Raw genomic sequence first — 135,891 nt, 5'->3', positions numbered from 1 at the left:
AAGAATATGACCAAACTTATGGTGGATTTAATTCACTCCTAGTTCAGCATTAACTACGTAATCTAGCCCAACACCTTCTGGAATCTCAGCTCTCGGATTCCCCTCCACCACTCCCAAATGTCTTCCCCACCCCACAGTGGGTAAGACAGCCCAGGGAACTTTAATTTTCAGCCTGCTTAATTCTATTCAATGCCACACAGGAAGGATATGTGAATCTTGCTATATGCCCATACTCACCTTCACACTCTGAATTGTGCAACACTTATGAAAGATGGCCATAAAATCATTTGTTGAACAGTGCTTGTTGGCAGTGAAGACATTTATACCTCTTTCTCGGAGGAAGCTCAGAATTACATTGTTAATCTAAGATATCACAGGAATTAAGTTGGAGGAATATTATTTCCAGTTCAGCTACTGTCTCATTCTGTTCCACAGTCAGGGGAACCTTGCTTTCCATGACTGCTTTACATAGAGTGTGTCATTCAGCACCTTGCTGACTGCAATCTTGATTAATTAATATCAATTCAGAAAGGAAAAGCAATAAAATAACTAGGTGACAGGAAAACATTTCTGTATTTATAGCTGCACTAAAAGCTTTTGCAAGGGGTTTATGCAGCACAAATAGCAATAGCCATGAAGACAGAGTTCATATCTCAATGTTCAGAATAACTGGTGATTCCTTTCAGGATTTTGTTTTATCTTGAAGGACAAAGAGAAATGCCAGTTCTCTTTTGTTACTGTTGTACCTGTCATTTGCAGAAATGGCAAAAAGGAGAGAGGTGAGGCTCAGGGCTTGGAAAGAGAGAGAAAGAGGCAATGTTAGCTGGCATGAGAGAAGAGAACAGGTTGTGCACTTGAAATGAACAATCTGAAACGCAGAGGAGTATTTAAGATGCTGATGGTTAGGCATGACAGTTTGACAGCCTCTGCTAAAAACTTTTTCCTCCATACCTCTTAGAACTCCTGTTTCTCCTTCTCCTTGCCAGAGAAGAAGAAATGGAAACTGAGGTTCCTTGGGCCTGACCCTCTGTTGTTTGTGAGGAAGGGAAAAATAGGAGCTTAACTGGAGCACCCACAGACTCCTCCTCAAGCCTGTTCTTATCAGCGTAAGTCCAAGAAGCCCAATAGTTTCTTGTCCTGGCTGGAGGAGAACGGTTTGGTTGACTGGCCTGGTACAGAATCTGGACTACAGCTTCGTATAGTTAGATACAGATGCATTTTAAGCTTTTCTAAAGTCCCAGGGATTTAGATCCGAGTGTTTTGTTTTGCAATTAGTATGTGATAGTACTGAACCTGAAAAAGAGTTTTGGGGATGTTCTGGCAGAAAAAATGGGAGTCCCAATGGTTGCACAGCTGCACGTCTGTGGCAGTGCAAATCACTAGAGGGAGCCATTGCCATTTCATATTAGTTAGCAGCTCCTTCACCAAAACCAACCAGAGCAGACAGAAAATTTCTGGTACAGAACAGTAACTGTCTACTGATGTCCTCTCAGTCACAAATTTTCTTCTATATGACACAGAGTTCCCCTGCTTTTGGAAGAAAGATAGGATAAAAGGCAGAAAGATTTTCTGAGAGGCTGACAGTCAGCTGAATACCGGATACAAGAGTCAGAGCTAGGCCCTTCTGTACTTACATTGTTCACATCACTCCCATTTGAGACTTTGACTCTTATTCTCTTTCCATCTAATTTAAGTCCATTTTTACATGTAATGCATTCAAGATGCAGAGTATTCCCTTTCTTCCTATAAAAAATACATTACAACCTCATCTAGGAGAACTCTCTTACCATCAAAGGTGGTATCTCTTGAAAACTGAGATTAATAGTAATTTATTTTGTTAGGCAATATCTAAACCTCCAAAAACTCTTAATTAGTGGAAAATAAAAATGACTGTAATTAAAGGACAACTATTGCCTACCTCAGAAGTAACTCAGTTACAGTAATGGATGTGAAATAAAGTGAAATAAATCCCCTAAGTAAAAACAGAATCGGATCCTCTATTATGAGGGAATAAATTCTGAGTATTAAAGTTTAAAGCCTGAAGAAGAATATCTATACTAGTATAAATTCTACTTTTGTAACCCTTCCAACACAGGGAAATGGCTGGAAAAGAGATGACACTGGTTTAGATGCTACTGTTCTCAGGAAATCTGAAAATTATTCTTGTTCAGAATGTGCAATTTAAACCCAGAAGGAAGCATTAAATGATTCAGTCTCACGCCTGCATGTCACAGAACATGGCTTTTGAACCACTGCTGTATTATCCATGTAACTGGCTTTCTACCTTACAGTTATCCAATAGTGATTTGAATTCACCGATGATTCATTAGTGCATCATTTGTCATGGCTTGTTCAATTAGTTTATGTTTAAAAAGTTACCCTCAATTTTTCATGGACAAGGCTTTGCGTTTGCCAGGCTTCATTTTCCTTCGTTGCTTCTTTCTGCTTTTCTCTTAGATGAAAGTAAGAGATTAGAGTACCTAGTCTTTTCTTCCTGCAGAGGCTCTCACATGCTGTAACCAAGTTCTCTCTTCATGCATTATTTTTGGACAAACTGAAATCTTTGTTGTAAGAAATGTACGGAATTTTATGCAGACATCATTGCTTCCAGTGATCTTCATCATGTTGTCTTAATATTTTAGTAAAAATATCTCCCAATTTCCACTCACAAAGAATGACATGGGTCATTTTTATGTCAGCATCCCAATGACAGTTTTCTCTCTGGGGTCAGTTCATTCCTCCCTGTGAATTGTCAGTCCTTCTCAGAGTGACTGACTTGAAGCTTCACGTTCCCCTGTCCATAGGCAAAGTTTACCTTCCTTGTTCAGATGTGTAATATTTGCATCTGGCTATGCATTTTACTAGGCTCTCAAGCTCAGTTTGTGTGTTGCTTTACCTCTACCATTATACACCTTTTTGCCAATTTTAGTGTCACCTGCAATTTTATCAGCAGTGTCCATTCCCTGTCATAAATGACAGATTTCTGCTACTTTCATTTATGCTACTTCAGCAGTACTTAGGTACCACTGGGGAAGAATTTCTTATGTGCAAATGAAATTACGGAACTGTTATATACTTCTTGATAATAACTGCCTACACAACATAACTGGAATGCGCCTCTATATAGGATGTCCTTGGTGTGCCTCAAAGATACGTAAGTTCTTACCTTACAGACCTTTTTTTGAAGCTGAATATGTTCCATGATGTTTTTATATGTAGCAGTGACACAACCATGTGTAAGTATTGAGTATGGAAATCTTTAGCTGTAAAATGCCTTGGAAGTGCAAAGTATGAAAACACCTATTAATTTTCTGACCTCAGCTAATAAATTCTCTTGGTCTTAGATACTATTCCAGAAAGACTACTCTCCTAAAATGAATGTGTGGTTTCTTTGAGGAAAATGATCTTTTAATTCTACCAGCTTATCTAATCGGCAGGTTTTTTTCAATTTATAAATGAAGCACCTCTGCAGCCAAACTTTTCCCCTTCAAAGATACAGTTAAAACAAGGTTTGCTGTTTCCAAGGGGTGATTTTTTTTGTTTCTGAGATTTTCAAGTGTTTCACTCCTCTAATTTATTGCTTCATTTAGTATTAAATTGAACAAGAGATGTTTATTTGAGGCATTACCTTGTTGAGATCTCTTTTCTTGATTGAATTACTAATGTGTAAAATGCAGTGTCTCTCAAAGAATCTCTTAGGTACCAATGCAAATTAATAAGGTTGCTGTTTGCAATAGAAATGCTGTCAAACTATGATGAGTCTATTGAGTCTTGTTTTCCTAAGGAGCAGAAATGCAGGGTTTTTTACTTACCCTGTACTCCATATTGCCCTTGAGAACTTCAAAGCATAAGGAAAACAATGGAACAAATGAGGGAAGGTGAGCCAGATGGCAACAAAGGCACAGAGAAATCAACCAAGCTTTGTTTTAGTGCAGAGGGATGAATGTTATATATCAGATACTATGGTACTCTCTATCTGTTGACAAGTTCTGTGATGTCTGTTTCATGTTGCCACATTTTTTCATAATAAAAGCAGACTCACAATGCAAAGCATAAAGACCAGGGGCATTCTCAGGATAGAGCAGTTGAGGCACATGACAATTAAGTGACTTGCCAAAGTCACATAGAAAGCTAGAAGAGATTCAGGAACTGGAGTTTCCAAGGCCCAATTTAGCATCTTAGCCAGAAGTTCTCCTTGTATCACACCCCTTTCCTGATGTGTCAGGGGCCATGACAGGGGGCAGAATTAGGACTGATAAGAAGGGAGCTTCATTACTCCTGCCAAAACATATAAGCGACTGAAGGAGATATTTACTTCCCAAACACAACACGGAGAAGGTGTCTTGCTCACAGTAAGGGAGAGTGGGAGGGAGGCAGCATGAAGACCAAGATTTGCAAGGGCAGGGGGAACAGAAGCGGAGAGGAAGAAAGAAGCCAAAATGAGCAAGGGGCAGGGGCTGATGAGGAGGAAGCTTCTTGTTGCAGTGGGAGAATAAGAAGTGACAACATATCCTACTGCAATGGTGAGGCACCAGGTGCACTCTGAGGTGCAACTAGTACGCACTCAGAGGAACATGAGTAAAAATTTATGACCCTGGGAGCTTATGAGAGCTTTCCTGAGTTTGCCTGTGTTTGGCCATATAGCAGAACATCAGACCTGAAAATGTGCCAGAAAAGGCTCTCTCCACTCCTTCCCTGCAATGGTTACATTTTCTGGGCTTCCCTTTTGTTTTGCCTCGGGGGGGGGAAATCTCAAACAGGGAAAACAAAAAAAGCCCCCAAACCCCCAAAAAACCCAAATGCAGAGCAGGCATGAAATCACCTTTGAATTCACTAGGTGGCAACACAGAGTAAGAAATCAGCACTAGGGTCTTCAACCAGAACATCTGGTTGGACCTTCACAGCCCCCCTGCCCCTTCATCCCCACCAAACAAACTCAAGTTCTGGTTGATCAAATGACCACCTTCTAAACACTAAATAAAATACACTCCCTGCAGATGTATAAATATTTCTCAGTTGGCCAGTGCTCATGCTGACTATCACCGCATTTATCTGGTTTCACTCACAGCCACCTTTGTGTGGCTTTGATGTGGCATTGAGGCTACCAGCTTTGACGTATGCCTTGGATCTGTAACTCTCTTTGCCTCCTGAAAGCAGGGCAATTACTTTCCAATCAAGCAGCTTAGGAGTGGGGAGGAAAGAAATAATTCATTTTCTTGAAGTATAAATCAATTACATGTGTTGAAATGTTCCCACTTTACTGAATATGGGTTTCCAAGGGAGACATGGGCTTTCTCTTCCCTTGTTCTCCTAGAGTAATGGCAGCTTTAAGTCAGTAAACAAAGTGGCACATGATTAAAATGCATATTTTTCTTTCAGTTAAAATATACAGGTTTTGTATATTTTGTATATTTTTTTGTATATTTTGTATATTTTTGTATATATTTGTATATTTTGCTGTGTAAACCTCTAAATTGAGCCATTTATAGAAAGAAATAATATCAGCATGATATGATTCAAAAGTAATGCTCTTTCATTTCCTTTTAAATGGAGGCAACTCTATGGAAGTGTCAAAGCCTTGAGGGCACAAATAGGCCTTAGTGTCCCTGACCAGCCTCACCTGGGGCCTCCACCACACCCCCTGCCCATGGGCCCACGGGTCTATTTAAGACCAGCCTTGTGCTATGGTCCCTGCCTAAGCTCTGTGGTAGGAGTGCTGTGCCCTTGCCTGACCATGGACCCTGTTGAGCTGGACATGTGGGTTGACTTTCTGGCTTGACCTCATCTCTGCTGGGCCACCATGGACCTGCCTGGTGGTCACTGGGATCTGTCTGACCCTGGTTACCATCACTGGTCCTGATCCTGACTTGTGGATTGATTTCCTGTCTTGATGCTGGACCTGCTTCATCACCACGACCTTGCCCAATGGCCTGGGCCCTGTGCTTCCCCTGCACTCACAGGCCTGCCCTGCTTGCCTGGGGCCATGAGGTGGCCCCTGCCTGGTGAGGACCCTGCCCTGCTGGCTGTGGCACCCCCTTGGCTCCTGGCCCAAGGGAGCATCTGGCCTGCGCTCTGCCCTGATGTGAAGTCTGGAGTAAGTCTGCTGCTGTAAAAGTAAGCAAGAATAGAAAAAGCAGTTAGGTGTGGGTGTACCCACAGCCTCTATGCATGCTGCAACTCATCCTGCCCCTAATGAGCAGGCAGAGATGAGGGGCAGAAGTCCCTTTGAAATCTGCTGCTGATGGCAGTCTGTTCCAACATCAGCTTTCTCATGGACCTTGCAGCCTTCTCTCCAGCTGTCCCAGTTAGGCAGATTCAAACCAGGAAAGGGTGCCACCTTTCCAGTGAAGGGCTAGGGATCCTCTGGCCTCAATGCCAAACTTGGCACATGGCTGACTTTTTTGGATGTCACAACATGGCCACTGCAGGCCTAGGCCCAGGTACCTGCAACATCTTGAAAGGTACCAGTGCAAGTTAGTGGCTGTGAGCTCTTGGTTTCCCTTGAGTTTCCAACTCTGCTGAAGTTACTGCCTCCTACGGAGGCAAGCTGTCACCTCTCATCTGAACAGCTTGGGAGCATCTCAGAGCTCCTCTGGGCTTCTAGCAGCATGCCAGCCACTCATCTGAGGCAGAAAGATATACTCTGGCATGTCACCCTCACTAAGCTGTCAGCCTACTCAATGCACAACTGATGAAGGATGGAAGAGAGACGAGTTCAGTTCCTGTGCTATCCCCCTCCTTCCTGTTCAGTCCTCCCATACACCTGTCAACTTCCTCTGCTCTAGCTCTGCAGCTGTAAAATGAGAACAGCACTTCTCAGCCTCAGACAGCTGGGATACAAACCCACCCCTGGCTCTGGGACTTCCAGGCAATATTGTCTGTGGACTGTGTAGCTGGGTACATCAGCAGCTGGGTTCTTATAGTGAGTGATACTGGAAACTGTGTACCAAAATGGCTTTTTCAGATGTAGATCTGTATTTATTATTTAGCCAACCATTGGCAATATTTATTTAGCCAACCATTCCTAACCCCACTGTAAAACATCAGCTTCCTTTATCATGGACTCAGCAATGGCATTGCAATTTAAAAGTGCAAATACAGTATAGGTAGGCGTCTCATGCTAGATTAAATCTAAGCCAGAGAAAGATGGGTTCATTCTTGGGTAGTAACAGTGCTCTTTATCTATATTTCTTCTTTATCTTTACTAGATAAATTTTTCGTCCTCCCTTTCTAGAATTGCTAGTGCTATTAACGTCATGGACATCCTTCTCACAAAGTGCTTATAATGTCAGTAAACGTTTTATTGGTTTCACTCCCAGGTCTCTGACCTGGTGAATGAGCGTGTGCTGCATTTCTCACTTCCCTTCAATCATGAGTAAGCACAATGACTTTTTTTTTTTTTTTCCTCTAGGGTATCTTGAAAGATATTGACATAGGCCCAATCAATCAGCCATGGAAAGACTACACATTGACTTCAGTGGGCATAAATCATATCATACAAAATGTTGCACAAACAGTACTTACAGCAGAATATCAATTAGTAATATAGTATTATATCAGGGTTTACACTTAGAGACCAAACTATAAGATACTTGTTCTCTGTATAGTCTCTGCACTAGATAAGTGCAGTGATCAGGCAGTGCTGACACAGCCCTGGTTGTTAGGATCTTCTGATTTATGTTTTTTTAGTGCTCAACTTCCTAGTTCTTAACCAGATATTCATTATCTGAAGACAATTCCCCTTCCAAGGTTTTGCTCTGCATCTCTTAAATGTGTTATGTCTGAAACTCTGTAAGGAACACTAGGAAGTCTGAAGTGCTTTGTTTCCACAAGTGCAACTTTAACAAGCAGGCAGTTCATTAGCTGTGACCACATAGTCACTGTGTATGGCTTTAAGTATGCACCTGTGGACTGAAAGGACACCACTGAAGGAAAAATGGCAATTTAGAAACACCTGTTCTCAGAATCCCAGCACCATAATTAATCTCATCTGTTGTTTGGGGTTTATCTTGGCAATAACAGCAATTGCAAGTACTACCTTCTAAGCTAGATCACTGCTGTCTGCAGGGTTTATTCAGAAGGATGGGAGAGACGGGTCCTCAGGAAGAGAGAGATTAATAAGGTCAGGCCTGAAATCAAGGGTTGGATCAATAAAATAGCTCTCTTGTGCACAAAAAGGAGACTATGAACCCTGCATGTTTCTCTCCATACATGGTGTAAAGCCATTCTGTGATAATCTGAGTAACTCATAAGCTTGAGCTGGAGTGAAAGAATTGCTGGGGAAAAGGAGAAAATACCTTGTCTTCCTGTGGGGCATAATGGAGTTGGACTGCATGAAAGGAGAAGCATGCTGCCTGCACAGTTCCCCCACAGACACAGACCATACTACCATGGGGAAGGAGGAGCATGGGTCAAACTTCAGAAATCAGTATATAAAGCAAACTACAAATCTGAGGGGTCATTTGGAAAACAAATCTCACTTTGTGACATCCAGGGCTTTTCTGGTAATTTCACTAATGGGACAACAGTATTTCAAAGAATCATGTTCTTGTTGGTAGCAGCTACACTCTGTGCATATCTCTTTCCTTCCTCACTTATTTATACTGCAAGTTTTTCAAGGTGGAGGCTATTCTTCTGTGTTTGTATAGAGACTTGCACAGTGAAGACAGCATCTCTCATGGGATTTCTATGTCTAGCTGAAATATAATAGAAAGATGAATATTAATTGCAGCAACTTAGGATATACATAATGGAGAAGTGCATGCAGTTTATTTTACTCAATGTGGTTTCTTTCCCTCCAAGTTACTTGGAGGGTATTTGTATTCTGTGCCATATGTCTATATAATAAACGCTATTTCATTCCAGGAAGACTTTCATCCTAAAATTCAAGGCTCGTCTGACTCTCATTCAATGTCCAAAATAGAATTCTAGTAAAGACAGATTAAAAATTCCCTGGCTTAACTAAGCCTTGTATGTGAAGTGAATTTTTTTACTCATTTAATTCATGCTACAAATATAATTATTGTATTTCATTAAAAATAGTGTGAATAAGATTTAGAAGCCCAGGTTTCAATTACTTTAGATCTCAGTCAAAGAGCTGGAAGATTGAAAGGAGCTATACAGCCAGTCAGTAGAACTCTATTCTTGCAGGTCAGGTTGAAGTATGAGCAAATAAGCGTGTATACACCCCATCACACACAAACGTGCTCTTAAATTAGGACTGACAGAAACCATTCTCTTTAAGTCACTGTAACCTTGACCACTTTCAAGAGCTCTGAACTAGCTTGTAAAGTAAGCTGGCTTTAGTGCCCAGTTTCATCTGGATGAGAAAGTGCTATATAAAGGTGAGAGATTGCTATCACTAAGCCCTGTGTCTTCAGCCCTCAAGCTATCACATCATCTATCATCTAGTATTTTGGTGCAAGGCGGGAAAAAGAATATTAAATGTTAAGGGAGATGTTAACTTTGCTCATAAATATTTCAGTGGATGAAAAAGTGCTTAAAAAAGGGTCAGTGCAGCTAATATGCTCTATAAAAACAAAAATCTATGCTTCCTTGGACTATTTTTTTCTTTAGATGAGGCTTTTCATAATGCTGGTAAGATGAATTACAGTTCACCTTTTATGGTACATTTCTTTCAAATCATTATAGACTCTAATCTCTTTAATGATGCAGGACTCTTCATTTTAGCAGGCTTTGGATCAGATGTCACTACTTCAATCAAAGAAAAGATTTTTTGGAAGAAAATATATGATTTTTCCTGGGAGATACTAGCCTATTTTGCAGTTACAGTGTAAATTTCAACATGAAATGCTTCATTAGTTTTATATCCCTGGAAGCCTACAAGACAGAAGAATATCAAACAAGGGCCATTTCTCAGCAGACTGAGATGGCGGAAGCAAAAGGTCAAATTCTGATATATAGCTTCACAAAATGTATGTTTACATTCCTGGCAATGTTGAATTCACCCTTACACTGACGAAACTGTAAGTACAAACTGCCTTGAAACTATAGTCTTTGGTTATCAGCTAACCAATGTCAAAGAGATCCTCCCCAAATCCTGACTTTCAGACTGCTGCTCAGATCATTGGACCAGAGCACGGTACATTCATGTATGAATGTCAGTGAACAACATCTGTATAAGGTCACAAACACATACAATGGAAGACTCTTTGGGGAACTGTTAGGGAAACTAGGCAAACTAAGCTATACATAAAAACTAGACTTCAGAAGAGATTCTGATGACCTGTGGATCTCTGTGGGTTCATTTCAAAAGGCAATGAATGTAAGGGCTACAAACAAATACCCTATGTCAGAGAACTCATATTTCTTCTTAAACACACGCATCTAGCCCAGCATTCCCAAACAGTTACAGAAGGAAGGCGGTGGGGGGAGGGGGCATGGCTGCAGAGGAAATAATTTTATAAAGAGACCCAAAACCAGTTCATTTCTGTTTACAGATAATGTAATGCAACTTATTAGAGTAATATTGCCAGACACTTTGTCTCGACATTTAATAGTGATCTCTAATGTAATTAAATAATTAGTATAGCACTTATTATTCCATGAAATTATTTAGATGTTGAAATAACAATTTAAGTTATTGCACACTGCCTTAGGATTTAATATTACTTTGAATATGTTTTATTAGCACATCTTAATGTCTCTATGCATATTCTGAGGATTAAAGGAAGCTTTGCTTAAAGGATGGACAACAAAATGGAGCCCTCTATTCTTCCTTAGCTTTTGCTCAAATAAATGTCTGCCTGAACTTGACTGTAGTTTAGCTTGTGGTAAGATTAAGTGTGGCGGGGGGAAGGTCTGGATCTATAATAATAATGATAAATAGCGCACATAAAGCACTTACTCATCATTAGTAAATTATTCTATTAAAAATTGTGTGGTATCATTTCTCAACTATTAACAACATAAGTTTGAATTCCCTATTGTTACGAATTCATTGCAACATCATTTGCAGCCAGCAGGAAAGACTGTTCTTTACCCTGCTTACCAGTGCTATACTTTGTAACCCATTCCCTCCTGTCACCATCACAGGACGCTGCCACCATTCGTACTTAAGGCTGACATCAGTGCTCTTTTAACCCATTTTAACCCTAGATTTTTCTCCAGAAACCTTTTTTTGATTACCTGTTTCACAAATTACTCCATTTAAAATGAACTAAAGCCAATTTCAAAGCTGAGAACTTGGAAAGAAGCATTGGCATTGTCCTTTCCCTACCTCCAGGGCACTCCTGCTACAACCCTTTGGACACACCTGAGCCTCAGACTTGCAGTGCCGGCTGGTGGGTAAATGCTGAGACACGGTGTGAGTATGGGCAGATAGCAGAAAGGATGGCCATGACGCCTAGAAGTCGAAGTCATCTCTGAACTATGTGGCAGATGGAGGGGACAGGCAATGTCTCTGGATGATGTACATCGTTTGGGAACACTGCACAGAGAATAAAATTTCCCATAACTTTTAAGGTTTTTGTTTCTATTCTATTACTGATTGTGGTTTCAAGCTAAAAGTTTATGTAATTCCAAACTCTTGTCCTTGGCTATGAATGCACTTGCAACTTGCTTTGCTGTGAGCTGGAATATTTTCTATAACTCAGTACTTCTGTGTGGATTACCGTTCTGACTTTCGCCTTTTTTGTTTCAAAACAGCCCTTGCTCCTTTACCATCTTACCAGCTTGTAAGTTTGAAACGCTTCCTACAACAGCACTGTTTTTATTCAACACTGCCTGAGATGTGTCACGTTCCACACAGCCTGGCTGAAGGCTCAGCACTGCTTTAGCGTTACCTGTTACCTCTGCTCCCTGACAGTGGAAAGGGACATGGGGGAATCGCAGTGCCAGCCACAGGCATGCTGCTCAGGAGGTCTTTGCTGCTCCTCTGCTTTCTACTTGTTGCTTCAGGAGCATGTCCCTGTGTTTGGGATGTGTAACGTAATTTGTTGACAAATAGGTAGAAAAAAGCTGTTTGACTCGGTATGTGCTGGCTTTCTTTTCATGTTGGTCATGGAGAGCTTTGTCTCTTTTGTGTTTCTAATGTCGTGGAGCTTTTTCTTTGGTTCTCATCTTTGTGTTTTCAAAATCTTTGTTCCACCACCTTTTTTCCCCCAGTTCTCTTCAGCAAGTTCTGCTCTGTTCTCTCCTCTCCTATTCAACAGTCCTTTCTAAAGAATTACTGGCAGCATCAAGGAACATAAGGAACATCTGGCATGTGCAGTTCATTCACTTTTTCACCCCTTCCCCAAGGAACGGTTTGTGCATGCAGAGTAACACTTTATTTCAGGAAGGCTTTGCTTGCATTTCTTACATATATGGTGCTATATACGCTGTGTTCTTGGATGGAAGGAGGTTCATTTTCTGACAGTCATTAGTTTTCATGGAAGTCTATTATGCAGGCTGAGAATTCTGTCTCCCTCACACATGTGCTGTATCATGTCTTTCATCAAGCCTTTCTCTTTAGAAGAAATACAGCTCTGCTTTCCCCTTCCCTGTGTCTTTCCCTCTTATTGTTTGCAGAACACTTAAGAGAGACTACGGTCAATTAAGAGGGATTACTGCTTGGAGGAGACTACAGCTATAACACTTGATATAAATCTATGTAGCTCCATTGGGTTCAGCTCATTTTGGCTTTGTAAGTGGTATTCATGTTTATGATGTTGGATTTATGATACTATCCTCCTGGATGATAGATGTGTATTGCTATGTGGTAATACAGATGGGATGGTGGCAATGACTTGTTATAAAACTAGATGGAATATATACTTCAAAATGTATTTTTGCTGCCCTGATTAGTGAGGTACTTTAGTATTTAATGTAGAAAGCCACGCATGATAACATTAGGCCTGTGTTACAAATGTTCTTCAAATTCTGACACGTCAGTGTCAGTATCACTAGTCAGCTTTTAGTAGAAAAATTGCTTTGACCAAGCAGGACTATGGCTGTGTAATACAGCTGCAAATGCCTGAGCTGCTGGATGGTTCTCATTAAATATCTATGTTGTGTCCCACACATCCATTGCATTTAGGAGAACTGACTCTGAAGAGGAGACTTTAGGCCTATGTGAGCTATAAATGCACTTACAGAAGGCTTGATGGAATAAAGATCTATAATAAGCAATCTTCCTTGGGAAATGCAATTCTTTGTTAATAGAAGAATTGAGATCAATGGAAAGTAGAGCAAAAAATGTGTAAATAACAGGAGCCGAAATGCAGCCCTCTAGTAGGTGAACAAATAAAAGGATTGCCATGTGAGAGAAGCATCAGGACATAAATTAAGCTTTGCCTGGTTGAGATCGGAGTACAAGTTTGGAGCTTTTCTTTGGTTTTTTTTTAGCTGCCTAAGTCTTGCCACTACTAGACAGGGCACTGAAATAGCAGAGCTATTGATGGGAAGTTGTTAGGTTGAATGAGGGCTAAGCTAAATGTAATCTTTTTTTAAGCTAGAAGAACTAGGAAATGAATTAAGCTTGCTCAAACTTTTCACTTCAGGCTACCAGCGGGATTGATGTGTGATTCATATGTATAGATAGTTGCAAATGATCAAATTTCCCCATTGTAATGCTCTACTATTCATCAAATAATACACAATAATTGGCAGTGTAATGTGCTCTTACACTGCTGCAGATGTGTAATGAAACATGACAAGTTAAGTGGTTTAAGTTAACTCATTTTACTCCACAATTGCAAAGGCCTGGGAGATCACATACATCCAGCTCACGTGGCTCAGCTGACAAGATGGAAGCTGGTAAATCACAGCAACTTACTGATTACCTGTGATTACCTCTATGCAGTCACCAGGTAGTACTTTAGTCATACCAGTTGCTGTGAAAGAAGAAATTGGGTCTATTTCAGTCCCAGTTTTAAAAGTATTTAAGGCTGGAATAGCACATCGTTCCTTAACGTTTATAATGACCTGGGATGCTAGACTTCTAGAATTACCTCTGCTGAAATTTAATAATTCTACCAAACAGAAGTGGCCTCTTGGAGCTATGCTTTTCTCTTGAATGTTTAACAACAAAGATAGGGGAAAATATTTAAAAAAAATACAGAAGACGGCAACAAACCATTCTGGCCTGTCTGGCAGAACAAGAATTACAGCCAGACTGAAAGAGGGGGAAAAGCTCTTACGGATTTGACAAAGTCTATTTAGTACCTTTTCGTTCTCATTTTCAGGACTTTTGTACTAGGGATATGCTTTAGCAGGCACTGTGTACGAATGTTTAATATTAATCCCAAAACCAGCATAGCCAATGAGCTGCCAAAGTCATCTGCTTTTGTTTTATCACCAGAAGCAGCACAAAGGATCTGACTTCATTCTTGTCTTTGCATGAGGGACAAGGATGAGTAAAGATGTGTTCTCAAATAAAATTGTACACACTCTATTCCTGATTTTGTGAATCAGGTAGTCTGCTTGGTCTCTGGTCTAGATTACAGCAGTTTTGGTCCACATAGCTTCACATGGGCATTTTCTAATCTGACTTGTTTGATTATCCTGACTGCAGTATACCTGAAAATAAATTCACATCATGCTGCATTGTAGCCTTCCTGACAAAGCATTTCTAAATCATTTGAATAAGTTTTAGAGAAAGCTTTTTCTTCTTAGTTAGTTGATTGTTTATACTGCTGATGGGCACCCCTTTGTACAGCGTTCAGTAACTCCATTTGTCCTGTCTTTCCATGTGCTTCTTCCTTTGGCTACCTTCTTGTTATAGACTCCCTCCCATCAGGTATTTAAATGCCTTGATCAGGTCCCCCCTGAGCTTTCCATTTTCAAGGCTAAAAAACTGCAGCACACTCAGCCTCTTCTCTTATGCCAAATGCTCCAATCCTTTAATCATCTTAGTTGCCCTTCCCTGAACTCATACCAATAGCTCCATCTCTCTCTTGTACTGGGGAGCCCAGAACTGGACACAGCACTCCAGTTGTGGTCTCACCAGAGCTGAGCAGAGGGGAAGGATCACCTCCCACAACCTGCTGGCAGTGACCTTCATGCAGCCCCGCATGCTGTTGGCCACCTTTGCCTCAAGGGCACATTGCTGGCTCATGGTTAACTTTTTGTCCACCAGGAGCCCAGCTCCTCTTCTGCAAAGCTGCTTTCCAGCCAGCTGGCCCCATTTTGTACTGGTGTATAAGGTTGTTCCTTCCCAGGTGCAGGACTTTGCACTTTCCTTTGTTCAACTTCATGAGAGTCCTGTTGGTCCATTCTCCACCATGTCCAGGTGTCTCTGGATGACAGCCTCTGGTGTATCAGCCACACCTCTCCATTTTTTATCATCTGCAAACTTGCTGAGGGTGCACTCTGGTCCATCACCTAGGTCATTAATGAAGATGTCAGACAGTATTGATCCTAGTATTGACTCCTGGGGTACACCGTAAGTGACTGGCCTCCAGTTGGACTTCATGCTGCTGATCACAACTCTGAGCCCAGCCATTCAGTCCACCTTGCTGTCCACTTATCTGGTCTGCTCTTCATCAGCTTGTCTATGAGGATGTGCATATCCATATATACATAGCTTAAACCTTGAGTTTCAGAGTTTAAGCTCTTGGTATGTGGCGATACCGAAACCAAATTGCTCAAGAATCAAGCCCTGTCATGCAACAAAATGCTGTGTATATGAAAAAAAATAAAAAGAGTTGGGTCTCAGCTCCTGAGCAGGAATATCTGTTTAGACTGTGTTCAAATGAAATTCATTCTTGGAAGTAAAATGTATTTATTAAATTATTTCAACAGCTTATACATATGGCAAGCTGTATAGTGACGACTTTCTTTCCAGAGGTTCTGTGCACAAATGCTTGGAAACTGAAAGGGAGTTTGAGGGTTGTATTCTATGTCTGCCCAAAATTGACCAGTGAATTGTATTACACAATTCTTCTTTTAAAGGCTAAAATAACCGATACACAGACATAGTTAATAAAGAATAATCTTTCCCCAAACACATATAGTCTGAATAGATAACACAAAAAGCTGAGAGCAGAATAATTTTTATTCCTATTTTACAAGTGGGCAGCTGAAAAACAGAGATTAAATAGGTTGCTTTCAGAGGGAGCCACTAACTATACATAATCTTTTGGATCCTCATCCAAGGTCCTAATCACAAAACAACTCTTCCTTAAGGGAGGGATTAACAACTGAGAGCTGAGACAAGTGCACTGCAGTGGTAGGCAGGCTGGAGACAAGGGTAAGATTGGAACTGAGGCTGCTTAGAAAACAGATTTCAACAAAATGTCTCTCATTGAGTCCCACTACAAGTGCATTGAGAGGAGAGAGATAAGGTTTAAATAGCTTTGTATAAGAAACAACAAGTTTCTGCCTACCAGGTTAAGTAAAAATATCTAATCATAAAGTCCCCTGAAATAAGCTTACAATGGAGTCAGCTCAGTCCATTAGATGCTGGACTAGGAGCCATGAAAGTTGAGACATGGGCTTTCTTTACTACTGTAACACTTCAGTCAAGTCATTGCACTTTACCATCCATCAGCTTCCCCATATAGACAATGGTCACAGGAATGCTTACTTTTTTCATATAATCTTTTTATGATAAATATAATTGGATTTACTCATTCAGTTTTATCTGCCTTTACAGAGCTCTAGGTTTAAATCTGTTGACTGCAAAGAAATTTACACCAGCATAGCTGAAATTCTAGTATTGTTTTATCTATTGCATCCCTCTCCCAGCAGCTATTTACACTGAATCCTGCACCTTTATGATTAATTATTAATAATTATTAACTTATATATGCCACTAATATCAGCTGAAAGCTTAGACCATCAGAAGCACATGAGTCAGGAGAAACATTGTCTTCTTTTTCTTATATTGTTTCTTGAGTGGTTGTCTCACTTTTCAATGTAAAAAAAATTATTCTGGGATGTATTTTTGGAAATGCCTTCTACAGCATCAGACTGACTTTTCTTCTGTCTTCAATCACTGACCAAAGCTATTTACTGCCAAGCATATCCACCATGCACATGATCTCAAAGAAGCTGTAGAAAAACACTGAAGCATCTCAGTCTGTTGTAAATTGAAACTCTATAAATGTCATGTTAAACTACAAACCATACAAACACAGCTGGGTCAAGCATTTCTCTCCCTTTCCTAGAGCAATTGTGAATCACAGTAGTTTACTACTTCCGGATCCTTTTTTTTCCCCAAATCTCTTGTTCTAGTCATATTCCAACTGTATTTGTGCATGAGAAGTTGCTGTGTATCCTGTTATCAAACCATGAGAATGAACTCCTTAAAAAAGCAATCTTTTGACAGAGATAACTCAATACAGGGCTGACAGCATTCCTGCTTGACATGTTCTCATGGCTTCCATTCAATTAAGAGTTGAACAAGAAGTCACTACTCAGAAGCATATTACAGTCCTTTGAATATTGAAGAGGAACACAGATGAAACTGAGCCGTTTAAACTTTATCAGTAGGAACTTATACGCAAATTCTATAGAGGACTACATTGTCAAAAAACAAACAAAATGAGCATAAGTAACCAGAAATATGGATGTTGTTTAGAATATAAATTTTGACTAGCAGCAGATGGGTATTCAGTACCTACACTTACAGATTACTCCATCTTCCTGTATAGTCTGCACTGGAACCATGGATATTAATACCACGGACCTGCATATCAGAATTGTTTCACTAAGCCCTTTTACACCTCTTGGAAGGCAAATGAACGGGGCATTTCTGTGATATTGTCTGAAGAATGAGGATCCAGACTAAGCAACATCTGATTCATATACTTCTTTTTAGCGGGTAGTTCTGGTTTAGCGTTTTTTATCTGGTTGTTAACTTCAAAGAGCATCTATCAGAATTTAGCGTAAAGCATTTCAGCTACAACATAACGACTGTAGTCAAAAACAGCATATACTTTTTGTCCTTCTGGGAACAATGAATTAGCTAATGGGTTACAATTCAGTGAGTAAAGGAAGCCCTAACAGAAAGCTTTTTCCATTTTTAATTACAACATTATAGACCTAATTCATCATTTTGTTAGAAAACTTTTACCCTGGTCTGACTTCAGTGGAATTTGGCACGCTGATCAGTACAGGAGCCTCGTTGTATTGTACTTCACATTCATATAAAACCACAGCTATTACACCGAAGTTCAACAGAGTCTCAAGTATTAAACTGGCTTCATGAAGTGATATTTCAGGACTCTAGATTTAGAGAGGTATTCCAAGCCCTAAAAAAATCTTTGTGAGGAAAGAGCCTACTCTTCAGCCATTACAGAGAGATCCTTCTCAAACCTCAAATATTAATCAAGTTTCATGTCATTAAAATTCACTCTTGCTTGCAAACCCAGAAAGCTAAATTTTATTTATCTGGTAAAATTAAATTAAAAGGGTTCCATTATACAAACAATCAAGAGCAACCTGAGGACAAAGGTGAGGGATTACACCCACCGCTTAGGAAGGCCTGCTTCCTCACATCAGCCAGGGAAAGGGTCATTGCATTGACCCATGTCATGCCAACACAGTCAAGTTACTTTTGCACAAAGCCAGTTAACAGAAGCTGCAGCCTCGGGAATGTAGCCAGTTCACAGGCCAGGAAGATTAACTCCATCCCCTGTCATCTTTGCTTAGTTGTTCGTCAAAAACCGTGTTACTTTGGTCATAGATATGACACATAAATATCCAACCAATCTGAATTACCAAAGATACTTTCTCTTCTTCCTTTTCCACAGCAGTGTGACTCCATTATAACTGATGTTTAGAACAAGCCCCTCAGCCAACAGTGGATTCACTGAAGTAGGAAAAGATTATCATTTTGTAAGTGAAGAAATGTGAGACCAACCTACGTTGACGTGCCTGGCACACATGATCCGTCACGAGGGGCAGTTCTGAGAAGGCTGCCGCAAACAGTGCTTGCTTTTATTAGGGACATCTACACTATCACATAAGCCCAGGACTTTCATAAAAAGAAGTAGTTCTTAGTGTTTCTTAACAGTATGAAATGAAAGTTCAAGCAGATAACTGTAGCTAGTAAGACATTTCCTCAGCAAAGAAAACACTAACTTCTGTGTAACAAAGAGTCCTTTCATTTTAACCCCTGGCTCCTCCAAGCTGCAGATGTTTCAGTGTTCTGTGATTGCTCGGGTTTTACTGCAGTGATAAGATCTTATACGTGATTTCTGAGGGGAATGCAAGAAGGACTGGTTCTTCTGTTCATAAGAAATTTACCTCAATGGAGCCATGCCAATTTATATTAGACAATGCTGTGGCCCTGATTTCTTAAGTAGAAAGTTATTTTTCCCTTCCTGATGTTTCCACTGCTTGACCTTTCAGGTTTGCACAAAATTAATTGTCACCAGATGATAAAATAAGTTCCAAGTTCTCATCTTTATAACTGAGCCTTCATATTTCCTTACGGACACATGAAAGATTTCTAATTTAAGGAGATCAATGGCTCAGTGAGTCATACTGCTCCGATCTGTGCACAGATGGGACCCCCACTCAGCACATAAGTCTGTTCCTGTGCTGAGTGAATGTAGGATGGGGCTTATCTCCATCACACCGGTCCCTTTTTAACAAAGCGGTTTGCAGAGCTCTTCCGGAGATTCATAATCTGTACATGCAAAGGGATTTTATTAGGAAAGGAGGAAGAGAGACCCTGAAAATAAATCCTGAGGCCATGTTAATAAGTGTGTAGATTTTATGATCAGAAGTGAATGCCCCTTGTGGCAGCAACAAAGGACAGAAATACTTCTTCAGGAAGCCAAAGACATATCAAAGAGATTTCAGAACTGCACAACAGTACCAGGCAACCGTGTGGCCTTTGTGCAGCAGATCCTGTGAGATGTGAATCTCCTACTGCCTTGAAGTATTCTGGGAAGACTCTGAGAGACAGAAATGTCTTAAGAGGTATTTCACCTCCTGCTTCAGTGAGGAGCTTTCTCCCTGGATAAATGGGAAATTTCTCCCTTTTATCTGCAGCCTTATGATATAAATACAGTGCAGTAGTGACTGAAAGTTATTTACCATTAGATGAAAGTTTCCATTGCCAGGATAGCTTGGATTTCCAGACACTGCCCATGACAATGGGCACTGTTTACACAGTAACACAATCTGTTACTAATACCAGCCCCCAGAACAAACACTTCTGAAGTCTGTAGTAGCTGACCAGTAACCTCTTTGAATAGATTTTTTGGTTTCAGTGCCACTCTCAAATGGACAGATGTTCTTATCATAACAGCAGTATGACAGCTGCTTCCCTTGCGGTTAACCTCTGCAGACCAGATGATGCATAAGACTGAGCAGTAGAGGTGGTTATAGTTCCTGCCAGATCGTGTCTGAAGAACAGTGACTGGACAGAAGGAAAAACTTCTCCATTGTTTCTCATTCCAACTTGTCCTCACTTTCACAATATTTTATAATGCTGCATCTCTGTACTTCCCCATTTTTTAACTGTGTCAGCTCTCCACCACTCTCCCAAACCTTGATCACCTGTTTTATCAACTTTTTTTTAACCATCTCTGCGTTCCCTTCCAGATCTCCCATATTCATGGAATGCTTTTTAAAAATTAATCCACAAAAGCATTACTCCTCTACTTTTTCAGCTCATTCCTCAAGGTCTACACCCACCAGGATATCTGCAGGAAATTACAAGCTAATAATAGCTATGCAGAAAACTAGTGAGGATCTTCAAAATACTTTAAAATGGATTCTATGTTTTATTCGTCTTTCTCACCTTTTGGATTAGATTATCTCTTGACTGGTAGATGTCACCACCATGCTCTTTAATCTCTTTATTAAACACTGTAATGTCTCTGCATGGAGCTGGGCTTGCAAGTGGCCCATAAATTTTAGCCCATGCAGTGGACCAGAGAGATGGAGCACAGCAGAGTACGAAGGGTTATATCTCCACTACGCCTACAGCCAAGAATGTAAAGAAGGTTTGGACTTCAGATCCTGGAGGGTTCCATACATTTCACAGCCTTTTGGGACTTCAGGCCTCCGCCTCCTCAAACCGTTACGGGCTTCACACAGCCCTGGAAAGCCAAGGCTCCAGGCAAGTTTTGTTCTCACAGAGCCATCAATCCAAACTAACTCTGGAGGCTTCTACGAATTACTCCAGAATTGCCCACAAGGCAACATAGAGCAAGAAAATTGGCATTGTTGCTTAAACAAAGACATAGGAATTTACATTGATTTCTTCTCTTGCGCTTCCTTCAGGGAACACTGTAACTATACTGAGGTTAAGTTTGTTCATGGTAACATCCTTTAAATCCAGACCAGCTCCCCTGACTTCAGTGGAGTTAATATGGATTTACACAAGTGTAAGCAAGGATGAGATCTGGTCCTAATTTAGGACACATCTGCCAGCACAGATGGAGCTGAGAGAGTTTATTGTCATGTTAATTTTCTACCTTTGTTTGAGATTCTTCTGAGCATGGAACAAACACAACAATTTCAAAATCTCACAACACAGGCAATGTTATCCCCCCTTGTTGTGGCTGGTGAATTCCAGCAGAGCACAAGATGGCCTTGTACTCAAGTAAATCATGATGGCTGAAAAAAATAGCCTCATGAAAAATAATGGCTATAATTGCCATCCTGTAACCACTTTGAAAGGTGATTAACTTTCTGTGATGAGCAGCTCTATTGACATACTCCTGGCTGTTGTAAAATTAATCGCGTGAGTAACAGTTTGCATGACTGTAGCCCAAGGAGCAGTTTGCCACACTCTTCATCCAGGCAAGACTCCAAGAAGGTCATGCAGAGTTTTGCCTGAGTAATAAGCGCTGAATATATTGTTTGATGGCTGTGAATTTAAAAAAATAATTGCTACCTTTAAATCAAAAATTTTGTTGTGATTCTGGGCCTTAATCTGTTGATTTTTAAAATTGATATCTTTTTCTGTTGTCTGTTTTGATGCTTTAGAAAGTGAATGAGGGAACAGCGCTTTCTTATAAAACTTGGAAGAGTATTTTGTAGCACATGCAAGTAGCTTGCATGCCATGAAGTAGAATATTTCTTTTTCTCTGCCATTCAATATGTCCTGGTGTCTATTTTTTTTTTTTTTTAATTAGGCAAATAATGTGTCTGTTTTCTGTCTTTAAGGGAAGAAAAGCCACTGCTGATTGCTCTGGAAGGATTACCTGTCTAAAGAATTCAGGATCTGATTTTACAGGAATCGCTGTTTGGAGAAAGTATTGATTTTATAATGGAGAAAGAGATCTTGCTGTTCTTGAGCTCTACTTTTACTGTGGAGGCAGAAACCTTACAGGTTTTATGCATTATTATATTCCTTTAAGGGATAAAAACACTCTTGAGCAGATCAGTACCAAGTTTGTACAACTAACCCCCCTAGTGTAAATGTTAATCAGATTCCTAGGAATAAAAGACAGAAGGGTAAGATCTTTTCTGGCTTAATCTGATTTACCTGAGTATTTATGCCAGCACAGGCTTAGAGTGAGAAGGAATAATACAACTCATTCTTATTCTATAGCAGTGCAAATTTAGTGTAACTAACTCCTATATTCAATATTCTCCCTCAAAAGTAGTGTGAGAAAAAAGTCAAACCAAACACACTGAAGATGACGTGTAGAATCTGAAACAAAATGAGACACATATGGGGAGGAAATTGCATTATAATCATTTGATTACATATTTCAAACAGATTTCTGGGGCCCATGGCATATCCATAAAGGAGATGGATTTGGTAATATGACTGTAGTGATATTAGTGTAAATCTGGAGTTGCTGCAGTGACATCATGTTAGCCCCATTAATTCTGTAAAATCTCGCTGATATTTATTTTTTGCCCTGAGCCTATTTTAAGTGCATGATTAATAATTTTGTAATCTGAGCTCTTATGTAATAGACCATTCATAATAGCAATTACTCATCAAGAATATTCTCAGCTGAACAATTCGGTACAACAGGTCAGATTCAGACTTCCCAGTGGTTTGTTCTTCGTGTAGTTGCCCTGAATCACATTAGGATTAACCAGAAGCAGAAGGCTTATATTTTTCAGGATGTAACCCAGGAAACACAATTCAGAAGGCAATTGTAACTTCTGTTAAGGCTGCCCACATTTGGAGCTCTGAATCAGAACCATCCATGATGCAGACTGGATGCAGGGTTCAGATATTCAGTTCCAAATTTTCCCTACGTGAGAGATTTCAAAAGTTTTTAGACAGAAGAAGGTAAAGAACAAAGCCACCTATCAAGGACACAGGTGGGGAAAAAACCTCTCTTTACACCCATAGCACTGCTGAGAACTACACTGGTGCCCAATATCAGGTGGAAATCAAAGCTGCAACACCCTTCCTCACCTGGGAGCAGATAATAGCTGGGGGATTGGTGACACCTGAGCAGGAGGGGCAATAAGTATATAGGGAGGTGCTGGTGCTGAAGGGGTATGTAACTTCTAACCACAGGGGCCCTGTGGAAAGGAGCAGGTGTGGTTGGCTTCAGGGAGGGAGTGGAATTGAGAGCTCTTCAATGGGGGCTGCCTCCCAGCATTGTTTTTCCTTTTGTGGCAGGTTTCTGGAGGGTTCAAGCATGTGCAGCTGTTGGGTTGTATTAGCCTTTTGCTGCTTGGGACAGCTGTGTGCAGGTGAGAGGCACCTATCTGCAGTCTCTTCTCCTTTTTTGTTGTTCCTCTCTTTGTATCTCTTCCCTTTCTGTTTCTCTTATGGTTTTTTGTTTTGTCTTGGGTGTCAACTCTCTGCTCTAGGACCTGTATTGGGAGGGGAGTTTAGAGCTTCAAACATGTATTCTGCTGGAAGACTGTTAAAGTGTCTCTACTGCAGCTAGGCTGGGAAGGAGGAGGAGCTGCTGAACCTCTTTGTTTTTAGTTAATCTTCCCCAGGAGACTGGAGATGGGATGAGTTTGTGTGGGGAGGAGGGAAGCGTCTGACATAAACTTTATTCTAATACCACTTGCTCTTTCTAGTGCCTCTCCCAGACAGTTTTCCTTTCTGTAAGGCTTTGCTAAATCTCTCACTCTGTGTGTTAACAAGTCTGATCTTAAAAACCTCATTAAGACTCCTTACTGCTGAAGGATTCAAGAACTGAGTGTACTGCTTCTAGTGCTACCACTGGAGGGGGGAGGCTATACATGGGACCATAAAGACAGAGGTTCAAGTCTCCCCTATAATGAGGCTTTGCCTTTGTCCTTCTGAGGTGATGTGGCCCATACGTTTGAGGAGCAACATCTCTTACCTCCCTCCCTAAATCCTTGGGTTCCCCATTTTGCATTAAAGCAAACCCCCTAACTCTCACACTTTCACAGGGCAGGTAGGCTGTTTCCTGCTCAGCTGCAGTTCACATCCTCCTTTTATGCTTTAATGTTGTTTGTTAGCACTGCCAGATCCTTTCTTTTGAGTCAGAGCTTGCAGGGAGAACAGAGAAAGATTTTTCATACACTTTTTGGTAACTTTCTCTTCTAGATCAAAGCCTGAAGCCTCAGATCGCAGCCCCTCAGCTTGCTACAAACAATCCCACTCTTACTACAGTTGCTCTAGAAAAACCTTTCTGTATGTTTGACAGCTCACTATGTCCAAATAAATCTTATGTCATCTACTTGTATGCAATGAAGGAATCGGGTGAGTATCCGGCATTACGCCTCTCTGAAAGATAATTATGTGATGTTGCCATTGCATGCAATTCTTCACAATTTGATGGGAGTGGGTCTGAATGGGGGAAAAGAGAAAAATCTGTAGCTGTAAGCTATGTACAAGCTGAGCCTCTGGTCTCAGTTTTCTCTAGGGTACTATTATAAAATATAATATAAATAACTGTAGTATTTCAATGGGGCTGATTAATGATAGCAAGTGTTAGTACTGTGCTAGCTGACTCCCAGTAGGTGTCGAGCAGCACTATCAGCCATAAATGTTTGCCAAATCTTGCTAATGAAACCAAGCGGTCCACAGTCTGATACCTTATCTTTGTCTAAACACAAATACCTTGTATAAAAGCCTGAATTCCCTTAAGTAAACCTGCTGAGAGAAACTGTGTAACTGCTGCTGTTTGCTTCATAGTTAGGGTAGCCAGCCCTTGCAAGGACTATTTTTTTTTTTTTTTTTTTTTAGACAAAGGCAAGTCATGCTAGGCTTGTGGTCAAAGATGCCTGGCTCATGGGTTCATTCATAAAATGAATTTCATAACTGCTTGGCAATGAAACATTGCCAGCAGTGACCAAGAGCTGCCTTCTCTGTTCCCTGCTGTTCTGGCAGACTGTTTTGAATGCCAGCTAGAGCTACTCCATAAGCTGACAGAAATAAATGACTTCCTTATATCATGCCTTCTCCCGAAGGCTGTATGCAGCCTCCTTTTCTGAGAGGCACAGAGAAGAGATCTTGAGGGGGTAGTAGCGAAACTGGCCAACAGACAAAACAGCCTTAAAACTTCCACTGCTGACTGTTGCCACTTTGGACAAGGTGAAAGGAGGAGGCCTTGAACAGGTAGAAGCCGTAACCAGAGACACCATCCCATACAGCTAACACAGACAATTGTGAACGCACAGCCTTCTGAGACACATCCCATGACTGAAGTGCACATCTTTATATGTCTAAAACAGACTGTAAGTGCATTATAATTATATAAAAGGCTACTGATATCTAGTTATATCTGCAAATATGATGTTTTGTGTTAGAAATTACATCAACCACCCCATCTTCTGCGAATTCTGTGGCAAAAGCTACCTACACAGACGGGTGAATGTCTACAAAAGGAGTTATATACGGAGAAATCTCTTCTGCTGCTTTTAAGGCAAGCAGATGCAAACTTGTTACTTGGCAGACTGGGAGGAATTTTGTTTGGATTTGTCTCTGGTCTGCAGGGAAGCACATTGGCTCACCCTTGGATGCCTCCTGGAGCAGGGAGAAGGAAAATTTAAGAGAATTTAATTTTCTTAACACCTTATGTTCAGCTCTGCTGGCAAGGAAATGTGTCAGCATACTACAAAGCTGAGGGTCTAGCAAATTTCTGAAGAAGTAATGTAACTTTTAGCTCTATTCTTGTTAATGTCGCTGTCAGACTTGATCTACCTAGTAAAGTTTAAAAAAACCAAACAAAACCCAACAACCCCCCCCCCCCCCCCCCCCCCCCCAAACAAACTTGCTTAGGCATCAGCTCTTACTTGCTCACCAGAGCCAGGCTAAGAGTTATTGAAGTGGAGACTGGGAGAGCTTGAAGACCTAGCTGTGAGAAGCATTATAACTTGGGGAAGCAAGCCTAAGAATAGAGCATGTCTTAGCTAGTATTTGCTTTCATGTTATTGGCTCCCATTGAAGAGAGGGGTGTCAGAGCTCAACTAACTTTAGCACTGACCCTTAAGTTGTATTTCTAACCTGGGCTAGAAACTTTTCCCTTTTAAAACAAGTTTAATTTTGCATTGGATCATAGCTAAAAAACTTCTCATGACCAAGCAGTTGCAAGAACTCTGCTCCAGGAGCACAGCAGAGTGTTTCCAACCCGAAGTAGTTCCCAGTGTACCACAGCTTTGGAAGAACTGGCATTCCTTCACTGCTGACAGCACTGAACAGCTGGATGGGGCTCCCAAAAAAAATTTAACCCGCAGTTGGAGAACTTGGGAGCATTTCTTGGGACTTGTGCCTTGGCTTTGCAGCAGGAAAGGTTTGAGAGCTGCAACTGAGCTTCCAGACTATGCTGTAGGGCTGGGCACAGATTCACACTTTGCTTGAAGCTGTGAGGACTTTCAGACTTTCTGAGGCATGCTGTCTGGAAGCAGTGACATGCCGGGCTGGCCAGAAATGTAGATACTGCATCTGTTCATGCAGCCCCTATGCACTGGTCTGCATACTGTGTGGTTCTGGGAGGTCCAGCTGCTGTGTGACCAGAGCTCTAAGGGTTTCTGCTCCAGGAGCTGTGAGAGTTGTGACTATAGGAACTCTGCCTTGGCTATAGTATCAAATCTGAAATGGCAGGATTTACTGGATGTTTATTGGAGCAATGTGTGGCATGGGGGAAGAGCAGCCTTTGCCACCCTACTCCATCAGATTCTCCTTGGGAAAGAGGAATTTTGGGAGGGTGGCTACTAAAAAGTATTGCTCTGAGATACACTGTGGATCCTTCACAGTTTCTGAGGGACAAGTGTAAAGAGCTTCATCAACAAATAAGGAGGAAGGGGTAGGATCACTACACAGCCAAACTGGTAGCAGATTTTTCGTTTCCCTTTTGAGTGTTTTGGGGTAGGAGAGTAAGTTGCCAAGTAAATACAGGGTGAATGGAAAGGGCTGAACTAGTTCCAAGAGCCTTGTTAAAAAGCATCTCTCCTGCAGCAAATGCAGTAAACTCCCTGGTGACCGACAACAGCAGCAAACCACTCGACAGCACCTTCCAACAAACAAGCGGGGGGCAGCTTGGACCTTACAAGGCTGCCTTGTTCAATGTACCTAATTGTGCATCGCCTCCTAAACTTGCTGATGTAGGAGATGTCAACAAAGTTTCTGATGTCCTGAAACAATACCTCTTCAGAGTCGGGGATGACGGGACTTGTTTGTACGACCCAAACTTCCTAGCTGTCTGTAACCCACCTCTTGCACCAGGCACAACATACAGGTATAATTCTTATTTCTTACAAGGTGATTGCTGCTTTTAAAACACAACAGGAAGCAATATTGAGTCTGTAATGTTCCTTTGTAATGGTATGATGTGAATTACCAGTCCCTGACTGAAATGCTTTATTGCCAGGGTAGTTACGAAGATGGCTTGGCAGAGTCTAGCACTCTGCAGATGGTGCTCTGTGGTGCCCTAGCAGTGGTGAGCTCTATCAGGTTAAATTCATGGATCAGTAGGAAAATTCGTGTGTGAACTGCTGGATCTATACCTATGTTGGAGTAGGTAATCCAGTGACAGCATCTGATTAGAAACTGCTGGTAGAAAAGGATTTTGACTGGAAAATGATGTTGAGATTATTCACCATGTATTTTGTGTTAGATGATTCTGCCAAATTGCAGACACGGATCTGGCTCTGCTTGCTTTGTTTTGATGGGATTCTGGGGAGCCAAAGTTCTCCTTGGTCTCCAGCTCCAGGAAGCCCCTAATATTACTGGAGACTTCACAGTGAGGGCCAGGTGGCTTGCAGACTTGTCTGACCCCTGTTGTCTGGGGAAGCTGGCCATCTGAGGAATTCGAGCACCCTGACAGCTGTTACCTGAAACACTTATTTTGCTGTTGCTAGCTATTTAAAAGCCGTAGTAAAAATGGCAGTCACATGGAGCCATATCTGCTATGGAGACCTAATATGCTTCTGAAACAACATACTATGGGCTCGCAGTTTTGCAAAAACTGTCTTGCCTCTTCTGTCTCTTCAGGACACTTCTGAAAACTCAAACTATTGTGGAATGGAAACTTAATTTCTTTGCCAAGTCTGATGTTGACCTGTCTCTTCAATACTCTCCTCTAGCAGGGAAAGTGCCAAAGATCTCCATTGTTTGACAAAATCTTCGACTTCCATATGGAAATCAAAACCACTTGCTGTCCTAAATAATGAGGCTCTTCACAACAGGGAATAGCAAGCTGGAAAAAACTGTTGTTGGGAAAGCTATCATCTGCCAAGGCTCACAAGAAAGAAGTGCAAACTGTGCATGACATAGCACAGAATGCTTTTCCATAATTAATTCTATTTGTTCTTTATAAGGTCTCTGGAAATAGTTACCTTTGACTGTCTCCATCTAATGCTTTGACAAAACCTGAAGTCTGACCAGCTAATCCAGTAGCTTAAAAATGCTAGTAAGGAAGCTTAAATTTGAAATACCTACTTTAACACTTTTTCCCCACAGGTTTAAGTACGTGTTGGTAGATAGCACTGAAGGTATCATGAAAGACCAAACTCTCTGGTCTGATCCAATCAAAACCAGAAGAGGTAAGTCTGTGGCTTTGCTCAGGTCTTCTGAGTAGCTGTGCTTGCCTTAGGACACTATTGCTCTATGAGCAACACCTAGTCCTTTCCTAAAGTTTTAACAATTTTGTCAACCTTTCAATATTGGAGTAGCAGACTTAAATATGGAATAATTCTCTACTTCTTTTGTGTACTTCAAAACAATTCTTTTAGTAAAGATAAAGTTTGTACATATGGTTTCAGATTTGATGCGTGTCATGGTATCTGGTGCTGTTGACATTTCTCAGTAATACAGATACTTGTCATACTGTCTAACCTGCTGAGGAAAGCTATAAACTCTAAATGCTGACATTGAATCTTAAACCTGTTTCCCATAAATCATCTAAGACTTCAGGTATAGACATAATCAGTTTGCCTCTCCTAAACCACCAGCTTTCTGCTATTTGGGGGTGTTCATGGTCAAAAACAGATCATAGGAACATTCCTTCCATGCTTTTCTAGTTAAACTTCCCTTGAAAATTGATACCTGGCCTGGTCGAAGGAGTGGAGGCATGATTGTCATTACATCGATCCTAAGTGTTCTTGTGTTCCTTCTGCTTGCTGGCTTTCTTGCTTCTGTGACCTCTGCTGTCATGTAAGTACTGCTACACCTTACAACTTCCAGTAAGAATACCTAAATCCTCAGTCATCAGCCTTCTTCCCTATGGCTCCAAGCCACTGTTGCTGGTCTTGTTTGAGATGACAGACCAGATGGTGTCCTCCAAATTTTGAAGCTGGTAATGGGAAAAGACTACTTTATCATAATCTTCCATAAGATCAGCAGCTCTTGTAATTATTACACGGCCTTAAGCTTACTAGCTGCCAGACTTTAGTAAGGACTACTGGAAAAAAAACAGTAGAGTTGCACATACTTAAAGCCTGTATATTCTTTCTTACATATTGCAGCTTTCTATCTATTCAGGAGTTTGGAAACTGCCGTGAGTGCAGGCATTTGTAAAGATTACATAACATCCTAATTAATGTCTTGATTTTAATTTATTTGCCTCCTCCCCAGGAGAAATAAGTTACCCCTTTCAATTAATAAGTGAGGCTTTGCTGGAGCTGTGTAACTCAACAAATCCATGCATGTTCCCTAGTCTTCTATGCCCCCTGCCCCAGGAAATCAATGAGGCCTGACTGATTCCTAAACTGAACTTTTGGAGGGAATGAACTAAATTTTAGAAATGGTAGGTATCAGGGCTGCTAACACCCACTTCTTTCATTCACTTGAAAATGATGCAAGTGCTCTGTATTCAGTCAGTTCTGCCAGGCTCTCCTGGATTAAAGATGTGGAAAGCAAAAACTGCATTGCAAATGATTATTAAAAAAAAAAAATCTATGGGCTTCTCTGATGCTAAATGATATAAGTAGCAGTCAGCCTTTGCAAAATGTTGTGACAGTAGGTTCCGCTCAGTCTCTACTGGAACTTAATAAAGCCTTTCACTTGCCCACCAGGGGATCAGAAGATTCTTCTGCAGAGACAAGGCACGTGTCTCAGACTATTCAACAAAGTGAACCGAGACCACAGTTAAGCTCTGAGTGAACAACCTGATTCAAGTCAAGGGTGGAAGTACAACTGAATTGCTACATGTGCTAGACCTATGGGACTGTCTCTTCTACTCAATGCTAGTCCAAAACAAGATATAGAACACAACCAGGCAACTGAAGATGAACAGCATAGATGAAATATGGACAACTTTTTTGAAGTCCTGCAGTTCATGATATCTGTCTTGGGCTAATGAGATTTGATTCAGTTAATTGCCTTGTCTCTAGAAAAGATCCAACTTCAAAGCCCTACCTTATTGCTCTTGAGCATGTATAAGCAACTGTCCTATTGTAGCAAGGACTTACTTGTGATAAGGACAAAGCTGCCACTTGTTATTATTGATGTCCTCCTAGTTTATCAGTAAATAGGTTAAACTGTCTCAGATTATATAAATAAATAAGGATTCTGTTTTGACACAGGTAGTTCACTATCACTGTCATGACTGGATGATGTTGCACTGATACTTATTTCAGGGAGTGGGACATTCTCTTCAGATTATGAAAATTAAAAAGCTTAGTGTAAAGTCAAACATTGTCAGGATGGAGTGTTCAGACTGTAGCTTGGTGATTGCAAAATTTGCCATTTTAAACCTCAGCACTTAGGCCCAAGAGATTTGTATGTGAGCTCCCAGTGTTTGGGTATTCTAACTACGGCATGTTAAAGCTTGCCTGCTCACTGTCTTGGTTTCAGCTACGCAAGGGCTGGCAGGGAGAAGGGAGAAAGCACTTTAAGGGAGAGATAGGTGCTGCGTCTTCTGACTAGAAATGGATGCTGAAGTACCTGGAATGATATTTTTCTGTTCTTTGGCCATTAGTGCCTTCCTTGTAATTTTCTGCCATACAGGCTCCTACAAACACTGTTCTGAGGTGCTTTCTCATTCATGTATTGGGCACTAACTTGGAAGCAATGGATATTTGAAGAAAAAGGGAGTACAAATTGTAGGTGAATGAATGAGCTGATCTCTCAATGAGAGATCCTCAGAATATTTGCCTCCTTTATAAAGCCAAAGTAGTACTTCATTGCTATAGAGGGCTCTAACTCCTTGCTCTGGACCCAGTGGAAAAACAGGCCATCTAACAGTAGGATCAGTAAAATTAATAAAACCAAATAAGTATCCTTTCAACTGCAGACAGTCAATACATTATATTGGATGCCATATCAGTTAATTCTATTACTGGAATAAGTTCTCCTTCATTTTTTTTAAAGGAGTTGCTTGAGACAGTATGTCAGCACGAACAGCTATCATTTAAAATACAGTACTAGAATAATCCAATCTTTTCTGCCAGTATCTATTAAGACATTCACATCAAGTAGTTTCTCTCACTCAACAGATAACTGATTTTAGCCAGTTTAATCCTGCTAATGGCCTAGTTGAATAGCTTGTATTCTTGTGCTTCTCTTATGTCTTTTCATTCAAAAGGTCTTCACTTTATTTCTTTATGGAAAAATTCAGAATGGATTCTTTTTAGTTTTTGGGTTTTTTGTTTTGGTTGTTTTTTTTTTACTCCACACAAATGAAGCACAATTAACTGTCTCAGTTGTTCCTATACTGCCATGCATACAAGCTTTGGTTTTTTTCACTTTAGCTTTTCAAAACTTCCCCAGTGTTCATAAAGATTGCGTGAAAAAGAATTCTGACTTTCATCAGCTTCAGAACTTAGGACATTTTCTCAAAGAACATGGGAAGGAAGGGAAACTCTAACATATTATGATTTTAATAAAAATTTCCAGTTGAAATATTTTGTTGAAAATGACAACTCAAACTACTTTTTCAATGCAACTCTGCTTTTAGACAGGGAGAACTACACTTGGAGCAGCTTTAGTTTTTCACAAGATCTTGCATGTCAGTACCCATTTGTTATGCTGTGAACTGTATTTCAGGACTGTGCCCAGTCAAAACAACAGTCATGATAAATACCACAACAGGGTCACAACTACTTTTGCTTCTCCATATGGTATTTCCATTGATCTAAATACTGACTTCTTTCTGCTCTGCTTTTGACTCCTCGCTGAAGAAAGGGTATGGAAATTCCTGTTTGGAGCCTATCAGAGGTATGTCCTGATTCTTATCCTGGTCATGCAGAAGAAATATAAGGTATCAATGATTAACAGCATTTCTTTAGTACATAGACTTAAGAAACAGAAAGGTTGGGGGGCACTGCTTAATTTTTGAAGGAACGGGGGTGCAAAAAGACTACATTAGGCTTTTTCAGGAGTTGTTGCCAACGTTGTCTGTATTGTTGTTTAGATATGCCTTTCACATTCAGCCTGCTACGCTGAAGGAAGGAATATGTATGGATAAAACAAAAAGTTCCTGAGCCTTATGTACTTACATTAAAAGCATCAACAGAAATGAGACAAAATTGAACAGTGATACTTGCTAGGTGTTTTCTAGGTATTGTTCATCTATTCCTAGCTGTTGCTTTGGGCACTGAATAATAGTTATTGTTCCTTCAATGACCCTGCAAACGTATTGAAAATGCTTATTGCAAGTGCTGCTATGTGGTAGAAAATAAAGATAAAAATCACATCCATGGAGAGAGTCCAGGAACCACTACTGAAGTCCTGCTTACATTTAAGACTTCAAGGTTGTGCCAAGGTTTTATCAATGCTACACGTGATGGTTGTGAACAAATTGAACTTGAGATCAATGTTACACGTGATGGTTGTGAACAAGTTGAACTTGAGATCTCTTTTCAAGAAAAGCTCTAAGAAGACTCTGACCCATGCCTGCTGGTCTGCACTGAGATGAATGTCACCCTAATAGCATTAAGCTGCCAAGAGTATACTTGTATACTCCATTTCTGATATCTTTTACTTGGGTCCTGGTATTTCTCTGAGCAGAAAGTAATAATGCAAACTGTGCTGTGGAAAAACTAGTGCTGGAATGAGGTTATTGTACATATTTTCACCTGTACTCTAGGTTAAAATTCAAATGCCCAGTCTCCTGGAATGAAAACCAAATTGCATTCAGTTCTCTTTGCATCACTCACTCCAGCACGCTCTCAGCTGAGGCCCTGGCAGAAATGCTGCTTTAGGCCTGTTCAGCAGATGGACTGACTGCACTAAGATTCGGTACAGTTGAAAGCTGAGGTTGTCCACAAGCAGCTATGTGACCCAACTTGTCTGTGGAGCTGCCTGAGCTTGGATATGGAAGGAAAGTGGGCAAAAGAGCGAGAGCTAGACAAGGTTTGTGTGGTTTCAAGCACTCCCTTGGTTGTGTGGTTTGTTTGGTCCTGGGGCTGTCCGCTACTAAAACATGGCTATGCGAGTCTTGAGTTGACTGAAAGACTCCTTTCTGTGCCACCTGTAATAACTTTTGTGAGGCATTTATACGCATATTGTTAAACTGTAGTATACCAAATAAAACTAACATTTTAACGGGGGATAAATGAGTACAAAGATGGTAAAGACGTGAACATGGAGAGATGTTAAGTTGCATTTCTTGAACATGGTGTGTTCATGAAGATAATGCCCTCTGCATCTTCAAACAAGTCTTTTCTGCTTTAATTTCACCAGGACAAATACATAATTAATCAGAATTAATACATGGGCAGGGTAAGGGAAGAGGTCACTTCCTTCAGAACTACTTGTCTTTTATTCAGTAAGTGATTCTGCAGATTATTTAACTGATTGGTCATTAGTAACATTAGAGACTTTAAAAAAAATCCCTTCTTAGATAAAGGAGGAAGCAGTTCATTTGATTGTAATAGGTGATGTTTTGGGGCAGACTACAGAAAATTAGCATCCTCAGAAGCTCCTGATCAGAAACTCTGTATTATACTCTCAGTTGTATGAGAACTGGGCTGGGAACCTGGCAGATGCAATATTTAATAGTCTTTTTTCAGTTAAGTTGGGGCATATAGCATTAGGTTGTTTGGATGCTGAAGGAACCATGGCCAGTTTACTGAAGTAGCTTTGCTTTTGTTTAGCTTGGGCATAAATGCAGATCACCTGCTAGATATATTTGGAACCAGGGAATGAACCTGAGGAAAAGGATGCTAGTGAGAGCCATACTGTAAAGCAGTCACAGTACTTTTTATCAATATTTGTGATAGATCTGGTCAGCTGTGATCAGGAAACCTACCTCAAGATCAGGACCAAATTGCAAAAGGCATTTATCAATGTCTTGTGGTGCTGAGCATCGGTACAGTGCTAGATGCTTTTACTAATGAGCAAAGGACTTGACATTTCCTACTAGAAAGAGTTTACAGGCTTGTTCAGGAAAGAAAAACAGACAACAGAGTACAAGTTTGCCTGTGGGAGGAAAACTTGGTCTAGAAATTAGGTATTCAAAAATCAGTAGCATGATTTTTGAAGCAGCCTGAGCACTCAGGAGCTCTTATTTCCTTATGGTTTTACCAATTAAATGTAAAAACCCCTCTGAATTTTTGGGGGTTTGGGGTTTTGTTGGTTGGTTGGTTGGTTGGGTTTTTTTGTGTATGGTACTTTCTCAGAAAAGTACCAACTTCCAAGTGTAGCTCTGCCACTCTGGTCACTGCACTGAGCCATCTTCATGCTTCTATATATATTTTCCTGCTTCTACTGCTTAGTCCATGCCTAGGTCACTACAGCCAATGTAGTAATGCATGCACAATGTTAAGGTCCATCACTCACTGGTGAACTCCCATTTTGACCTGACCTACCCTCTAATGCTTGGAAACAGGACTAAGATGGAAGACATTGGTCTCAGGAATATATAGAACCTTATTACTAAATTTCTGTTCTTCGAATTTATTTAAAGTGTTTCTATTATTTTTTAAATTTTGGAAATTATTTGGGAATTCTGGCTGTAACGGCATATACAGGCTGTTGTTTCAGAGAGACCCTGGTGTATTTTTCTTCTACTTAGGCGCAAGGGCCTACCTCTGGGAAAAAATCTGAGTGCTGTTGCCATATAAACTATATCAGCGTGCTACTGAACTGCTGGCACTAGTTTTTCCACTTGGTTACAGTTTAGTTCTGTCTTTGCGGGGTCACAGTCCAATGAGAGATCAAGACATCTAGCAACTACAGAGAAAGTGTAACAGTATGGCACCAACACGCCCCAAATCTAAATGCTAATCAACTACAGAAATGAGGTCTTGGCCTTAAGTAAGCAGCTGTCTTCTCATTCCCCTCCCTCCCTGCACCTTGTCCTTTCTTACAATATCTGCCTGGGTAAGCTTAACATTTAGCTGTCCTGAAGAGAAAAGTATGCTAGATCTTATCTGACTGAAAAATAGTAACAGGCTGGCAATTCTTTCATGTACAGCTCATGTATAGCTGAAGCTGATTATAACCAAAAATTATTATAGTCAGCTGGCTGCTTTTTTGGGAGACAAGTTTGAGTTTCAAGCCATTCCCATGTAAACAAGTGTGTCTATACTACACATCCTCTCCTGTAATTAATACCATCTTTCACTTCTGCCAGCATAAGTCTCAGCAGAATGACCAACTTTCAAATGGTTTTTAAATGGCATTCAAGCCTTCTTTGGCTGTGCTTGGTAAAAATGCACTGGCCTCCATATATGATTTATTGCTAGTTCTGACCCTGACAAAGTCAAGTATGATAACTTTCAATCCTAGTATTGACAGTGCTCCTTGAAGAAATGCTCTGACCTTTTACATATTTGCCTGCAGAGGCTACATGCCTATCTAAGCAAAATAACTGAACTGAAGAGTGATCATGTCTCACGCGTATGGCTGTCTCATAGAGTGATTCAGCTTTCACAGTAGATGAGTCAATGTATAAAGAGGTTTTGAAATTGTTTGGATTAAAAAAATATTAGTTTTGCGTATGCTGAATGCTAGGTAGAGTTTCCCTCCCTTCATATATTATATAAATTCATGGATAGGCCTCTAAATGGTTAAATTGAACCTGCTTTGCTTCCTTGTTCCAAAGGGAAGTTTGCAGTAAGCACCTCTATACTAAGCCAGTTAAGATTTAATGACAGAAAAAGGATGGCAGTATCAACACCCCGAGATCACAATTACTGTAAATGTCCTTTGGTCTGACATCATAAAGGTGATTTTAAGCCATGGTCTCATGTCTTGAAGTTAAAAAGCATGAACAAACTTTGCCAATGCCACAAGTATTCCAGATGTTATGTCTACACAAACTTTTTTGCTTTCCTGAGATCTATGATGTGAACCATGCAATTAGAAGTTGCTCTGAATCTGGGAAGATAAGAGTCTACCTGGAAAAGGGGAACAATCAGAATAAACTGTAGCCATCTGGATCTGTCAATCAGAGCAGTTGCTGGCTCACTGTGTTTATCCACTCAGGGATACTGAGTGGAAGGCTTTGCATTAGAAAACAGTACCAAACCCCCCCCTCCAAAACAACTTTTCTCCCAGAGGCCCTTCAAAGGGTGTTGTAGATTGGGGTGCAATGTGGTAGACATTCCTTGTTGGCACCATTATAATGCATTGGACAGCAGCTTCCCAGGCATGAAAAATCTATAGAGTGAAACTACAAAACACTTAGCAATGAAAGATCAAGCTTAAATTTGCTGGTGTGATGTTTATCAAATATCAAAATTATCCAAGCATTACCTTCCCCTGTGGGTTTGTTGTCTCATCTTGTATCAGGTTGTAAATTCCTCAGGATAAATACTGTCTTCTGGTAACATATTAGCATAATATACTGCTGTTTCCCAACTGGGCATACTGTGATGCATAACTATAATGTTGTTAATACTGTCAACAAGTGTTAATACTCCCAGATGAATTTGCCTTAGCAGAACGTAAGTATCTAGGAGTTATTTGGTGAGGGCACTAGTTTTATGCTCCCTTCCTGTGACATTATGTTCTATTTGACTGCAAACAATAGCACGTCATTTACCATCATTCACTTCCTTAACCTCCAGCACCAACATTTTTATCTAATGCTTTGTCTGCACAGCTCTAGACATAGCCAAGTTTTAGTAATGTTGAGAAATAAGTCTGGAATGTCTGATTTTTATTTTCTGTTTTCCTTCCATATAGCTCTATTGTAGAAATCTATACTATTGCTTCCCATGCCTCAGTATTTGAAGGCTGGAGTTATGTGCTGTCACTTCTTCCTCAAGCCTTCTAACGTACAACAACATTCAAAGATGCCAGAAAATATGACTTATTTTCTCTAACAAAGTTGACTATATTATCTGCATTACTACTATAACCCAAAGCTGGATGTAAAGAATAGTGTAGAAAGTCTCCCTAGAAACTTTAATGTATCATATTTAGAAAAAACTTCCTGAATACTAGACGAATTTTGCCACATCTTTGGCTGATCCACTGATTGATAACTATCTTCCACATGTGGTAAAGAAAACTGAAAGAATACAACTCTGATCAGAGGGTAATGTGTTGTTTTCTCACATGTAATTGATAAGGACCTCATTATATTAGTCTTCTTGCAATAACCCTGGGTCTTTCCAGGATAAGACTCCCAATCCCTTCCTTATATAAATAGTGCACAATATTTGGAAAGAGAAAATGGATGTCACACTTCTAGCAGAATATTATAGTTCTTCCCTACAAACTGTACAAACTCAGCTCAAGTTTCCTCCATCAAAAAGTAGTAACCAGGGAACTGCAGAATCTTTTACCTGTATTTGTCTTGTCTTGTGTTGTCTTTTCCATGAATGCATTTCCTGGTGAGATCTTTGATTTGAGAATTTTGGATTATCGTATTCTTGAAACTGGCTGTGGCATCTTAAAAGCAAATGCTTTCTGTCAAACTGAACTTATTTTGTTTTAAAAAGAAACGGGATTCTGCCTTCTGCTACAACATGGATCTGTTATCTGAGTATCATATACTGTGAATTATTGAACAAAAGTATTAACTTCTGAGCAAGTCAACAATCTTTAGCATTTAATATAAAAACTAATTTTTTTGTTAAAGGTCTACATGTGATAAGAAGTATTATCTTAAAGAGTACGTGCATCAGCATTTTCTCTTTCCCTTTTTTTGTATCTTCCTTCTTTGCTTCTATTTAATGAATGCAAATCTGTCACTCTTTCCTGTGATGCCAACTCAACAGCTGCAGAACTACCTCTCCATTGATGGTCAAGCTGTACTACTTCCCCACTGCACCTTGGAATAGGAAGGGCTGTTCAGTTTAAACAATGTCTGTAGGTGTCCTTTTGTCATCTCAGCAGTAACGAGTAACATTTGGGTTTTATACCATAACATACACCAAATTACTATTTGGGGGTTTGTTAAAGAATATGTTGTAACTGAGTAATTTAAATCTAGAGGACGAGGAAACAGGAATACTTAGTTTTATATTCTGTAGCAATTCTTACATACCTAGTTCTCTGTGTGTCTATAGCTATATAGACAGCTGTATTAGAAACTATCATTTATTTCCATTGAAAATAATTATTTGTAAGAGACGTTTGTATGCATTATAGACTTCACATACAACCAAATTCTAAGAAAATAGATCTGAAGTATTTCTACTGATGTCAAATTCACTAGCAAACTGAAGAAGAAATTCTAGCATATATTTAAAAAGTAACTTGTACAATCATTTTCATAGTTGCTTCTGATGGTATTAAAAATATTAATAATATTTAATTAATTGAATTATTCTGGATACATCCAGCTATAAAGCATATTGGTCTCTCAAAATGCATAATAATAGCATACCCACTGAAGAACATGAAAGGACTGAGATGACATCATATGTGACTAAAAAGAAATAATAAAAAAATCTTGTACTTTCCTAACAACTATGTTAATTTGGCCTGAATACAGGAACTTCTTTCTTCTGAGGTACCTTGCAAGAGTAAGCTTGGGAAAAGCATGTGCTGCCATATAACCATTTTGCCCAGTCCAAGCAGAATTCAGCAGTAGAGATTTGATGGTTTAAAAGCACTAGTAGTTTTCCCATGATGAAAGAAGGCAAAAAGGAAAGTTGTTTACAATCCCTAGTTCTGTATCAACAGGTTCAAGACTAAAAGTGGGTACAGAGATATATGGGTGTAGCATGTAGGTTTGCTATTTCTATTCACCTGAATTAATTTACCTGAATAGTTTTATTTGTGATTTTAATATGAGAGAGACAGAGATGGTATTATATTCTAGGAGTCTGATATTTTTGAGGCTAATGCTTTGTTTCCTCATTTATCCACAAGCTAGTATTCATAAATAGGATCCGTGACATTTCATTATTGCATTTAGTCATATGGTGCTTTATGGCTAAAACAAAGCACCAGCTGAATTCAGTTAGTCTCTCCATTGGTTTTTTATTTATTTTTAATAGCTCTTGTATCATGACTTTGGAGAATTATATATATTTTCTTCAAAACATTGTAAATTCTTTCTGGATGAAAGGAGTTATTTAAATACAACGGATTGTTATTTCCTTAATGGCATGAGTAACTTTGGGATAGATTCTTTTCCACACTTGCCAGCATAATCCAAGCCAAATCCATTGAAGCCTGTCTGTTTTCTCTGCGTTTACACAACCACAGCTTAGCAGCAGAATGTATTCAGGATTGCAGCCCTTTCTGAGGAAACATCCCCACTGAGATTTACCTAAGGTTTGAAAGATTATGCACAGTTGGAATCAGTTTATCAATATATGATTCCTCCCACGTCTCCTCCCACTCCCTGGCATCAGAACAACTGGCCAGAGCCCAGCTAGAGCACACAAGGACTAGTCCCATAGAAGAACATCACTCTGCAGTCTCGCTGAAACGGTGGATCTACTCTTGGCAGCTACAGGAGAACCCTAGGGTTTATCTCAAATTTGGCTCAGGGAGAGGAATTCTCAGCTTAAATGTCAGTAAAGATTCATGCATTACTGATAGCCTATGAGGTAATTACAAGAGAATATGATGGGGCTAATTCTACACATTCTTGTATCACTTTTAAACTCCAGTTTAATGAAGAGTTTGAGCCTTAACCTAGTTTTAAGCATGTGAGTATTGGAAAAAGACTTTTCAATACACAGAATTCTAACAAAAGATATTGTTTTAATCAGAAATGTGTTCTCACAAAGGAAAAAACCTGAAAAGTGTCAATGAACATCAATACACTTTGTCCAAGTTGTTTGGGGGTTTTTTGGTTGGTTTTCGTGGTTTTTTGGGGGGGAGGTAGAAATAATTTCGTAACCAGCTGAAATATAGATGTTATACTCATCTTTTACTAGATTTCTGTCCATCACACATTTGCGTAGAAAAGAATTTGCTCTAATGTTGTCTTTTATTTTCAACATTGCCTTTCTGCCCACTTATGAACAAAATTATAGCAACAAAAATAGTTATTTCTTGTGTTGGTCATATTCCCAAAAGTATCCCCCGCCCCTTTTCAGTTTATACCCAGCCATCAAGGCAGCAGATTCTTGCAGATTCAATTGCTGCACCAAGTACTTCATGTTTGTCTTGTTTATTTTTGGATTTACAGGTGGTTTTGAACTTACTGGAGCATTACCAATTAGAAACATGGAAAAGTACTGCCACCCTCACAAACATGTTTCTGATCTTCACTGAAAGTCAAGGCAATGAAAGTGTCTTTCTCATCTACGACTTCTAGCAGATCCCCTCTATATGGAAAAGGTTAGTTCAATGTCTGTGTCCATCACACCTTGCTGCTTTGAAGGATTTAAGAGCTAGTTATAATTTGACAGCTTGCAGTCTACCACGAACTCAATGAAAACCATTTAGATCATGTCAGACATCAGTGTCTTCCACTTGTTTCCCAGTAGTATTCCCAGGCAAGCTTTAACTAAGAACATGCCCATAACAGTCTACAGTCACCTTCAGTGTACTACTCTGAGGTATCTACTGCTGAACTCATCACTGTGTAGGAAGACTGTGGGATCATGCCAAAAGCAATGCTAATCGTTTACTGGTGCAACACCTGTTGTCCTCATGGTTAAGCCAGTATTTTTTAATGCATTGGTCACCAGTCACCTCGCCCTGCATCCTGAGATCAGAATAGGTCTGTCTATGTATGTCTGTTCTTTATCATTAAAATGCACAGTTACACTAAGTTAACACTCTGCAATCTTAAAAAAAAAAAAAAGGAACAGATGGATGGTATCAGAGGAACAGTGACTGTATGTCTTAGCCTGTTGGAGCTGCAAGCAGATGACTAGATCACTGATTAGGCCCTGGCCTGAGGTTAAGCTCACTCAACAGGATGTGAGAAACTACTGAACATGGTGTAAGAAATTGCTGGATGTGACAGATAATGATGTGAGAAGCTGACAAAAGTTACAGATAGTGCTGTGAGGAGCAACTGGACTTCACATGTGGTTAAAGGGGGAGTTATATGAGAAATGGACAAACTTCATGGGCGATTGCAGAGCAGTGCTGGGGGCCTTTAGGGGAGCAGAACCTTGTGAGGCCATCTCAGTAATATCATAAGGCCAAGATGACCTAGGAAATCATATCAGACATTACGTATTTGGGTATGTGTGTAGCAAAACTGGGACTGGTAGGGAAGAGGCAGACCATTTATTTAGGAGGGGCCTGAGCTGGAGAAAGGGATGGTTAAGAAACACAAAAAGGTCAATGAGGCATGCAGATACTGTAACTGGGACTGTCCGCAGCTCACAGGCAGCACTGTGTTTGATCATTGCAGCTTGGAACAGGACAATAAACCAAACCTGTTCTGATGTTACCACACATCAGGCCTGCTTCCACAGTTCGGAGAGCTGCAGTGCCTATCCTTGCTAGCAAGGAAATGCCCAGGACAGACAGATACCAGTTATCACGCTGTTAGGAGCCCTTTCCAGGCCTGACAGCACCATCCTGACAAAGTCACTGTTCAGATTATGCTTTTCCCTGTGTTGGGAGGGTATAACACATGACAGCTATCTTCAGCTGGCTTCCCTCCTTGTGCCAATGCTCAGCCAGCTGTTGTTTGTGTCTTGGAGGAAAAAAAATGTATCCCAAGGGACGCTGCTTCCCCTCGTGCTTTGACACTCTCAATGTCTATACAAAAGATCTCTTTGTACAGCCGCCTTTTCCTGACACACTTTACTACAATTTATGTTACATCCTGAGCTAACACTTTCATAGCATGGTATAAATATTTTGTTGTGCTCCTCCAATTGCATAGTTAACACTTTTGCTTCCTGCTATTCTTTGCAAGCTGTGGTGGACATGAATCAGATCACATCTGTGCATAATTTCTCTACTATACAAATATACTTTTGCAGAGAATCCCAGTGTCTTGTGTAATAGCAGCTAGGGATCTTTTTTTTAAATGGACATTGATTGGAACTATAAAGTGATGACTGTTATAAGCTGTTAGGTGGGGCTTTTCCACAATCACATCCTTAAGTCATCATTATCTTAAACGTATTGCATCAGCCAAGTGAAATAATAATATTGTTGTTTCATTTAACTTGTTTAGAAGCTTTTACCTCTTAAAAAAATAACTCTTACGCTAGTACTGATGATAGGAAGGTACAAGGTTTTGTGGTGGACGGGAGTTATCTATTCGCCTAAAACTAAAACATCTTTTCCTGATTGTATTCTGTCCTTACACAGAACTAGGAGATGTACTAGAGAATTACAGGAACGACTAGTCCACAGGCAGTAACTTCAAAAAAAACTACAGCAGAACTGATAGTAACAGAGCCAGTTCATTCTTAAAATCAGAGGTGTTTTCTTGTTCTACAGTCACAAATTGATACCTGAACACTCAATGCTCATGTATTACTATGTGACCAGGATATGCATTGTTTTTTATGTTGCACCATTTCAAGTAAGTCTAAATTCTATATCTGGAATGTAATGCATTATCTTCACAAACCTCTCCCTTTTGCCAAATATCACGAATAACTGTTTCCAACTTTAAGAGTGTGAGATTTACAGCCTAATTCCAAACACACTAAAGTCTATAGGAGTCTTTCTTATGACAGATGGCTTTAGACTAGACTCTTAAAGTGTCTTGCTGGTAGAGCGATGAAAGGGCTCCATTTAAATGGGTAACCTAAAAAATGGATTGAGTGACTATATTTAGGATAAACTCAGAAGCACAGGTATGGATTTAGGGTAAGTTTCAAAGTAAAAACAAACATTTCTTAACGGGATAAGAAATAGTGACAAATCTAACCCAAATTCTGTTTCCAAAACTCCTTCCTCTGAACAATGGTAAATTGAATCCTGTGGAGGGCTTTGATCTAGATTTTTCAAATGACTGATATCACATTGTCCTGCCCTTTTCAGTCGTCCTCTACTAAAACAATATTCATTACTGTTTGGACTGGAGTGACATAATATATAGAAAAAACATAATGCAGAGTTAATGAATAAAACAAATACAGTGTGCTAATTTCATAGGACTCTACTAAATTGACTCTTTGTACTCTCTTCGGTCTTTCCCAGGGTTAAGTTCTTTATTTTGGATGAAGGAGCTACAGTAAGTGCTCACACAGATTGGCCAGCCTTTAAGATGATAATGTAATTGTTCAGCTGTGCTCATCAATTCTCTTTATTTGCTCTTACCTTGCACTAGACACACCCAGTACTGAAACCTTTCTCTAAACAATAACCTTGCAAAATTTCTACTGCTCTATTACAATTCACTTTGCATAACTGTTTACATGTGTACTATATCCAAATGGCAACATTTATTTTCCAAACAGAGTCAGATCCCTGGCTACATCCACATTGGTAAATAAAACAGATCACAGCCCTTTCTTTGGCCTTGAGGGCAAGTGACACAGCATGGCTCACTTCCACATGGCTAAAGCACTTTCCTCTTGAAACAGAAGGGCCTTGTCTGTACTGCTGTTGGGAATGACACCTGGCTAGTGCTGTCCCCCAGATTCTGTCTGGACATTGATTTTGAGAGTGCTAGTTGTCATAAGCCAAGACTCTGCCAGGAACTAGCCCGGCAGTAGAACAGTATGGACAACCACAGGGCAGAACTCAGGTTCATAATTTGATTCTGGTTATTAGTAAGTTTGTAGCTGGTGGTTAAAGCTGCACTGATATCCAGCATTGATTCCTGCCCGTCCAAGCCAGTATGAGCTAAATCAGCATTTTACAGCCAGCATCACAGTTCCTACTGCAGCTTAGATCAAATGCAGAGGCCTTTTAGGAGTCAGCCTTCTCTTTTCTGGCCTTCCTTGTTCATGGGCAATAGCCTCTGTCTAAATTGTAAGGCCCAGCTACAACCTGCTCTATGTTGAGGTGAGACCAATACCCATCCACTCTTCCCATCTTTCACTTCTACAGGAAAAAAACCTTACTATCAGAGGGCTGCAGTGTGCCTTGCCAGTCCTCCAGTCTGTGGGATGAGGAAACATGAGTGTGTCCTGGAAAACACATGCCTCACAGTGTAAATGTGGCCAGAGAGAGAAGAGCTGTGGAACAACGTAGAAGGAAGGCGAGAGCTGGAGGACTTCACGAGCTCAATAGGTGTCCCGTGCCCACGGAAGCTGCAGACCCAAGACAGTGACGAGCTGGACTGTAGGGTGAGCACTGACAAAAATATACAGAAATTCTGAACGGCTTCTGCATCAGGCCAAGACTGCTCCAAAGGGACTGAACTTGCAAGACACACACAAAACACACACAACACATATGTACGTATGTATGTGACAAATTTTCTATCACAGTAGACTTCCCTCAGAAGTCTGTACTGTAATTGTTCTAGAGATAATAAAAAACTGTTTTGGTTCAATACTTCATTGATCTAACATTTTTCCCTAGAGATCTAAAAGCTTACCTGCAGGCAATATATTACATTGGCCTAATTATACAGACTTTAAAACTGACTTAGTCAATCCACTGCAATATCTTAATGAAAGTAGTCTTAGATCAATTTACATCTAATTTTACTAAATAACCCTGAGTCCCTGCTCCATTGACTGAGTCCAGTCTTACTAAACTTAATTTCTGTAGCTGATGTAGTTCATCTAAAGACATACCTTCAGCTAAACTGTAAGGAGTCTGAACGCGTATTTAAATGCATACAAAATCTTATATTTAGATTTTTAAATACTGTTTATATTCTTACTCTGAGATATAAAACCCAAAAAGGCAGCTTTGAAAATCTGCTGCACCTTCTTTAATGTCTTGTAGTTTTAGGCGTTTGGGCTATTTTGCTTTTTAGTGGTAAGTTTCACGTAGGACGGGTCATTTGAAGGGCAAGTGGCAAGAACATCAGTGAGTGCTGTTCTGCTTTCTGTTGTTAGATGCTTCCTGTTGTTTGGCTTATTTGTAGCAACATCTCATGAAAGTAAAAAAAAAAAACAAAAACGGCATAAAGCAGCCAAATCATGATTTCCTTCCAGATAGTAGGAACTGCAAATATAAAAGAACTGATTTTGAAAATAATATGATGTGAAGAGTAGTATATCATGCAGGTAGCATAAAGAATTAGAAACAATGCAAACTGGGTAGTGAAGATGTGCAATTTATGAAGTGTGTGCAGTGACAGTGTTCATCTCAATTCCTCATGGAAAAGATGAGTCAAATCAAATCTCTAGGCCCAAGATGAACAGTGATGATTATTTTAAACCTTTAATTAATGTCCTCTGGAGTATAATAGAAAACTCATGGTTAATTGAGATATTAATATGGGAGAAGGCACAACTTGTAATTTTTTGAAAAGTAGTATTTCTGACAGAGACAGACTGGACTTTGCATCTCAACATATACACACATGATGTGTAATAGCCAACTATGAGCATACGATCCTGGGTATGTATCCTTTGACATTCTATTTGTAGCCTTGAGTCAGAGGTCATCTGCCTCAGATTCAAGTCTAATATTTCTTATCAGTAGGACAATTTACGATACACTGTAGTGGTAACCAATCTTCAGAGTAGCTGAGTATCAGTTATTCTGCTGACTCAGCTCTGCAGGCTCCTTACTAATACTTCAGAGCTGCAGGCCTCAGCCCATCTTCAAATCCAGACTTACAGCTATGCTGGCAATGACCTGAGGAGTTGCCTGCTTGTTGTGCCAAACTACTGTATCGTTTAATCTCCTAAACATTTTTTGTCCATTACCACTTTAAATATTTTGGCTGAGGCTACCTAGACTTCTCATGTAACTGATTAGTTTTCACCTGGAATAGTTTTTACTGGTTGTAGATCTGATCTCAGTGATTAGAATTTATTTTGATCTTATAACAGCTGCAGTTCATCTAAAAAGCTTCTGCTGTGATCTCAAGAAGGAAAGATGCTAAATAATTTTTGCAAAAGAAAGCAATGTTGAAAATGTTACAGTGATGCCTGAGTGAATAAAATAGCAATATAGCAAGCCTCTGCAAAATTCTGTAATAACTTTCATATAATGTATTGTCTATAATTAATTAGAAATTACAGAAATCGCCCTCAACTTCAATTGACCATTCTCAACTGAATTCTATTCTCAATCCAACCTATGAAAGGCCCATTGAATTCAATGGGACCTCACATGTTTAAGCACAGACAATTACTTTGGAGTTGATCCAAAGCCTATTGAATTCATACAGAAAACATTCTGTACACATGCAATGGACTTAAAATTAATCTCTTTCTGGTTTTTATCTTTCAGGAAATGAACTTTCCCAATATCTAAGAATTAGCTAAAGACAATGATTGGTGATTACTTTCATAAAATGACAATGGTATATCAAAGTGCATGACAACCCACAATAAGAAATAAAAAAGAATTATGATAATAGAAATGTAGCTGTAGTTCTTGGATAACCCATACCAAGGAAGAGGGTGCTCTTCTAGCCTATATCGGGGAAAAAGGGCTCTGCAGCACTCCACGGAATGTGCTGACTGATTTAAAAGCAATAAATACAATGCAAATTTAGCTTACACTTTTCTGAAATAAAAAAAACAAAACAACAACCCACAAGATATACACCTGAAATATATTAACAATGATCTGTTAGCAAAGTTGTCTTGTATCTACTGATACCATTATTTACAGTTTACTATTTCACTACTCAGATTCTCATTAGGCATTCACATTTTTAGCTGAAAAATGTACAATAATCTACTTTTTATGGTCTTGATAAATTATGATGTTTGGGTTTTCAGCAAACATGAATTCTTTTTCTACCTCTCCCACTCCAGTTTTCCTTTTCCCCCCGCTACCTTGGCCATTACTTTGAGTGTCAAATAAAAATGAGTGATGTTCATAAGCTAAAGATAACCACAAATATGTCCTAATTCAAATTGCAATAACACTGAATCTTGGTTGAAAGGAAGACTATTCTTTAATTTAAAAAAAAAAAAAGAGATTAAAATTATTTGCTTGAAAAGGTGAATCATTAAAGAAGCTAAAACCACATAAGAAATTTTTAGTACTTTCTATATGCTTTCCAAATTCAGCTAGACCTGCTCAATACTTGAGAGTTACACCTACGTTAGTGGGCTATGATTTTTTTTTTTTTTTTTTAAATCCTATGAAACTATATTTACAAGCAAAAGCCCTTGTGTGGACATAACTGTATTTTCACACTGTGGGTGACCCCAGTCAGTACCCTAGGAAGCATACTTGTTATGTGTGAGAGAGTCTGAGAGTATTTAGGAAAACAGTGATTGAAAAGCAGCTTTGACAAGCACTGTATCCCGGCTGGTGGCATCTGCCGTAGCATAAAGCTTGGCAAAGGCGTGTGTGAAGCAGAAGTTGGCAGTTATTACAAATCTTAGGTATAGATACATTTTCAAAACATAGTATAGAGATCACCTGAACTCTCCTACAATGCAGTCAAACCACAGGCGATGGGTCAGTTTTAACCATCTATGACAAGTCTTGATACTGCCTTCTGTTTGATAAAGAAAACCTGAAGATTAGCCCTGGAGTACCCAGATAATTTATTTCCTTGGTGGTGAGGGCAGGGAGGCCCATCCAAAGCCGAAGGTACAACTGACACTCACAGCACTGATCTGAAATCAGAGGAGTGGTGGTAACTATGGATGGCAAAGATTTACTTGAACATCACATGAAAAATATGGTCCACACAGGTGCATAAATATGCATTTTAGAGTCTGTAGGGAGGAAGGTGCATTCTCTGTTTATGAGACTCACCCAACATTCAGGTGTGGGACATGCCAGCACAGTGATTTGGACAAGTCAGACCCATGTAGGACTGTGGTGTCACCGCCAACAGATGGAGCCAGCGTGTTGCCTGCTGGGGCTCTACTTTGCGCATTGGGAGCCTGGGCACCTGCCCTGGGTGGTGTGACTGCTGCCACAAAGCAGAGGTTTTGCAATGCTGGTGCTGAATGTAGCAGGGCAGGAGCATCTCGGTCGTTCTCACTCTGCTTAAAACCTAGGCCTGAGCTCTGCTGTCTGATGGCAAAGGCAGAGCTGGCTCTTAGTCACTTAAAAACTGTCACAGTTAGAATGTGTGACTTTGCTGAGAAAACTGCAAAGCTGATGAAAAGAGAAGGCTTTCTCCCACAGAAGGCAAACAGAAATAGAGCACAGCAAAAGAAAAATAAAGTAAGACAACAAGATTGTTATAGATAAGGAATGTATATGCAATAATATTACTGAAACCTAGAAGTAAGCTCTTACCAAGCCAATGGATAAGAGGGACTGAACTGGTGAAGGTGTGTTTGATGTGGAGGGGAAGTGAGGGGTGCTCAAGCCCCTTCTTTCAGTACTGAGATGCCACTGCAGTTCCTGAGAACAGAGACTTTTTGAACAGTAGAGAGACCTAAAGTGTGACTCTGAAAAGGATAATCACCTGAAGGAAAGAGTGTATTTTGTTGATACAGCATAACTTTCCCCTCACACACAGTTAACTACAAGCATGTTAAAAGCTTTTTGAGGCCTAATGTGAGGCAAGTTGTATTCTGTAACTTTCCAGGATTAAAACAATCTAAGTTGTACTCTGTGACTTTATGGGAGGATCAAAGGAATTTAACTTTCTGTTGTAGTCGAGGCTTTATTCTATGTCACTTCCCCCTCATCTGATAGTCCACGTGTATTCAAAGCGAACATAAACTGTTACCTAACCATGGTGTGTGGAAGATACGTCCACATGCACGTGTACAGACCTTTGCTTCTGCACTCCTGTGCTGCACAGGAACTTGGTCCTTTGGAAGAGAGGTAGCCACGCTAGCACAGCTCTAAACCTGTAATGGTATGTCCTATTTCCCAGCTAATTCACAGCCTCAGAACCAGATATGGCTGGTGGCAGTCCAGCTCAGAGTACATTTGCAAGCAAAAGTCTTGACTACACTTGTTCTTGTAGATCTACCCTAACATCATGCTAGTATAAGTTTCTGTACTACCTACAGAATAACAGAGGCCAATATATTTTATTTCAAGCAGATGAACTGGTTTTAGACACAGGAAAGAAGAGTGAAAGAAGGCACTGCAGCATTTCTTAGGCTTCAAGAAACTCTGATAGTTCCAAATATTGCCTTGAAGTTTATACCTGCAGTCTTGTTAGCTTGTTTCTCTAGCACTTTTAGGTGCTAACTACTTAGACCATTTTGAAATAAATCATACACAAAGTCTACCTGTGTACTGTTAATTAGTACCTGATCCCGGATAGTAAAGAATTTCTCCAGAGAAGTCTAAAAGGTTCTTAATTAATAAGGAAATCTGCAGATATATGAGTATATCTACTCAAGGTTAAGTTAAACAGGACTAAACTGTGTAGAAGAATCTGTGCAGTGCATAAAAAAAGCCACACAAGACGACAGTTAATTATTCAAATTTCATATAGGTGTTTTTAGTAAGATTTTTAAAGGTATAAAATATTATGTCTATAATTAGGGGGAAAATGTCCATTAGCTTCCATGAATTTAAGATATCACTCTTTTTACCTCCAGATTTTCATTCCTGTTTGAGAAAATTCATGGTGAATTCTATCTTTGTTGATGATTAGAAAGTTTGTCTACTATACAAGGTGAGAGAAGAGCACGTATTTGTCTTATCACTGAGCATCTCAATACAGGGCATATTTCGATAGCTTTAGCAAAGCAAGCTGCCAATAAATTACATGAAAGCATCAAACTCCAAATATTTATTAATAACCTGGATGATAGGATGCAGTACGCTCTCAGCAAGTTTATGGACAACACCAAATGAGAGTGAGCAATCAATATAACGAGAAGCAGGGCTACTATTCAGAGGGACCTCGACAGGCTGGAAAAAGTGGCTGACAGGAACCTCATGAAGTTCAGCAGAGGCAAATGCCAGGTCTTGTACGGTCAAGATGGAATAACCTCTTGAAACAGTCCAGCCTAGATGATCTCTGGAGGTCCCTTCCAACCTAGATTTTATTATACAGTTTACATGCTCATATATATACACTAGGAACCAAGTGTGTATTGGTTTTGTAATACAGAAATGGACTACCCACAAATGCACAGTTATACAGTTAAAAATAAATATGGTATGAACAGACTACATAAGATATACAGTAGAGTTGCCACACATATAAACTATAATACAAAGTGCACCCTCCAAACAATTATTGTCACAGCACATGATAGTCTTCAGAAAAAAGTAAAACCTATCTGACAGATGCCTCAGCTGCAGGGCATTATGCCAAGCAATGCTTAAAATGTCCTAGAAGTCATAACGCACTTTGCGCAGAGTTCATCTCTAAACGGAATTATTTCTGCTTGAGTACACAGTTATGGTTCCTAGGAACCATTAAGATACACAAGGCATTAAGAGTTGAACTGTGTATATACTGTTGCCCTTACATGCATTGTGCAACATTGAAGAGATCCTCCCTTGTAAAAACAAGAGCTCATTGTGCTATCTATTCTGCAGAGAACAAACCTGGCTCAGACTGTAGGATGGCCCAGTGCTGATTTGTTTGGTATCACAGAATCTGTTCCACACAACAGAGAAAAGCTCCAGATCCCATACCTGAAAAAGACTGATTTTTGCAAACTGCTGTACTTTTATACAACAGGTTATTAATATGGAATTAAATAACATAAATGGAACACAGGATTCCTCTTATATTATTCAAGATACATCACCCCAGGATGAAAAAAAAATATTTGCTTGAAGGTAAACATTTATGTCATACATTTTATTACTTCAAGCCCATATATTCCTTTTTTATTCCTCCACTGTGTTTGAAACCTGAGGTATTGCATATGCCTGGCACATTCCCAATGTTATGCACTATTTTCTAAGAAATGGAATATTAACGTCATTATTTCCAAAGACTTATCTACACTGAGCACTGAATCATCTGTAGCTGAACCAGTGTTTATTGTTTCAGTTACAATGCCCCCTGGGCACTCATCGCACAAGTCCTGGATTTGCACCTAGAGAAGCAGTGGGTTCTGGGAGAATTTTAAAACTACTTTTGAGCTGTTGGAAAACAGACAACCCAGTAAAATTTTAAAAAGCATTTAGTTAACAAGATAAAACTCCAGGAGACATTTAAACCTTTTTTACTGGTAGTGTTCTAGTTTGATTTGGTAAGTTATATCCTGCATCAGCTTCATGCATTACCTATACCAAGCTTGCTCATGTACAGCAGAAGCACATGTATTTGCAGTACATACTAAGTATTACTACTGATCATCTGAAAATAGGCATCAGGTAAAATATCTCACTGTTTCTTTCTGGCAGAAGTTTCTTCACAAGTCATCTGGAATTTCTACCACGTCCCTATTCTGTGAGCTATCTTTTTTATAATAGCACTCATAATAACAAACACAGTTAAGTTTTCCCACCACTTTCCATTAAAGGACCCAGTCTTCAGCTACTTTATGATCTTCCCAACATCTAACCATTCTGGCTGACATTTTGCAATAGGCTAAAAAATACTCCAGAAAATAGACTTAAACAATTCAGCACTTTCTAAGAGCAAGGCTAAGGAAAATCATTTGGTTTGTCCCTGTTTTTTTCCCTTGAGTGCCTGTAGCACTCCAGTGTTTTCTGCCAGGAGCTTGAAACTTCATGTGTGAGAGAAAGGGAGGGGAAAAGGTGCAGAGTAGAAATTACCTCACCTTCTTCTCCTCATAAAAGTAAACCATAACAAGCTAAAACATATTTAAATAAATTTCTATGTGGAGAAGGCTGAGCAAGCCCCAAGTAAGACCTAGCAATCTCCCATCTCGTCATGCGACTCTGCTCTCACCTTTCAAGTGCCCCTCTCCAGAATGGGGAAAGAAGTGCCAGCTGGAGACACCAGAGGGACAGCAATGGCTACCCATGGCAGACGCAGTATGGCTGTCACCTATAGCGCTGGGCCCAACAAATCCAGCAGCCCAGGGGCCAAAGGCGAGGTGGCCCCAGCCCTGCCCTCCTCTATGGGCCCTGTGCCTGGCTGCTGCATAACCAGCTTCCACTTGACAGTATTAGGGGGGAGGGGGGCGGTCCTGGCTCTTTTTCTGGTGTTTGCAATAAAATAGGGCTGAATATACAGGTATCTCTTGGAGAACTGGGGGTGAAGCAGAGCTCAGGGGCCGCAGGGCAGGCTGGTGGGCTGGCAGGGACCCTAGTTCCCAGGCAGGAAACGACGGCTGAGGCAAGATGGCACTGCTGTGGCAGTGCAGGGGGAAGATGGCTCCTTGGGACTGCTGCTACCCTGGTGGCAGGCTGGGGTGTGGGTGCTGCTTCTAAGGCAGATAGGTACAGAAACAGTGAGAGGACTAATCTCATAAAAGGCATTTTCTTCCATTAAGAAAAAACAGTCCCAGCTACTTACCGCTCTCTAGCTTGCCAAGGCGGCCGAACCTGTCCTGACAGGAGAAGGGCTGAGTTTTCCTGAGCGCAGGCAGGAGAGCTGTGCAGGCCAACCCAGACCCCAAGAGGCAGTTACCAGCTGTGGCCAGCAGCTGCCAGACAGGGCAGGCAAGCTCCGGACAGGCAAATCTCCCAGGGCCCAGCTCTGTGACCAGGCCGGGGCAGTGCCCCTGGGGGGCTGGCTGCGGTGGAGGGCAGCTCAGGGCTGCCGTGCCCACCCCTGCCTACAGCCTCCAGCTGGGAGCCAGTGGCTGCCATAGCTGAAAACACACCAGTAAACAGCTGAGCCCCCCTGGGGCTGAATGGTCTCTGCCGGTATCTGGGCCAGGAACTTAAGCCCACTTTTATTTTTCAGCTTGATCACCTGTGGAAACAGGGTGCATATCATCATGCCAGCTCCTCCAACAGCTCTTGAGCCTGCTGGGCACCTCCAGCCAAATTTGAGTGAAGTGTGGTGATCTTAAAGATAATTATGATTCCACTTAATTAGCAGGCATGGCAGCAGCTGGGCAGAGGAGGTAAGTGCCCTGCTACAGGGAAGGCAGGCAGAAACTGTTGTCTCTCCCCTGGCAGCAGAAGCAGCATGAATTTGGCTTTAAACCAGAGGCTGCACTGGTATAACTAGCCATTGGAAAGACACTAATGGATAGGAGAGCAGGTTTGTTAGTTCTGCTTATTAAGAAGTAATTTATTGCAATTTATTTTCATTTGGTGAATTGAAAAGGCTCTCCCCAGTGTTTCATTGCTCTGCGAGCTGCAGTGGTAGCTGCTTTCGTTTGCTGTTGCTCCCTATGTTATGGACCAGGGTTTGCTGGTAGGTGGTTGCGTGAGGGTTTGGACGGGTCATGAGATGTTTCTCCCAGGGCCTGCCTGATCCCCTGGCTGAGGCCACGGCAGTGGTGGTGGCAGCCGTGGCCTTGGTGGCCCAGGTGCAGTGCATGCTGCCCTGTTAGACTGGGCGATTGTTGACGGCTGTGGAAGCCTGGCTCCTGCCTGCAGCAGGTGTCTGTGGGCCTTGTCCTGTTCCCCACCCTGAGTGGGCTGTCAGTGAGCCAGTGAGGGTGCCTCGCCTCAGGAGTACAGCTGGGAGGCTGCCCTTCCCTGCAATGGTTGCTCGAGGGCTGAGGTTACACTTGACTAGATTTCCTAGGGGTGATCTTGTCCCAGTAGCTACGTGACTGCAGAGGAAGAAGGAAACCATTTGGTTTAAATGTCTCAAGGGGAAAAGTGCATAATGGGAGAAGAAGGAAGAGATAAGGGTAATACAGCCTGGTAAAACTGGGATTGATTGGTAAAACTATGCTGAAGGGAAGGATGGAAAGTGATCGTGAATGGGATTTGTGGAGCAAACAGGCCAGTACTAGGCAATGGGAAGAAAGGGAGGCTGAAACGTGTTGTGCAGGGTAACTAAGATGGGAAGAAACCATGAATTGGGGTGATGGCAGAGGAAAAGAAGAAGAGGGGATAGCCAGATCTAGTTGTCTGTGTGTAAAACAGAAGGAGGAACTCTGTGACTGTGAGGGAAGCAGATGCCCGTCATGGGCAGTGAGCCTGGGGAAGAAGCTACAAGTCTGACAGGGAGCCAAGATGCTCAAGGAAAAGAGGGTTGTTCAGCACAAAGAGCCAGAAAAGGGACAAAGTAGGACTGCACCTCATTGTGCAAAGAAAGGACAAGAGCAGGGTAAGTGCTGAGGGATAAGGAAAGAGGAAACTAAATGTGACTTGGCAAAGAAACCATATTGAATGTACTGAGAATCAATGACTCTTTCTCAAAATAAGAGTACAGCTGGCTGGGTAAAGAAATCAAGATTGGAATAGGAAGAATGAGAAACATAGAAGGAACTAGGGAAAAAGGATCAACTTGGGATAGAGGCAGGACTCTCTAACAGACTAGCAGGAACAGAATGGAGGTAGTGCTGCGTGCATAAAATTGGAAATACAGAATATAAAATGCTTCCCTGCAAATCTGAACAGGAGCCCAGGGTTCCTGAATCTCACCATTTCCTCTGCTATTCCTGGTATCTGTGAAACCCACAGGGAAAGAGCTCCACCCATCACAAGTATCTGTATTTAGAGCATGTTAACTTTTCTCCTATTATCAGTTCCTTTCTTCAGTTGGGTGACAAAGGTCCTTGAATTGCTTCTAAAGTCTCCAGTCCTAAAAACACATAATGGAATTTCGTCTGTCTTTCACCAACCTTATACTCATAACAGTGTTAAAAGAACACTATGGCTTCAAAGTCAAGTTAGTTAAGAGTGGAAATCTGTATTATGGATATTTCTGCAATATTAATTTACCATCTTACTTATAGGTGTTACGGTACTTGAATTACACAGTCACAGATTGTCTTATGCGTGCTTCTGTCTCTGCGGGTGAATCAGGTCTGTATGCTAGGTAACATCACTGCTTTGGATCAAACAAGGAATGAAAAGAAAATTACAATCTCAAAGTTCAGGCAGTCTGTCCCTACTCGGGAGGTAGATTTAGTCTCTTCAGCTATCATAGAGTTCTTGTGCTAATCTGGACAAAACACCTCAACAAATTTTTTTAGTGTGATCAGTAGTACTTTGTTATCTGGGTACAAAGTTTGAGGATCCAGATCTGAATTGGACAAATACTTAACACTCCCAGCTACTGCTGTAGTCAGTGGAAACCATGCTTTGAATATTTAAGGTACTATAAAAGGCAAAGTAGTAGAACAAAACAGATTCGAGTAACCTAAAAATAGGCAACCAAATTAATAAATATTATTTTACTTTAATTTCTACATGCATTTTTTCTCCCATCAGTCAAATAGGGATAATATTTCCTCTTCAACTCACAGGAAGTTTAAAAATAAATGACAAGACAGTATATAAAGAGAATATTTCATTGCAAGCACATAAGTAGCTTCATCTTCAGTGATGGTTTAGAGAATGTGCGCTATATTAAGCAGAAAGATTGTACATTTGACAATAATGAGAAAAGTTTTTGAAGCAAGCACCATCTATCCTATGTACTAAAAGATGGAGAGGTAGGACGGGGGAAAGAAGTATGCATTCCTATAAAGTAGCATTTTGGCGCAAATCCATGAAGCAAATCAGGGATGTACAGGCAATGCTTCCTTTTCTATTTCCTGGCTTCTTAGCATTTGAGCTTGAACCTTACTGTAATGTTATTTTAACACAGTGTTGCAAGGGATTTATTTTAATTTGTTTATATTAACATACAAACCTTGCAGTAGGTTTTTCCAAGTTAGTCTGCAATTCTCTTCAGCCTCTAGTTAAATCATTTATTCTGCTCACTTTCAGTCCCTTAAATTACCCTTTTTATATTAATCATTAGTATATTTACGTAATGCTTTCATTCCGAAGTGTTTAAGTCAGACAGCGACTGCTGTGCCCACCAGTGCAACTCAGCTTCCTACTGTTTAATAATACAGCTAAAATACAGAACTGGACTTGTAAACGCAAGGGATTCCTTCTAAACCTATTCACTATGTTCCTGTATAAAATCATGGACCAGTTTAAGCACATGGACAGGAGGTATCAAATTAAAACTACTAGAGGAAGTTAAACAGAACTGAACTATTCAAATAGGGATTTGACTAAGTCACAAGTACTAATACTTACGTCATTTAAGTTTCTGTGTCATCAGAAGAATAGCACCATTTTTTGTTGTTGCCTTCCTTGAATTTTTTTCAGTACAGGCAAAAGAAAGATCTCACTGACTTACCTGTGGGCACCAAATTCTATGTATACTAACTGTTGTTGTGGATCCCCTTGCCCAAATACCAATTCCTGTAGCTTGTGCTATGTGATAGGAACACAGCCCAGAATAGGATGGCTGCAGACTGAATTTGATCTTTCTGTGATTGTTAACAGCCTTGCATTACTACAGCATAGTCTGATGCCTTTCCAGGAAATATTTCTGGGATGCCTGTCTTTGCAAATATTCTTTATAAATGTTAACCAGACAGATATCTGTGGTGCATATACCCTTATGCTGTCCAATCTGGTGATAGCGCAGATTTTCTTTTTTATTTCTACAGATCTTTTGTTGCAGAAAAATCAAAAGACTGGTTTTTTAGTTTGCTGAGAAGTTGAAGAGTGAAAAATAAAAGGCAATGGCTTTTTGTACTAAAACTCTTGAAAAGCTTTATTCAGAGTGCTGGTTCACTTCAAGACACCAAATCAAATCTTAGCCTTTTATGTAGGAGTAATAGAATGCTGTTGCACAGGATTTCTTCTGGCTCTGGCATCTCATGGTGTGCAGTGCAAGTATTTGCTCTAGCTAGCAGGTGAGGCGATACCGAGTGAAAATGAACAATGAGCCTGAACGAGATTGAAATCTTGGGAAATTCCTGTTTACTCAAACCTTTTAACTATCTTATCTTTCCACAAAAAACAGGACTAACACCTAGATGAAACTACCTGGAGGTATCTGGATTTTCTCACAAGGAAATTTTTCAGCCTGGAACACACTGCATAGGTAAATTGGGTTTGATATTTTTTATTATTTTTTTTATTCTCTGCTGCTAAGAGTCACTGTAAGGGATGTAGCAGGAGAAGGCAGCCAGTTATTAGAAAGCTGACTTTTTAAAAGTTACCCACAAACTGACTAGCATTTGCTATAATCAAGATTGCATTAGTAGAATAAACCTAATTCTACCTTCATTGTTTCTTATTAAGAATGAGGAATTCTGGAGAGAGCCATATTGCAATATGAGTCAGTATTGGAGTTGATAACTTGCACAATAAATCCAGTAAAACTGGAGATTATGGAGCCTCTTATGCCTCATCTAGTTAAAGAGACATGGAGCCAGTTAACAAAATAACAAACTGAAAATTTCTTACAGAAATTTCTTATTGTAGTATATTCTAGTAAAATATTAAAACTCAAAAGTAACCTTATAGCTTTTTTCTTCTGTAGAATGCAGGACCTTCACATGATAACTTTTCAAGCCTTTATGGATTACATAGTATTCAAGTAGTTAAAGCTGAGGCCTGAAGACATTGTTATGATAATGCTGCCTGAATGTCTTCTTTCTGTGATATAGTATCTATGAGTTTCTGCATGAAGGCCCAGGTTCTCAAATGAAAAAATAGAAGGTAAGTGTCCAAATATCTCTGGGCCAGGATCTGTAATCTTTACTGGAATGATAGCATACATTATAGCAAAACGCTTTGTTACAACATGCATTAAATGAGATTTGTAACTGAGATCTCACACCAAAAATCATATACAATACATAATATGGTTCTCATCTGTTGGTTACGTTAATCCAAGCAAGTGTAACATAAACGTGGTATAATTCTTCATTTCTCTTTAGGCATACTACAGGGTATAAGGCATGGCAGCTGGCTGGATACAAAGAACTTTGCTTCTTAAGTAAGATTTCATTTGGCTTACATCCCTGGACTTAAGTGCTACATTCGTAGCTTCCCTTGTAGACTTGATCCTGACTTCACAGGAATTACAAATATAGATAACCTCAGCTATAACCCAAATTAGGAGTTAGGCGCAACTATTTAAGCTACAGGAGAGATCATATTACCAACTACCTCAAAGCAAAAGTTTGTTTACTAGAAAATACATGAAATCTGGGCAGTCAGTAGCATTATTATGCAAACAGTTCCGCAGTGATCCTCAGTAGGCTGGATCAGACAGTCAGTCTGACTGGCCACCACTGTGCAGGGTCACGGGGTTCCTGTCCTCAGGGCTCCTTTTTGCTGCAGTTCAAGAGAAGTCCAAGATCTTAACCTATGTTTCTCCACTGCACTTCTGCACTACATACTGGACCCATGTGCTGGTCGCCTTTATAGCTCTCTGCTTGCTGATCTGTTGATTGTGTTTTTAAGCTTGTCAAATATATGCCTAGGTAGAAGTAGCCATTGGACCACAAAAGCCCAGCCAAGCAAAAAAACCCCCTTATTACTTAGTACCACATCTGATATACTCTAACAGAGCAGAGTAACACCTCTACTTTTGTCCCTATGTTATATATATTTTATTTCTGCAAATATTTTGGCAAACATTTTCAACATCTGATATTAGACAACCAAGAAAGACCTTTATGCCAGTTCACCAACAAGTTCTTAAAATAATATTCCCAAGGTTCATTTCTCTGACCTAGTTATATTTTTTAACAGGAGCAACTTATTCAAGCAAAATTTGAGTATTTGCAACTTCCTGCCTGGCTTTCTCCCTGCCCATTCTTTACAGTAATATGCTTGATTTAAATCCATTCCTTCCAGTCTCTATAATGTTTTATTTCCTTTTCCCTTTTTTCTCCTTTTTTTTTTTTTTTTGGTACTGTCTTCTCTTTGGTTTTGTTTTTGCTCCTTTTTTCCATTACAGTTCTGCCTCTCCTTCGAAATGGCTTTTCTCCCTTTCACACTGCTTCATGCATTGTTGCTGTTCAGAACAGATCAGGACCTTGTGACAGAGCTCCTTTGGTGTTTTTTTTTGTCAGAAAGGTGCAAAAGACAACCTATTTAATCAAAGGACATTCCAGTCAGTTACACTCCTTAGTTTTTCAAAGCAAACTCACATATTCAGACTTCGTTATAAACAGTTCAAACTAAATTCAAGGTCAGAAAGACTGCAGCTAACAGAGCTAATTTCCCCTATCATTTACCCTTTTTATTATGTATTTTTTCCACATATGACTATACTGAAATGATTACACTCTCATTGATGCTAATGTTATGGGACTCTAGAAAATGGATTTTAATTATAGGAATTAATTTATCATTAATTTATCATTAATTATTAATTTAATAATTGTTAATTATTGGATTAATTTATTATTGGGGGGGAAAAGCCATGGTAAATGGATTGAACAGGTTGTGTTTAATCCTAAAGGGGAGCATACTATAAAATTATATTCTGGCATTTTGTCCTGTATTCAGTGTAGAGTGAAATCTGTTATTAAAGCCTTTTACTATTAAAGCTTATACTGCTATTCAAAAGAGACCTCAAAAAAAATTCCCAAGAAGCTGTAGCTTATCATCTCTTCCCTGTCTCATTGAAAGCATAGGACAGCAGCAGCAAATTGTACACATTGAAGAATACTGACTGCGATTCAGACAGTGTGAGAGAGGTAGGTGCAAGGTAATGCAGAACTCGCCTGTAGTTATGCTCTGTTAAGTAAAAGTTGACTGTAGGGAGACCTTGTTGGTATCTGTCACTGAAGATGTGCTTGTTACTTGGCAGCTTTAAAAATAAGCTCTAGTGTACACCTGCAGTTACATACAGAATTATTTTACAGATCACGTCACTCTGCAGGGCTTATACACATACAGTGTTGGAAGTAAAAATTAAAAGGTTGTCTTTGAAAATTAATCTCTATATTCAATCATAGGTAAACTCTAAGTGAACTGATACTGGCTTTTGAAAACATACTTTGAATTTCTGATAGTATCTTTCTTCTTCAAAGCATTTTATAAACTATTCTGTTTACAAAGATGACAAACTAGTAAGATCCAGTCAGCTCCGAGGTAGAAAAAAGTAATCACCTATCAGGGAGTAACTAGCACATTCCATTGTGCATGTAGAAGGAATTTTATCTCAATCAACAGGGGCAAATTGGTTTCCTGCTATGAAAAAAATCAAGACATGAGTTACTTAGTGTCTTAAAGATACTTTTCAGCAAGCTCAATAAACTTTCATTACAAGTTTTACTTGTTTTCTTTCAAACCAGCAGGTTCTGGCATAACATAAACTAGGATTTACTTTATCATAACTTATTAAACAGCAAGATGTCAAAAGTAAATCAACATTACATCTCGGTGCATAAAAACACAGCTGAATAATCAGACGCATTGCCTCTTCCAGCCAAAACCAACCAGCTGCATTTCTTATCCTGATTACATCACTTTGAGTAATATTTCCAAAGTCTGCAAGAAAGCCCAAAATAAGCAACTGAATTAACATATTGTTTAGTACACTTGGGTAAACATACAAATTTACTATAATATGAGAGATAAATCTTAGGTTGAATCAAGTGGTAACCTTCTGTAGTTATTTTATTTAAAGTATGTGTTTTACCTCTCAGAGTTTCTCGATTGTAGCAACAGTACTTGCCTTTCTTTGTTGCTTGTTGAAAGAAACTCCTTCCTATTTCAAAGCTTACAAGTTTCAACACACTTCAGCATCTTCTTCTCACTGTGACTTTTGCTACTCAACTTTATGCCAATTTTCTTGTAATGGTGTTTTGTTGTCTCTGTCGTATACATTTCAAATAATAACAAGGAAATATAATGGAAAATAATACATTGTTACCTCTTGTACATTTGGAAAAGTATACTAAACCTCATTTTGATTGTATTTTATATGGTTACTTTTGTACCATATTTGACTGGAAAGTATTGATATTCTTTGTCCTTAGTGACTTTCCTAACCCCTTGCAAGGGAATCCAGAGCTTATGTAATTTATTATTGTTGTGAGTACTGTTGGGGTTTTAAATAATAGTTACTGTAGTGTAAGGATATAAAAGGAGCAAGACTTACAGGAAAAGGTAGTAACATTATTAGATTAATTGATTCAGACTGAAAAATGGAAAAAATTTCAAGGGCCTTTCTTCACAAATATTTCCTCTCATATTACTTTTTAAATTAATGTGGAACAAAGAAGAATATTAGGTATTGTAAATCTACAGGATGGCTCTGACCTTGAGTCTAAAGCTCAGGAAAATATTTAGCAAGTCTTTGTGACTCCTATCTACAGCTGACAAAATATTCTAAGATATTCAGCAAATTATTTAGTAACACATTCCAATGTTATTACAATGCAGTGTGAAACGGCATTCCAAGCTGGATTTCAGACATAGTTACTGGGGTTTAGGGAGCAGAATATCACCTGGTTCTTTTAAAACACCAGATCTTTGACCTTCAGGGTTACTGAACCCTAAATATCAGCACGTTAAAATACCTTGCTGACTGACTGGCAGTAGCAAAGGGTGAAAGGCGAAGAGCTAGAAGCATTGCAGAGCTTCTCTAACTCCATCAAACTTCAATTTTCAGGTGAGACGGTAGCTACATTCTTTCTTCTCCCTTCCTGTTCTCTCTGATCCTATCCTCCATCTTCCTTATCACTATGAATATGATTCTCCAAATGTTTGTTAAGCCTTTCTAGGGACACTGCAATATAGTAATATAAAAAAAATGACAAAGTGAGAAGTGATGTCTAGGGAGCATTACCTGGACAGCTCACAAGGACACAATGTTCTCATGCAAATTGGAAGTTGGTGAAGTCAGTGCGGTGAACACAACTATTCTTGCCAAAAGTAACACTGGATGTGGAGTAAAACCAGTGGGTTTATGTTTCATCTGCAAAACTGGCCATCATTACCAAATTTCTTCTTAAAACTATGCCAGAATATCAATACAACACTGACATTTAACGAAGAAAAGAGAATGGTCAAATCTATCATATAGGCATGCAAAACCTGTGAATCCTGATTGTACCCCAAAACAATAGAAGTGACTGACTGGAGAAACAAAGAAAATCTTTTAAGACCTATGGTTGGGAAGCTTATGCCAATAAGTACTTCAAGTCTTCAAAAGTATATAAAATGGTACCATGAGCAGTTTTGAAAACTCCAGTTAAGAAATTAAAATTGGAGAATGATGCATTTTCAACACAGTTATGCAACTGGAATTTGGGGGTACAGTTCTGCAATAGTATCCTTAGGCACCATTGGCAGCCTTTACGCATCTGACTGCCTGGTTTTCACGCATAGCTGACTCCTCTCGTAAGGTCGTCTCGTTAAACCCGCTGTGTCGCAAAGCAAGCTGGGCACTGCTGTTAGAAAATGTGGTGGAACTGAGCTAAATATTGTTAATCAAATGCCTTAATAAACCATGGTGAAGTTTTTAGGCTTTGGCTTTAAGAGATTAAAAACTAAAAAAAAAAGGGGGGGGGCAATTTGAAGAGGAGGAGAGCTTTGGCTATTGGCTTTCAAACGTGACTAGCTGAAGCAAGCTAGCTGTATGCGAGTAACAGGCTGCTCTGCTGTCACTGCAGATAACACGTGCCACCTGCTGTTAACACATGACGGTATTACGCCTAATTATGCCTCGGCCAACGCAGCCAGCCAAGCCTATCCTTCAGTAGAGCCACGGAAGGTAACTCTGCAATCTCTTTTTGCTGTTTGCTTCTTTTTTGTTTTGCTTTGCTTTGCTTTCTCCTCACCCTAATATTTTTCATCTTTAATACTTCTATCATCTATAAGTTTTCATAGCACTAACCCCATTAATCTTCAAGTTTACCAGTTCCTTCTCTCCTCTAGCTGAGAATTGATTCTTCTATTTCATACAGACTCGCAGACTGCTAGTTTGTATTTCTGCCTGTAAAGAGTTTCAGGTATTTTTAGGGGTGCGCGAACGTTACCCATCTCCGTTTTGTGAACCCAGCAAGGCGTAGGAGCGTGCACCGTCCCGCCCAGCATCACCTAGCTTGCCGGGGCGGGGGGAGACGGGGTGTGTGCAGATCTGTTCAACTCCGCTGCCGCTCAACTATTGCACAGGTTTGAGTGAAACGGTTCGCATTTGTCAAGCAGATTCTATTGCGGCGAGTGCTGCCCGGCCGGGCTGGCCGCACGCCATCAGCCGGCCCCCACCCGCTCGGGCGAGGGGCTCCCGCCGGCGCCGGGCGGGAACCGTTCTCGGGCGGAATCTTGCTCCTGGGGCGGCTGTTTCCCAGCCGGCGGGGAAAGCTTTGAGGAGGGGACGGCCCCGCCGGCGAGGGCGGCGGTCGCCGCGGGGGAAGCCTCGTGCCGCTGGCCCCGCCCCGGCGGAGCGCGGCGGGGGCGGGGCAGAGCGAGGCCGCTCCCATGAGGTAACGGCGCCGGAGCCCGGCCCTGTGCCGGCGGGGAGGGGGGCTGTGGCGAGAGGGCGCCGGTGTCACCGCTCAGGTCCGCGTCTGGCGTCGCCGTCGCCATGCCCCCTGCCTCCAGAGCCATCTCCCCCGGAGTGACAAGGCCGGGCCCGGCGGGGCGGGAGAATGGCGGCCGCAGGGCTCTCCGCGGCAGGTGGCCGGGGGGGCGCGTGCTGCTGAGCTGAACCGGCGCTCCAGCTGCCGTTAGGTACGGCTGTCCGGGCTGCCGTTGCGGGGCTGCGGTTCCCGGGCAGGTCAGGTAGCAGCAGGGCCTCCGGTCCCTCCGGTGCAGGCCGGGCCAGGGGAGGCCGGCGCCGGCAGCGTTGCCGGGGGAGCGGCTTCTCTTCACTCACAGGTGAGGGAGGAGGAGTGCCGCCGGCCCGGAGGGCGGTGTGCGCCGGCAGGCTCTTGCCATGCCCGGCCGCTGCGCCGGGTAACGCCGGTTCAGTTACCGGAGGGAGACAGGGAATTCAACTCGGCAGAAACTACTGTCCTGCCTAGCCTGGTGCTCTTGGCTTTTTTTCCAGAGAGAATCAGCGGGCACGTGGCGTGGGTAAGGGAAGGAGGCTTTCCTTTGCCCGGTGCTTCCTCTGTGTTGAACGTTTTAGACTGTTTCCATATGTTAAACTGCCTGGAAAAATCGTTTGGTTCAATGAAACCGTTGACTTGAAGTTTCAGTCAGTGAATAGAGCTCTTATTGTCTGGATAGATCCTTAAATAAAACTTACTTTCTTGAACAGGAAGAAAATAGGAAATTATTATTTGTTCTGATGAACCCTCCTTGTGTTTGGAGTAACGACCCAGCTCCCATTCAGCGCTTCCAGGCATATCTGGATTATAGTGGGGTCTGATTTCTAGGCTGCCGTGAGGAAAGGTTGTTGAAAAGCAACTGCGCAGGCCTTTGATTAGTCCAGTGTGTCTTTTTAAGTAAACCAGTGTTGAATGCTGGTGCCCAGGTCGTCTGTTTTTCTAGGTATGCTCATTGAAGAAGTGTTTATTACATCTAACAAGGGAATATTCAAGACTAGTCACAGTTATTCAGTACTCAAAGGCATGGAGAAATTTGAACTTTATAATTTGCAGCCATTTAGCTGTTATGGGTTGGTGATAATTGCTGCCACTTACTCGCACAGTTTCTGCTTCCAGGAAGCAACTTTAAGGGATAAAAGGAAACAATGAGGTCTAAAATGTTGGTCATGACAGCATCCTGTGGTGAGATGCTTATTTTATTGATTTTGGTAAGTTACTAATGTAATTATTAAAGCTTTCTTGGGGGTTCTTTCCCAAATAATACAGTCTTTTTCAGAATAAATAAGTTGTACTTCCTTCATCTGTTGTTTTTGCATTTTGAACTCATAACTTTTCCATATATAAAGGAATCTTGTTCTCTAGATTTTGAAGTGTTTTGCTCTAGATAGGTTATTGTTCTGAATTTTGAATGTGCTAACATTCTTCAGATGATAGTGTAGCATCTCTGTAGGATACTGTCAGTGAAGGAAGGGAGCATGGAGAAAAGAAATATTACAACAAGAAAAGATTTTTCCACTTGAAAAGACATCCTTGGTGCATTTGCAGAAGAGATCTTTGTGTTTTCCTCAGAAATGCTGATGTCCCTCTATCATAGGGTAGGGGTTTTTTTGGTTTTGTTCTTTTCTTTGTTTTTTCGGTCAGATGATCTCCAAACTTAGGCCTCTTGCTTCCAAATTAGCTTCCAGCGTGTGAACCTGAGAGCTGGCAAGTAGCCTTATGAGCCATAGAGTCTGGCAGAATGCTTCGTTGAGGGATTAGAGTCTGCAATGTCCACAACCACAAACTAAGATGTGTTTCAAAGCCAAACAGAAAATACATCCTTATAAAAATGAAGCCAAAAATTAATGTAATGAAACTTGGGGATTTCTAAGTGACGATATTGTAGCCAAATTCTCTTGCCAAGGTGCAGTCCTCCTTATGCTTTAGACATAATCTACATGATACAGAAATAAGTTTTTATTTAAAATACTTGCTGAGAAAAAAATCTTTCATGTTATATGGTCTGGCAGAGTAGCCAGCTGGCTAGCCGAGGGCCTCTCATGATTGTTATGTGTTGCAGAAGTCTGATTTCCGCAAACTTGGTTGAATCAACTGATTATTATGAAAAAAATAAATTCAAGAAATGCATTCATTTACTTGAAATTAATTAACATTTTAGTGGGTATGATAAATTTTATCTTGAATTTAGACACAAGTATTTTTCAGCTGTATGAATAGCCATATCTTCGTTAGCTTCTAAATGTCAATTGACTGAGCTTAAATGGAGCTGTGGTAGGTTTACACAGTCATACTTTGTCAGCTTTGTTTCTATCGGTGCATTGCTTAACTCGGATGTGACATACAGAGTCTTGATTTTAAAATACTTGATAAGAATAAATAGAAAATGCTAACAGTAATACATCTGGGTTTAATTTTGGCCTTTTTTAAGGTAGACGCATTAAGAATTATTTTACTTTTTGTTTTACTTAGGGCTCAGAGATGGATTCATCAGAACGATCAACAATTAGAAGCGAGCAGAAATCCAGGTAACTTGTGTCGCAAAGGTTATACAAAACTGTCTCTTAATGAAAATCTGAAAACACGGTGGAAATATGGTACTGAAAATTGGCTACGAGAACAACATCATGCTTGAAAACTTGAAATGATCCCAGAAACTAATTTCTCCACTGACCAAGTGCTTCATACTCAGTGAAGCTGTTCATGAGGAATAAATAATACACTTGCTGAGAGGAAACAATTTGTGCTGAATGTAGCAGGAAGGCATGGCGATTATCAGCAACATATTCTTTGTAGGCATTAGTTAGCAGCCTTATCTACGTGTTTATTAATTGTTTTGCCTGAGGCCATTTCAAGTTAAGCATTATAGTTTTAGGTAGATAGTTTCAGATGATTGTGAGATAAGAGGTGTTAAACATCCATATTACCAGATTAACAGGAATTAAAAATCTGTAAAGGTAGTTTTGAAAGTCAAGGGAATTCTAAGGTTCTGTATTACTGAAATCCTTGTTTGTATACAGTGATTTCACTGTACGGTTTAAATGCATTTTCACTTCTTTGCAAAGTAATCACGAAAGCCAGACTTTCTGGACAGTTTTTTGTGCTGGTTTGCGCAGTGCATACTGACATAGAACCAAATACGCCTTTGAGAGTAATCTGTGGTTAGTAACATCTGAATAGTGGACTAGATGAACCCTTGATCTGAACAAGCATAACTCTTCTTATGTTCATGTATCCTAAAGTGAGAATGAATGAGAATAAAAGATACTGCTTTTTCCCAGAAAAACAAAAAATTGTTTCTTTGAAATATTGTGACTTGTCCCTTTGAAATAGTTCTACTTACTTTCTATCAGACATGTATCAAGTAAATCATTGGACAGTCCTTGGACTACTTTTTTCAAAATTTTATTTGAAATGGTGTTTGGCTAGCCCAGTAGACTCAAAATTGGTAACTGTCAATTTGCATCTCAGAGACGTTAGTGATTTGAAGTTGTTGCCATTTTTTGGCTTAAATTAATTATGCACACTTCCTTGTCTAAAATGACAAAAAGACTTCAAGTACGTTGTCGGTTTGGGGAAGGCTGTGAACTGCTGCCAATACCATTCTTCTGGGTAGAAATGGAGAACTGAGTTCCTTTTGGTTGGTTAGTATTTTGCACAAGCGTTAATAGTGCATATGGACTTTTTGAGTTAGTCATGAGATCTTCAGACAAGTTAGAAAATGCACTGTAAAACATGAAGATTTTTGTTCTCTGTTTTGAAGAAAATTCTTAAAAAGTCTAATAAGAAAGCAGCCTCGAGACCTTCTTCTTGTGATTGGAACTGGGGTGAGTGCTGCAGTAGCGCCAGGAATCCCAGCTCTGTGCTCCTGGAGAAGCTGCATTGAGGCTGTAATTGAAGCAGCTGAACAGCTGGAGGTGCTTCATCCGGGAGATGTTGCTGAATTTCGTAAAAAAGTAATCAAAGACAGAGACCTGCTTGTGGTTGCACATGATCTCATCAGGAAGATGTCACCAGTGAGTATGTTTATAACTTATATTGATTTCTAAAATTATTATATACTTTTATTTTGTTATCAACAAAAATTCTTTTCCGTTTTCTACAACTTGAAATTTTTCTGGTAAAAATTGAAATTTTGATGGTAATCATATAATACACTGTACGTTTTGGAGAGCCTAAAAAATCCGTGTTTTTTAGTGTAAATAAGCTTTTGTCATAATTAATGCAAGCAAGAGTCCTGACTATTAAATATTCGCCATAATGTTTCTTGGAACTGAAAGAGGAATTTATAGCTCTGCTGGCTAAAACTCAAGATACCCTGAAAATACAGGTAGACCTTGACCCTACTGATAGCCTTAGATCACACAGACTTCATCACCGCTGCAGCTCACACTTCACTGAAGACAGTCCATACGTGCCTAGTTTCTCAGCCATTCATCTTAGGTTCCAGAGATTTTCAGATTGTGGTAATAGATTTGCCAGGTCTTCTAGTTGAAATAATTAGAGTGACTGATATACTGCCAAGTTGTAGGATGTGTTGAGCGTTTTGCAACACATGGTGAGCTTCTCTACAGGCAAAGTGTAATAATAACCTCGCTCTTTTGGGAGGAGTCTGCATGTATGGTTAGGCTTTGTAGCAGATTTAATGATTAATACATTTTTCTCAACCAGGAAGCAAAAAAAAAAAAAAGGAAAAAACCACCCTTTAATAGTATATCCCAGACTCTGAATCCAGGCAATGATAATTTTAGTACACTAACTGATTTTCAAAGCAGTAAAAGCATACTGAGCAAGGTGAGGTTTCCATGTAGTTAGGCCAGTAACTACATTGGGCTTATAAACAAACATTTGTTCTGTGTGTAACAGAATTTATTGAATATATTTTATAGAACTGTTACATGTTCCTGTCAGTCTCAGCAGATACTCTGGGCAAATGCAGCCTATGCTTTTAGGAAAGCGTACCTTCACGTTTGTTTAGAATTGACGAGTGAGGATTTAACTGTAGCAAAATGGTTTTGTTTTATTGTACCTGTATTACAAGCTTCCTTTGGAAAACCAGACTATTATTTTGAGCTACATTAAGTGGAGGCAAGAGCACCTGAATAATTTGAGATTGTTTTTGATGGTTTTGTACATTCAGACCTTTATGCTTTGTATATTGTGTAAGCCCTCTTTTAAAGAAATGCTTTGGCATTAAGTAGACAAATGATGTGGGTTTTCTGTTGGAGGCAATTATAATGGTGCACGTGATCCTTATGAAGTGTTCATCTTTTTCTTTCTTCAGCGCACTGGGGATACGAAGCCAAACTTCTTCCAGGATTGCTTAATGGAGGTGTTTGATAATTTAGAACAACACATTCAGAATCCTGTTGTTCTGCAATCAATTCTGAGACTCATGGAGAGAGGCACAATGGTTCTGACTACAAACTATGATAATTTACTTGAAATATTTGGTCAGCAGCAGGGTAAACCTATGGAATCTTTAGACTTGAAAGATAAGGACAAGGTATGATGACAGCAGTAAAATTTTTAGACTTATAAGAGAAGGCAGCTCGTAAGCTTCATTGAAAGATGTTTTCCTGTTTAAAGAGTGTCAAGGCTAAATTGGTAAAGCATGTCTATAAGCTAATAGATGCACAGACATTTATTTTACCTCTCTCTGTATTCTGAATAATCTGGTAACAGTTACCAAAGAGAATTTCAGTGACACATTTATTAACCAGTTCCCCCCCCACTCCCTGGAAAAAACCCACAAACTTATTTAATTTACGTGAAGTAATTGTTACAATCACAAATATGATTTCACCTAGCTGGTAGTTAATTTGCTGTTCATATCTTTTCTCTCAGCGTTGCTGGAACTTGCTTCTTGGTTGAATGCCTGTTTAGACCAAAAAGCCAGAGATATCTTCAGTATTGGCAGTCACCTCTTTATTATAATTTAATGTAAGCTGTGTAATTAGTAATTAAAATTATCTGTTGCTGCGGAAAAACGCAAAAGAAGTTATTTCTGCTTTAAGTGGTTTTATAAGTTAGGACAGCTGTACATTTTTGCAGAATCTCGGTTACTGTAGTGTATTATAGTATAACAAAAGAATATAACTTGTATGATTTGCTTTAGGTTCTTCAGTGGGCAAGAGGTCATATAAAATATGGAGTTCTTCATATTCATGGCTTATATACAGATCCTTGTGGAATGGTGCTAGATCCCTCGGGATATAAAGATGTTACTCAAGATCCTGAAGTCATGGTACGTGTGATCTTTAAAATTTTTAGTATGTTTTGCCAAACTATTTTATTGTGATCGCTGCATACACATTACCTAAGGCTAAGGTTTTGTCAGATCATACAGATTAAATAACTGGGGCCCAGAAAAAGGGCAGTATTCTTCAGAAAGCCAGCTATGTTGCTAGGGCAATGTATGCTCTTGTGTACTGCTTCTTTGTAAATCACAATCAAAACCCTCAGCTGTATGTCATAGTTTTTGAGTTCTTTGTATTTATCTCATGAAGGAACATTAGCCCCAAAATACTAGATACCAGAAGAAGGACTCATCACCGTCTGATTGCTTGGGTTCATTTTTTAGGGGCTAAAGCTGTTGTGAGCTCTGGATCCTGGACTTAATGTCATATCGTAGGTATTCTAAGAAGTCAAACATTTGGTCAAGAATATTAATTTTCCTTATTTACAGATTGACCTAATGGGAGCCTAATATTCTGTCATCATAATTCTTTCAATTTAAAATTCCCTTACTGGAAATACTTACTTATGTGTACTTAGTTTTGTATGGTAACTTTGATGTTGAATATAATTTTTTTTTTTGTCGAAACAGTGCTTATGAAATGTCAGTTTGCCCTGATCCTAAAACATATGCTTAATTCAGTTCAATAGTGATGTCTGCTCTGCTTCTCCTTGTAAGTCTGACATATTCTAAAAGTTCTTACCTTGGCCTTTTGACTACTGAAATAAATGTAGCTCTTGTGTGTTTATATTTCTTAACAGGAAGTTCTTCAAAATTTGTATCGAACCAAGTCTTTTTTGTTTTTGGGCTGTGGAGAGACTCTGCGTGATCAGATATTCCAAGCTCTTTTTCTTTATACTGTAAAGAATAAAGTGGATTTAGAACATTATATGTTGGTGCTTAAAGAAAATGAAGACCACTTTTTTAAGCTCCAGGCAGATATGCTGCTGCACGGAATAAAAGTAGTGTCCTACGGGGACTGCTTTAAACAATTCCCAGAGTACGTACAAGATCTGACCGCTCAAATCTGCAAGCAGAGAAGTCCAGGTAATGTATCCTCTTTAATAAGAGAATTTTGAGTAAGTACATAGCAGGATGCCATGTCTGAACAATCAGCAGTTGGTCTGAGGAGCTGACCTCACATGTAGGTAGTGGTAGGCCTGTGCAGCACCTTTGCTTACGAATGGCATGCAGAGTTGGAACACATGACAAAATTGTAACCAGATTTCTTTCTGTAAGGTCTGTGGATTCTTGCAAATTTAATCTTTAATTCTGAATTTTGTCTTTTTGTTAGCATTTGGTTAAGATGTTTACTTTGTGTATTTTTTTGGTGTGAACTACTCCAGTATATTGAGTATTACATTATATGAAATATGACATGTCAGTAAGAGAGACTAAAAGAATTGAAGGAATTAACTGATGGGATATGCTGGTTGAGCCACAATGTCTGATTAAGCATAGAATGGGAAATTAAATCAGTACACCCGATAGTGTTTGGCTTAACACAGTTAGGGCAAATGGGGAGAAAACCTGAGTGTGAGGATAATGTTTTGTGACAATAAAATAGAAGAGGCTGTGGAATAATACTCCATTTGTAACAGTGAATGGCATTCTGTAGAGGGTGTTTAATGCTAAACTGGGAAATAATTCGATACCTTTGCTGAAGGTAAGTCTTGCATTGAGAGGGAGCTAAATTTTACTAACTAGGTAAAAGTTATTCACCTACTTCCCCGCCTGCTCCCTTCCATCCTGTTGTCTCTCAACTCATAAAATCCCTTAGCTGTAACCATCAATAGCCTTTAATGCAAAGCCAGGGAAAAACAACAACTGTGTGTTGAAGGAAAGAGATTTTTTTTTAATGTTTTCCAAACAAGGACAGTTATACTATGGCTTATCCAGAGAATTGAGGAAAATAACTAGAGTAAATGACCTTGGGAAGAATACTGTTTCACAGCTCTTTTATTTATCATGTCAGTGAAACTGTTTTGTCTAAAATTATTCCCAAGTGGTGCATAGCAGGAACCTTCCCCTTGCCCTCCCTAAAAGAAAATTGCAGATCTATGCCCAAATTATCTAACGGTTTTTGTAACTGGATGAACATTACATTTAGCGTGGATTAGATTTTTCTTTCCATGAAGGCTAGAAAAAATATTTAGCACAGCATCTAGGTTTCAGGAAGTTTGCAGTGTAGACACCTAAAAGTAAGTTGGGGTGCAATTTCGGACACTGAACTAGCCTCAGCCTGCTAGTTTGTTCTTTGACATACTGCTGTTGATGGATGTGATGGACATACTTTTCATAATCTAAGCAGTGTCTAGAGCCTGTTGTGTCTGGAGTATCCAATTTATTGCAAAGCAGCCATTGATACCAAGACAGGGCGGGAGATACATTTACATAAACTCTAAATGGAAGTGACTGCAAAATCAGACTATAATGCTCCCCTTTTTGTTCAGTGGAATTACTGATTGGCATAATACTTGCAAGAAGAGGGATCTTATTCTGACTTCAAAATCTTGTGGATCTCATTTACAAGTCAGGATCCCAAACAAAACTGTTTTCAAATGTGCGTTAACTGCTCTTTACATTACTGAACTGTCAGGTTTCATTTTTTTCTTGCTTATTTACAAACTCTCTTTTAAAAAATAGCAGAAGGAGTTTGTTAAAAGGGTTGTGTGAAAGAAATGAGAAATGCAGGCCCTGATCCTGATAGGGGACTTCAGCCACCCGGACATCTGCTGGAAAAGCAGCACAGTGAACTGCAGGCAGTCCAGGAAACTACTGGAGTGCGTTGAGGACAACTTCCTAGTACAGGTGATGGAGAGCCCAACCAGAGGAGATGCACTGCTGAACCTGTTGCTCACTATCGGAGAGGTCAAGATTGGAGGTAGCCTGGGCTGCAGCAATCATGCCCTGGTAGAATTCTCAGTCTACAGATGAAGCAGATGAAGTTGCTAAGCCACTATCCATCATATTTGAAAAGTTGTGGCAGACTGGGGAAGTTCCCAGTCACTGGAAAAGGGGAAACATAACCCCCATTTTTAAAAAGGGAAAAAAGGAAGACTTGGGGAACTACAGGCCAGTCAGTCTCACCTCTGTGCCCAGCAAGATCTTGGAGCAGATCCTCCTGGAAACTATTCTGAGGCACATGGAAAACAGAGAGGTGATTGGTGACAGCCAATGGCTTCATGAAGGGCAAATCATGCCCGACACATTTGGTGGCCTTCTATGATGGGGTTACAGCATGGGTGGATAAGGGAAGAGTGACATATGTCATCTACCTGGACTTGTGCAAAGCATTTGACGCTGTTTCCGCACAACATCCTTGTCTCTAAAATGGAGATTTGATGGGTGGACCACTCAGTAGATAAAGAATTGGCTGGGTGGTTGCACTCAGAGTTGCGGTCAATGGCTTGATGTCCAAGTGGAGACCAGTGATGAGCAGTATCCCTCAGGGGTGCGTATTGGGACCAGTATTATTTAACGTCTTTGATAGGGACGTGGACAGTGGGCTCGAGTGCACCCTCAGCAAGTTTGCAGATGTCACCAAGCTGTGTGGTGTGGCTGATACTGTAGAGGGAAGGGATGCCATCCAGAGGGACCTTAACAGGCTTGAGAGGTGGGCCCATGCGAACCTCATGAAGTTCAACAAGGCCAAGTGCAAGGTCCTGCACATGGGTCGGGGCAATCCCAAGCACAAATACAGGCTGGGTGATGAGTGGATTGAGAGCAGCCCTGTGGAGAAGGACTTGGGGGTATTGGTGGATGAAAAACTGAACATGACCCAGCAATGTGTGTTTGCAGCCCAGAAAGCCAACCATATCCTGGGCTGCATCAAAAGCAGCGTGGCCAGCAGGTCAAGGGAGGTGATTCTCCCCCTCTACTCCGCTCTTGTGAGACCCCACCTGGAGTTCAGCTTCACCTGGAGTTCAGTTCTGCGTTCAGCTCTGGGGCCCCCAGCATAAGAAAGACATGGACCTGTTGGAGTGGGTCCAGAGGAGGGCCACAAAGATGATCAGAGGGCTGGAGCACCTCTCCTATGAAGACAGGCTGAGAGAGCTGAGGTTGTTCAGCCTGGAGAAGAGAAGGCTCCAGGGAGACCTTATAGCAGCCCTCCAGTACTTAAAGGAGGCCTACAGGAAAGATGGGGAGGGACCCTTTGTCAGGGAGTGTAGTGATAGGACGAGGGGTAATGGTTTTAAACTGAAAGAGGGTAGATTTAGATTAGATGTAAGGAAGAAGTTCTTCCTGTGAGGGTGGTGAGGCACTGGAACAGGTTGCCCAGAGAGGCTGTGGATGCCCCCTCCCTGGAAGTGTTCAAGGCCAGGCTGGATGGGGCTTTGAGCAACCTGGTCTAGTGGAAGGTGTCCCTGCCCATGGCAAGGGGGTTGGAACTAGATGATCTTTAAGGTCCCTTTCAACCCAAACCATTCTATGATTCTAAATACAACCTTGCCATTTTGGGATGTTGCATAAAAGTATAATGACTTTTTGGATGCTAACTTGTGCTGTTGCTGCCTCTGACACTTCTCTAGATGCTGATCGAGTGGACAGCACAACATTGTTGGGTAAGTAATGTTCTTATTTTCACAGAAAGTTTCATAATCTGTCAGAGTCTCTTACGTACAAAGTATTTAAATGATTATTGTGCAGCACCCTGATTTAGCTCTGAAAGTCTGCTTAACAGATTCTCTTTTTACCCTCTTATTTTCTTTCTACATATTAGCAGATAACTGCTGGCTTTCAGCTGTCAATAAAACGGCAAATGATAGAATGGAAAAGCTCCAGAAAATGTATTTAAAAAATTATTAATGCTGATCAGAGTATTCTAAGATAATATTAACATCCATGAGGTTTTGGCTTAAATTTCCAAACATACATTTGGCTATTTTGAATGCTTTCCTTAAGAAGGTATAGAAGAGTGAATCTCAAGCGTAAGTGTGTAGTACTGAAGGTGAATTTTTGGCTAAGCATTGTTCAGTTATCTTTGTGATACTTCTGTGAATAAGCAGAGCAATAATACCTTCCAATTTACAGTATAAAATAGCAAAACTTCCCTTTGAAACAACACTTCAACTGAAAGAGATTACACTTCTAAGATATTTCTGCTGCTGCTGCAAATAATATCAAAATTGTATAAAAGTATCATTTCATTATTGCATATAAGGGTCTTTGGCATTGCAGGAGATTAAAACCCCCCACTTTTTCACAATCAAAAAGTACACAAGGTCCAAGACACTTGTGGGTAGGTGTAAAGTCAGAGATTACTTTTGTAATTCCAACTAGATTTTAAGCTTATGTGTCTTTCAGATGAGTTCATAAATCCCTTTTTCAGTAGAGTACAATTAGGCATCAGTGGAGAAGAAACCAAAAACTTGAGCACAATTTATTGCAGTTCCACTTAACATAAAGCTCCTTTACTAACTTATTAGCACCCTCCTTACAAGTAATTTTAGCACCCATTTACTTGTATTTTGGAATACATAGCAAGTAAAAAAAAAAGGGGGGGGGGGGGGAATTTTTCCATAACACAGATTTGTCTAATACTCTGCAAAAAAATGTAGGTATTCAGTGATGGATGTCCTGATTTTGAAGGAATTTCCCTTCCATTCATTTTTACTGTCCAGCTGTGCTGTTCATACTTTCAACAGTAGCTCACACCAGTAATTTTTTTTCCCTCTGAATAAGGGATCCAAACTTTTTAAAGCAGCTTGTCACCTGTGAACTCCCCAGGCATTATCACACAAAATCAAGAATTATTTTCTTCTTTAGCTATATAATTAGCTACTTCCTGTTTTATATGTTAGTACCAGAGCTCAGTGTTGGGGAAGAGCTCGAGATCACGGAACTGAAGACTTTCAGTAGGGTTAGTGTTATAATTCAGAATCCAAATACAAGAACCTCAGTGGACCAGTATTGTGTTTATCTTACTATTAGGTGCTTGTAATAAAAAGTAGACAAAGCACACATATGTAGCAACATTAAAATATTTTTCTCCCCGCCCCTCTCTCCACAGGAACTTCATGTGTGGACTGTGCTAAAAGGAAGTTAGGAGAAAATGGCACTGACTCTCCTAAGAGAATCAAGCAGTCAGATAATGGTATACCCACTATTTAATGGAAAAAAAAAAAAAAACCCAAAACCCAATCCAGAAGCTTTTTAACAGTAGGTGTTTTACATCTGCTGCATAGAAGGTTTTGAGCTGAGTATTTCCATGGTTTTAAGTGGAATAAAAATTGTGCATCTTAGCCTTTTCTTTTCTAGAGCTGTAAATGTGTAATGATGTAAAGCTTGAAAGTCATACTAGTCACTCTCCAGGCACTTCCATACTACTAGAACTGTATCTGCAGGGTTATTTAGAAGCAGGTGCAAGTTTTCTCTGCCTGTGCTTCAAGCCAGTGTGACCAAGCTCTCACCAAGGTGAAGCCACAACAGAGGTGACGTTTGAATCTGTCAAAAATGACTTTTGGCATACCTGCGACTATCTGTTAGTTGCCTTTAAAATGAAGGGGTTTCTGTTCTTATCAGCTGAACTGCAGTCAGGCTGCTGGAGGTTGAACTCTTCAGGGGTCTGTCAGCACAAGGCTGCTTGCAAGCTTCAGATTCAGATCCCTAAGCTGTTAGGAACAGGAATTGTTTCACGTTTATAGAACCTGCATCATGATAACCTGCCTATTTTACACTTTTAGCATGAGTATTTGTTTTCATTTGTCAGTCTGTTAAGGCATGAGATCACATGGGGAGAAAAGGATGTAATAGTAATTTATCGGCAAGGACATACCATATGTACATGGGGGCTTACTGACCTATTTGCAGTGTATTTCTATGGAAATATTTTAAATATTGTTGTCTAAATCAGAGTATGCTGCCAGTTATCTCAGAAAGCAGATAATGGATAGTCTTATGCAGCAGAATTAAAACCAGTTAGTATCTAATTATGTATCTGTAGACAATTTCTAGTGTACAAGTTTGACTTCAGTTGAACTCAAATGATTAAGGTTAGGCACTGTATTAACTGTTTTTTTTTCTGAGGTGCTGTTACTTCACCTACCACTGAATTGTCTCAGCACTAAACTGACGTAATTACCAGTCCAGTTGCTAACACTGGTAATCTTCTGAAATTTTGTAGTCAGCTGCCTCTCACCTCAGTGTCTGCAGGAGAGCATGTTCAGGACCATTCTTTGTTCTGATACCGGCACATTCGTATCTAGCAGTCCTGGAGGGTTGCTTCAGCAGGTTTCTCTGCTTATGTTCCCTGTGGATTTCATCTGTTATGCCTTCTGAGATCACGTCACACTATAGTGAGGTTTTACAGGGAGAGGAAGTGATGGGTCTGTCAGATGAACTTTCTGTCTGGATTGTGGTGTGTCAACTCTTTACTTCCATGTCACAAAAACAATTTCTGCTTGTTCTCTAGTATGTATGTGTGCAAAATGAAAAGCTTGAAAGTGAGGTGCATGCTTCTTTCTCGACTAACAACTACTGAGATGGGTAGAGTTTTTGTGGTGTGTAAGTCTTTGTCCCTGTTCTGAAGTAGGTAAAGATCTGAAGACATTTTGCCTAGAAAAGCAATCATCTTAAACAATGCATGCACACTGACTTGTCTCTTCTACCCCAGAAGAAAACACCCAGTCGTCTTTTCATGATTGTCAGTCTGGAAACCATACTTGGGTTTTAGTATGCGATATAATTGCTAAGGACCTCAAGTATCAGTTCTCAAGGTTTCAGCCATGTTTTCTAAAAGGTAAAAATCAAAAGCAAAACCAGCCTGAATATAGACTGTACTCATCCTCTCCCTTTGAGATATTGTATTCATACATCACTTTTGAAAATTAAGTCTTTTAGCATCGCATATAGCATTATCTGTAAGACTAACCTCTAAAATTTGCTTCTCTAGTCAGCATGAATTGGCTGTTTTGAAAAGTGATCTGTCATGCTATTTTGGATGCTGATTATCAGCTTAGAACACTTGAATTGTTGCCTCAAGCTGCAGCAAAATTAATCAGATGAGCAAAGCTATTTATGACCCTGATTACTGCAATTATTTAAGCCCAACCTAAAGTCATACAACTCCTTATCTTGTGCCTGAAGTCAGATCCACGTCATTAGGAAATCACATTCCCTCCCTGTGGTAAGGATCAACTTACACCCACCATTGGTGATTCTTCCGTTTTGTAGACACTCCTGAACTGCAACTCGCACAACAGCCTCCCCTGACTCAACTGCCATTTATTTGCATCCTGCAAAGCAGATGAGTAAGTAAGGGGTTATTTTAATTCCTAACATATGCAATGAGAAGGTAGAAATGCCTAGTTTTGGTGTTGTCCGCCCCCTCCCCCTCCATCGAATATATTTTAGTCATCTTAGGGATGGGATTGCCTTGCAGCTACCTCAGGGTTTAAAATACAATCAAAAGGGACAGAACCTGAAACTTGTCTGTTCCATTTATCTGTTAAGTGAAAGAGTAACTTGTTTAATGCCCTATTCAAATTATTACCTGAATACCGTGAAAGAACTAACCCTACAAATTGGCATGTTAAATGATGTTTGCTGATTCTACTGTAGATGGCTCTTTTTCCACTTAATTCATAATTTTTTTAAAAAATAGGAGTAAGGTATTTACTGAAAGCAAACTTGTTGACCATTTATTATCCTGTTTTGCTTAAGCTGTGTAATGAAGTTGATTGATAGTACATCTCTGATGATGGCATACACTCTTTTAATAAAATATTTAAAGCTGAACAGACCATTCTTGTATAGTAGCTAAAATGTGTAGCTTTCACCATCCTTCAGCCTGTTCAATTCTTTATTGTATTTTTCTATTTCAACCAAGTGTTCCTAGCAAATGGCTAAAAAAACCACCAACCAAAACAAAACTTCTGTATTTGCAATACACAGACTGATGTGGGGCAGAGATCTTTGAAAATTTCTGGAGGCTGCTCTTCTATTCATCCTTCACACTACTGTGTTTCCACATCTGTCAGTGGATTCTGAATTAAGGGACTGATGCTAACTCAAGACTTACACTCAGAGTAAATAATTTTATTTAACAAAGTGTAGCAGCAACGTAAGTATTTGATAAACATCTGTCTACAGTATAAGTGGACACATTTATGTTGTTGAAATATGTTCCTGTAGGAACATTATCTACTACTCCCATGTCATTCCTTCCTTATGCAGTACCCCCACATGACCAGACATCATCAGTTGTGTGCAACAAGCACAGTATTAGCAACATGTTACAAGGCAGATGTGTAAGCAGCATAGTGGACAAAAGGAAGCTAGTATATGAACATAAGATACAGTTATTATGAACAATAATAAATAAATAATAAAGCTCTTCAGCATACACCAAGGTGAAATATAAGCCAGATGAAGTGATTCAAGCATTCTCAAACTGTGTTCTGTAACCAACTTCATTAACTTTGCTTAGATGAAGCATAGCCATCAAAATAAACTTGACTTTACTGGGACAGCTACATAACAACAATCTCAACTGCAAACCAATATCCTTTTTTCTAAGGCTGCTACCTGTATGGCATCTGACTCACACCTGTTTTATTCTTTCCACTTGGGGGGGGTAGAATACCTCAAAGGTGAAATTTTTCCATGTTACATCACACCTATAGAGATATGAGCTTTTGTAAAGTTAACTAATACTTTCATAAGGTTGCAGCGGAAGACTGAAGTCTTACTGGGCATCACAAAAGTCACATAAGATAATGGGCAGATTCCAATATCTTGTTGTTTTAAAAAACAGGAAATAATCCTATCAATGCAAACAGATGCAGCTGCAACACAAAAGAGAGACTGTAAAGGTCTTGACCAGTGGTAGCATGCATCTAAACAGTGCACTGGAGATATGGCTAAACACATTACTCTTCATGAGAAAAGCAAGAGGCTTATGGTTTGTAATAGCGTGCTTATGTGAACCTGTAATCCTTCATCTGAAGGCAAAAAAACCCCAAAACATTTGAAGAGAAAGCTTTGCATACCAGCATGTACACACTTCAGTAACAACCTCTGGCTATCTCTTGCTTGTTAACAAAACTGTATCAATGAATAACAGTTACTTCCTTCAGTACTTTAGAAAACTGCTTTGTTTGAAAGGTAAACATTTCTCTATCAACATCTAATAGCCACATTCAAACTCAGATTTGTAGCAGTCAGCTGTAAACGCAGTTCTTGCTGTTGTCACCTGGCCCTGAAATCGTCCATGCTTTATTCTGAAACAGAACTGCGTTTCTGCTTCTCTGTTCTTCCCTGGTCCTCGAAGTCTGGATACTCAGTAAGATCCAAAGTCAGTACTCGACTGAACATAAAGTCATCATGCTGAGAAGAGGAAGGATCATACAATTTAAAACATTTCTGTTATTTGAAATAAGCATTTCATAAATGACTATAAGATGATACAATAATGAGCTTCAGTTACCAAAATGATATTTTCATCGAGCCAGTACCTGCACTTATTTCTGAACACAAAGTAGTTCAAACCAGCAACACAGTTACGTACGTGATTCACTGTAGTAACGCTTAAAGTGTAAATCACTACTACTTCAACAAAAACCAGCGTGTATTATTTAACAAAATTTGTTAATAATTAATTGTTACCTCTGGACACACTCCAATCAATGCATCTGCTTTGGAATAAAACTCTTCCTTTAGAGAAATAACTATCATTTGAACCTGTTCATGTGCCTGTTCTCTAATGAAACTCGATACCTTTGGAAAGAAGCCAAATATTTCAGTAAGTTAGTTCTGGCAGACTTAAACCGTGCTATAATTAGGGAATGATGAGGAAAGAACTGAACTATGTTAGCTACAGAATTCAGTAATTCAGTTGTGAAATAAGCAGGATAAAATGAGAAATAAAACCGTCTTTAAGACAGATAGTTTGCATGTTCTAAAGACAACCCTTCATATTTGCTGCTTTTTGAAAATGCATAAGAAAACAATAATTCAAGGAATAAAGTTACAGAAAAATATTTTACTTAATATAACTACAGAGGAAGGTCGAAATTCTTGAATAAGGAAAAAAAGTGTGAAAAGGTGGTTACTGGCTGTATACTAAGATCTTAAATACGTATTAGTTCGCTGCAGACAGCAACATTTTTTTCAATGATCTGCAAAATAAAGGTAGAAATATTAAGTTATAAATTGGTGACTGAATAAGGCAGTATCCCACAATATAAATTAAATGCTGAATAAAGGAAAACCAGTACATTTTTAATTAGACTTTTTTCTGCACAGTTATATCTACATGATATGGTAGTAATTTTTTTAATGGAAGAACTGCCTTTAGTGAGTTACATAATTCACATTCATTCTACAGTATAATTACAAGTAAATTATTGGAGACCTGCCTTAGTAAATCCTTAAACTGAAAGAATCGAAAGAAAAAGACTTAGTTCTAAGCACAAAACCTGGATACCAGTGAGTACTAGCAACATATAATTTTCCATATATCATTTTTGCTCACTTGCAATATTTAATTCCTCTGTCTGAAGGTTTTGGTGCTTTCCAGTAACAACTGCATCTTACAGATAAGGAAGGAGATATGAAAGACCTTGGGAGCAGGGAAACATTAAGTTAATTATACTTCCAGATCACTGCAATTTTGCTTTTGCTCACTCTGCAATTTAAGACTCTGTTCACAGATGCTTAAAGAAGAATTTAACTCTCCTTACAACAATACCTGGATAGATGCTGAAGCCAATTAAAGGAATTTTCTAGGAAATCACTATTTTGTCATCTTCTTCCTGCATTCCACAGGCAGCTGCTCTCCAAGCACATTATATATACATCACAGCCTGTATCACAGGTTGCCTGCTTCACGTTGCTTATGTGAAAAGAGCAGCCCTTTTAGCGATCCTGGCCCAACCCCTCCACGCTGCATCTCATTACGGGCGCAGCAGGCAGGAAGAGGACTGCAGAAGGGCTGTAAGCCAAATGGGACCTTCTGGACGGGGGCTATGCAGCCGGGATGCCCCAGCCTTACGGGAGACAGGCATCTCCAGCCATGAAGGTTACGGAATGGGTAGAAGCCCAATTCAACTTCAAAGCAGGAAGCTCACAATAACTTCCCAGTCCGATGAGATGGGCCCCAAGGACTCAACTAAAGGTTTAACGTAGACTACTAAGGCAATTTCAGGGTTAACCCTAACATGTAATACAATCCCAGTTTAATAGCTCTTTGGCCATAAAGTGGTATTTATGGATGTTCTTTTTATAAATATACATTAGACCAGAACTTACAATACTTACTTAAACTTTCTGCATTAATGTTCTTTTATTTTCTTGAATATACATCTTAAAAACATAATTATTGTTGCTGATGCGTCAAATGAAATATGATACTTTCAAACTGTAAACATACTACCAATTGAGGGTTATAAGCCTAGGAAGCATTTGGCTAACAACTGTTAATATGACCATCTTTTGTGGGCTACGAATGGGATTTTTATCTGAAGAAAAGTAAACCAGATTTGAAATACATTTGAATTGACAAACCCAGTTGCACAGATGAAAAATCAGCTATTCTTTGTTCATAGTGTTCTGAAGAGGAATGGTGCTTAGCATATTCTTAGGTATGAAGTGGACATCTCTTCTGCCAGATGTGTCAGAATGAGCCTACTCAGAAAGGCAAACTGTAGCAAAGTGCCTCATTACTGTGTCTCTCATCAGCTGTGTTAATGCAGCATTTGTAGTCTCTATGGAAAGTTGGTAACATACTAGAAATCATGAACTTCATGGAATGTGTACGTAATTGATGACTGGTGCATCTGTAACTGCAATAGGAACTTACGTGGATAAACTAAAGTCATCCAGGTAATGACCTGCAATTTTGTTAGGCATGATCTGGGACCCCTGCCCAACTCCAGACAGAACCATGGAGAATTTTACATTCGTATCCAAAAGACCACCTCAGAAGTCTGCAGAAATAGGAAGTACTAATCACCTAATACACTGCACCTTTGATGAAAGGCAAAAATGTGAAATTTAGCATTAAATAGTGTAATAGCAGACAAGAAAGACAGTAAAGGAAAACTTGGAGGCAGCCTGCGTAACTCTAAGTCATCAGCCATGATACATTTGACTCCAGAATTACGAATAATATCCAGAAAACACAATACTGATATTTAATCAGAATATGAGATCTTCAACTGTTACGTCAACTCAGAGTGGTCCTGAGTGAAAGACTAATAACTAGAAAAGTATCCTGTTAAAAAGCTTAGATTGCAGAGGCGTTTTGTGATCCCTTGATGTGTAATCTTTTTTCTCATCATGTCATTGAGAGCCAAACCCTAAAGCTTGCTTAGTTATTTTCATTACAGTCCCATTACGTCTAAGCTGGTGTTGCTGAAACACACTGAACCAAGTTAAAACAGAGGGCACATCATCTGCTCAGAAGTGGTGGATGATGGGTATCCCTCATGGACTTGTACCCCAAGGAATGTTTAAGGAACTGGGGTTCTGGAAAACACTTCTCACTGCTACACGGAGTCAGTAATCTCCAAGAAAGAATTCTATCTGGCAGGCACAAGTAGTGGAGCTTCCCCAGCTGTCTACTATAGAGGTACCCTCCAAGCAAACTCTGGTGTACTTGGCACATCACAGTTAACTCCATGGGGGGAAGGGGGGGAGGGGGAACTTTGGTGTTTATAAAACTGCTTTTGTTTGTTAGGCTCTACCAAGACTGACATCACTATTAATGCAAGTAGAAATACAGCTTGATCTTACTTTATGTGGAAAGGAATGTTTCCACAGAAGAAAATCCAGGCACATGCGGACATCTTTTTGATTCCTCTCCTACATACAATCTCCTTGTATTGAGTCTCCTCCTCCCAGAGGCTGACATCTACAGCTGGCAATCTTTACTGTTTGTATTCTATCATAAGTTTTTGTTACACTGAATAGTTATTAGCGAAAAGGGAAAGAGAAATTGAGAGGAGGACAGGAAGCTATTTTAATCGAGAATTCATGTGACTATAACAATGGCAGCGATAGCCCTTAATTGGCATTAATGTAAAAATAGTTAGTGGGCCAATTATATAAAATAAATTCTCCAGTGATAGAATGACTTGATTTTCAACATGCAGATACACTCCGTTCTGCTTCTTAGAGGTAAGGGAACTCAAAGGCCTTTAAAATTCCAACCAAACGAACCCAAACAGCAATTCACAAGTGACCTTCATGTCAGACTGTACCACACGTGGTGATGCGGCATACTTTCACATTCCTGACCTATTTTTCTCAACTTCACAGTTTGGGCACTGATTAAAACACGCTTAGATTTATGAATTTAAACCTAGCCCTAGTCTAACATCTCATACAACCATTATTTCAGTCCTAAACCCAATATATTTTAAGACAGTGTAATCAGTCTCTTTCTTTATCTCAACAACCTGTAATGAAAAGTAGCCATCCTTCTACAAAAGATATCATTATATTGTTGATAAAAGGATAAGGTGAAAGGGACCAACTTACTTTATCAATGTTTGTGTTGTCCAGGGCAGCATCAATCTCATCTAAAATAAAAAAAGGTGCTGGCCGAAAACTGTAGAAGACAAGACAGTATTTTGCACTTAGATGCAAAAATGTTAATAAACTTTCTAATTGCTTTAGAGATTCACTTACTCTATCATAAAACTTTGATAGGAAGTAATGACAGGTAAAGAATAAGGACTTCAGTAATGTTTGAATACTCCATTACCAGATTTTTTTTTAATGTTTGTAAGTGTAACACTATCTTCCTGCCACTTACTCAGCCACATACTTGGATAATACTGTAATATTTCTTTTACCTGTGTATAGCAAACACAAGAGCCAGAGCTGCCACAGATTTTTCACCTCCTGACAAACAGTCCATTGGCATAAAGCGTTTTCCCGGAGCCACGCAGTTAAAGCCAATGCCTTCCAGATAAGGCTCCTCAGGATTTTCAGGACTAAGGAATGCCTGGAAACGCACACATTTCATTATTGATAGTGACATTTATAAAATTATTAAGATGGATATTTTGGGGGTTTAAATACTGACTGAGCTAGTGTTGAAACTGGTAAGTTAGCTTTGTTTGTAGGAAACACCTGTTCATCTATACTGAAGAGCAGCACTATAAAATTTCCCAGTGAATACGCCTTTGTTAATGAACCATGAGCTAGGAAGCTAATTAACAAAACCATTTTGGAAATGGCTCCACATATTTGTTACTTACCAACTTTCAACTACTAAATAAACTTGATTTTATCACCTTTTATGTAATTGCTTTAATTTTTTTTTATTATTAAAATTTTAGACTTCAAAAGCAGTTTTCATTTTTGTTTGGAAGTAAATATACTTCCAAAATTACACTTTTTTGTGAAAGGTTAGTTTTACAAAATCTAGCTTTGAGCTGGAGAAAGATTTTGATATAGGTAGGCTTTCTCTATACTTTGTATCCTGGTTCTCAGGTCCAAAATTTAAAAGTATTATTTTAAAGGAATCGCCATTTTACTGAACCATTAAAAAGTATGATAGATAAGCTAATTGCTATGTGGTTTATTTTTCCCATTAAATAGAAGAGACAATAAAATAATACAGTCTCTTCCCTCTGCACAAGTGGCTACAGATAAAAAAAAAAAAAATTCCATAGTTGAAACTCATTTTAAATGGCTCCTCTCGGATCATAGATACAGTGGAAGAAAAACAAAACAAAACAAAACACTACGTGTACTTTGATATGAAATAATTTCTGTGGTAAGTAGTCCTGGAAGTAAGATACAGTGCTTGCAGTATCTTTGTTTTGTTGGAGGTATGCATATTTTCCTCCTCCTCTCTGCTGAGAGAATGCCTGTCATTGTTATTACAATGTTCTTCAGGCTGTAAACATGTCAAATACCTTGCAATGCAATTCCCAGTTCTATGCCATTGCATGTATCTTCGCAAGAGGAAGTTTTCAGATGTATGGACACTGTTAGCAAAAATAATCTTGTAGCTTACTAGGGTACATACATTCCTTGCTCATCAAGATATGAAAGGAATGACATTTCTCTCTCCACAGAAGAAGAATGGAAGAGAACGGGTGCTGAACCCAGCAGTGAATCTGTGTACGTACAATTTCTTACGCAGTAGTTTCTTTTAAAGTACTTCTAACACACTATATGCTGATGAAATAAATTTTACTGAGCAATATATTCAGTGCACGAATGTTCTGAGTCCAGAATCTCTGGAAGTTAAACTAACTCAATCTATCAAAGCTTCTCTTTTTTGGACTGGATAGTAAAGCATTATTAGTAAATCATTAATATACTAATATTAAGAAATATTAATTTTACTTTTAAGACATTTTCATGTTAAAAATTGTTAAGGTTGCTTAAAAAGCATCTGTTCAAGCTGCAACCTAGGCCACCTCCTCTGATGGCAAAACTCAGCTAACCCTTTCCTTAGCTAACCAGAGCAACTGCCGCACACAGAGCAATCATTTCTCTTCCAATGCAATTACAACAGCTTCTTTCAGCTGCTATGTTAGTATCTAGCAGGCAGTTTTAGCTTCCCAGCTAATCACAGGATAATCTCTTGACCAGGTTACCCCTATGGCTCAAATCAAGGCACAGCATCACAGACCTCAGAAAGAAAGCACCCAACTAACTATTTTTGGCAAGGCATCTGGAAAATACTGGTTGTTTCAGAGTGATGCAAAGGCAAGACCTGCCTGATGTTTAGTCTAGGGGAGAAGGTACGTGCCCGGTAATCATGAAGAAAGAAATGCTTTATTATCCTGCCCAACCTAGAAGCAGAAAGGATGTATTTAAAGATATTTAAGGTGTTCACTGAATATCTTACTCTGAGGGAAAACACAAAATCTGAAGTTTAAGACAGACAAGACTTCAAGCCTGAGCCCTTTAAACATTCAACCATCTACACAATTTGATGTAACCAAAGCATTTGGGAGTCTCCTCTTTACTTTCGGCATTAATACCGGAACACTAGCAAAGATTAATACAATTGTGACACAATTTTTCTACAGGTTTCTTAAAAGTTGCAAACATATTAAGTCTATCTTTTTAAAATATTTATTTAAGTGGGGTATAAGGAGCTTCAAAACCTCATACAAAACACTAGCACTGAAATAGTGATTTATGATTTTTAGTTTTATCTATACTAATGATTAAGTGTTTTTCATTACTTATTATTGGTATCACTAGATCTGTAAAAAAAATGTTATTTTTAAATGACATACTCAAATATATTTCACATTTGTGTCATGATAATTTACAAGTCTGCTAAATACAAAGAGTAAAACTAACTCAAACTGAGTAGTTCCCAAATTTGTTAACACTTGAGATCACATTTCTCTGTCTAATGTCAAGCATGCTTTGGCATATTACCTATTCCTTCTCTGACCTAAAATTCTGAAGTCTTTATTATTTGTGTAATTTTCTTCTTCAGGGCTGAAACTGTCGTTGGAGATGAAAAGTGTTACTAAGTTCTCTTATTCTAGATAATAAAGCATCAAGTCGGCCTTTTAAGCCAAGCACCTAAAAACATGACATACCTGAGCACTACTGTTTCTGCAAAGTTTCTTGTAAATCTGATCAATAGCTATGGAGGCATGCTCAAAGCACCGGCTAAAAAGCTCGTATCTCTTTTTTTTCACCTGTTCAAATTCCTGCTTGCATGTTCTGGCCTCCTTTCTGCTGGTCTCAAAAGCTATGAAAAAAAATTACTGAAATTACTCCATAATAAGCCTCTAAGCAAATACACAGAACAAATATATACTGTGTACCATAACAAGCATCAAGGAAAACATTTATTGCAGAAAAAGGTTCTAATGCACATACAAGGAACATACCAGTATTATGAGTTTCCTTCCAGATTTCAAATGGAGGCCCCAAAAACTGAGAAATTGGGATGTATTCAATCCGCTCTATGCCACATTTGTCTGGAGCAATGAACAAAATTCTTCTCCTAATTCCTTCTGTAAGCTGGGTAGCCTTAAGCAGCACCAGCATTTACCTGTTACAACTTCAGAACTCCTTGGTTTTCTTAACATGTTAACATCTGCAATGCTCTTTGAAGACACCAGCAATTTTGCAGTAATGCTCATGTCTGAGTTCTGGACAACATATATGTGTTCCTTCAGTTATTTAAGAAAAGTATAAATAATATTATGATTAAAGTCAGTAATTTTTAGAAAATAAGTAAAAATACTTTATGATGTCATTTGGCCAACAAAGTATCTTTCCAATCATTCAAACTGCTTTTCAATAACCTACTGCAGAATAAAGTATATGTTAATAAGTTGTTTACATGTAATCAAAAAGACAACTGAGGATAAACACTTGAGCACAAAAAATACCTTAATATCTGAAAGAAGCAAAGCCAGCAGGACCAACCCCAGAAAGAGGAATTTCCATTAGGGTGAAAACTCTCACAGTCACAAAGGAGATTAATATGAAAGAGTCAGTGTTACCATCTATTGATTCTTGGAACTTGTCCCGAGCTATCTGTAATTTCTCTACTGCTCTCAGGTTTGGAGCAGCTGTCTTCATTAAAGTATTCTCTTTAGATTTTACTTCCTGCTGCATCTGGTTCAGATGATCCTCTATATCTTTCTCAGACTCTAGTTCCTAAAGAAAAAAATAAAAATACTAGAGCAATAAAATTTGCTTTTAGGCCAAGACATTTGAACATATATGGCAAGCACTCATAGTTTCTGAAGAAGTACTCCACTCATCTAATAGCTTTAACGGGAAACACAACAAAACACTCCACTCAGAGTCTTAGTTCTCAGAATAAGTTTACTAGGTCCTAAGCATTGTTCCACAAGACCTTTAAAAACAGACAACAAATTCCCATCAGCCTAGAAGTCTGGGTTAAAATACAACACAGGAGGAAGATTAGCTGGCTTCACTACTTGATTTGTAAAGAAAACCTTTGAAGATAGGTTCTCGATGAATTCTTCGAGACAATGGCCAGTGATGACAGATTCATCCCTTGCTCTGTACCTAGCCTCTGATATTTAATTATTTTCCTTATGATTAAATGGAAAAAAAAAAATTACAAAAACCTGCTGAGAAAACGTGACCTAATGGACTGTTACAGAGGGAAGTATGGTAAGTCTCAGTTTCTGAAAATACTACAGAGAGAAGGTGGTACAACCCCCCTGGCAGCGAATCATTGGTTTCTAGAGTTTTGAGTCATAACCTATAGTGTTGGAACTTAAAGGTAGAAGGTAAAGGAGGAAGGAAAAATCAGTTATATTTACTATTTTTCCATTCTATTTTTATGGTTTAGGTAAGCTTTAAATTAAATTTAGTTATATGGGAAATTGACCTATCCAGAAATCCCACACATTGCAAAACCAAACCACACACACACATGCACTTAAGCTTAACAGCGTTTTTAGTAAGTTTCATTTAAAGACTAGGGTGAAAAATAAATAATTTCAACAAATAAAATATTTTAAATAAAAATAAAAAACCTCAATCTCTAATAATTTCAAACAAAAAAAGATTACCTTCAGGTCTTCTGCTAGGCTGCTGTAGTCTATCTGAATTGCCTCTTCCCTTTCATAGATACTTGATGTAGTCTGAGTGCCTTCTGTTTCAGTTCCTAGCTATAAATATGAAGGACATTCCAGTTCAGAAATACGACAGTTAACTTTTAAACTGTTAAAACATACATTAGAAGTATATAAAATGAGAGGACAGTGGTAACATGGTATGAGGTAAACGTATTCCATAGCTCCTTCTCTAACCAAAATGGAGTTAACAGTTAGTTAAGATCTTATAAGTCTAATTAAAAACTGCACCTTTTAAATGAAGATGAAAATATCTGCTAATTTCAGTTTGAAGCTAAGACAAAAGCAGCAGTAATTTATTTGTAATATATTCAGAACAATGTGCATACTGTAAATCTCATGATTGGAAAGATTTACATTCCCATGATAATTCAATCCCCTTTCAAGGAAAGGCTCTGAAATGCCTACGTCGAGGCATTTCTCCCACTCAGTTGGCCTCAGAAGAAACGAGTAGCTTCAATTCTGTACAGTATAAGCAGAGTATCTTCTGGACACTGTAAGCCTGGATTTCAAACAGCTACTTTCCCTTGAATGAAACACGGCTGCATGTTGTTATCAGTCCCTTTCCCACCAAAATTCTTTCTCAGAACCAAATCTTACTGGTCTTCTCAGTGATATTAATTAGGAATCTAAATTGTTATTCCTACTGCCCACCTCCTTGGCTTCATCTTTTGCTTATTCATATACAGTGAGAGCTGAGCTGCCTACACTCTCTGATGATTAGCAGTTCACGTTCTTTCCCTTCAAAGACTGCCTACCTCACTGCCTTCATTTTGTCTTCTGACCCACTCATTCACACCTATCCTCCAGCAAAAGTACTTTTCTAAGGAATGGGTTCAACAAGACTCCTTCCAAATTCACAGACTTGTTACAAGTCCTTCAAACCCCATAGCTCTTTTCTTTTGTAACAGTGGAGAAATTTTAATTTCTCCTCACAAAAGATATGCTGGAAAAAGAGGGAAGACTGAGAAAAATAATGAGGGTCAATCCTCTGACAGTAGGAATATTTCTATTTTAGCCTATCCCTGACTTTTGTGAGTATCTACATCTACTGAAGAGAAAAGGATGATTTTAGACAGCATTTATATTATGGATGATTAACCCAATACTATCTCAATCCATGTACATGCCATATTTATTTACATTTCTGACTTGACCCGTGTGTCCTCTTACATATGTATATCTAGAATACTCCTTCATACCAATTTTCTTGTACCACAGCGATTTTACATATTTCACAGGAATACATTTCAAGCACAAGCAAAAGTACTTGCAAACAATACTTCTGTCTACAAAAATAAACAAAAATCCTTCTCTTGAATGGATAAGGCCTGATCACATGAAAACAATGTATTTATTTTAACATTACTGTGTAAGACAAAGTCCTGTAAGGAAAAAATAAATATCTTTAAATTCAAGACTGAATAATTGCTCCTCCGTGATACCTATCTTTTGTAAACATTTTAAGTACCTCTACTTCACTGATGTCATCCAGTGATCCAGACAGGAGCTTTATTTTCAAGTCCTGCACCTTGCATTCAAGAAGCATATTATGTCGTCTCAATCTTTTCTCTTCCAGAGAGGCTTCTATAGCTGTAGCTTCCTTTTGTAATTTTGTAGCTTCCCTACATACACAAAAGGCACAAAACAATTAAAGAGGAGAAGCATCACTGCCAGTAACATCCACAGCCATACAGCATGTAAAACAGTTACCAAGCACAAAGAGGGCTTTTTCCTCTATAATCCCCATCAAACATAAAGGAAAATGGTACTTAACTTCTTCCATCCCCTTCATTCTCCCAAATTACTCAAGAGGGAGTTGGGAACCACACATTGTTCTAGCATGCAAGCTAACACACTGCTATTCTGTATTAACTCCTAACTCTGTTGCAAGGTAAATGCTAGTAGCACAGACATAATTTCAGTATATTGCCAAGTTCACACTATAGCATGTTCAAATATCCACCTTTCCTAACTACAACTAAACTCTGTTCTGTTCAGCTCTGCTGAACATGTATGGAGATTTGATCCTGTTAAAATTTAATCAAGTATCTTTTATCATTACTCTACTTGAAATACACTTTGATTCTTTGCAACAAATTCCTTTGATAGCATCAAGTTGCTAAATAAGGTAGAGACATTAACAGTCTTATATTGTTAAAATTACACACTATAATAAAATTAATTACTAGGCATACAATCTATGAGTTCATATACAATTCCACAAGTTTACCTAGCCATACTGTGCCAACATACCGGTTTTTTTTAAACGTAAAGGCGACTCTTGATTAAGAGACATTAAACACATCAATAATAACGAAGCATAAGAAAACTGAAGTATAAACTGTCCCCAAAGCAGCTGATTTAAAAGAACAGTAAGGACAAAATAGTGAGCTAAAATTAATATTAGTTTAGGGTATCCAACACTTGAAAGGCCTGGAGAAAATGAGAACATTGAAATTATATATTAAAAAAAAAATTCTCATTAATTGAACCAACTGTACAACTCAAACAAAAATATGAAACTACCAGCAAACTTAATATGCCCCCCCAATCAAGTTGTAAGCTAATACATATTTATGAAAAGTCACTACATATTTATCAGAAATCACAATGAGACCTAACACTAGGTAGATAATAAGATAGTATTATTCTATACGGTTTATGGGATGGCTCTCACGAAAGAATCTCGTTCACATTACTTTTGGCAACCACATACAGAATTAGAAACACTTTTTAACTAATGCATACTGTAAATGCAAAATTACCATGTCGCTAATGAATCTTTCACAAGAAAACAGAACAAGAGAAATTCAAACATCACTAAAACTCTTCTAAATATTATCACATTAATAATTTTCCCAGGAGTACAATTAGTAATTACCTATTAAGCATTAACAATGTCTTTCTGAGCTCTTCAACTTCATTTTGGGTTTTTATAACCTCAGATTTATGAGCACTTAATCTATCCTTAACGTGTTGCTGCTCCTCCACAGTTTCATTCACTTTTTTTAGAAGCTTTTCCTCATCCTGCATAGAAACATTTACATTTTTAACCTTTCACCAAAAATCTTGATATGGAACCTTTATTATACAGAAAGAAAGAGTTAAAGTTTAAACCTGTTACAATACATTCAAATGTGTTACAGCACAAAATCTGAAAGGCACTGGGAAAACAGCCTGTCTTATACACTGGAAGATCCAGATGTTTTGTATACATAGGCACAGCCAGCTCTGGATTTGTGACTGTACCGGACTAAATTATAAAGCCATCAAACAAGGCAGGGATCCTAGGACGCCTAAGATCTGTAGGCTACTCCCTTTTCCTCAGTTAGTCCCTTAGCCCTGCAAGAAGGATCCCATCTGCTGTACATCTACAACATATTTAGCAATACCTAAGGTAACGTGAAATCCTTTAAAAAGTATTGCTCATTAAAGATAAATCCTGACGTAATCCGCAGAGAACAAAGAATCCGTTGAGGTACTATAGAAGAATCTTCCCCTGTATAACCCATACCACTGCTAAATTGCTAGAAATTAGGTGCTAGAACATAGTAAACCTAACGTTACATGCATGAAGACATAGTCCTTAAAAGACTGGTATTATGGCAACCTAATCAAGACTTACTGCTGTTGCAGTATCTGAACAAAGTACCATCAGAATTTAATACAAACAATCCTTCTCCAGGACAAAAATATCTGAATTTGCTCAAAGTCATATTTCAGAAGAATTATGCACACAGGCATGAAGTCAGACATGTTTTTGTGCATGACTGAATAAGGGTCTATTGTTTTTCCTCAGTATCAGGAATACGTGTCTTCTAATGTTAAAATACAGGGTTCAAATGATGCAATGTGGGGTTTTTTTTTTTCCCACTTTGGGGCAGTTTTACATTTCACTTTTGTTTTTTATTCAAAGCACTATTACACATCTTTTCTCCTTCACTTTCCAGTGCACCACAAGCACAGTTTATTTAACAAGCAACATTAACACAACAAAAAATTACTTATGAATAAAGAACACTACGAAGGAGGAATCCATACATATTACTTCAACTAAAAATCTACATTAGTTTTCATAGATTTTAAATCTATTAGTGGCTGTGAAGCACCTTAAAGATGCAAAGCACCAGAGTTGTTTACTATTACTCATAAAATCTTACACAGATTCTCAGCCACATGCTACTAGTTTTATCTGTAGTCATATGCTGCCTTTTCATATAAACTAAACACAATATAACACTGTACATACAGTAATCCCAAATTTAATTTTTAGTAAGCTTATTTTTAATAAGTACCCTAATATGACAGGTTATTCCAAGGTTAAAATGACAATATGCAACTGCATTTTTTTAACATTTACACAGTCAACACTGAATTAAGCCCTAAAAGAATTACTCAACAGCATCAACTATGTTTATTCAAAATTGTAATTGAATGCATTCTTTCCTCTCAGTCCCAGAGAGAGAGATACATATATATTTTACAGTTACCTTCTGTAGCCCAATAATCTCAGCTTCACCCTTATGAATGGTCTCCCTCAACTTGCTGACTGTGTTTGTTAATTTTTGTAGATGATCACGATTATATTCCAGCTGAACGTTTAGTCGTGTCTTCTGACTTTCAAACTCCAGTCTAGTCGAAGTACAGTATTTAAAACCAACACTTACAAAGCAGGCTAGTAACTGTGATTTTAAATTATTAAAAGATACTTTGGCTATTTAGATAGCATTTTTATATCTTCTACGTGAACACAAAAATTTGCATACATTTGGATCATTGATTCCACTACACCACATCCTGTGGATATACTGCAAGTTACAAAAATACAGTGATAGTAGTTCAAAAAATACAATATAAAGATACGGTATGGCCACATTCGATATGGAAAGTGACACTAAAAGTTCAAGGATCTCAGTATGAATGATATACCTGTAAATGATGCAGATATGAGCTGGGCAAAAGCTACACTGACGCTGTCTATTTATCCAATGCCTGGGCTGCCTGCTCAGTCTCTGCAAGCCTCCTAGTCAGCTGGCATGTATGTTTATCTGAATATTATAAGGAACCTATCTCAGTTGGGAGATGGCAATTAAGAAGCATAAGACCAGAGCTTTTTAAGCCATATTCAGCCTTGTTCATCATCTCTCAACTGAGATCTGTATTTGTTTATAGGGGTGCAATGGCAGAAACTTCTTCACATGTTGCTGTGAGAAAGGACTGAAGTAAAACTAAGCGGCTGTTGACAGAAATGTCTCCTCTCAGCTGTTACTGTCTGACTCTGAACTTTGAGCTTCCCAGATGACTTACTACTAGTGCTGCATCTGTTGTTCAGGAAAAAGAGTTGGCCCAACACCAGTTCCAGGCTCTTTAGACCTGGGAAAGAAGGCACCATAGCACAGGCTTACAGGACTAATGATGGCAAGTTGGGGCACAAGCAAGGCCAAGGCTGTATGTGCAGTGTAGCATAAGGCCATGCAAAAATCTCCTCTTTTCATTGTTCTATTACTAACTTCTTACACTTCACCAGACTTCAGTTCTTGCAAGCATAAATAAATGATCAAATCACTTCAGTCAGCAGGTGCTTTAACTGCAACCGAATGCACTGCACTACTACCTCATTGCAGCCCTAGCCAAAAACATACATTTGGACTAGTTTTTGAAAACCAGCCAGAGAGTCTCTTAGCAGCTGAAGAGATGGCTGAAAAGAAAATGGAGTTCAGTGCTAGCTGTTACACTAGTCATGTAGAAAAGGTGTATTTTCTATAAATAATGGCAGGAAATGCACAAACTATCACCTGCCTGAAAACGCCTGTAGTACAACGAGATAGTTCATTTTAACATTCTCATTCTTTAAGATACAAAGTTGTGGTCCTGTGACATGTGCCTGTTTGAGGGGAATACCAGTTGAGGTTACCTCTGAGAAAATTAAGATCCTGTTTTCCTTAATAGTATGCTCCTATACCAAATCACTGCATCTTACACCCAGTTCTCCTTCAAGATTTTTGATACATGAGTGAGCCTTCACGCCATCCTCAATTTGTGATAGAGCCATTTTTCAATGTGAATTTTAGAAAACTATTCTTTGCTTTATTTTTCTACAATAGTGCTACCAAAATAGCAAATTTTACCTTTCAAGTTTGTTGCAAAATGTCACTGACTATAACTGTCTAATAAACCCAAACCATAGCAGTGCAACTGCTAACTAATCCTTGCAGTGATAATATAACCTTTTACAGTCTTCTAGGTTTTTGTGGTATTTCCTGTGATTGAGTAACTCCTTTACCAGTGTGCCCAACCTAATACAAACCACTTTTTCACATTTCAATTACAAATACCACCTTCTCTTATCAATCTCCTCTTGTTGTCTCACATGTTCTTGTTCATACACACGAATATTTTCTACACCAATTTCTTCACAGAATTCCCGGAAAACAGCATCTTCAGCCTTTGAATAAAGAGAAATGGAGCAAAAAATGTTTATGCTATTTTGCAGCTCACAGAAGTAAAATGTTTAGACAATCACTTCATGCTACAGGCTGGATTTTCAAGGTACTTTAAGAAACAGCAAACTGAACTACTGAGAAATAATCTGTACTTGAAATTTTCAAATAACACTTTCAGTACAAATGCCAGATACAAGGCATATGATCTGCAAAAGGTAACTCTGATCTAAGCTCTTCTTGACAGCACCTGGTCATTCCAAAGACAATTAAAGTCATCACCATGTAACCAGCTTCCCTGGTTTTGTGTGTTATTCCCAGTCAACTGAAGAGGAGAAAGCTGAATGGTATATAGCACACTAATCAGATACACCAGGTTTCTTGGTGTAGTTCAGTTCTTCATTTTAATCCTTTCAAGTGATCCATAAATATTAATTACTATGTTCCATTTATAGCAAAGCCACAGCAAAAAAACTGCTACAGAATCTCTCATTTCCTAATTATACAGTATATACTAACAAAAGCTTCAGCCAAAACCAGTCCTAAAATTTTAATGAAAAATTTAAGCAGGCAAATAGTAGATATAGCGTATATGGCAGGACTGAACAAAAATAGCAACAGCCTACAGCATTTAAAAGGAAACCCAATGGACTGAATAAAATTTTAAGAGAACTTTACAGGTCAAAACCCAGTACTGTTTGTATTGTTTTGGTACACAGGTTTGTTTAACCAGCTATCAAATACTACATCAAATCAAGTTATACTTTCCGAAGAATAGTATTACTTGAATACTGATGACCAGCCTCCATTTGGGTTTTTTTTGCAGAACAAGCAAAAGAAAAGTTCCCTGGATCTGGAATTCTTATAGCCTAAACATCTATGATTTTCTCAGTGTTTGCAGATGACAGACATCTGCACTCCCTCATGCCTGCATCACAAGGAATACAGAGAACATGCAGCAGTTTTGGCTTCTTTTTACATGCAAAATTCCCGTCATAGATTAATCCAAGAAAGACTGACAAGAATGCATCAGAGGCCAGGAACTAAATTACACAGGTACTATACACCTCAAGTAACTGCAGACAGCGCTGAGGAATCTCTTTCTCTAAGAATCTACATTTACACAAGCATCTAGGTGCAGGGCTGTGAATTTTCCAGATAAAAAGCACCACTTTTCCATAGTCTGTACCAGATTTCTTTGTTTGGTAAGAGCAGGAACAAAGGCAGCTTCCAGAGAGCAGTAGAGATGAGGTGCTTATTTCTCAGAGAGGCCAGAATTATTGCCTACTCTAGTAGAACACAGTATGAAACCCCTCTTGGTATCAGATTAGGCTTTACTACTATTCACTTCACTGAATGCCTTCAGTCTCTTCACAACAACCATGCTTTTGAATTTGTCAGCTGTCTGTATGAACTGCTCTGGGGACCATCTGAAGATTAGAGAATGATATGGAAACTGAGGTATGAGATGCAGAACAGTCTACAGAAAAAACAGCTGGGAAACCTAACTGCTGGATCACATATCAAGAATCTGTTGATAAAAAGCAGAAAGGAACAGGTTCTAATGACAAAAGCTGTTTAGTACCATAACAGATAATGAATTTGGACAGGTGGGGATAGCACAAGGTCCCTGAGCTCTGCAATCAGCTACCCCTCAAAAAAGAGGGAGAGCAAAGACGACTCAGTTATATCATTGGCTAGATCCATCTTCCATGGATTGGACTCCAAATGAATGTAGGCATACAACAGTCTTAAAAAAACAAAACAAACTCCAAAATCACAACATACAAAACAACCCAACAAACCCAAAACACCCCCTCTCCCCAAAAAAACCCCCACCGAAACAACCAACCAACTCAAAACAGTGGAATGAGGAATTTGCTGACAATCATCACACACACCTCAACCATTCTCCCAGGGTAATCAGAGTGCACAGAAAATAAAGCACAGATATTGGCTACCTCCCAAGAAGAGAAAGGAATCTTCACACTATGCTGCTCTATCTACTTTTCTAGTATATAGTGGTGTAACAGGTCATGACCTAGACATGACACCTGTAGAGTTCAGAACAAAGCGCTCTAGCAGTGCTGAGAACTGTTCTCAGCTCTAGAAAACCAATACAGAGCTCTCTTCCTAATGGCATGAGTGTGCCTGATCTATTCTGCCTGTGGGTTGCAGAAGTGGTGGATCTTCTCTTCTCCAGATGAAAAGATATTTATAGAGCATTTCCATGTAGACACTGAATGGGTCCTGCTATGACTGCAGTGAGAATGATTTTCAGAAGGATAGTCACCCACGCAGCGACTGTCTACCTAGTGGGTGCACTGATTCCTGAGAGATCTGCAAATCTTGTGGGTGCATACAGAGTTTAGTGTATGTACATGCTGTCACAGATCCACATCGGCAAGGAAGACTTTATGCCAAAAGAAAGTTACAGTCTAGTCATGCAGTCACACTGCATGATTATCTCTCCACAAAAAGGAAAGATTCTGTAACTACAGTTTCTTACAAAGAACTTGGACACGAGAGTCTGAGAAAGAGTAAGCTGATATTTACCAAATTTTACCCCAAGACCTACAGTGTATTTTTCTGGGATTTGATCTACAGTGAAAGTTTGCACTGAGAGCTCTAAAGCTGTGAGCTTCAATGGATTGTCCCTGCTCAATACTACAAACAGTAGCTCATATTTAGTAGCAGAACAGGAAAAGGTGGGGGAAAACCAACACATCTTCAAACTCAAAAATTTTATCAATATTTTATAATATTAAGCAAAGCTTCATCTAATATTCAAGAAGTGGATGGATTTGGTTGGTTGGGTTTGCATTTGGCTTGTAAAACTCACAGAATTTTGATTTTAAGGAAATTGATTTGCAAAGCTATGATACATACATGCTAACATCCAAGCGCACTTCCGTTCACAGTTACCTTGGTAAGAAAGGTAGAGAATGTGGGAAGATTGCTGGAGTAACTTATAACCCTTGTCGACAAACTTTACAAAGTTAAAAGTTGTCCAAGTTCTAAAAGTCAGCAGGAACAGAAAGAAGTTTCTGTGGTATAACAGCATAAGCAGTTACGACTATGTCAGAAGGCATTACCTCATTAATTTTTTTCTGAAATTCTTCTATTTTTTCTTTTCTTTGTGCTATTCCTTCATTCAGCATATCATGCTGAGACTCAATATTTACCAGTTCACTTTCCAGTTTTGATTTTTCCTAGATAGAAAGGAAAAAGATGGTAATTTTTCTTAATAGGATGGTCAACTTTCTAGAAATTAAGAGACAGTTCTGTTCCAGATTAGCTGTATTTTTCTGATTAAAAACATTAAAAATTTTCTTCTCAAATGCCACTTACCCACTATCATTGCTGATTTGCATGCAATGATTACAATTTTAATGAGCAGAAAAGCAAATTACATGAGTATCATTTAAAGTGCATTTTGACTTACAGACTTCTGAAGGTTACTAAATGATAAACCAAGCTTACCAGAAATTCAAATTTAAAACCTAAAATAGAAAAAGCCTCATGTAAATTACTTTGTAATCTTGTTCTTTATATTTTATTAATTCCTCAGTCATAACTGCTGTATGTAAACTTAAATTGAATTACAAAAACTACGTAAGGAGTAGTATTTACTTCACCAGTAATTACAGCTTAGGTAAAAAATTACAATTATTAAACATGAAAATTATAAAGGCTTAGTACTATACCGTGTAGAGATTAGCGAGATGTTTCTTTTTAATAAGCTCTAATTCATTCTGTGAATATTTAAGTCGTGTCTGAATTCCGTGGCATTGAGCATGCAACTGCTTCAAGTCAGTCTCCTTACGTTTGATCTTCATTAAGTTCTAGAAAAATATTATGATGGAAGAAAAAGCATTTTAAACAAGAGGTGACTCTTTGGAAGTTACTCATTTTTCAGATTTATGCACTACATAAAGCTAGCCTCACTGAGATAGGCCCCATTCAAGGTAAATGCTGATAGCACTGGTCATATTCAGTAGTCATTCTGTAACAGATTTATTTCTCGAAAGAAAGCATATGCTTGCATATTCCTAAATTCCTACTCTATCCCTCTTCCAAAATAACTAGAGGTACAACAAATCGTTTTACACTGACAGGTTTTCGTCCGTGCAAATATTTTCATGTTGACAGAATGTATCATCTTTTTCACTAAAAGTCTTCAGGTACTTTGAACAGCAGCTCTTTTTCCTTGAAGGCACTTGTATCAACAGTGTTGTCCTGGTTCTCCACCTCTGTGATATGTGAACCAACCCATCAGCTAAGGACAGAGACCCACAGCCGACTATTATTAACTAGAAGAGGATAAACAGCTACTATGTCCTGTGTGCATCTTCTAGAAGTTTTGAAAACCACCTTTTTAGAAAATCATCTTCCCATAGCTGAATTAAATTAGACACAACTTTTACTCCTTTATGCCTTTTGCAGTTAAGTGCTTTTTAAGAGACCTACCTTTAACTCATGAATCAAGCTATCTCTTCTTTCTTTCATTTTATTCATTTCTTTATCATCCCAACATCTAGCTTTAAATCTTAAGTCACTTGATCCTCCAGAAATCACTCCAGATTTCAAAAATAAAGTTCCATCAAGAGCCACTGTCTGGAAGAAAAAAAAAAAAAAAATTAAAACCAAATAAATCTGAACACAAAGCAGCCAAAATATCCCAAGAACGAGTGCACCAAGATACGGTAGTTAAACAAGCAACAACCACATTTTAGTTTGACTCCAACTTTTTTTCCTGTCCCAAACCTGCTAACATGAGATACATGAAGCCACAAAAAAAGACTGTTGTTTCTTGGAACTAGTCACATTTTGGTATTATTACAACTGATCAGAAAAGGAAATGAAATTGTACAATTTCCTTGTATTTAGGAAATTGCTATGAGACATTTGTGTATACACTGGCAACTTAGAAGGTTATGTCTGGCTCAGTAGAGCAAACCAAGCAATGTGATAATGGAGTGAAGGAAAACAGCTCATTTGTAAACAGAAAGTGTAAATTTTAGTAAAGAACATGGGTGTTTTTGTGACTTAACTTGATTCCAAGTAAACATGATTTCAAACTCACCTTCAACTTAAAGCTGTTTTAATCAAGATTTTTAAAGGTTTAATAAGTGCATAAAAGGGCTCTACAGACTGTCCACAGTAATAGAGATATGGATAAGAAGAAAGAACTGCAGGAAAAGACAGAGAAGCTTCCAGTCCTCAACACAGTCTACATCTACAACTAAGAGATTGTCAGGTATTTTAAATAATTTTTGAAAGCATTTCTTCATAAAAAAGCTAGCAAGGTAAAGTTTGTATTTTTAAATCACACAATTTTAAGAACAGGATTATGCCTCCTTCCTCCTCCTCCTCTTCATCACGAGGACCATACCAAGAAACATATTTGGACACTAACTATCTTCTAATTTGCCTCCTTTTCCCAGGAAATCACTTAAACATACTACCATACAGAGGAAAACATAACCATTTGAAATATCTGGGAGTTTACTTATGTGGGAATAGACTAGACAGCGTAGTACCATTCTGTGTTTATCTGCAATACTTCATGGGATGTTTATAGAAGAATTATTTAAATGGCATCAAATACATAACTGCAATGAAAAACATACGCAACAAAATTCAGCTTCTTACTTTCAACCTCACTGGTCCATCAAATGCTATTTGTTTTGCTTCTTTAACTGTTTCACAGACCAAGCCATTCCCACTCACAAACTGAATCACTTTTTTCAGTGGAGCAAATGGAGTTTGTACAACATCCACCATCATTTTAGCTCCTTTTATCTCTCTTAACTTTTCGTTGATTGGTTTAACCTGTAAAGCAAATAAGCGGTGTTTAGAATCCATGTTGTAATAGCAAAGCATGTCCAAATCCGAGTGGTCTGGGGACAGGATGTACAAATCAACAGAATGGGGGTCTCAGTCGCTACAAAACCAGAAAGTCATCTGGTTTTCATATTCTGTGTATACTATAGTCCTTAAATCTGTAGAACCTATTTCACTATGCATGAAATGCAAATACACTAATGCATGTAGTACGGCAAATAACCAAGATGAGTGAGAGATCTGTGTGCAGTTGCAGGGCTACGGTCCTCTTGGGATCATGGAGACATGGTGGGATGGCTCCCAGAACTGGAGTGTTGCAATGGAGGGATACAGGCTCTTTAGGAAGGACAGGCTGGGAAGACGAGGAGGTGGAGTTGCCCTGTATGTGAGAGAACAGCTGAAATGCACGGAGCTCTGCCTGGGGAACGATGATGAGCCAACTGAGAGCTCGTGGGTAAGGACTGAAGAAAGAACTGGTAAAGGAACATTGTAGTGGGTGTCTGCCACAGGCTGCCAGACCAGGAAGAACAAGTGGATGAGGCCTTCTAACAAACAGCTAAAAGCAGCTGTCACATTCACAGGCCCTGGCCCTCACGGGGGACTTGAACCACTGCATTGTCTGCTACAGGGACAACACAGCAGGGCATAAGCAATCCAGGCGGTTCCTGGGAAGCATCAATGACAACTTCCTCACCCAAGTGACACAGAAGCCCATGAGGAGAGGTGCTCTGCTAGACCTCATACTCACCAAGAAGGAGAGGCTTGCTGGAGATGGGAAAGTCAAAGGCAGCCCTGACTGAGGTGAACATGAGATAGGAGAGTTCAGAACCCTGAGAGGAGGGAGCAGGGCAAAAGGCAAGCTCACAACCCTGGACTTCAGAACAGACTTTGGCCTCTTCAAATATCTGCTTGGTAGAGTCCCATGGGATAAGGGCCCAGAGTGAAGAGGGGCCCATGAATGCTGGTTAATATTCAAGGATCACCTCCTCCAGCCTTAAGAGCAATCATCCCAATGAGCAGGAAGTCACGCAGAAGTGCCAGGAGGCCTGCATGGATAAAAAAGGAGTTCCTGGCAAAACTCAAACACAAAGAGGAAGCATACAGAAGGTAGAGGCAGGGATAGGTAACCTGGGAGGAATATAGATGCACTGTCCAACCACGCAGATATGGGGTTAGGAAAGCCAAAGCCCAACTGGAATTGAATCTGGCAAGGGATGTCAAAGAAATGGCTTCTGTAAGTACACAGGCGACAAAAGGAAGACTAGGGAAAACGTGGGCCTGCTGCTGAATGAGGCAGGGGACCTGGTGATATGGGACACAGAAGAGACTGAGGTACTGAATTCATTCTTCACCTCAGCCTTTACTAGCAAGACTGGCCTCCAGGGATCCCAGGTTCCCGACACCAGGAAGAAAGTCTGGAACAAGGAAGATGTACCCTTGATGGAAGGGGATAAGGTCAGGGAATGCTTAAGCAAACCGGACAGACATAAATGCATGGGCCCTGATGTGATGCAACCACCAGTGCTGAAGGAGCTGGCTGATGTCATTGCAAGGCCACTCTCAATAATCTTTGAATGATCATGGCAACTGAAAGAGGTGCCTAAGGACTGGAGAAAAACAAGTGTCACTCCTGTGTTCAAAAAGGGGCAAGAAAGAGGACCCAGGGAACTACAGGACAGTCAGCCTCACCTTGATCCCTGGGAAGGTGAAGGAGCAACTAATCCTAGAAACCATTTCCAGGCACATGAACGACAAGAAAGTCTTGGAGGAGTAGTCAGCATGGATTCACTAAGTTGGTCATGCTTGACCAACCTTATAGCCTTCTACAATGAAATGACTGGCCTGGTCGACAAGGGGAGAGCAGTGGATATTGTCTACCTAGACTTCGCTAAGTCTTTCAACACTGTCTCCCACAAGATCCTCAGAGAAGCTGATGAAAAACAGGCTGGATGAACAGACAATGAGGTGGACTGAAAACTGGCTGAACAAACAGGCCCACAGGGTGGTGACTGGTGGCACAAAGTCCAGTTGGAGGCCAGTAACTAGCCATGTCAATACTGGGACCAGTCCTGTTTAACATCTTCATTAATTATCTGGATGATGGGGCACAGTGTACCCTCAGCAAGTGTGCTGATGACACAAAACTGGAAGGAATGGCTGATATGCCAGATGGGTCATGCTGCCATCCAGAGGGACCTCAGCAGGCTGGAGAAATGGGCCAACAGGAACCTCATGAAGTTCACCTCTTAAGTGCTTTGCCTTAACACTTAAGCCTATTTTAGTTAGCTTAAATAAGCCAATATCAAGATTTACAAGTGTATTAGCTTGCTGATGACAGGAAAAAGAAAAACGTACTTACATCAAGGTAATCCAAAGCAAGAAAAGTTTCAGGTTCAGCTCGTTCTTGTTTTAGGAACCGAATGCAATCTCTTGCTGTTTTTTCAGTGGCAACAACAATAGCAGTCATGTATTTGCTGAATACCTTGGTAACAGCAAGCTGATATTTTTTATGAATAGGATGACACAGGTCGAGCAGTCTTCCAAACTGAAGATAAAAATATAGAGAAATATTAGTATGTTACTTTAGATATCAAATAATATTTCTGCATACAAGATACTGAAGTAGTAAGAGGAAAATGTGTTACATATCTACCAGCTGCACTCTCTTACAATGGCTGTACATCAGAAAAAATAGAAATTGTAGCAGTCATCAATCTAAATTGCAAAGTATGCCTTCAAAATCTGAAGGGATTTAATTTTTTCCCCTGAGGTTACAGTTACTTATCTCAATGTTTTACTCAGAATCTCTAGCATACATTTCTAGAAGTATGACAGAGTGACAATAGCAAAGTTAACTAAGCATCTTTTTTGGAGAGAAAGAAAATATCTAACACACAATAAGATCTTTGAATGACAATAAGGTCTTAAATAAATAGAACTGTTAACTGGAAAATGGTAGGAAGAGAGGCACTATTCCAGTTTCAACCCAAAAAAGAAGTATCTGCTTACTTTAGTTGCACGAAAGAAAACTGCTTTTCTGGTACTGCATAGTCCAAATAATCAAGTCTGTTTTGCCATATATTGAAATAACACCTCCATAGATAAAAGTATTTAGTTCTTTGCTGTGTACACTCCCTAAAGATCTTTTGTTCCATTTCTGTAATTATAGGTACAGTTGAGCTTTCCCTGACTGATTAAAGCTACTAATGCACATTCTGAACATTATAACCTGTGAATTCATGCAAGAACAATTTTTCTGCTTGTTGACATATACCTACTGGTCTCCACTTGCATATCTACAGTTTTATCCTTATTAAATTTAAACAAATAAGAACAGGAAGACAACTGCTAAGAGTTGTATGTGATAGGTCATCCACAGTGTTATCTCATGAATGATATAATTAAGATAATTTCCAGTAGATCAAATCATGGCCTACTATGGTCTACTTTCCTACCCTTCTCTTGACAAATGTTCTCCCTTTTCTGAAAAACAGCAGAAGCGAGGATAAACACCCAACACCACAAAGGTCTTTATTTAGTTTCCTGGTTTTCTCACAGTGCCATCTACTTGGATGTTTGTATCTGCAGCTCAGACACATGATGTTTCAGACATGCAAAACTATACAGAGGATCTATATACTTTCAGACACAGGCATTTAAGTCCAGATGGAATGCCAGATTTCTGTGAAAACAAATATTGACAGCCCAACTGAATCTGTAACAATAGCAATCTTGCCAATTAAAACTACCAATGTAGGAATGCAGTTTTGAAAATTAAATTGTAAAAACTGTAATCAGCTGCAAAATTCACTTTGTTGATCAGACAAATCTGTGAAAATGCACGTCACTCATACAGCGGGAATCACATTGCTGCATGGCTATTCCAGTACCTGGAATGTTCACCAACCATTACAAGAACGTTTTAACAGAAGAATAGAAGCTTTAAAATGGATGTAAGAACTAAACATTTAGAAGCAGTATGCCATTTTTTGCCTATGAAATCCAGAAGACTGACACCAAGATTTCCTCCAGTTCTGCCTGAGTACTTAGTGGACTACCAGAAGATGAAATGTGTCACGATCCTTCCATCCTGAGGCTTTAATTTGAATTGTGTTCAGTAATCTGGAATTAGTACACCAGAGTGTAAGGAGCAGCTCAGAAGCAACTCTGTTCTCTCATACACTGGTGTTGGAAAAACTATTACAGGAACAAGGGTAATGAAGCAGGTATCGTTAAGAATTTCTGTAACGGGATAGTTTATGTAACCAATTCGACTCATCTAGTTTTCACTTGTTAGAAGCCATCACATCTGTAAGTACTCTTAAATTTGCAGCTCCTGAAGCTAAACAACAGAGAACATCCTGAACACCAGCCCTCCCCTAAGCCAGCACAGTATCACCAGTCTGATCCAGTTCTTTTCAAATACGGATACAATGCAAAGAGCGAGCAAAAAGAGATATACCAATCATCTTTTTGATTTTTTGGAAAACCTTGTTAACATGGATGAAAAAATTCTGAAGAACAGCTGAAAAGCAAATTTCTTAATCTCTTGAGAAAAAAACAGGATCAGACACTTGCCAGATTCTGAGGAGGTTTTGCAAAAGACCAAGAAGCAAAGAACAACCAAAAACATTTTATGTTCTTATGGCAGCACTAGGAAGCAGAGATATGTCACCTTCTAAACTTAAAAAAACCAAAAAAAACCAAAAAAAAAGATTCCCAGCTTGTACATCTCAAGAGACTATGTATATCAAAAAGGATTGATTATACTGAGATATACTCAGAGACCAACTATTCAATTGATTAGATTTATTTAAAAGTTCTTATTTGGAATGGCTCCCATGTTGGAGTAAGTATTTTTAAGTGTCAATAAAAAGGTGTAAATATGCCTCATAAAACAACCAACGTCTGCTGACAATTCAGAATCAATACACAAAACACTTAAATTACTCTTCAATAATGCCATTAAGTAAAATATGGTGACTGATAAGCAAAGACAGACCACTTGGTAACATAAAAATCTCATGCACCTAAGCAAAATTGTCCGTTGGAAGAAGTATCCTTTCTGGAATAAATGGTCTCATAGCTAACCTTCCCATTCATTTGTTCAAAATAAATAAGTCAAAAATATGTTTGAGGACAGAAGAAAACAAAACCAAAAAGAAAAAAAAAACCAAACCAAAACAAAAAACCAAACACCACAAAATCACATGAGATCAAAATTATTCTTTGACACAAGCAGTAATCTGTCTACTTCTGGAAACTGAAAAATAATGACAGTATATGCTACTATTCTTTCAGTAATACTATTTCACCAAGTACACTCAAGCAAGCATAAAGTTTAAAATAATATTCAAGACAGTCCAATTTACTCTAGCTGCTTAGTCTAAGGCAGAACTCCTAAATCTTAATTCTAAAATAAAGCATTTAAATGAGGCCATTCAATTACCACAGAATCCGGATATAGTCTTTTAAGATTTTCCAGGACCTCTGCTCTCATTTGCTGACGCCTTCCTTCATGGTAATCAATTTTGGCATTCTGCAGTTCACCAACTATTTTGTTCAATTCTTCATTCACTTCAGCCATTCGTATTGTTGAATTTTCAATTTCCTTAGTTAGTACTTCCTCTTGCCGTTTTTTCTCTGCTAACGATTCACTTTGAAGGGAAGCAAAAATACGAAAGTAATTTACTATTTCATTTATACAAGCTTTTAGCTTATAAAATTAAAGTCATTCTATGGTCATAGACTATGAAAATCATTAAAGACTTTAAGTATCTTTAAGAAGCTACTTCTTATACAAGTTGCATTCTATAGTATAAGCTATTTTTAAGGTTTCAAAATTGAGTTCAGTTGAGTTTTTACCTGTGTAATACGCAACCATACTGTTTTATCCTCCACCAAGAAAAGGTCTGATACTGTAAAACTAAGAAGGACTAAGAATTCTCATGCAAAAGTACGACTCACTTTACACACTTACCGAAGTCACTAAGGCTCTATCACACTCTACTACAACTACTTAATTAAAGTAATTTTGCATCACACCAATCACAATGGGTCTGCTGCTCCCTGTCCACGGCAGAACTTTGTTCAGTACACAGACAGCATTAAGCCAAAGCATACATTACAGATGCATAGGAAAAGTTAGGTTGGGAAAAAAATCTCTGGAGATCACCTACTCTGACCTCCTGCACAAAACACAGGCTAATGTCAAAGTTCGTTCAGGTTGCTCAATGAAGGGCTTATACACCTTATTTCACAAAGAGTAAAAATCAGGTAGAAGACAAGACCCAGGAAGCAAGAACTGAGCTGTGCTCCTAATACCCAATGTAAATATTAACGACTTCCTAGAGCAGCACAACTACAGAACTGCCCCATTCTCTCACTCAGAATTTGTACGCTAATAGACCCATACCCTAGCTGTAGTGATGTAATCTGCATACCTACAAGAAATCAGAAGCAATTGTAAAACTGTTTCAAACAACATATGGATGAGTCATCATACTTCCTACTTTATTCTGACAGCTAAAGTAACTGAACTATTAATTAGAATTAGTAAGAATTCTAATTCTTATTAAAATCTGAAAGAATAGAAAAGAATTAGAAAGAATTAGAAACCTGCTACGTTAATTTGAAAATATCTAATACGCAAGAAATCCAATTAGGTTTTAATTTTTTAAACATACGTGCATATCTTGGCATATTCTTCCAGCTTCTCTATTCGGTTTTTATGCTCTTCTATCTGTTCCACAGTGTGTTTTATGTTTTCCTACGCAATCACAAATAGAATGTGTTAAAAACAAGCCAGAGGAAAACAGCAGTTTTACAGCACAATAGAAAGCTCTTAATTCAGAACAAGTACGGAGATAGATCTTTTCTTCCTTGTTGGTATTTCATGCTGAAGTAATAGCATCTCTTTTTCAACAGTAGATGTCAAATTGCACCATGAATAATAAAGGAAAATTATTTTATCAAGGCCATTACTGGATTTTTCACGTTCGGCTACAGTTCAGAGAAAGCCTCTTCAGCACAAAGAATCATGACACCATCAAAGAAAATAACTTTAAACATAGTGTTAGTAAATTATAGGTGTTAAAACAAAAAAGGTGCTTTTCTTGGCCCGAAATTAATAGAAGCTTTTTCCTAAGAAGGAATGTCCACATGAATAAGTTGACATAGAGGTTCCAAACTGACACAAAAGCATTGTACTAAAAACCAAACCAACAATGAAACAAGTATTGTTAATTATTCAAATTGAATAAAAATACATTAACTAAAAGCAAATGAAAGGAAAAAAAATATTGTTACCTACACATTTTATTAAGCCTTAATTTAACTTCTGAAATCCTTGTGACCTTTTGAATAGCTCTAGGGATGGAGAGTCCACAACCTCTTTGTGCACCCGCTTCAATGTCTGACTGTCCTTGAGATGAAATAGTTTACCCAAGAGCTATTCAGAATTTCCTGCGTTTTAAGTTGTGCTTGTCGTCTCCCATCCTATCACTGTGCACCTCTAGAAAGAGTGTGGCTCTATCTTATTCATACCCTCCCATTAGGTAACTGCAGACAGCAATAACGTCTCCCCTTCACCTCTCCTTCTCCAGGCTGAACAGATCCAGTTCTCACAGCCTCTCCTCACAAGGCAGGCGCTCCAGCCCCAGCCAGCTTGGTGGCTCTCTGCTGGACTCACTCCAGGATGCCATTATCTTTCTCGTACTAGGGAGCCCAGAACTGGACAGAGCATGCTAGATGTGGTCACGTACATGCTGCATCGTGAGGAGTGACCACCAAGTGTTAGTAGTACAGATAAGTCATGCCAACTCTGAATGGTCAGACATGCATTTTATGAACTCTCAAGTATCCCTTATTTCCTTCTCAACAGTACAATGGGACTTGCAGAGTTTCAGAAGCACAAGCAATAGAATTTATTTCACTTCTAGATACTAACTAGGTTTTCCCGGTAACTAGTACTTCGAAAGAAATAGTAGTGTTGTATCAAGAGCAAACGGACATACAAGTATTAACTTACATATTATGGCAAGGATGACTTTACACCCTCATAGGTATACAGTAAAATATAGACTTTTCCATACAAGCAAGTTTATATGTACAAGAATGAGGTGTTAGGAACTCTAGAACTGGTAAAGTCTGATCTAATGGATTTTTAAGTTTTCTGAACATAAGGAGTCTCCTCCAAACCTTGACTCCATAAACGGTGAAGAAATGCATGTTGTCTGTCTAACTTCCTAGTAGGTGACAAAACTGCAAGGTTAGTATAGCTTGGAAAAAAAAAAAGACAAAAAACCAAAAACACCTAATAGGGCAAGGTTTCCAGCAAAAGACAGATCGTCAGCTGAGCTTCTGTCCTTTCTACTTCTATCAGAAGCATCATGCGAAGTTGAACAATGAGTTGGGAAATAATTTTTCTAAAAGATAACACCAAGCATGGTGACCAAGTCATAGTGAAAAATGTAGGTATTTTACTGTTACGTTTGGATCTGCAATGATAAAAGAAATGAGAAACCAAATGACAGCAATGATATGTATTCACACCAAACACCCTGCCTCTGAAGTGCAATAGAAGAGTTGACACCAAGGAGATTTTTCCAACTACAACACACTCATACACACAACTGACCTTAAAAACATCTCAGCAAAAAGGTAGCTGTGGTCAAAATAAACCTCTAAAGGGTGTGAGTATCATACAGCTATACAACAGCGGTAGGACATCTCAGAAAGAAAAACTACACTTACAAAAACAGGAACTGATTACAGTTAAGCATATGTTCTGAGTAACTGTAAAATATTAGAGCCAAAGCTTTCAAAACCAAATCCTCAGTGTGGGCCCACGCAACTATTCTCCGAACAAATTTAGAAGCCATTCTGCTAAACGTGTTGCAATATGAAAACTGAGCTAACACTTACAATGTATCTCCTTTGCTGAGGATTTGTTTATGTCAAAGCATTTAACACATGTATATAGACATTTATACCAGAGGGAGGGGTAGAGAAACATTCTTCTCCTTAAAACGTAATTCTAGCTTGATACAAATACCTCAACTTCTTTTTTCTTCCTCCGATTAAGTTTCAGCCTTTCTTGATCTGCTTTTTCCTCCCAACGAAGTTTTTCTAGCTGCTGGGTTAGTGTAGCTACTTTCTTTCTTGCTATTTCCTTTAGCTCTTTATAGCGCTCCAACTGGACAAATAACAAAAAAAAATTTCACTCCACTGAAAGTGGGCTCATGTTGTTACAGCCTCAATTAGTAATTGCCTACTCTATCATAATTAAGATTATGAAAACCACGCCATTCTCCCAAAGACCTTTTAGCTACTAATTGCATTATAAGAAGTTATATTTTATTAGAGAAAGATTCAACCCAAAGCTTACACTTAATAGTTCTTGCCTACAGTCCTGTTTTAGACTTCTAATGACTCTCATTTTTCAGGAAGGTTTACAGTACTTCACAGTCAATCTTAAGGTTAACACTAAGTTTTTGCACAGCCCAAAATTAGTGCAAGTTTTGGTATTTATAATTACAGCATTCTCATGTTATCAAACACAATTAAGGTAAACATAAACATTTTAAACAATCCTGCAAAGTTATGACTACCTGACCAAATGCCTCTAAAGTGCAGAGTAGGAAGATTCACAAACTGAAAGAACAACCCTGCAGGTTCTCCATTAATCGATGAGAAACTATTTTAAGGAAGAGACAGTGGAGAAAAGAAGCTAGCACTTAGTTTTAAAAGCGTTTCTGGCCATATGATTGCGAAGATAGCTTCTTCAAATGTGAATTTACCGTGAAGTGATGCAGTCCTTTCCTTCTAAAATAACTTAAAACAGCTCGTAAGTGAGCTACCTCAGTTTTAGATTCTGACCCACAGTAGATTGTATGTATACTACCAAGTCTTGTTTGCATTTTTGTTGTCTTCTTGTTTTTTCCTAATTGAAGACATATTTCTGTACCTCAGCTGACAGGCCATTTCTCAAAAATTACCCTCTCACCCCGAGACCCTACTGGATGTTTTCTATCCTACCTTCCCATAATGCACCATGTGGACTTCCATGAAGAATGGGGGAAAAACCAAACCAGAGAGAACAACCTAACCATGGATAATTACATGTAGCTATAATCCTAATCCACAGATGACAGTCCCTGTGTACAACCCTTCTGAAGTTTCCATCAAACTCTTCTCAACTTCTTGTTCCCTGAAAATTCACTGCTTCCTCTAATAGGGTATCTTCTCACATTTCTTAAAAGATGTACTTCACACCCTAGGAGAGATGCTTACCATTTCCAGTCTCACGATGTTGAATTTCTAAATCTCTACGCAACTTAGATTTACTTCCTAGAAGCGTTCCATATTTGGAACTTCTGTGAGATCTGACTTTCCCCCCCGCCCCTCCCAGAAAGGAGACAGCCCACTCCCCTAAGAGGCTGCATCAACATTTCGCTTCATCCAATGAACAGTCTCTAAATAAAAGTTACAATTTTGTTTGAGCTCAACAGCAAAAAGATCATTAGAAATTACAGGTTATTGGTGAAACAATGGTTTCTCTGTCATCACTGGGGATTTTTGGACTTCACTAGTAAACAGTACTTTTTGGCCTCCCAATTCACCTGACTTTCTCCCAGCTCAATAGCTGCTGCTCTCTGCAATATCTCCTCTTCAGCTTTCTTCTCAAACACTCTCCATGCCTTCTCAATATCATTCAATTCTATCTCTAGTTCCTTTATGTTCTGCTTTTCCTTATCACAGGATTTCTCCTTGTCCCTTAGAGATTTTTTAGACATTTCTACTTTCTTGATTTCGTATGAAGTGTTTTCCTTTGCTTTTATATAGAGGGCTCTCTGCTGAATCAGTGATGCTTCCAGAGTCCTAAAAAAACAAAAACAAAAACCAAACCCAAAACAAACAAACAAAAAACCCAACCAACCAACAACCACAACACACATTCAAAACAACAAAACCACACCAAAAAAAGAAAAAAGAAAACCCCCCTCCCAACCACACATGCAAACAAATAATCAGTTGTCAACTGCAAGGTTACATACCCACAGGTGATTTTTTTTTTTTTTTTAAATATCCACTGAAAATAGAAATCTAAGAAGTGAAGCATAACCTTCTAAAAAATTTAATAGCAAACAAGTATTTATATAATGAAATTACTGACAACCTGGGCATGGTAGTGGAAGTGAAAGCAATGTCTAGATATTACTTCAGTAAACTGCTACAAACTGACTTTCATCGCGTTGGGATATCACCCAACTGCTTTAACAGGAAATGCACCCCTGCCAAGCAATTCCCAGTGCAGACTATGCTTTAATTCAACTATCAGAGAATCTGACTGGAAAACCTACTTCATTTCTTTTTCCATGTGCTGTTGGTCTCTGTTTAGTACACCAAGCACTTTTTTCTTGGCTCTGAATGCATCTTCTGCTGTAGAAAGAGACTCTTTCTTGATACGAGCCTCCATGTTCTTTTCATCCAAACTTTTTTTCACAAAGTCAATGTTTTTTTCGTTGTGATAAAGCCGGAAAAGCTGCAGCTGTATCCTTTCTTCATCCAGTTCCTTGAGAAGCATCTGGTAATGGTCTGCCTACCAACATTAAAATTTTATTTATGGTTTATAAAAAGGATTTTTAACCATTCGCAGTCTAATTTCAAGTCCAAAGTGATATAAGATGATGTACCAGTAGCTGTAATTCCAGTAATGTGCACTAATCATAAAACTCAAACATGTAGTCAACATAAAGTCAACACTTAAATTAATTATACTGGCAAACCTACACTTTCATTTATTTAGATTTTATTATATGGATATATAATTATATAATGCGTATATAATTTTATATATATATATAGTATTCCTCTACCCTTTTAAATTATACTGTTATTATATAGTATACCATACTGAAAAAAATACTAGATGAAAAACTTTTTTTTTTTAAAACCCTGTATTTAAGTTCATAAAAGATGCAAAATCTGAGACCTTAACATGCAAAAAAGGAATAACTTTGAGTTACCTCCTCTTTCTCTATCTTTGCTTGTTTGCGTTCTGCTGCAACACTTTTCTTCTTGTTATAATTAAACTGTGCATCCTCTTCTGCTTGCCGCATTTTTTTCTTTTTTCGTTCATAGTCTTCAGCATATTCCCACGAATTACTGATTTGTTCAAAAAGTTGAGTTCTGTCCTTCGGCTTCTTCATTGCAATTGATTCTACTGTTCCCTAAAACAAAATTGCAAAAAAACTGCAGCACTGTAGATCATTATGTTGTCTAATAAATTTCTTTAAGAGCATATAGTACAGATTTATCTCCGGATATATTTATGGTTAACAGAATTGGACGGAAATACTTTTAGATTCAAATCCAAGGAAAAGTTTAGTACCAAAAGGAATATCACCTAGCCACCTCATGTAATTAAATGACATCACTAAAAGTTTTAGAATGTCAGATATGGTCTATGAAAAACACCTTCAAACTAAATCAATCTGCACAAATCAGTGAGCAGTATCAGAATGACAAAATTATATCTTCTTAGCCTCTTCAAAGGAACTGAAACTCATTTTCAATGAAAAATAAACTAACCCCCCCTCCAGCATTTCAAAAGCAAAACAGCTGAAATCAACGCACTAGAAGATTACATAACTCCCAAAGTTAATGGGCACACAGTTTTTGTCCATGCGTTAGCTGCTCAAATCTTCACTGATCTGAAGGAGTTATTATTTTCAGTAAAGTGTAGGAAATAAGTTTTGTGATTCTTATTCTATTTGCATAGTGGGCAAATGCCCTCATCATAGAAACTATTATCACAATAAGAATCTGTATATAGGGTTTCTATAAAAGGGAAAAATCAGTTCTTCCTTGGGAATTTTCCTCAGCGACTGTAAGGAAGACAATCCTGTGAAATATAATCATCATAAGTATATGGCATTTCTGACCTATATCGTCAAATACTTGTGAACTAATAACCCAGTACGACAATCCCTCAATCTTAACAAAAAAATCCTACAAATTTTCATGCATCTTGACTAATAGGAGTGTTTTAAGATAAGTTTATCTTTTCCTATTTATAACACTCCTAGAATTTAATACACTAAACATTTATAAATAGAGACCCACATTTTCTTATATACTTTGAATAACACAAGTACTCAACTTCTTCCAGATTAACTTCTTTCTTACTAGTGCACTCATGTACACACAAACCCCATTATTTCAGTTTTGCAGTCCTGTAATTATTGGCCAAGGTCAGGAAAAAAATGTATTGGCTTGAAACTAGCTATGGGTGCCCTCTTTTCTGTCAGATAGATAACTGTGTACTCCTATGAAATAATCTCAAAAGCTTTTATTTTCTTTACGAAGTACCTTAAATGCTCACCTGAAAAATAAGACAATTCCTAGCTTTGACAAGTATGCCTACTTTTTCAAGCTCAGATATGTAAGTAGATCGGCTGACAGATTTATCATTGAAAAGAAATTCAGAACAACTATCTAAAGGAGAAAAGAAAAATATAATTACTATAAAACAGCTACAACACAAAATCCATAGGAAGAGAACTAAACTAGCGGAACAATCTAACTGAGCAATTTTCTCAAAGAAGAAAACAGATTTCAGTTACTCCCTTAGTCATTTCAATAATTTCATTTTTCTGTATGAAAATTCTAGTAGCATACTTCCAAAAGGTACTCACAGATGCTTGTGAGTGCAGCAAGGTGTCAGACTCCATTTTCTAGAGCCTACACTATCTACATATTCCAAGTGAATCTCTACAGATCAAAGTACGGAGCAAAGAACATGTATTAATCACTTGTTTAATTTTTTAACTTTGCCCCAGTATGTTTTTTCAGTTACAACGCTTGGCTATCAAAATGCTACTGAAGGACTATAAGAAGTATTGCAATACTCATGGGCTCAATCCACCCAAATACGAAAGACTACTAGGCATTTGAAATTCAAAGCTGAATGTTCTTGGTCTCCATTTTTTATACATCACACAACAGAAAGTACGTGCAACAGAATCTACTACTTACCACGGATAACTCTTGAAAATGTTTTTTCTTCCCCATCTTCTTCACAATATACTATCTTCACACTAGCTGTAGAAGAAACTGGTTTTCCAACATGTGCTCCATGAATAAGTTCTCGAACACTTTTAACTCGCAAATTAGATATCTTTTCACACATCACAAAACTAACAGCATCCATTATATTAGATTTTCCTTAAAAAAAAAAAAATTCAAAAATTGCTTTGACATGGCAGAAATGAAAGGAGGTATTTGATTAACAATTAACTAGACACAAACGCAAAAGTCTTTATTAATTCTATTTCTAATTCTGTATTTCACTGAGGAAACAATATTGCACACAATAAAGAAATACATTTCTAAGATGTAAGACACTGGCAGCAGCTAATAAGCCTGTCTGTAATAAAAATTATCACAAAACTGATCCGTTATTTGTTCAGCCTTGTTGAACAAATTTTTCTTACACAGGCATCTCTAGAGGTCATTACTTAAACTGAGCGAGCAACATCACAATCCTTACTTGGTAGTTTCCTTTATATAATGCAGTCAGTGAGGTTTGCTGCGTAAGCACTCTATCACGTAACTAGAACTTTTCCACTAGAACTGCAGTGTTCTAAGGAATACAAGTACTTTCCCAGATCCATTCACCACAGCAACAAAGTTCTCTGATCATACTCCTTAAGACAAAAATTCTCTTAACTGAATCCTCTTTTTGTTTCTCCCTTTTAGTCTTGAGCATTTCTGCTGACAGCTTAATTATTTTCTGCCCTCAACCTTGCTACTTCGGCAATATGTTGACTTATTCTCCAAAATATCATACAACGAACAATACTAGGGGGAAAATAGATAAATACTCAATTCAGAGATTACACAATATTCACAATTTTTCTCTCTGGATTCATCTATAAAATGTATTTAGATTTAACTGGAAGAGTACCTGGAAAAAGTACCCATAATTTTGAGACTTTCCAATATGGAGCAGTGGGGACAGGATGATAAAGAATATGATAATGATACTAAATAATAGTTACTTACATTAACAGATCTCACTTCAATTAGGTAAGTGAGGAAACAACAGGATCTAAAAATCTAAATCATAAACTAAATCATTAACAGACTGGTGAAACTAAGACCAAATGCTAAGCCCATCCTTGTGGCTCTTTGTTAGGACAATCCTCACCTCCTATCATATTGTTCCCTGGCAAATAGAAGATAAAATCCTATTTGTTGAATGGAGCTTTCAGAGGAAGTGAATCAAATGTAAAAAGTTCCAGCATCCAAAGGATAACAATAAGGAGTCACATCTACAAAACAAGGCCCTTGTAGGCTAAACTACAAAGCAGCTACCATCCTGCAAAGCTACTCTCTCTTTCCCAGAGGCATTTACTCACGTCATTTACCACAAACTCAAATCAAGAAGCATCTTTCCATTGCCGCAGTTTACAACCCAGAGTACTAAAGGTAAAACCATCTTTATGTGACCTAATTAAGCTGAACCATGAACTGGACTGGCAAAGGCAAGGTGTGCTGTTTGCAAACCACTCATTCTACAATGGCTGCAAAGAGTAGACAACTAGAAATGGAAATTCCTTCAACCACCCCACCTCTATCCTTCCATGCTGTAAAAATCTATACTCTGAGTTAAAGAAAGCAATGGCAGATCAGGAGCCTCCAAAACTTTGCTTATGCTGCCACCCCCTCAGGCGCATACGAAGAGATTTTAAGCAGGCCCATGAGTCTTTACTTCCTCTCCATCAAGCCCTACAACTCTACTCCTCAACAGGCAAGCTATCACCATCCTCACCCATTCGGCGCAGCCATGCTGGCCCTATTCCTGGGCCTGCACGTGCACTGCTACTGTTTCCTCCCCATCAGGCCTGTGGCGTTCAGAGAAAAGACCTGGCAAAGACCCCAAAACTGAAACCTCAATCTCGATAGCTACAGCGGAGAAGCAAGGCCACCAGCTGCCCACTGACCGCCCCCCAGCCTGCTACCTGATCCATTGGGCCCAATGATGCAGTTGAACCTCATGAAGGGGCCGATAACCTGCTGCCCCCGCCACGACTTGAAGTCCTTCATCACCAGCAGCTTCAGGTAACCCATCCTGCAGCAGTGGCCACGGAGGAGCTGACGTCGTTACCTCGTGAACTCCCCACCCCCTCACAAGATTTAAATCATCAACGAGTATATTTTACTGGTTTGTCTTCCGGGGGCGCGAAAAATCCCCCCCTCACCCCCACGCGTCCGCTCGGCCCCCAACCGCCCCCCTCCCCCCGCGGCCTCTCCCCTCAGCACACGACAGGCGGCAGCACCGACGGCGCGCGGTCCACGGCCGCCCGCCTCGTGCTTGCAGCCACGCCGCCTCGCCGCGTTGGGGGACGACGGCGCGCGCGCGCGCGCGCGGAGGCGGCGGGGGAAGCGGCGAAGGGGCGGGGCTCCCGTTCCCATCGCGACCCCGTGTGTTGTTCTCCCGGCGGGCAGCTGTTCCCGGCCGCGCTTCGCCTCTGGCCGCCGCCCGCGCAGCGCCGGCGAGCGGTTGCCCTCTCGGCGCCATGAGCAGGCTGGGGCTGCAGCGAGACCTGCAGGAGGCTGCCGCCCTGGAGCGGCGGCGGCAGCGGGAGCTGCAGCGGCAGAGCCGCATCTTCAACGCGCGAGTCCGGACCATAGGGGTGAGGGCGCGGCCCAAGCCCCGGCCCGGCCGTGGGGAGGGATGGTGCCGCCTCACCCTGCTCCGATATGTTCTGAGGAGACCGGTCTAAAGCCGGGGCGACCCCTAGGGCAGGCCAGAGGAGGGGGCAGCCATGCCGGCCTGGGCGGGCGAGGGAAGCAGGGAGAAAACGCCCTGTGGCCTCTTTTAGAGGGCTGAGGCGCTTTTAAAAAGTTGCTGGTGAAAGAGAGTTGATACTCTCTAGGCATCGTCAACAGTTATTTTTGGCAGCTGTCGCTGGGTGGGGGGTGTGTGGGGTGTGTGAGAGAGTCTGAGGGGGACTTGTGTCTCACTGCTGTAGGGCTCAAGGCCAAGATTTCATTTTGCCTTAACAGGACAGAAAGATCAAGCCCTGTGTTTCAGTATCTGTGTAGGAGTTAACTTAATATAGTATGCTTTACTTTGGGGTAAGCCAGAAACTTGCAAAGTCAGCTCACACAATGTGGCATAAACAAATAAGTGTTTTTTACCTCTCTGCTCTGGTGATACTTCACTCATCTGCTTGATTCTCACTAGAAGCTAGAATCGGTGCTGTGAGAGGTTTATTGCTGAAGGGGATCCTGCAATTGGTCCCCATTTTGCATCAGGCAAAATAAGACAGATCCATCAGGCCATGTTTATGTATATGGAATTAATTGAGGTGTCTGATTTTTCTTGGAGTAGATGTCAGAATGCGAATGCCCTTAAGTCTGTGAAGGTCTGTGGGGATGATAGCTTCATTCTGGTGGGTTTTCTCCAGAGTCATCTATGCAATTTGCACCCTGAATGACAGAAAATTAGGTTGTATTTTATACCTATTTAAATTTTGGATGCGATAGTTCGTTTAATCTTCCTGTAATGTGTCCAAAGGCCCACATTAAGATTCTGTGTCGGTGCATGGAGGGAAGAGTGCTATGAGGTGAAGTAAGTTTAAATTCTGCTTGTAAAGTGTTTTGAGTGCTCTATGCCGATGCATATAGCATGTGTAAGTGCTGTAGCATTAACTAGCATGGAATCAAATTTAGAATGGGTGAAAATAAGTCCAATCTGTTGACTTCATTCGACTGGTAGAATTGCAACAGTTGTCAATTTGATCCATCTTGTCTCAGGTACGAAAACGTGTCTCAGGTCAGTGGAAGGATATCTTCACCTTATCTCTGACAGCGTCTTGGCTTTATTCTTGTCACTCTTATGCAAGAGTCATCGTAGTTGCAGAGCAAAGTAGCAGTTCCCATTTAATGAACAGGACAGGTTGTCCAGCCAATACAGCATCCTGACACATACGGTAGCCAACAATATACTTAAGTGGAAGGAGCTAGTAACCTTTTTTTAACAGATGTGGGATGGGTATAGTAAGATAGTTCAAATTTCTTCATCAGGAAACACATAATTTCTCTGTAAGATGGCTTTTCCGGAGCCTTAAAAATGAGATGTAAACCATAAATTCTCAGCTAATGGAATAGCTGAGAATGAAATAGCATATCTTGGTGTACCTTATTGAGCAATACTGAAGTACACCATCTGAAAGTCTTTCCCAAGTACTTTTGCAGAACTAACTTATCAGACAGGTTTTGATCCATTTACATGAGACAAACGTCTAAAATGAAGGAGAGCCCATTGGAGGAATTTTGTAAATATTTTTATTAATACCATTCGATGTACCTTATTCATTGGCTGAACAATACTGACAGAAGGGGCTGTTCTTGTGCTTTGAAGTTAGGCCAAGTCCAAAGCATGAAGGGTCAACAAATCTATACAGAGATACACTACATCAGTATTTCCGATGTGGTTTTAGATTCTTTGCTTTCTCTCTCTCTCAGCAGTTTAGCTGAGCAGCTGTCTCTGACAAAATTAAAAAATTAAGGTGATATTTGACTTAGACACCACAAATCCTTCAGCAGGGATTGAGTAGTTTAAAAACATGGAGATAATATACTGACTGGAAGGCAGAATGGGAACCGGGATTTTAATTTTTTTTCTTGATTATTACTAGTTTTATTATTACTTTGACTTCTGTATCTGTTTCCTCATCTGAGTAATGGAAAAGTAAGATACCGCTCTCTTCACTTACAGATTTAAGAATTTGTTCTCAGTAAATCACTCATTTCCCAAAAGAGTTCAGAGGAGTAGTCCAAATGAAAAATTACTTTCCATTTATATATGAACTATTATACATAAATACAAGTAGATTAGAAATCAGCTGCTTCAAACTGTTCATAGTAAGGGATTTGTTATTTTAACACTTAAAAGTTAAACCTGCAGCTTTATATGACTAGGAATGGTTGTTTTAGGGATGTATTCTTGTAAAGTGAAAGCTGTTCAAATGGGAGAGAACTGACAGCGTAACTGAATTTGCACACGCAAGTCAATACGTTGACTTATCTGTATTATTGCCAGAAACTACAAATGAAGTATTGAATTGCTCTTAACAGTGTTTTCTATAGTTATATGAAAAGCTTGGTTTCCCAAATGAGACCTCTAAATGAGTTGATATTTAATGCCCACGACACCATTGTTTTTGGACAATGATACCCTGTAGAATTCTTTATGGTTTCATCCTTGCTTACAGATTTACCTCTTTGCCTGGTTGGTATGGTCAGTAGTCCTTTACAGCATTAACAATGTGTATTTTCAGCCATGATTTGTTCAGGTCTTTCTGTCTTAATCTGAATAGTTTTTAGGCAAAGACTATCGAAATAGTTTACCAGATTCTTGAAGAATTGTCATTGTTTTTTGACAAATCTTTTAAAGACATTAAGTGACTTGACCAGTAAAAAGAAGAAAAAAGAAGAAATAAAATCCATGTTTCTGCCTATTAATTTGCCACCTTTTGTCGACAAATATGGGACATGATTCTTTTGCCTGAAATGTAGGTTGCTGCTACCATTTGATGATATGCCTTAGGGTATTATGCTTTGCTCAGGTACCACTCTCTAGGGATGTGAATATTCTGTACTGAATCTGTCAGCTCATTGTAGATGTCTGCATGTATCTCAAATGGCACCCAATATTGCATTTTGGCAACTACATGAATCCCACTCTATCAGATAAGACTGGAAAATTTCTTTCCATTCCCTGTTATTTCTTCAATGTACTTTTAGTGAACCATCTATATTTTTTCCAGATCTGAACTATTACAACTTCCTGTCATCATGACTGTCAAAATACTTACCCGCTTTATAAATGAAAGCAGAACAACAAGAAAAAGTAAAAATGCTAGCTATAATGGGGAAAACATATTCTGTGTAATACAGCTTAAAATGTTTGTATTTATAGCTCTATATATCATGTAAACGTGGTGTTTTGTTCTGATTCAGTATAAGAATATACCTATCATTATTAAAATGAAGCAAACAAACAAGAATATTGCTGTTTCTGGCTTTTCTTTTTATGCTACCTACATTAATTAGTAATGTGTATATACTTTGTTGGTAGTGGTTTTATATCTGTCTTGTACAACTGTGAATCAATGTAGCTTGACAATGCCTGTTTTTAATTGTTCAAACATAGTATCTCTTAAAGAGCTGCTTTTTTTCACTTTAATAGGTTGATAAAGATGCATTGGATACCCAGGTCAAGGATAGGAAAATTCAAGAAGCAGCTGAAAAAGCACGAAATGAAGAACTTGGTATATTCATAGATACTATGGTATTTCTGTGAAGAGTTAAATGTAGTTTACCATCTGTTTCCTGCTTTCTTTTTCCCTTCATGTATTTCAAACTGCTATATTTATTTCCAAATGGAGCCTATCTCCTTGAATCTTGCTATATAGCTCTATCTATATAAATCTATCAATCAAGATATATATATATAAGCACAATTGTAGGCTTTTCTCTAAATTCAGACATACAAACTGAACACTATAATGTGTAGTCCTATTTATGGTCATACATTTGCATTGGTACAGTATGTGTTTTCCTCAGTATCTTAAGATTTATATTGGCGTGATTAAACTGGTATACATTGCATAATAAGCTGGAATTTTCGGTGTTTTCTTTTAATAAATGTTGACAAATAGCATTTTTTAGAGACCTGAAGATATGGGAGCATTTTAAAAAAACTTAATTACTTAATACTGTTCTTTTCAGAGTAGTAGTGGCGAATTTGTTTGATTGCTTTCTTGTAGAGTAAGCCCATGTTCTGTCTGGCCATTCTTCAATAGAATATATAGATTCTATAGAATCCTCTGTAGATTGTTATTGCTAGAAGCACGAGTCATGTACAACAGGGCTGTAAGTAGGAGCCATTGCTGAATCAGGACACGTAGCCACACAAATATTTCATCTGTGTCCCCTGACCTCAAAACCTTTTTCGGCCCTCTGTGTTTGGAATGCTTTCCTGTGGTATCATGTGAAAAGGTCCCACAGACTGAGCTCTCTGTGGATTTCAAGAAGAGCTAGAATGGAGCTGCCAGCTTCCATGCTGTGCTTCTACGGCTGCTTGTGATTTTCCTGGCAGAATACCTGTCAGACTCTGACTCCTAGGAAGCTGCCAGAAGCAATGGGTAGTCTGGCAACAGGAAATGATCTTTTCTTGTGAATTATATTTAAATGGCTAGTTTTGGGTGGGGTTTGTTTGTTGTTTGTTTTTCTTCAAATCAATTACAGCATTTTGATTAAATGGGCAAGAGCTATTAAGCTCTTCAAAAACTGTTGGTGCCAGCCAATTATTTTAGTGCTATGGTTAGAAAAATCACTGGAACTATGGGACAACTATCTATAGTCCTTTCATTGGGAGCCCAATTTTTGTTTTGTTTCTTAATAAGCAACTTAATGTATTTCAGTTGTAACTGTAAACTAAGAGTGAATTGGAAGAATTAGTACACAGCACGTTTCATGTGTTACTGCAAGTTTTAATCAAATGAAACCTCGTAGCTCTAGCAGTATTTATTATTGTCTTTGTTTCACATGCATATGTTTCATTGTAACATTAATGAGATAATTGATACCTAAAAAACTGGAAGTATTTTTTAAGTAAATAATACTAACATTAGAGTGTTTGCTGGGCTGGTACTCATAGATCAGATACTCTTTCCTAACGTATAAAAGTTTGAAGACTTACATTCTATTTATTCCTCTTCAGAATTTTATTTTCCATCTTACATGTGCACTTCCATGACACATGCACTTCTAAGAGTTGTATTTTCATTGCGTTCATTTTTCTCTAGCTAATGAAATGAAGCAAAATGACAAGATCCTGTGTATGTTAGAAGAACGACACAAAAATGATATCAGAAACATAAATAAGGCTATCAGTGAATTTCAGAAGAATTTTCAGAAGCCAGAAACAAGACGTGAATTTGACCTGTCTGATCCGGAAGCCCTAAAGAAGGATAGACCTGCTCGACTTTCAGACAGTGATCCTCGATGTACTGTATCTGGCTTGCAGAAGTTTATGGGTGAAGACTTAAACTATGATCAGAGGATGAAATTTCAAAAGGAGCAGTTAAGAGAGTGGTCTCTTCAGCAACAGAGAGACTGGAAGAATGCATTAGCTGATCAAAAATTTGCAGGTAACAAAAGAAGACAATAAGGTTTTAATCTGCTTTTTCTGAAATTCTGATGTATCTGACAAAGATATGGTGTAGCCTATTGTGTCAGTTTGACATAGCAGTATTTTAGTATAGTCAATATTTAACTTCTAGAAATATTGCAGTAGTTTTTACTTTACAAGCTCTAATGTATTCAATATCTCACTTAAGGAATCTATATTTAATAACGTGGTGATTATAATATTACCTAGGTTTCATTTCTGTTTTATGCCTCAAATGAAGTATCGGAGCATTCTGAAAAACCATCTGTTTTGCATGCTAGATGGTATGTTTACTTCATCAGACCAAATTGTCCAATCTTTACTGTTCTAGAGCAGACAAAAATAATACTGATTTTTCTTTTCTAGTTTGCCATGAAACATTTTTTCTGCAGTAGTTAACATACTTTTTCATTTTAACTTTGTCTAACTGTTAAGACAAGATGGGTTACATAATAAACTGATTTTGCGAGTCACCTGAAATTCCAAGATGGAAAGCTTTGGTGGTAGGATTTGGAAATAGTTATGTAATTCAGCTTACTGTATCCGTAGCTCGTCTGTCTGTCTGTTTGTCTCTGTCTTGTAGTGGCTTACTCATATGGCCCACCATGTCCATGAATATTGACTAAATTTCATTTTAATCTAATTTAGATGATCTTTATGACAAGAATAGGATTGAACTTGACCAAAAGACTATGGAGCGACAACGAAAAGAAGAAGAAAACAGGCGTGCTGTTTGTGCAGCTACTAAAGATTTCAATAGAACCCAGGTACATTAATATTGGGTTTGTTTGTTTTTAAAAAAAGCAGAGACACAGAAAGAAAATAAAATGCACAAAAGTACAATGAGTAATGATGTTTTCATAGAGGTTTCTTAGCAGCTAACTTCCAAGGTTGTTTCAGTAGTTGGAAGATAGAATTTATTCTATTTGTCTTTTTAGTCTGTAAACTGGGGTACAGCAAAAGCCTCCTATGCTTCCTTCTGGTTTTATATCAGTTGTCGGATAATCTTAGCTGTGTCTGCCTGCTTTTCTTTTTGCTTGTGTGGAAGCACTACTACCAGTAGCTTTTTTACTTTATTGCTTACGTTAATTCCCCACAACCACTGGTTTTGGCACTTTGGCTGCTTCCTTGGTATTTGTGTACATGTCTCTTGGTTGTTTACCAAGCGTGCTTTGGAATCTGTTGAAACATGACATGAACCTTTCTCTGTCTGTCTTAGTACCATTATCTGTCATGCTCCAGTTCTTTATCTTACTGCACAGATTTTTTTTTTTTTTTTCCCGTTCAGCATATATGTACAGCTCAAAGGGCTACATGGACGCTATTAGTTTGGTTAAACTGTATTTGGTGTGACTTAGCTTTAAATTTATTTAGTCACATCAAAATAAGCCACATTAAAATACCTACATCAGGTATGGTATCTTTTGGTTCAAGTATATAAGCATGCAAGTCTGTGTAAGTGTTGCTTGAACCTTTCAGGGCACATTTGGCATATAATTTTGTTTATAGATAGCCCAAGGTAATTGAACAGGCTTTTGCTGCTTGAAATCATGGCTACTGAACAGTATTTTATATGAATAGCCACCAAAGTACCCTAAGTGGCTGGTGCACTTGGAGTAGCAGTAGTATCCCAAATAATTTTTGTCATACCAATGATTCCACGTAAAAATTCCTGGATTTGTGACAGGGTTTGGGGATGGGGTGGGAGGTTTGTGTGTGGTGTGGTTTTTAACGTTTGGGCATATATGTTCTAGTTGACTGGTGTGCATATTAAATATATAAAAAAGTCTTGCTCTTTGTTTTTTCTAACATAAGGGCATGATAATGGAGGTGGGGCAACAGTCGCCTCTTAGTTCTTATTGTCCCTTGCTATGTTGTATAGATTGGAGTTACAGCTTGCAGCTCTTTTTCTTCCTGAGGTAGGTAGTTAAGTTTACTTTTTTTTTTTTTTAAGACCATGATACTGTTTTCAGCTTTTCCTTTTTTTTGCTGAATGGTTGAGAAAAGCTCTTCTTTTTCCCTGAAATGATGTGCTGGCACAGTTGCTGCTTTTCTTTATTAAACATGGAAGCCAGAGGTTTCAGGTTGCCAGGCCTTTCAGTGATGTTGTCTTTAAGTGAAAGCTATGTTACAGAGGGATTTTCTATACATCTTTTTCTCAAGAGAGAAAACTAGGGCATTCAGCCTGAGAATGAACATCACAGAAGAAATCTCTGTATCTGACCTCAAATGTATTGAACAGGAGTCTCCAGCAGTTCCAGCATTCTGAGTAGCTGGTTTGAAGACCTTAACCTCTTGAGGGTACAGTCTCACACAGTGTTTTGCTCTACACACATCTGCTCTACCTGTCAGTGGCTGCCAAAAGAGGAATTCCTCTTTCCTGTTCCCTAAGTTTCATTCATTTTTTCTGCTGTATCTCTTGCAGTCGATCTAATGATCATGAAGCTTCAGGGTGTGTTAGATCATTTCCCAAATCCAAAAGAAAATGAACTCTGGTCTAGAATGAGTGACTGCTAGATCTGACTGGGAGGAGTGAATGCACAGTCTGAGGTGGCAGTAGAGGAAGGGAGAAAGCGAACCTACCCTTTCTAAGGCAACCCTCAGTTATTGTAATTTGGATAAAGTGTAATATGGGAATGCATCTTCAGAGAGGAAGAAATTTTCTAGAATTTGGCTTTGGATCAATCATTGTCTCCATGGCCATCATCTGTAGTCCTTATGGTTGCCAGTATCTTTAGGGGATGTAAAGAATAAAATAATTTTAAAAAACCAAACAAACAAAAACCCAAACAAAGAACCAACATAAAAACCAGCAAGTCATGTACTCCAGGAGAAACATGTTTTAGTCAGTCTGCTAGTAAATTAGTAAAGAATCCCAGCAGATGGCTGAAGGTAGGGTATCTCAGTTCTTCACAGCCTGCTTCATTACAAGATTTGATGTTGCTGCCCCCTGTGACAGTGGTTCAGCTTCCTCCACTTACCATAATACCATTGCTAATGGCTTTATTGCTGACAAGCTTATCGCTAATGGTTCTTTTTGTTCTCTGGAATTAATTAGCAGGACAATGAATTGATGATATGTTTGGTATCATATTTCCCAGTGGTTAAGGATCCTGTACTGTAAACATTTTAAGTGTGTGTAGTGTCTAGAAAATTAATTCTATCCTTCCTCTCAGATTTTCTCTTACCTAAGTATGTGTTAACTAGGAACACCAATATTGCTTTTGTCCTTGGTAGAAGAGAAGACTTCTACTAGCTTAAACTGTCGGTTATTCCTGCTGAAATCATTCGTACATAAGTAGTAATCATTTTAATTTGGCAAGCCAGGTAACAGAAATGAAGGCTACTCAGAGTCCTGGCTAGAATATGTATTTTTCACTTCTTTTGATTGTGATTGTGATGCCATAGCAGAATCTTACTGTTGCAGAAAGAGGTTCTGCACTAAGGATAATAACACTTGAGAATGCCCAATTTACTGGTACAGTGATAGATATACCGATTGTGTTCTTGAAATCAGAAAGAAAGAGTCTTCCTGCTGTATGTAGCACAGAACTTGAATCCTTTCCAAGACACTTTGTAGATAATGCTAAGAAAATGAGAGGATGTGATTACAGAGGATCTCTAATTTAATGACCTCATATTTATAGACTTGATAACAATCTTATAGACCTTATGTAGTTAGAAGTTATTCCTGGGCATACCACAACAGCTTGATAGTTTTCCTGATAATGTTGTTATCATGGACATTTGATGGCGTTATTCTGGTTCCTTATTCACTCAACATTATGCCATTACTAACACATTCAGACCCAGCCAACCACTTCAGAGAAACAGCTTTCAGGCTTTGAGTAAATTATGTATTTGCATTAACTGTGGAGCCTTTTTTTCACCTGAAATGCAATATTTGAGTGCCTAAACAGAAGAAGAATGGTAACTTTTTATCATTCTTTGAAGTGTGCGGTGCAAATATCTTTTATCACTTACATCTTATTCTTGATATTCAATGTCTAGAATCATCGATATTTCAACATTTTTACCATGTTTTCAGGCATGAGGAAACATAGTGCACATACTGATTTTTAACAGACCTTGCTAAGCAGAATTTCCTAGCTTGAATGTGCTGGATATGCAATTCTCTACTATGAGAGAAGTACCTGTATAATACAGACAAAGGAATTGTATTTACTATACAGATTAATAACACTTCTTTCACAAGTTCCTAAGACCCTGGATAGGTCACTCTGCTTATCTGTGAGCTTTGTGACTTAGTGATAAGGACTTCAGAAGCTGCGCATTCCTTTAGTCCTGTATTGGCAGCAGTTAGTTCCTCCCACACTTGAAACTTGGTGTTATTCTAAGCATGTGAAGTCCTGGCTTCGTAATGCTTCTATGTGTCTTTCTTCTTTTGCTTTATGACTTGAATCAACAGCGAAAGGAAGCATTTAGTAGTAGGGAAGATATATAATGTTGGATCACAAATCAAAATAAATGAAGGAGCATGTATTTGTGCATCTGTTTTTTTTCTGTGCTACACCAATGAATTATGTTTTATTAGGGATTTGACTTGATAGGTTAAATCTGATGCATTTTCCGAGTTTAAAATCTTTCTTTTGCAGTGTCGTTAATCATTGCATAGTAGTGCTACATGCATGACTATGCATAGAGCTGGGAGTTTCCTCCAGTAAGACTCCCAGGCAGCTCAGAAATTTTAGGCTCTCCCTCTTACTGAGAAGGTTAGGGTTACAAGGTCTAAGTGCCCTTTTTGGATCTGTTGCTAGATCACAGTAGAATGACATTAGTAAAGTGATCTACATAAAATTACACATTTTAAGCCTCAATAATTCTTCATCATAGGCCAGTAATTATGTGAGGTCCATCCAAAATGACTTTCTGCTAAACGTGATTTAATCTGGAGCATTTTCAGAACTAAAAATAATCACTCAATTCATAGTATTAATAAGCTAAAAGTACATACACACATATTCTGGTTCAGTGTCCCAAAAATAGGAGATGATTGAAAATATTTGGTGTTTTTTTTTTTTTCTTTTTTCTTGGAAATAGTAATGTCTTAGTTCCTCTCAAGTTATTATTGACTCTTCTGGAGAAAAAAAAAAACTTCAGGGAACACATTTGGCATTAAAAAAATTGCTTTGAACTTCTGGTAAAAATTGTACTCACTGACTTAAGTGAGGTGAAAAAGTGGCTGTTAGTTTCCAATGTAGTATTGCATGTTTTGATGGCAGAGCTGGTAATTACTAGATCTGAAGTTGATGTTTTTCCACTTGAAATTTGATTTGCTTGAGTTTTTCCATTTGTCTAAAAGTAGACATTTCTTTTCTTGGTCTAGAGTAGAGTGTATGTTCCTATTAGATGGCTGGTAATTATTTTTAAATATGAGGTTTTCTGCATCATCTAAGTTGAATTGTGGCTTAGCTAATTTATAATTCTAAAAAAATGAATTTATCTTTTATTAGTTTGTTTGCACATCACATAATTTTGTTATTTTAAGCAAAACCACAAGGCTGTTTTCGGCCATGGAATTTATTAATCTAGGATAGTATTATGTGTTATTTCTTCTTCTGTCTGATCCCTGGCAGGTTGTTGTCCATGTTTGCTTGGAGCAAATAGAAGTCGCTCTTTGACAGTCTCCAGGCGTGGTGCTTGGGAGAACTGCTGTCATCCAAACTCAAATTCCATAAATATAAATGTAGAGATAAACCCAGGTTAGCATTCCCCTCCGGTGGCATGGGTCACTATGCTTACTGAGTTAGGATTCTTCTCCATAACATTTGCAAAGGAGCAGGTTCCCACACATGTGTTTAGATAGTCCTGTCATTCTCAGTTGTTTATATCTTCTAGTTGCTCTGCCTACTAATTTTCAACTTCACCTTATATGCCACGGAAGACTGTTTTACCTGCTATGACCTTCTTGATGCATAACCTTTCATTTTTTATTTGTCCTCATGCACTTTCTAAACGTGTGTGTGCCAACCAGTGAACTACTAATCGGCAAGAAAAGTACAGAGCTCTTCTACTTAACTTGTAAAGTGAATATTCTCAAGCCAGTGATTTTTGAACAGAGCATGAGACAATCCTGGACAAACTGGAGAGATGGGTATCCACTGGTCTGTTGCAGTCAAGATATATGTGTAAAGCTATATATGCGAGAGACAGGCCTGGCAATCTGTACTCTTTGTGCCCTAGCAAGAAGGAGATTGATTACCTATCCTCTGTCCACATGGAAGCCGGCACTGTGCATTGTTCCAGATGGTTTAGTTTACGCATTGCAGAAGAACGAGACAGGATTAGAAATGGATGATGCATAGCATTATCATTCTACTTTGAATTAGTTTACTTAGTCTAATTCTTCTTTGGAAGGTAATTACTTTAAAGTAAAATCATCATATTTACTTTCTGGAGTTTTGTAAGGGGAAAATTTCCTCTGAATAGGAGACTATGACCTTATAGTGGACATTAGGAATAGTGATTTCCATAGGAAATGCATATTATGATTTCTAATACTACAGATGTATTCGTATAATATGATTCAGGTTTGCATTTTGTATCAGCAAAGGGAACACATTCAAGGCTGCATCTTCAGGCTTAACATAGGCATCTCCTGTCTGTCTGTCTGTTTGTTTTGAGTGCTTAATCATGCTGTCCATGTAGATTTAATATGTAATGTATATCAAGGCTAGTGATTCAAGATTGTAAATTTTTATCGTAAATTTCTTCCGTATTGTGTCTGGCCTCCAAATATGAACTGGTGTTTCCTTGTGGATAAATGTGAAATTATTTTTTATTTCATTCTGGCTTTTCTTATAAAACAAAAATATTTTTCCCCAAATTACTTTCTGTATGTGATCTGACAACATTAAAGAAATGTATACTATTAGATTTTCGATCTTAGCCAACAGGACCATGATCATAGTATTCATATGTGATGCTGTTGACAACTGTATGCAAGTTGGAAAGAAATCTGTTATGATGTGCTAACTTTGTTGCATCCCTTAGTTAATATTTTCTCTTGGAAAAACTATCAGTTCTCTCCTTTCACTGAATTTAGGCTGCTGAACTAGCTGAGAGAAAGAAGTTGGAAAAGTATCAAAAAATGAAAGATGACATGGATGAAATTTCCAGCCTCCTTCAAGGAGACTTACTTTCTGAAAACCCTGAACAAGCAGTCAGTTCCTTTGGTAGACATCGTGTGATCACAGATCGATGGAAGGGAATGAATCAAGATCAGCTGATGGCAATCCGTTACTCTCAACAGCAACAAGTTCTGGAGAAACTGGTATGTAAGCTTACGTGCATATTCTGTATTCCTGGTTGTAATAATATTATAGACAATGTTTGTAGAAGAAAATATTATTGATTGCCCTGCACGTTCCGTTATAAGACTGTGTTTTCCATTGATCTGAATTTTACCCAAACTTTAATCCATCAAACTGAACGCAGTGTCTCTGAAGCAGCTGGAAAATGTCGTGGAGCAGCAGGAGTGGGCTGGAGTCCTGGAGGAGGGCTGGGAGGAAGGTTGCTGTGGAACCTGGGGCCAAGGGGCCTGGGGGATCTTGGGGCATGGTCCATGGTGGCCCAGCTGAGGAGCAAGGTCCTGCACAGCCTGAGACCCAGGCTTCATGGTGCAGTTTAGGACTTGAAACTGCACAACTGCCTGCCAGGGATGAGGAGGAGTGGGCTGCTCCATAGGGGAAGAAGAGCCAGGAGCTGAGGATGAGAGCAGGGCAGGCCAGAGCAGTGTTCTCATGCTCAAGGGTACTCGAGTAAGACAAATAGAGCAGGTCCGGTGATCCTGCTCATGCATATTTCATAGTCTTAAAAGTTCACGAATGCAACGGAATTTCCTTTCTACCACCCCACACAGCTGTGAGCCATGCTCTGGGATAGAATTACAATAGAAAAACTAAATATTGCTGATAATTGCTGCTCTAAAGGTATATGGAAGCAGGCAGTCAAAATTAAGAATTCTACCCTTCCTATGCAGTCATGAGTGTATAGGCCTAGGTATTGTGATGTTGGAAGCTACCTACCTCATTCAGTGCAGAGGCTGAATTCATAACAGCTAACGAACGGCTGTTCAATTTTATTTTTTAATCCCTACAATACCATATGCTACACTATGTCTTATCTACTGCTGTTATTAAAGCTGAAGATAGAATTGTCATTTTCCTGGCTCTCCTACGACCCTAAAGTGAACCCATTCAAGTAGTTAAGCTGGCAGAAAATGAGCCCCACCAAGAAAAGTGAGGTTTTTTGCAGGCCTGGTTTCTTGAATCAGTTCAGTGTGATGTCGGACAAGAAGTGAGGAAGTGATAGTATAACAGGGGCAGAGGAAAAAACAGTTTGTGTCTACTCATCTAGTGTTGGTGGCTCAGTTATTACACTGAGTTAGCCGTATGATGAGCCATACTGATGTCTACTAACTTCTGACCTCAAGAAGTTACAACTCTTGCTAACAAGAACTTAAAAAAAAAAAAAAAAAAAATCTGTCTTGCTGCTCTGGGTTTTTAGAGGGCGCTAATATGTCAGAGAGAAATCGTGATCTACTGATTAACTTCTGCCAGGCAGTAGATCCTAATTTTCTTACTTTGTGCAGACGTAGGATTCTGTCTTGCTCCCTGGAAAAGGATGGCTTTCTCACCTGCAGTATCGTACTTCTGCCTAATGCATGGGCTCCTACCTAGTTTGGAAGTGCTTACTTTTTCTCGCTATTTGAAATGCTACCCCTAGTGTTCAGTAAAGGCAATCAAGTTTGTTTGGATGAATTTACCAATCAGACTTTATATAGACTGTTCTGTCTTTGAACAAAGAGAAAATGAAGCATTTTTTTCACTCCTGTAGAGACTAAAAGAGGAAGAACGCCGAACAGATGCTGAATGGGACAGGCAAAGTATACAGGCTGCGAGAGCGCAGTTGGTTTTAGAGCGGCATCAACAACGACAGAATCGGGAACGCCGTCGAGCTGTAGATAATGTAAACGCAGAGCTATCTCAGGAGCAGAAATCAAAGTAAGTACCAAAAGAGTTTTCTTCTTTTCAAATAAAACTCTTTACCATTAACACAATAGCTTGGCTTTCAAAGAGCTTTTTTACTTGTATTGTTTGTTGCTTTTTTAATACGCTTGTTACAAGCTTATACTTTTTAAAAAATCAACAATCCGGCTTGTGTTTTTCAGTACTATTTGAACAATCTTCAAAGAGTAGGTTATGATTGTTACTGACTTACATGTATGAATTAGCTAGAATTCTTAAAAGTGTTCCACTGACAACAGACGGTTTATATAGACAGCAAAATAGACAATAAATACAATTAACTATGCAGACAATTATATTATCAGGTGTAAAACAGTACATGTTTCTTTAATTTACCTTAGCTTTCTGAAAGAAAAAAGGATGGGTATCAGTAGAACTGCCAGTTTCTGATAGCTCAGGGTTAAGCTAATGGCACAAACAAAGCTTTTCCATTATGTATGACAAAACTAGATGATTCTTTAGCTAACCACTGGACATGTCTTGGTGGACAGGTCTTGTGTCTGCTCTGACAGGAAAGGAGGAAGATAATATGTGAAGGAGAAAAAAAAAAATCAAACCAAGTGATTTGGTGTTCTATTCTTCCAGTCTCTTTTTTTTTCTTTTTTTTTCTGCATGCATGCATGCATACATTTTGCAAAAGAATTTCCCGTATCTGATGCCTTCCTATTATGAAAGCAAAAATTCAGAATTGTGTTAATTTAGTTTTTTACTGTGAGATTTTTGGAAGGTTATTTTAGGATGAAAAAAAAAGTTTGCTATATTGAGACGAGGCATACGTTTTGGAGAAAAAGATCTAGATATATTAAATTCCATTTCTAATAATTCTGAATTTTTTGAGCATTCATGAGTGTTTATGCGTTACGTCTTCTTTAGGTTTCTCAGTTTACCTCTATATTATAATGAGAAAACATTTACTAACTGCATTTTTTTTATTTATTGCTAGGAACATTTATCTTAAAGAAGAAGCATATTCAAATTTTCCAACAGGCCAGTATTACGCACAGTTTAATACAACCAGCCGATGACATTTTGGATAAATCAACCTGAAATATACAGAAGTATGTAGACATATTAAAATTTTTAAATGAGCAATCCCATGTTTTATTATTTTTATCTGTTCCCTACCCTGTTCAAACAGTGGACTGAAACTAAAGGACAGTCTGCTAGGCTACATCTGTTCTAAGAAGAGGAAAACATTGTAATAATTTTAAAACTTGATTGTTTTTCTAAAAAGTACTAGTAGATTCAGTAGTAGGTTGTTTGGCTATTGTGTCTTAGGCTTAACTGTAATATTTACATTATCCATGCCTTTAGAAATCAATTTCTGGAAAGGAATCACAATTTAAAATATAATGCTACTTTATGCAACTTGGTCAGAGGGGAATGCTGCCTGACATCGATCACAAGTGATGCACACTTAGCAGATTCTGTGGGAGGGAAGAAAGATGACCTAGGCAGAAAGTTTTGGGTTTGTTTGTTTGTGGTTTGTTTTTGTTTGGGGTTTTTTTGGTTGGTTGGTTGTTTTTTAAAGCAAAAAATGCAGCCAGACACAAAAGCAAACAAAGAGGAAGAAATAGACAAGTTGGTCAGAAATATTGCTTTTATTTCCTGAATAGTAGGAATAAGAAGAGAAGATTTCGATAGTTACCAAGGTGATTATAGCATTGAGACATGACACAGAAATGGAATGTGTGTTATAGTAAGTGGGGAAAAGTATGGGGGAAAGTATTCCTATGTACACTGTCACTCATTAGAAATAACAGAGAAAATGTAAGGGCAGTGTGCCTCTAAAGAAGAGCGTAGGGAGAGTTTACAGATGTGATGGAAGAGGGGGGGAAAAGCAGGCATTCACCAAACAAAATCAAGGAGAAAAATCCTAGCTTGTGCAGGGTAATTCAGGGAAACAGTTTGCTTCCTGTCTTTATGGTTGCAGAATTGACCTAGCAATGGAAGAATCAGTCAATGATATTTGAAAAATGGGCAAGTGAAACACATGGGAAGAAAATACAGAGAAGCAATGTAAGCAACTAACTGCACAAGAGAAATGGATGATGGAGATAACCAGAAAATGAAATCCAGAAGGGAAAGAGATGACATACAGAGGACTGGGAAAAGGGTTAGAAGACTTAATGATCTAAAACAGAAGAAAGAATGAGAGAGAGATGAGAGATTCAGCTAAACATCCAAGACCTCTAAGACTGTGAACCCTCAATAAAAATAGAGAGGCCATTTATGAGAATAGATCTTGAAATAAGTATGTGTAGCTGGCCAGAATCTGGAATGTAAACTTGGGGTAAAAACGTCCTGATAATACTGGCATGGAGTCTGCTGCTTGTTCATTGCGTCAGGATAAGTGATAACTTTGAATCCTGGTGAAACAGGTTGAAGATGAGTACACCAAGCTAAGTAGGAAAGATGTTTAAAGAAACTGAGGCTGAGGTAAACTCTCCTGAGTTATTCTCATCTTTGTGAAAATAATGAAGAATGCGTGGTTCTCAAGATAGATATTATTAGGAGGATTTTGAGATGTTTGAAGGAAGCATTCCTTGAAAGGGGACTGTTCAAACAGGTCTGTTTGCATTCC

At 39.0% G+C, this 135,891-nt stretch overlaps 4 protein-coding genes across 8 annotated transcripts; 3 read left to right on the top strand and 1 right to left on the bottom strand.

Moving 5' to 3' along the window:
- Nucleotides 1–23,515: 23,515 nt before the first annotated feature.
- UPK3A (uroplakin 3A) lies at nucleotides 23,516–40,847 on the top strand. 3 transcript variants are annotated; one of them, XR_007767298.1, is made up of 7 exons: nucleotides 23,516–23,574; nucleotides 24,410–24,565; nucleotides 27,263–27,542; nucleotides 28,766–28,848; nucleotides 29,326–29,458; nucleotides 30,319–32,461; nucleotides 40,791–40,847. XR_007767298.1 is itself a non-coding variant. In XM_050905496.1 (6 exons), the coding sequence occupies exons 1-6, from the start codon at nucleotides 23,520–23,522 to the stop codon at nucleotides 30,404–30,406; spliced, it is 645 nt and encodes a 214-aa protein (XP_050761453.1). In that variant the 5' UTR covers nucleotides 23,516–23,519; the 3' UTR covers nucleotides 30,407–32,585. The 3 variants fall into 3 exon arrangements, 2 of the variants coding, with proteins under 2 accessions (XP_050761453.1, XP_050761441.1); XM_050905496.1 differs by lacking the exon at nucleotides 40,791–40,847 and having other exon boundaries at nucleotides 27,413–27,542; nucleotides 30,319–32,585; XM_050905484.1 differs by lacking the exon at nucleotides 40,791–40,847 and having other exon boundaries at nucleotides 30,319–32,585.
- Nucleotides 40,848–61,984: 21,137 nt separating this feature from the next.
- Nucleotides 61,985–78,905, top strand: FAM118A (family with sequence similarity 118 member A). Of its 2 annotated transcripts, XM_050913801.1 has the most exons (10): nucleotides 61,985–62,039; nucleotides 63,043–63,143; nucleotides 66,394–66,449; nucleotides 67,685–67,937; nucleotides 69,206–69,427; nucleotides 70,040–70,168; nucleotides 70,921–71,206; nucleotides 74,692–74,724; nucleotides 76,173–76,256; nucleotides 76,520–78,905. In XM_050913801.1, the coding sequence occupies exons 3-10, from the start codon at nucleotides 66,403–66,405 to the stop codon at nucleotides 76,558–76,560; spliced, it is 1,095 nt and encodes a 364-aa protein (XP_050769758.1). In that variant the 5' UTR covers nucleotides 61,985–62,039; nucleotides 63,043–63,143; nucleotides 66,394–66,402; the 3' UTR covers nucleotides 76,561–78,905. The 2 variants fall into 2 exon arrangements, with proteins under 2 accessions (XP_050769758.1, XP_050769756.1); XM_050913799.1 differs by lacking the exons at nucleotides 61,985–62,039; nucleotides 63,043–63,143 and adding an exon at nucleotides 65,108–65,132 and having other exon boundaries at nucleotides 76,173–78,905.
- Nucleotides 78,906–79,149: 244 nt separating this feature from the next.
- On the bottom strand, nucleotides 79,150–118,142 carry SMC1B (structural maintenance of chromosomes 1B). The gene is made up of 25 exons (XM_050911100.1): nucleotides 118,034–118,142; nucleotides 116,042–116,234; nucleotides 115,393–115,501; nucleotides 114,035–114,238; nucleotides 113,369–113,607; nucleotides 112,628–112,886; nucleotides 111,061–111,201; nucleotides 108,692–108,774; nucleotides 107,455–107,662; nucleotides 104,365–104,550; nucleotides 101,814–101,993; nucleotides 100,629–100,775; nucleotides 99,866–100,003; nucleotides 99,254–99,370; nucleotides 96,057–96,163; nucleotides 94,209–94,350; nucleotides 92,600–92,745; nucleotides 91,187–91,340; nucleotides 89,653–89,751; nucleotides 88,606–88,762; nucleotides 87,688–87,842; nucleotides 84,961–85,112; nucleotides 84,644–84,713; nucleotides 80,768–80,878; nucleotides 79,150–80,488 (listed from the first exon to the last, which is right to left on the bottom strand). Exons 1-25 carry the CDS (start codon nucleotides 118,140–118,142, stop codon nucleotides 80,378–80,380), a joined length of 3,717 nt encoding a protein of 1,238 aa, XP_050767057.1. The 3' UTR covers nucleotides 79,150–80,377.
- Nucleotides 118,143–118,588: 446 nt separating this feature from the next.
- On the top strand, nucleotides 118,589–135,644 carry RIBC2 (RIB43A domain with coiled-coils 2). Of its 2 annotated transcripts, XM_050906340.1 has the most exons (8): nucleotides 118,592–118,708; nucleotides 122,272–122,353; nucleotides 123,893–124,237; nucleotides 124,906–125,024; nucleotides 131,324–131,551; nucleotides 133,117–133,283; nucleotides 134,251–134,365; nucleotides 135,241–135,644. In XM_050906340.1, exons 1-7 carry the CDS (start codon nucleotides 118,592–118,594, stop codon nucleotides 134,330–134,332), a joined length of 1,140 nt encoding a protein of 379 aa, XP_050762297.1. In that variant the 3' UTR covers nucleotides 134,333–134,365; nucleotides 135,241–135,644. The 2 variants fall into 2 exon arrangements, with proteins under 2 accessions (XP_050762306.1, XP_050762297.1); XM_050906349.1 differs by lacking the exon at nucleotides 135,241–135,644 and having other exon boundaries at nucleotides 118,589–118,708; nucleotides 134,251–134,486.
- Nucleotides 135,645–135,891: the final 247 nt, after the last annotated feature.

The sequence above is a fragment of the Gymnogyps californianus genome, chromosome 1 (assembly GCF_018139145.2).
Source record: "Gymnogyps californianus isolate 813 chromosome 1, ASM1813914v2, whole genome shotgun sequence".
NCBI classification, from domain to species: domain Eukaryota; kingdom Metazoa; phylum Chordata; class Aves; order Accipitriformes; family Cathartidae; genus Gymnogyps; species Gymnogyps californianus.
Note: the sequence above shows the minus strand (reverse complement) of the source record. Positions and strands in the feature narration are given on the sequence as shown.

Bases quoted from the DNA above. Each gene is read 5' to 3' on its own strand.
- UPK3A (XM_050905484.1), top strand. From the start codon at position 23,520: ATGTGCAGCTGTTGGGTTGTATTAGCCTTTTGCTGCTTGGGACAGCTG. The intron at 23,575-24,409 runs GTGAGAGGCACC...TTTCTCTTCTAG, and splicing joins CTTGGGACAGCTGTGTGCAG to ATCAAAGCCTGAAGCCTCAG. The intron at 24,566-27,262 runs GTGAGTATCCGG...TCTCTCCTGCAG, and splicing joins GTATGCAATGAAGGAATCGG to CAAATGCAGTAAACTCCCTG.
- FAM118A (XM_050913799.1), top strand. From the start codon at position 65,112: ATGCTTATTTTATTGATTTTG. The intron at 67,938-69,205 runs GTGAGTATGTTT...TTCTTTCTTCAG, and splicing joins TCATCAGGAAGATGTCACCA to CGCACTGGGGATACGAAGCC. The intron at 71,207-74,691 runs GTAATGTATCCT...ACACTTCTCTAG, and splicing joins CTGCAAGCAGAGAAGTCCAG to ATGCTGATCGAGTGGACAGC.
- SMC1B (XM_050911100.1), bottom strand. From the start codon at position 118,142: ATGGGTTACCTGAAGCTGCTGGTGATGAAGGACTTCAAGTCGTGGCGG. The intron at 116,235-118,033 runs GTAGCAGGCTGG...TTTTTTTTTAAG, and splicing joins CATTGGGCCCAATGGATCAG to GAAAATCTAATATAATGGAT. The intron at 84,714-84,960 runs GTAAAAGAAATA...TGTCTTCTACAG, and splicing joins CTTGTGTTTGCTATACACAG to TTTTCGGCCAGCACCTTTTT.
- RIBC2 (XM_050906340.1), top strand. From the start codon at position 118,592: ATGAGCAGGCTGGGGCTGCAGCGAGACCTGCAGGAGGCTGCCGCCCTG. The intron at 122,354-123,892 runs GTATATTCATAG...ATTTTTCTCTAG, and splicing joins AGCACGAAATGAAGAACTTG to CTAATGAAATGAAGCAAAAT. The intron at 133,284-134,250 runs GTAAGTACCAAA...ATTTATTGCTAG, and splicing joins TCTCAGGAGCAGAAATCAAA to GAACATTTATCTTAAAGAAG.